The 138709-nt window shown below is 58.2% G+C and overlaps 1 protein-coding gene across 3 annotated transcripts; it reads right to left on the reverse strand.

Annotated features, from left to right (window-relative positions):
* Positions 1-4684: 4684 nt before the first annotated feature.
* Positions 4685-72942, reverse strand: FOXP4 (forkhead box P4). Of its 3 annotated transcripts, none has more exons than XM_068159783.1 (17): positions 72590-72942; positions 49580-49790; positions 40506-40595; positions 30946-31068; positions 28888-28974; positions 23796-23943; positions 23072-23276; positions 22692-22796; positions 20226-20313; positions 17825-17914; positions 16763-16964; positions 16595-16671; positions 16013-16114; positions 10872-10993; positions 10702-10768; positions 10411-10577; positions 4685-10195 (listed from the first exon to the last, which is right to left on the reverse strand). In XM_068159783.1, the coding sequence occupies exons 2-17, from the start codon at positions 49772-49774 to the stop codon at positions 10051-10053; spliced, it is 2013 nt and encodes a 670-aa protein (XP_068015884.1). In that variant the 5' UTR covers positions 49775-49790; positions 72590-72942; the 3' UTR covers positions 4685-10050. The 3 variants fall into 3 exon arrangements, with proteins under 3 accessions (XP_068015884.1, XP_068015886.1, XP_068015885.1); XM_068159785.1 differs by having other exon boundaries at positions 17831-17914; positions 72590-72940; XM_068159784.1 differs by lacking the exon at positions 72590-72942 and adding an exon at positions 71547-71689.
* Between the last annotated feature and the right edge of the window lie 65767 nt (positions 72943-138709).

The raw sequence follows: 138709 nt of genomic DNA on the forward strand, positions 1-138709 counted from the left end.
ACCCAGCCAGCTTCCCACAAGCCCTCGCTGGGGCAGTGTCCAGGCCCTGCTGGTGAGGGTGAGCAGGGCCATGGGGTGTGCCCACACCACCAGCCTGTGAGGCAGTGTCTGAGTCATGCCAGGAGCATGCCAGCCCCGCACATTCCTCCCTGTTTACCTGCTCAGGCACCCCAGAGTCCAGCCACGCTGCAGGGGCTCCATCCATGCAGCTCCTGGGGGGACATGGCCCCACCAGACCAAGGGGCTTGATCCAAGAAGACCCCAGAAACCCTGAGATTGCCTTGGACCTGGGGAAGGAGGAGGGTGGCTGCCCTGGGTGGGTGATGCTCTGCCTGTGGGAGGATGGAGCTGGGAACGTGGGTGCCACATGCTCAGCTCAGGCCATGAGGCTGCAGAGCTGGGTGGGATTAGCAGCAGATCTTTTTTTCCCTCTGTGCTGACAGCTTGGCCTGATAAGCCACAAAGCCCAAATAATTAAAGGGTGCTTGGGACGCTGAGTCACAACTTTGGTGGCCCAGGATCTCTCCTCTGGCTCTGGAGGGGAGAAGGGACTCCCTGGGGGGGCTGTGTGGGCATGCTGGCAGCTGGGCCGTGCTGGAAAGGGCTTTGCAGGGTTTTGGGGGGCTGGAGAGCAGCAGAGCTTTGCCTACAGCCACACTGGGGCCATGGTGTTGCCTGCCCCATGAGCCATCCCAGCAAGCCTCCCATGGACACCCCTGGCCTCAGAGGCACAGCACTGCTGCCCCTCCAAGCAAAAGGGATTACACCAAAGTCAGGATCCAGCCTTGCAAACCAAGCCTGCACCCTCTTTCCTTCCACCACCTGTGTCCCTCTGCTCTGTGGTGAAATGCTGCCCTGGTGCCTGCGCTCGGGGCTCAGCCTGGGCAGGATCCACCCCACAGCAGGGGGCACGACCTGCTCTCTGCTCCCTTGACCCTGGGCTTAGCCCTCCTCCGCTGCTCCCCCACCGCCTCCTCACTGCCTGCTCCCGTTGGGGTTCCTCTCCCGCCCCATCCCACGTTCATTCAGAAGCAGGAGGAGAATTTTGGCAAGCAAAAAGCGAGGGCAGCCGGGGCCCAGCCTTCCCCAGCCTCTCCGTGTGGTGAGGACGGTTCCAGCACGTCACCGGCAGCAGCCGTCCCCGGCGGCATCCGGCGGGGCCGCGGCTCAGCCAGCCCTGCCGCCGCTCTCCCATGAAGGGCCCTGGAAAGAAATGTGCTGGCACCTTGTCTTGCTGTTGCCCAACAGCAGTGAAGCAGCCTCCAACGCTCTCCCTCGCTGTGGAGCTGCTGGTCCCTCGGCTTGGTGGTCCCATGGGGGCTTGCAGCTCCACTGCTGTACCCCAAAACCCCAGGGGTGGAGGCGAGGTAGTGACAGCATGAGAGGGAATGGCTTTAGGCTGGAAGAGGGGAGATTGGGACTGGATATTAGGAAGAAATTCTTTCGAGTGAGGGTACAGGTTGCCCTGGGAGGTTGTGGATGTCCCCTCCCTGGAGGTGTTCAGGGCCAGGCTGGATGAGGCCTTGAGCAAGCTGGGCTGGTGGGAGGTGTCCCTGCCCGTGGCTGGGGGTTTGGAACTGGATGATCTTTAAGGTCCCTTCCACCCCAAACCATTCTATGACTCCCTGAGCAGGAAGGTGCAAACAAGTCCAGGGAAGGGTCACAATTTGCCTAGCAAAGCTGAGTGCTCAGGACACCAAGATAAGCATTTCCCACAACAAGAAGTACTTTGTTTTGCCCCAAAGTCTTGCCCCCTCTGAAGAAAACTCCCCCCGAGCAGTTCTGGCAGAGGTGGGCAGGGGTGGGCAGGAGAAGGGCTTGGGGCCCCCCGCGGTGTGCAGGCTTGACCTAAGCGCGGTGATTAGAGCTGGGTTAATCCTGCCCTGCACGGCGGAGCGCTGCACCCCGAGCAGCTCGGTGTTTTGGAAAGCCCAGGCCGGTTTCTGTAGGTGTGGGACAGCTCTGACCCACATTCACAGCGCCTGGCAGCCGCCGCGCCGAGCTCCTGCGCTGCCAAAGTCAATCCGGCCAGGTCCTCCCAGCTCCCGCCCGCGGCTTGCGCTCCTCGGGGAGGGGGGTGGGATGTGTGTGAGGAGGGTCTGCACCCTATCACCCCCCAGGCCTGCTGCTCCCCAGCCACAGCTCCCCATCACCCAGGCTGGGGAAGAAGGAGGGGCAGAGGTTTAAACCTCCCCGACCTTCCCGACTCCGGCGGGGATCTAGCGCTGCAGCCTGGGCTCCGCAGTTCAAAGCGAAGGTTTTGCAACATTCCCGGCATTTATCCCTCGGCAAAGCCTTCGCAGTTTCGAAAGGGAAAAAAAACAGCCAACAAAACAAACAAAATAAATAAAGAGGAGAAGAAAATGTCTTCGATCTGAAAACAACACCACACAAAATAGCCCCCCCCGCCCCCCCGCCAGCCTCAACCCCAAACCGCAGCGCGGTTAACCTGCCATGAATGGGACTGCAGACGTCGGGCCGGGGCTCAGCACAGAGCCCGGCTGTGCAGACTTGGGCTGTGTTTGCTTAGGGTCCAAGCCATCACCCCCTGATCTTCTCCAGCATTAATTACCAGGCACCGGGAGCACACAAAACCTCCTAACAAAATAACCTTCTCAAACCCTTCTGTGCTGGGAGGGGGGGTTGGGAGGTGTATGGGGGGAGGGGGAGAGTGGTGCTGGGAGGGGGAGGGGGGAGGTGAGGCTCTGGGTTTGCAGTGAATGACCCCAGTGTTTGGGAGCTGCTGCTGCAGGATTTTGATGAGTCACGAGCTATTTCTGTAAATAATGAGAAAAAAAATAAGGGGGGGGGGGGGGGGGGGAGAAGGGAAAAAAGGGAATAAAAAGGAGAAAAACAAGGAAAAAAAGAAGAGAAGGAAATGGACATTACAAAATCTCCTCGTGGAGCTTCACCTTTTGAAGATGGAACATGAAAGTCTTGCCCCTTCCCCTCTGTGCCACCCTTCAGCCCTGGGGGGGTTGCATGCAAGTGCTGTGCTCAGGGGGAGGCAGAGACAGGGGAGCAGCCCCACCACTGCCACCCACCGTGGCTGCACCCAGGGGACCACTGGGAATCGTGGCTTGGGCAGCTTGAGGGCCCCTTTGGTGCTGGGGGGAGCTCATGGGCCCCGTCCCAGCTGGGCATGGGACTGTGCATCGCTGTGGCCTCTTGCAGGGATAGCAACTGGGGGATCAAAAGGATGATAGGATGAGAGGGAACAGCCTCAGGTTGTGCCAGGGGAGGTTTAGGTTGGACATTAGGGGAAAGTTCTTCCCTGCAAGGGTTGTCAAGGCCTGGAACAGGCTGCCCAGGGCAGTGGTTGAATCACCATCCCTGGGGGGGTGGTGGTTTAAAAGACACATGAGAGGTGATGCTGAGGGACTTGGTTCAGTGGTGACCTGGTACTGTTGGGTTGATGGACTTGATCCCTTCCAACCAAAACGCTTCTGTGACTCAATGAAGAGCAGCAGCATTGCTGGAGAGCAGAGGGTGCAGCCAGGGATGGAGATGGTGACAGCAGCACTGTCCCTGCACAGGATCAGGGCCAGCATTTCTCCTCACTGCTGTGCTGGGCACAGACCTGGGCAGAGTCAGAGCTCCCCTGGATGTGGGGAAAAGCATCGAGCTGGCTGGAGAAGAGGGTTGTAGCCCCATGGATGTGGGCCCCAGAGCACCCAGGAGGGGAGAGAAGGAGAGGGGTGGGTGCCTCCTGCTGTGGGAAGGGGGGGCAGCTGGTCCCAGCCTCTCCCCCCCTCCACGCACTGGTTTAGCAATCAGACCAAGGCAGCTTTCATGCCCACAGCAAAAAGGGAAAAGAAGTTTCTAGTTTAAAAGTTAAAAGCTGTTTCTCCAAGTGTTAAATCAATCAAAGCCACATGTTCCCCCAAGTGATGGACAGCCTGGAGCCGGCTGCAGGCCCCCTGGGAGCTGGGATGGGGACGCTGACCCCTCCGCATGGCTCGTGCACCCATGGGTGCTGGCTCAGCCCCCCGGGGGGCAGCGTGGGGCTGGTGCAGGCACGTTCAGCACACCCCAGGAAGCCACTGGCAAGCTGGCCACGGTTCAGAGAGCCCTGGAAAAGGGCCACTGGAAAAAAGATTAAGTTTGGCTGGGATGGAGCAGCAGAGGGAAGGGGATGTAACAGTCTATTAATATTGGCAGGGTCTAGACACAGCTGGGAGCCAGCCACGGAGCCGGGCTGCGGACCCAGGGGCTGGGGGCTGCAGCGGGGGCTGAAATCTGCTCCCCGCCCTGGCCCAGCCTCCTCCCTGGCCCCTTTGCTGCTGCAGCTCTGGCTGGGACTCGGAGTGAGGCTATTCAGGAAAAAACCCAAGGCAAGAGCCAAAAGTTCTGACTGATGAGGCCTGGATGGCCTGGGAAGACAATTCCCCGAGGGGATTGGTTTTAGAGGGCAGATATCACAGGATCATTGAGGCTGGAAAAGCCCTCCAGGATCATCCAGTCCAGCCATCAGCCCAGCACCACCGCGGCCACTAACCCAGGCCCCCAGGTGCCATTGGCCACACACCGGTTTGAAAGGGGGACAGGGTTTGATTGATGTCTGAGGCGGTGCTGGGTCAAGGGTTGGAGCTGGCCATCTCCGAGGCCTTTTCCCACCAAGCCAATTGCCAGGACCCTCCCTGACTGGAACCACCTGAAGGAAGCAGGCAGCAGGGCAGCAGGATATAGGTAATTCATTTTATTGCATTTTATAATGCCATTGTCCATACAGATTCTTACATGCAGCTAGACCTACTGTACAGGGGTTTACCGTCTGCCCAGGCAGACACACGGAGCTCCAGAGTACAAATACACAGCACTGCTAGTTCCTTTATACAGCACAGGGACACAGCCGTGGTGGGAGAGGAAGGGGCACTCTATACACATCCTCCCTCCCCTCCACCCTCCAGCCCCCACCCTGGACCCGGCCCCACCTCCCCAGCATCCCCTTCCTACCTGGCGCCAAAGAGGAGGGATGAGGAAAAAAAACAAACCAAAAAGGGGGGAGGGGGAACCAAACAAAATGAGGGAAAAAAAGTGGTGGCAGGGCTTGGAGGCTCCTCAGGGAGGAGGAGACCCTCAGGCTGGGCACCCATTTGGGTTTCCCCACGAGCCGTCACGGGCGGTGGAAGGTTCCCAAGGCCCCAGCTCTGGCCTGGCCCTGCCTTCCCCAATGCTTCCAGGACAAAAACCTAGATCCAAGGAGCTCCTTCCTCTTGGGCTGGCCAGGTGTGTAAACAAAGCAAAGCAAAGCAACCCTTTGGCTTAATGCAGGTTCAGCTGCTGCTTCCCCTTCCACGGCCTCCCCAGCAGCTCCCCAGTGCTACCAGCACCCCTTCCCTTTGAGCACTGGTTTCTGACCCCACTGGCTCTACCCATGCTGGCTGTCTGGGGGAGGGGAGGGGAGGGTGGAGAAGAAGAAGAAAAATGAAATAATTGGGGAGGGGGGAAAGAGGGAAAAGGTAGAAAATGGAAAAATTCCTTCAGGGGAGAGAGAAGAGAAAATGCCTTCAGTTACAGAGAGGTTGCCCACAGCCTCCTCTCACAGAACTGCCCCAGGGTGGGAAGAAATTGGAAGTAAAACATACACACCCACCCCAAAAATGCAGAAAAAGCCCCAATCAGCCCCAAAGAACAATTGGTGCTGGCAGGTTTAACCCCAGAATCTCTCTAGCTCGATGTGTACAGACACACAACCCTGCCCCACGCTGTGCTTGGTGCTTGAGCCTTCCCTCTGCCCCCTCCCCACCACCAGGGTGTGTTTGAGGTAAGAGCTGTGGGGTTGTGTCCAATTCAAACCAGCAACGACAGCAAAATAATCAACCAGAGGGGTGGGAGGGGTGGGTGAGGTTAGGAGGGGACGTGGGTTGGGATGGGACCCTGCAGAGGTGGCTGGGAGGGGTGGGGGGTTAAGAGAATGAATTCAGTTTAGCCCTGAGTACCAAACTGGGCACATTTGCTGTGGCATCACCAACTGTGGCTCCTGTGTCAGCAAGGGCTGGGCAAGAGGCATCACCTGCAGCCACTGAGCTTCCCAGCCCTGTGCATGTGTTTGAAAGCAAAACAACTCCTTTCTAAGCACAGATTTCTTTCTCTGTCTGATACATACACTGAGTGCTCTTTGGAGCCAGGATGGGGGCTGCAGACCTGTTCTAGGTGCCTGGCTGTCCTCATGGGGCCTAGGGGTGATGGTGAAAGGGTATTTTGTCTGGACCCACTGGGTTCTGGAGGCAAACAGCTCACCATGGCCCCAGGAGGTATTTTTGGGGTGTCTGTACCTCTGGAAAAGCTGCAAAAATAATAAACCCCACCCTGAGCAGGGAGGGCAGAGGGTGCTGGAGGCTTCCCTGTGCTGGCTGTGCTCGTGCCTGGACCACGGCCCTGGGACCCCATCTCTAGGTTTTGCTGGACCTTAGGCAGAAACTAAGGGGGTGCAGAGCTGCTGCAAAATTAAACTGGAAGAGCACAAGGAAGGTGAGGGGAAAGGCCCCAGGGGGAGAAAAGATGGGGAGCAGCTACTGAAAGATCGCCCCAGAACCATGAAGGGCTCTGACACCATGCAGAGCTCACAGCCCCATGGCTGTGGGGAAGGACCCAGAGCACCCCCAGCAGTGGGTGGGAGCTGGGCAGTGCTCATCACCTGCTGGCAGCCCTCCCTGCACCCACATGAGCTCCTGAGTGCCTATGGCACAAACCCTGATGGCTGCCAAACTTCCCCCTCCATAGGAAGGACAAACTAGACCAGTACCAAGCCAGGCTGCGCCCAGCACAAGCCCAGGCTGCTCCCTCCCCAGGAGCACAGAGGTGTCCCAGACACACTGGAGCAGCACTGCTGGGTGACACTGGGGGCTGGCCCTGCCCCAAGAGGCACAACTGCCTCTCACTGCGGAGATGCAACCCAAAAACCCCAAAGCCTGGCTGCAGGCAGGAGATCTCCTGCTGAGGGTGAACCGTGGCTGAGCAGCAGTGGAGGGGGGGACCGGGGGCTGCACCCTCACATGCAGCCCCTTCATCCTTTGGACAAGTAAAGCAGCAACGTGTGGCAGCAGCCTTCCCCCAACCAACACCCACCTGTGGCAGCTGTAAACTTGGTTAGAACAATAACTTAAAATCTAAAGACTGGAGGGGAAAAAAAATAAAGAGAGAGAGAGAAAGAGAAAAAGGAAAAAGAAAAGGGGGAAAAAGAAGAAAAGAAAAAGACAACATAATGGAAGAGAAAAAAGAAGGAAAGAAGAAAGAAAAAGAGGAAAGAAAGAAAAAGAGGAAAGAAGAAAGAAAAAGAGGAAAGAAGAAAGAAAAAGAGGAAAGAAGAAAGAAAAAGAGGAAAGAAGAAAGAAAAAGAGGAAAGAAGAAAGAAAAAGAGGAAAGAAGAAAGAAAAAGAGGAAAGAAGAAAGAAAAAGAGGAAAGAAGAGAAGAAAAAGAGGAAAGAAGAGAAGAAAAGAAGAAGCAGAGAAGAAAAAAGGGGGAAAGGAAAATAAAGAAGAAAATGAAAGAAGAAATGGGGGGGGAGAAAAAATGAGATAAGGGAGGGGGAAAGGGGGAAAAAAGAAGACAAGGAGGAAAATAATGAAGAAAAGCAATACAAAGTTCAACAAATAAGAAAAAGGGAGGGGAAATGGAAGGAAAAAAGAGAAGGGAACGAAGTAGGAGGGGAGGGAAACCCGCGGGCACCTCCAGCCTCGCGTTTGCTTTGGAGGTACAGAGGGGATGAGGCTGGACCCACACCTCAAGAGATGGGGTTTGGTCCATGCCCCTCAGCCTGGTCAGGGTCTTTGGTGTCCAGCAGAGGCTGGGTGGGAGGCGGCGGCGGCGGGGACGAGCCGGGAGAGAGGCTGGAAGGCGATGCCGGGACGCGGGGGGCCTGGCTAAGCTCCTCCCTGGGATGTTTCGGCTGCGGCGCGGGGGAGAAACTTGGGTCGAGTGGAGACACCTAGCGAAGGCTGCCTGGGATGGGCTGCGCTGGGCGAGCACCGGCGCGGCGCCGCGCCTGCCGCTCGGGGGGCGTTTTCCGGGGGATAGGGGAGAGAAAAGGGCCCCCCTGCACCACCAGCCACGGGGGCTGCTGCTGCACCCCGTTAACAGCCCCACTGGGCTGTGCCCCCCACACCCGGTGGCTGCTGCCCTGTCACGGGGGGTGGTTTCCACTCAGCCCCACCGATGGCTGCCTGCAGGGGGGGAACAGGGAACCCCTGACCCCCATCTCTACAGGCAGCAAGAAGGATCTCAGGGGCAGGCTGTGCCGGGGACCGGAGCCCCGTGGGGATGTCACCAAGGTGATGCTTGGGGACACACAAGAACAGTCCTCCCATGACCCACGACTGCATGTTGCATTCTCACCCCAAAACGTGGCTCCTGGCGTGCTGGTGCCAGGACCCCAACACAGGGCTGGGGGCTGTGTGCTGGGGCAACGACACAGCCCCCACCACCCATGTCTCAACCCAGGGTACCAGGGACAGGGCAACAGGGAGCAGCCTCGGGGTCCCTCTGGGACAGCCCAGAGCTGGGCAAATTCCCCAAGACCCCACTGCATGCCAGGACAGCCAGTGCCAGCCTGGCCCCGCTGGGGACAGGTCCCCAAGGCCAGCACAGGGCACTGGGGAGGCCACAGCTGCTGCCAGGAGGAGCCCAGCGCTGGGTACCCACATCATCACCACCACAGAAAGAAAGAGCAGGGAGCAGAGTGGTGTTTGGTTCTCTTGTTCTCGTTATTATTGATATTTCTCTTTTTTTTTGGCATGAAGACCATCTGGTCACCTCAGCTACTGCCCTGCTGGCTCTAGACAGCTTTTGGTATCTTCCCATCTGGATGCACACAAAAGGGTAACAAAAAGAAAAGATGAAAGCAGGAGCCCCGGTGGCAGCAGGCTCAGGCTCCCCGGCCTCGGCCACCACAGGCTGGCACCAAGGTCAGCTTGGCTACCGGCAGGGAGGCCAAGCAGGGCTCACCACCAGGCTCTGCCCACGCCAGCTGCTCTGCAGGTGCTCTGTGGTGGTGGATGCTGCCTCCTCCCCACGCTGCTGCCCGTCCTCGGAGACCCTGCCCCGGCTCTGGAGGAGGAAGGGGGCATGAAGAGGACCAGGAGCTGCTCCCTGAAGTCGATGTTGTGCCAGCAGCCTTCCACGCACGGGCTGGGAGAGATGTCACTGCTGCAGCCAGCGTTGAGAAGGAGGCAGGGAGGGAGGGGTCCTCGCTCCTGGCAATGGTGGTCGGCCAGGGATGGTCACCACTGGTGGGAGCCACCAACACCCCCACCAGCAGGGACTGGGGGGCTTGGGGAAGGCCACCAGTCCAGGGTGGGTGTTCTGCTTGCTGGGCAGTTTAACAACCTGCCCGAGGTTCCAAGGCAAAGGGGACACAGCCCCACTGGCACGCTGGTCCTCGTCCTTCCCCCAGGTGCAAGCCCAGCGTCCAGACCATGGCAGAGAACTCGCCCCCATTTCTGCCGTTTCTTCCCCCAAAGCTGGGTGGAGGCAGCACGTGGGCAGGGTCCACAATCGATCCCTCCTAGTGCAAAGCCCACTGGGGGACAGAGAGACAACAGCAGGTTCCTGCCATCGCCTTCCCTCCCCAGGGTGGTCACTGGCAGAGGCTTGAGCATCGCGGGGTGGCAGAGAGCCGCAGGGGAGGAGGGGACAGAGGAAGCCTCCCTGTGCCCACCGTGCACAAGGAAGGAAGGAAGGAAGGAAGAAAGGAAGGAGGGAGGGGACCATTTCGGACAGGAGCAACCTACCATCCTCGTTCACCAGTCACTAACCAAGGGAGGAGGGGAGGCAAAGTCCAGCTCTTGGGTTTTTTGCTTCTGGCGCCGTGGGCCGTGGCCCGCGGCAGGGGTCGGTGCCCGGGGCTGCAGCGCAGGGCAGGGGGAGCGTGAGGGAGGCGCCGGCAGCAGCAGGTGGTCGCACCAAGGAAACCCTTTTTGCTTTGTGGAAGTGCCTTTAAGAAACAGGTTAACGCTGAAGGTCACCTTGGGGAGGTGGGAGCCGTCGCTTGGTCTCCGTCTGGGAGGGTGGGAAGGGTTTGCCCCTCGGTGGGGAGGAGGAAGGGGTCCTTAGGACAAGTCTTCCACCGGCAGCTCCTCCTCCAGGTCCCTGTCGTCAGGGATCGTCACATTCTGGTTGGTGGTGGCCATCAGGGAGACAGGTCTGCTGTCGTCCTCTGCCTCGGCTGGCTCCTCCTTCACGTGCACTGGGTGGCTGTAGGGAGGGAAGCCTTCAGCCTCGGGCAGCAGGTCCCACTGCCCACAGCCCCACCCAGCCCTTGTTCCACCTCTGCCCTCACCCAGGTGATGGGAGGCCACCAGCAGCTCCCAGCGCCACCCCCCCTGAGCTCCAAACCCTCCAGCAGCCCAGCACCACCCCCCAGCACCCCCACCCAGCACCCCTCAGGCCCTCTGCCCAGCCAGGCTGACCTGTACTGCTGCGGGGACAGGCGAGGGCTGCTGCTGCCGTTGCTGTTGACCTGCTCCACGGTGCTGCTGACATCGTCGTGGCCCACGTGCAGCATGCCGCTGGCGGCGCTGGTGTTGATCATGGTCGGGCTGTTGAGCAGGGGGAAGCTGCTCTCTGCCAGCGCAGCCTGCAACAGAAAGCGGCAGCTGGGGGCACGGGGGGTGGCAGAGGGCGGTGGAGGGGCTGGGCTGCGGAGCAGGGAAGGCTCAGCCCCCCAGCGGCTCTGCCAGGGCCGGGGCTGGGGTCCTCACCTGGTAACTTGCATTAAGTGCTCCGTAACCGAGTCCTGAAATCATGTTCTTGACCAAAGTTGGACTCCTGCGGGGAGAGAGGAAGCAGAGCAAGGCTCAGCTGGGTGCTGCTGGCCCCAGGGGGGGGATGGGGCAGGCAGCAGGGGTGGGGGTGGGCCGGGGGCACCCACCCTGTCATCTTTGGTGGCCTTCTCTTTTGGTACTCGTGCTCGTCCACGGTCCAGACGGCTCCCTTGACGTTCTCCACGCGCACGAAGCACTTGTGCAGGCTCAGGTTGTGGCGGACGGCGTTCTGCGGGCACAGCAGGGGCAGGCTCAGCACCACGGCCCTCACCTCGCTGCCCAGACCCCCTCCTCCTCTTCCTCCCCATCCTCCTCCTCACCCAAGGCTCCGGGCCGTCCCGCTCACGCTTGGTTTGTCTCTACAGCCAAACACTCTGCCCAGCCAGGCGGGGATGCTGCACACTCTCCCCCACCGCATCAGCAAGCAGGGGGGTTAGGAGTTGAGCCCCCAGACCACACCTGGGACACGACCCTGCTCCATGGGCCTTAGCCACGAGCTGAGGACGATGGGGACAGCGTGGGACAAGTGACACCAGCATGGCCCTGGGAGCAGAGCTGCCCTCTTGGCTGCAGCTGACTGGGTGCAGCCAATCTTTTCCTTTCTTCCCCCCCCCTTCCCCCTTTCTCCCCCTCCTCCCTTTTTGGTCCTTTCCCTCCCTTTCTTCTTTACCTCTCCCATCTTTACATTTCTAAATGTAAAATAAAGAGACACACACGTAGGCAGACAGCGCAGCCCCGGGAGGGCCCGGCTCCCTTTTCCCCTTCCAACTCCCTGCCATTTGCTACTGCCCCTATTTCATTACCAATTTTAATTTGCCTCTAATTAAATCCTGTGTATTTTTCCGACTCACTTGCTAATCCATGAGGGAGGCAGGAGGCTGGAGTGGAATCTCTCCCAGCTATAATTACAAAGGGCCTAATCACGCCGGGGCTCTGCCTTTGAATAAATTTCCTTGCATTAAGGTTCTCAGATTCTCTGCCTTGCAAATGAGAATGACCCCAATTTCAGGAAGTTGGCCTTGGAGGGGGGTTTTTTATTTTATTTTATTATTATTATATATATATTTATTTATTTTTTTACTTCCAGCCCTGCTTGGTGCTGAGAGAATCATTCCTCACACTGCGGCACCAGCCCCGAGTGGAGAGGTCGAGCAGGGGGCTGGGGAAACAAAGGAGCTGCCCAGCACGGCAAGGCAAAGGGAGACACAAGGACTGGACCCCCCCCACCCTGCACTACTAAGGGTTACAGAGTCCCCAGGAGCTTCATCACATCACCTCTGTTCCTCTCTAATGGAAGGACAAAGCCAAGCAAAGATGGGCTCCTTCTGGCAGCATCCTTCCATCCAACCTTCCTTCCATCCAACCTTCCTTCCATCCATCCATCCAGCTTCATGCATTTCCATCCTTCCATCCATCCTTCCATCCATCCATCCAGCTTCATCCATTTCCATCCATCCATCCATCCTTCCATCCATCCATCCAGCTTCATCCATTTCCACCCATCCATCCTTCCAACCAACCTTCCATCCATCCATCCATCCATCCATCCATCCAGCTTCATCCATTTCCTTCCTTCCATCCATCCATTCGTCCACCTTCATCCATTTCCACCCATCCATCCTTCCTTCCAACCTTCCATCCATCCATCCATCCACCTTCATCCATTTCCATCCATCCATCCATCCTTCCATCCATCCATCCACCTTCATCCATTTCCATCCATTTCCATCCATCCATCTTTCTAATCTTCTTTCCAACCTTTCACCCATCCTTCCATCATGGAATGGTTTGGGTTGGAAGGGATCTCCAAAGCTCATCCAGTCCAACCCCCTGCAGTCAGCAGGGACATCCTCCACCAGATCAGGTTGCTCAGAGCCTTGTCAAACCTAGCCCTGAATATCTCCAGGGATGGGGCCTCAGCTGCCTCCCTGGGCAACCTGTTCCATCCATCCCTCCATCCCTCCTCTGCCCACCCCAGCCTCCCTGGCTGTGCCACCATTGCTGGTGCTGCCATGGTGGCCCCTGTGACAGCCAGCTCAGAGAGTGCTGAGCAGCAGGGAGGGGCAGGTTCTGGCTGCCCTCACTGTTCCCCAAAGGAAATCTTAGCAAGGAGTCCCTGGCTCCAAGGAGCTGGTTCCTGGGAAGGAGATTCAGGCACAGGTGCTGCTGTTAGATGCTTTTTTGGGGGGAAACCCAGAGGCTGCACCAGGAAGTGTTTAAGACCAGGCTGAATGAGGCCTGGGCTAGTGGGAGGGGTCCCTGAATGGTCTTTCAGGTCCCTCCCAACTCGAGCCATTCACCACTACAAACTCCAGGTCAGCAGCCAGCCTGGCTCCTCAGGTGGTGCCTGGTGGGTGCAGAGCCAGGTGCCAGGGTGCCAGCCCAGTGCCATCGTTGGTTGTACCCAGAGGGATGTGCTCCATGTGGGATGTGCCCTGTCCATGGAGAGAAAGCCTGCCTCATCCTCAGACCTTGTGCTGGCATCACCCAGAGAGGAGAGGTCTGGCTGTGCTCAGCACCACACAGATGTTCCAGGCAGCTGGAACTCCACAGGGGACTCCAGACACTGCTGTGCTCCAGGGCCAGGAGGGAGCAGGGTGAGCCCCTGGCCCTTGCTCTGTCCTTGCACCAGCTCTGAACAGCAGCTCCCTGCCCACAGCTGGGGGTCTGAAGTGCAGCTGGGGCTGGGTCCTGCTGCTGCCCTTGAACCCCTGTCCCTTGGCAAGCAAACACAGGAATTCCTCCCCCACTGGGGCCGGATCCTGCCCCACGCTCCCCTTCCTCCTTCCTGTGCAGGCAGGGGACTCCTCATCCAAACAAAGCCCTGATTAAAGGCAAGAAGCGTGGCAGAGCTGAAACCTTTCCTGCCATGGAGACACAGCCCCAGCCCAGCAGTGCCCACGGTGCCCCTGTGCCCCCCCTGCTCCAGGCAATGTGTTTGCAAAGGCAGCAGAGGAGAGATCAACCCTGGCAGAGGGCAGGATGCGACTGCAGCACTGCAGCCTGGGATGCTCCACTCCCAGTGCTGGCTGTCAGGCAGGGTGCTGCCCCCAGGGCACAGAGGAGGTGCCAGGTGAGCCCCCCCAGCATGAGAATCCTCCTCCCTGGTGCCTGGGGCAGGGGGGGGTGTCCCTGCCTCCTCCTGAAGTGGCTTTTGTATTCCAGCAGTGTTTGCTCAGAGCCAGGCTTGGCTGCTCTGTTTGCTTCTCATCTTTGTCTTTTCTAATGATGTTTGCTTTACACCCCCAGCCTCACTCCCTGTGCTGTGCTGGGCATCTCCTCACGGCCCCCCCACACCACACCACAGCTCTGCCTCACCATGGGGCTGAGGTAACCCCACCTGGGCCCCCCTGCCCCATGCCAGGGGGAAGCTCCAGCAGGGGAGGAGGGAGAAGCTGCTGCAGGAGCTGTGGTTTTCCAGGGAGGGAAACTCTTTGCTGTTTCCTGAGCATCCCCTTGGCTTTGGCCACCAAAAGTTGTGATGGGAATCATCCTTCCCCCAGCAGCTCTTCTGAATCCCTTTTGGTGGTGGAACAGGGAAAATAAAGAGCAGCAACAAGGGAACCAGAAGGGCTGGGGGATGCCCCTCTGAGACATCAGCTCTGCCCCTGGGTAGCACAGGCCTGGGGGAGCCACACACAGCAGAATATTTGCTCCTTTCAGCTAGGAAAAGGCAGGGAAAGGCTTTTCCACCTGCCAGGATCTGATTCCACAGACTGGGAAACTGAGGCATGGAGCAGGGAAAGGCTGCCCTGGAGGGCCCCAGTGTCAGAGAATCACAGCTTCCCAGATTGCATTGGGTTGGAAGGGAGCCTCCAGGGGCACCTTGTCCACCCCCCTGCAGGCAGCAGGGACTCCTCCAGCTGCAGCAGCTTGCTCAGGGCCACACCAAGTCTGACCTTGGTTGTCTCCAGGGATGAGGCTTCCCATGTCCTGGGAGCAGCAATGGCCACGCTGGGCTCCCCCCATCCCAGTGCTCCCCATCCCTCCCCATCCTCTCTCCAAGAGCCTCGGCAGGGCACTGCTGGTCCCAGCGCTGCTGCCAGCTTGCAGTGCTGCTGGATGCCATCAGGGGCACTCCAGACTGTCGCAGGGCCACGGCCAGCTCCAAAAGTAGGGCTCAAGCACCTCTGATGGCTCCTGTCCTCTTCTGTCCCACTGCCACCAGCCTGTGGGGATGCTTGGGGTGTGCCAGGAGCTACCTGGAGAACTTTGGAGCCAAACTACTTCTTATTCACCCAGTGGCTGCTGTGGTGAAGCAAAGCTCTGCTGTGAGGAGCTCCAGGTCTGCAGCAGGACACAGGGGGGCCCTGGGCCCCAGAACAACCCAGCTCTCCCTGCCCCTTTCCAAATGCCCCAGCTCTCCCTGCCCCTTTCCAAATGCCCCAGCTCTCCCTACCCCTTTCCAAATGCCCCTCCTTTATTCTCATTCTGGGGCTTTTGCAAGCATTCCAGACTTTTCCACTGCCACTTTCCCTCTGCCACTTCACTTCCCCCTGCCCCAAGCAGCAGGAAGCTGAGTCCCAAGTAAAGACAAGCAGTAGGAAACAAGAAACAAACCTTTTCTGGGGCAGTAACTGCTCCCCACAACCACCTCAGCTCCTCTGAGCTCTCCACTTCTAACCAACCACGGAGGGAGCAGCCCCAGCACTGCCCCCAAACTCACAGCCAACAGCCCAGCCCCCTGGTGCCCAAAGCTTCCAAACCTGCCCCAAAAGCTCCATGCTGGGGGAGCTGAGTGGCACAGGCACCCACCTGGGGTCTTGCAGCAGAGCTGATGCTGCCCCCCCAGCCATCACCACTCCCCTTCCAGCCCCACGGAGCAGCAGCAGCATCCTTGGCCACCACTGAGACCCAGGCACCGCATCTCACAGCCTCTCAAGGAGCCACCAGCCCCCAGGCCATCATTAACCTTCTTTGCTATTTTGAGTGTCTCCCTTCTTTCCTCTGCCCTTCTCCTGGCTCTGCTCCAGCCCCAGCCCCACAGAAGGAACCAGGTTCACCCAGCAGCATATCCTACTGCACAGCTGATGTGTCCCCAGGGCCCAGAGGATGCCTTTGGGGCGGGGGGGGAGGGTGTCCATGAGATCATTCCCTGCACCGCCTGGGAGCTGTGCGAGGAGCTGGGCCTTCAGCACAGGGGCCGGAGCACCTCCTGCAGCTGGCAGTGCTGGGGGGGTGCCAAGGGGCACAGGGTGGGTGAGTGCCAAGGGGTGAGCCCCGTGGCACCCAGCAGGGCTGTCCTCACCTTCCAGGTGGCTGTGTTCCTCCGGAAGTAGGCAAACATCCGCGTGAACCAGTTATAGATCTCGTTCAACGTTAGCTGCCTGTCAGGGGTCTCCAGGATGGCCTGAGGAACCAGAGAGGGCACAAGAGGGTCACTCCCCATGGCCTGGCCAAGGACTGCTTGGAAGGGTTGGTGGCAACAGGAAGGGGAGCAGTGGTTTGAAACTAGAGCAGGGGAGGCATAGGTTGGACTTTAGGAGGAAGTTCTGCACTGCAAGAGTGGTGAAATGCTGCACCAGGGTGACCAGAGGTGGGGTTGAGGCCCCCTGGAGACACTCAAGGTCAATCCTGATGTGGTCCTGAGCAGCCTGCTCCGGCTGGAGCTGTCCCTGCTGCCTGCAGGGGGCCAACAAGAGGAGCTTTGGAGGGTCCCTCCCCAGCCAACGCATTCTGTGATTCTGTGGTTCGATGCCCACCGTGTGGTGAGCCCCAGGGGGTAGAAACGGGGGCTCAGCGGGCACAGGGCCCCTCCAGGGCTGAGAAAGCGTGGGGAGAGCCAGGCTCAGCCCAAGGTGTGCCAGGAGCAGGCCCGGGGGGCACTCACCTGCCGGATGAGCGAGGCGTAGGTGAAGGGCGGCCGGACGTCGGCGTTCTTGTAGAACTCGTGGTTCTGTGCCAGCTCTGCGGGGGGGACAGAAGGGGGAGGTGACCCCACGCTGCCACCTGGGCACTGCGCCAGGGAGGGTGCTGAGCTCCCAGCGCCCCGCCTCACCTGAGGAGATGGGGGTGCAGAACTTCTCCGAGTTCCTCCTGCGGATGGGGCCCACGCTGTGCAGGGTGGAGGAGCTGATGACGGAGGGGCCCTGCCGCAGGGGGGTGATGGGCGCCGTGGCCGAGGTGGGGGGATGAGGTAAACCGTCAGGGAACGTGTCGGAAGTGCTCTTGGAGAGGGTGGCGCTGGAGACCAGGTTCAGCTGCAGGGACAGGCAGGAAGGAGGGCAGGAGGTTGGGCGCCGGTGCAGGGGGAAGGGCAGGAGGTGGGAGAGCCCCTGGCACACCCCCAGGGATGGGCCACAGAGTGGGAAGCAAAGGGGCTGGGATGGGAGAGGGTCTGCAAGCAAGGGGCAGGTTGCAAGTGCAGGGCAGGATGCAGCCACAGGATGGGGATGCAGCTGCAGGACAGGCTGCAGCCGTGGGACAGAAATGCAGCCATGGGATGGGGATGCAGCTGCAGGACAGGCTGCAGCCACGGGATGGGGATGCAGCTGCAGGACAGGCTGCAGCTGTGGGACAGAAATGCAGCCATGGGATGGGGATGCAGCTGCAGGACAGGCTGCAGCTGTGGGACAGAAATGCAGCCATGGGATGGGGATGCAGCTGCAGGACAGGCTGCAGCCGTGGGACAGAAATGTAGCCATGGGATGGGGATGCAGCCACTACCGTGGGAAAGGGATGCAGCTGCAGGAAAGAATGCAACCACAGGGTAGAGATGCAACCACAGGAGAGGGAGCCAGCTGCAGGACAGGAGGCAACCACGGGATGGGGATGCAACCACGGGAGAGGATGCACCCAGCAAAGAGGAAGCACCCACTGCACCCCTGAGCCGCTGGAGCAGCTCAACAGGTTGGCACAGGCTGGGTTTCACTCCTGCCTGCTCCTTGCACCAGCACAAAGGCCCAGGCCGAGGGTGCTGCAGCACGGTTAGGGCATGGCCATCCCCAGGAGCTCATCCAGCTGGGCCACCCAGGGCCGTGGTGCCCATGCATGGGGCAGGGAGGGCAGAGGGAGGAGAGGGGGAGGCTGTGGGGTGTAGGAGGGCAGGAGGGACACGCACGCTTACAGGTTGGCTGAAAGGCTTTGGCTCTGAGGGCCTCATGTGCAGATGAGCCATCATGGCCTGCAGACGCTCGCTCTCCTTGGCTAGCTGTGGGAGGCAGGAAGCAGAGGGTCAGGCAGGGCTGGCAGTCACCCACCCAGGTGCCCACGAAGCCCCCAGACCTGGCTCTGGGCAGGCAGCATCCCCCAGTGTCCCTGCAGCAGCAACCTCCTGAGAGCCCCAGTGGGACTGCAGGACCCATCACGGGGGGGCTGCTGCTGCTCCAGCTCTGAGTGTGTAGCCAGATGACAAATCCATGGCCAGGTGGAGTCACTCCTTGGCCCCTCAGGCTGCCATCCAGCGGCATGGCCCTGTCCTGACCACCCAGCCCAGCCTTTGCTCTCCTTCTTGGGTGCTCTGGTGCCAACCATCCTCATGCCCTTCACCTTCCTCTAGCCTCTGCTGCTCACCGCAGCTCCCTGTCCATCCACCCATTCCTCCATCCATCCATCCATCCATCCACCCATCCATCCCTCTGTCCATCTACCCCTCCATCTTCCTGTCCATCCACCCATCCACCCCTCCCTCCCTCTGTCCATCCACCCCTCCATCCTCCCAGGCCCCCCCACGTCGCTCTAATTGCGCTGCCGCCTGTGCGCTCCCCGCAGCGTGCGGAGGGTGAAATATTCACTGTGGCACCGGGGGAGATCTTGAGCCCGTTGGAGGCGATGGGATCTGACACCTGCTCTCTCCCCGTCACCTTCCCTTTCCTCTGCCACCCCTCAAAGCTTGGGGCTCGGCCGCCTCCCTTCTCCCCTGCCGGCTCCCTGCTAGCCGAGCACCCTCCCCGGGGTCGGTGGCTGGGGCCGGGAGCTGGGCGAGGAAGGGGTTAAAGGCAGGAGGCAGAGCGGAGTTCGCCGCAAGTTTGGAGCAGGTCGGATGCCTGCGTGCTGTCGTGGTGCTCATTAGAGCTGACAGCTCTCCCCTCGTGATGCAGACACTCAGTGCCGGCACAGCAGGAGCTCCGCGCTGAAAACTTTATAATTGGTAGCTGCGGTGGCAGGTTCTCCTCGCTGCACTCCCAGCGTTCTGCTCGCTTTTCAGCTTGGGTTTTCGCCCCCCCTCCCCACCTCCCCTCCTTCCTTTCCTCCCCTCTTTAAGCCCCAGTAATTGCTTTCAACCTCTGGCGGCAGCGAGGGGCTGGGGAGCAGGATGCGATCGTGCAGCTTCGCCTGGCAGCTTCCCCACCCGGGAAGGTTTAGCTCAGTCCCTCCCCACCCTGCAGCCTCCAACTGCTGCAGCCGCAGGTGGAGGCTTACAAGGCTTCTGTGGCCCATTGGCCCCTGCCCTGGGGCTGCCATTCCCTGTGACCATAGAATGGTTTGGGCAGGGACACCTCCCAGCAGCCCAGGATGCTCAAGGCTTCATCCAGCCTGGCAATAAACAGCCCCAGAGAGGGGGCATCCATGACCACCTTGGGCAACCTGTTCCAGTGTCTCCCCACCTTCACTCTAAAGAAGTTCTTCCTCATCTCCAGGCTCAGTCTCTCCTCTCCCAGCTCAAAGCTATTGTTCCTCATCCTGGCACTCCCAGTCCTTGTCAAAAGTCCCTCCCCAGCTTTCCTGCAGCCCCCTTCAGGTATGATGCCCACTGCCACACACAGCAATGGGCACAAACCGCTCTCAGCTCCTGCCAGCCAGGCACTGTCGTGCCATGGTGAGGCCCAGATCTTCTGACAGAGGGTCCCATTTTCCTCCCTGACCCCTTTCAGGTCCCCAGATCAAACCCCTCAGTGCCACTCCTTCCATTTTTCTCCCCCTCCTCTCCACTGCCCAATTTCACAGCTCAGGTTGGGCACTCAGCGAGGTTGGCAAAGCACTATTTAAAGAGCTGCCTTTCCAAAAATAGCAGCTCTGAAGCTGGGCTCCAAAGACCATCCTCAGCCACCAAAATAAGTGACCTCATTTCCAAATTGCCCAGCAGCCCTGAGGGCTCCTGCTGGGGCAGCACAACTGGGCATGAGGGCTGGGGCACAGCTCGTGTTGCCCTCTCAGACAGCGTTTGCCTTCCAGGCTGGTTGCATCTCCTTGTACCCATCACAGGAACCCTTTGGACAGGAGATGGTTTGTGCCTTCCTGCAGCCCCATCATCATCATCATCATGCAGGCATGGTGGCATCAGAGGGCAAACTAATCTAAGGGTCTTCCAGGTCTTGATCCCCACCAGGATGTGACCCAGGGCCAACACTTTGGGAAAGGATGATGGAAGTGAGCCCCTGGGGTGGCTGCTTCGCTCCCTAGGCCCCAAACGTCACTACCCACCTCCTGCAGAGAGCAGCCAGGACATGGAGCTGGAAAGGAGATGGCTTTTGGAGATGGCTTTTGAAAGCTGTGCCCCTCAAAGGCAGGGCAGCACCCACCTGTATTTCCAGCTGCTGTACCACTTGCATCTGGACTCGACACTGGGCCGTGCTTCGGTCGTCAAGTGCATGTTCTGTGTTGAGGTGTCTGGGGGGGACAACAGGAGGAGGTTATGCCTGGATGTCCCCAGAACGTGGCCCCTCCACTGGGACACACACCTGGGATCAGCCCTGACCTGCAGGCCACCTCTAGCACAGCAATGCCCAGGGAGATGCCCATCAGGCACTGCCCCTGCCAGGAGTGCTCTGGCCCAAAGCAGAGGGAGCAGGAGGAAAACCAAGGTCAAGCAACCTGGGCTGTGCCTCCTCCTCAAACCTGGGCTGCAGGGCAGATGTAGACAACTTGTGTTGTCTCCCACAAGTGCTGAGGAGCAGTCACTGATTGATGGGAAGTCCTTGAGAAGGCTGCTGGCAGGAGGAGCCCAGGAGGACCTGAGGAGCAGGTTTCCAGGACAAAGGTGGCAAGAAGGAGGTTTGCTTACAACCTCTAAGGAATCCTCAAAGGCAGAAGGTGACATTTCCAGGGTGCTTCTCATCCCACTGCTTTCATGTCCTGTGTTTCTAAGGCACTTTATAGAGCACCAGGACCTTTGGTCCTCCCCCATCTCAGGCAGGGACAAAGCTCCCAGCAGAGACAAGCAGCCAGGGACAGGGATACCACTCATGGCAGAGCCAAGGACAAAGCTCAGCGTTGCTTTGGGGGTGTCCCCAGCAAAGTGGCAACCTGGGGGCCCACCTGGCCTCAAGGACATTGCATGTCTGGGCCATGTCCTTGCTGGGGTGGCTGCAAATCCAGGGGGGTCTTCACTGGAGGGTTGAGAAAGGCTGAGGGAGAATGCTGGGCATCAGGGCAAACTGTACCAGGTCACCCAAATGGTGGCAGCCAGTGCTGGGTGTCCCAGGGCCAGGGCAGAATGTCTGAGAGGTTTCTGCTGAGACCTCTCAGGAGATGTTCTGATGGGGAAGATGGCAGGAGTCTCACCCAGCTGTTTGTGAGAGCCTTCCAGCCCCAGCTTGCAAAAACAAGTTAGGTAACTGGGAGCAGCTGCCAAGCCCCTGTGTGAGCAAAACCCCAGCCCTGCCTCAGCCCTGATCTGCAGGGCTGCAGCTGGCCCTGGCTGCCTGCTCCTCTCCCCACACAGCAGACTGAGGGCACTGCTGGTGCTTCAGGGGCAAAGCTCTTGAGAGCCTAGGCTGTGCTGAGCAGGAGAGGAGACATCTCCCACCTTTTGTAAACCACTGCTCCAAGGCCAAACTGCTCCTTTCCACCCCAGCACTGAGGCCTTCCAAGCTCCTCCGTGGAGGTGAAGCTCAGAGGAGGCTCCACAGCAGCGCTCAGGCTCAGTGAGGTCCCTGCTGCAGCTGGACTCTGCCTTTGGGAGCTGGAAGTGCTCAATCTGCCTGTCCCACACCATGGCACTCATGCTGGCAGAGAAGGGACAGCTCTTCACTAGGCTGTCCCTTGGGCAGCTCTCTCCTGCAGGCACCAGGTGTGCTCAGGGGGTCAGGGCCCTGGCTGGCACCGCAAGGCTCTCCTGGCACCACAACCCAGCCCTGGCCATCCCCTGCCAACTCCAGCTCCAGCTTCCAAACTGGAGCTTGCTCACCTGCCCTGTGCCATGCAAACATGCCCATAGAGCCTGCAGGAGATGCCTTATCTAGGGTGACCCCATGAGTCAGAGGAAGGAGGATGCAGGAGCCTGACTCACTCAGTCCTCACCAGGCAACACTTCCTTCGCACCTCTCATCCTCCTGTGCCACACCTCTGCCCAGCTCATTCCTGGGGGACAGTGTGCTCTGAGGGATGCTCCCACTGGAGCCAGCCACAACAGGGGGTGGGATTAGTTTGTGCCCCCCCCCCAAGATCTCCCTGGTGGAGAGGGAAGCAGAGGCTGGTTGGTCTCGGCTGCTGCGCTGAGCAGACAGCCGGAGAGGCTGATGGGGGAAGAAGCCAGCGAGCCAGCCAGGCAGCCAGGCAGCCAGGCAGCCCGTCAGCTCCTTCTGATGTCTTTGCTAAAAATCCTGGCTACAAAGAGATCTAATTGCAAATGAACTAATTAAGTAAACCTCTGACGAAGCGTGAAAACAATTTGTTTGACCCTGACGCTAGCAGAGGGCTCCTCGACAGCAGAGTTAATCAGTCAGCGCCGGAGCCCACAAGCAGTGTCAGCAGGCTGCTGCCATCTGCTTCCCCCTCGCCCCCCAGGAGGGCAGCAGCCAGCTCCCCTCGCCTGCTGCCCGCTCCTGCCCTCTCCTGCCCGCTCCCCTGGGCCTCTTCTCCTCTACACCAGTCCCTGGGGGTTTTCTCCTTCCTCATGGGACCCCGCAGCTCTGGGCAGACAAACTTTGGGGCGTCCAGCCCCATTGCCAGGGTCTCCCCCTCCACCAGCCCCATGCTGTCCCGGCCCAGGGGTGCAGGCTTTGCCCTCCCCTGGGAAGATCTCCCTCCAGGCAGGGAGCACTTACTTGACAAACTGTCCCAAGTCCTCACAGAGGGTTTCGCAGCCAGGCCACTTGCATTCTCCGTGGCCGTAGAGTGGGTGGGAGCCAGGGGTCTCTTCGTGGGAAGAGCTGCAGAGGATGGAAGGGGACTGTGTCAGATGGGACAGCTGTGATGCTCCAGCGTTCCCACGCAGGGGGCCAGCCCTGCAGGACCCACAGGAGGGGGATGATGACCCCCAGTGATGGCTCCCAGCCCTCCACAGGCACAGCAAAACCGGGACAGGACTCACAGAAACCTTCCAACCCTCCCGACCCTGCTGCCAGCTCCACAGGTGATGGATCCTGGCCCCTTCCACCTCTCCAGGGGTAAAAGCACAAAGTGCCAGGGCCTGGCCCAGCTCTACCTGTCCCTTCTCGGCGTGTGCATGGTGCTCTGTCCATTGGGCAGAGGGTGATGGGAAATGGGAGGCGAGACCTTGGCGGCCGAAAACGAGGTAGAGTTGGAGGTGTTGGTGGTGAGGTCGAGACCTTCCTGCTTAATGCTGTCCTCAACGGGCTGGGCAGCTGTGACCTCCTTCCAGAGCTGCTGGAGGTCCGAGGGGCACACAGCTATGGCATGGGGAGCAAGCAGGCACTGTCAGCAGGGAGAAGGAGCAGCAGCACCCACTGGCACCCATGCACCAGGCTGCCTCAGCACCCCACAGCCCCACTCCCTGTGCCCAGGCAGCACAGCTCAGTCCCCAGAGCTCAGGCAGCTCGGTGTAGGCTGTGCCCCAGGAGACCATGGATTCATGGAATCACTCAGGGTGGGAAAGGTTGGGAAATCACCACCCAAAGCAGGGCACAGCACTCTGTGCTGGTGGCTGGGGAGCAGAGGCTGCATGGCTCCATTTGGAAGCCCAAACCAAGCCACCCACAGCACCTGAGGAGCCCTGCAGAGCCCCTCTGGAGAGGAGAAGACCCCTGCTCTCCAAACCTCTCTACCAGAGGAAGCCAGGGGCCAAATCCTGTGCACAACCCAGCTCCAGCTCCCCTGAGCTGCTTCCACCATTAATGCAGTCCCCCCCCCGCCTCCCTCCAATTTTAGAGGGAAAAATCAGCATTCCCAGGCTGGGTTAGGGTCCTTACCTTGGGGCAGGGTCTGCAGGGGCACGGTGCCCTGCCCTGGCGGGAGGCTGACCAGCCCTTGGCGCTGCAGGTTTAACAGGTGCTGCTGCTGGAGCTGCTGCATCTGCAGGAGCTGCTGCTGGAAGGCCAGCTGCTTGTTCCCTAACGGCTGCCGGGAGACAAAAGGGAGAAATCAAAGCCTGTTATTTCCGAGCCTTGCAGCAGAAACCCTCGCAGGGGAGGCGGTGGCCCAGCGCCGGCAGCCAGGGATGCCCGCGGCGGTGGGGCCGCGGCCGTGCCCGTCCCCGTCCTGCCGCTGGGCTCTGTGTCTGCTCAGCTTGCGGCCGAGCCGGACGAAGGCTTTGATCTATCGGAAGAGGAGGGGAAGAAAAGGAAAGGGGAAGGGAAAAAATAAAGCACTGGGAAGAGAGGGAGAGAGCAGAGCCGGGGAGTTGCTCAGAGCCGAGACCCAGCTCTGCCGCCGAGGTGGGCAACCCCCCCCGACCCCCACGTGTGGAGAGGCTCAGCTGCGAGGTGAGCTCCCGTGGGTGCTGAGCATCACCGGTGGAAAGGGGGCTGCCCGTGCCAAAAAGGCATCCTGGATGCACAGGGCCCTCCTTTAGCCATGGGAATGGTCCCTGCTTGCCAAAAATGACCATGCCAAGACCCTTCCCGGTGCGAGGCAGAAAAACAAACTCTCTTCAGGTGCTGCCTGGGTAATTTTCTGCTGTTTTCTGCTTCCAACAGCAGGGGAGCAGCTGCTCAGCACCAGCGTGGGTTCACCCACCCCAGCTAGGTGCCTCTCCCACCCATCCCCAAAAGCTGGCCATGCTCTGAGCAACACAGCCAGCCCTAAACTAGTTAGGCAGGACAGGTCCCCGGGGAGGCACCAAGAAATCCATGAGAATTAACTGAAGGGGAGAGAATTCAATTAGGGCTGGGGACAGGCAGCTGCTAATCTGGGCTGGCCATGAGAGGGGAGCTGCCCCGGGCCTGCCCGGCCTCATTAGCAGGGCAGGCGTCTCTGTAACCCCTTGAACCCCTCTGTTTGTGCAGACATTGTTTGCAGGTTGTGAGGAGCCAGGCTGGCAGGCAGCAGGAGCCAGCTGTGCTGTGCTGACCAGCACCAGCACCAGCATCAGCCTGGCCCCTCCATGGCAGCTCTGCTGTCCTGAGCTAGAAAGCTGAGGCTGCTCCCAGCAGAGTGGAGCACCCCAAGCACTGAAGTGCTTCCCCCCAAGTCTTGCTGCAATTGTGAGTGGGGGAACTTTGCTGTCTGCACTGAACCTGCACCTTCCCACGCTTCAAATCCACATGCACATCCTGCCAGCTTCTCCAGACTATGGATACAGAGACCAGCCCTGGGAATTCCTATCCTGGTGCCCAGCAGATGCACAAATCCCTGGGCTAAGCCAAACCAAAGCTCACTTCTCTCTGGGTAAGCCAACGTGCCAGTCCCTGGAAAGCCACACTGCAAGGAGCCAGCTGCACAGGCTCAGAGCCATGGTGGGACTTGATGATCTTAAAAGGTCTGTTCCAACCAAAATGATTCTATGGCTCTGCTGGATCAAGAGGTGCACCCATGTGCAGACCCAGCCACCAGCAGCCACCGGCAGCCACCAGCAGCCACCAGCAGCCACCAGCAGCCACCAGCAGCCACCAGCAGCCAACCCAGAGCCCCTGAGTCAGGAGTTTGGCCTGCAGAAGGCAGGGTGGTGAGAGCCTGAACCTCAGCCCCAGCCTTACCAGAAACCTCACCCCCTGAGCTTCGCTTGGCTGCTCTCCGTTTGGCAAGCCCCAGCCTGGCAAATGCCAGCCGAGTCCCTCCCAGAGAGGACCCCTCAGCATCTCCCTGCTCTGTGTCAGGGCCAGGTCCTGCATCTGGCCCTCCCAGCCGGTCCCTGCCGGCCAGGGCGGCGCCGGGGCTCGGGGTGCGGCGCTCTGCCCGCGCCGGTGCTGCATTAGCCGCAGCTGAGTGGGTGCAGCTCCCGGGGTAGGAGTCGCCGTCACTTTGATTTATGAGCACATCAGGAGGAGTTTCAGCGTGACACACGGGACTGACAGGAGCAGTTCATTAAGCTGACACCGAGGTTAGGCAGCAGGCAGCCCTCCCCTTCTGCATCAACCCCCTCCCAGGCCCTGCCAGACTCAGGAGGGGGACCACCCCCCTCCCCCCTTCTCCAGCAGCTTTTGGGGCATGCAGAGAGCCACTGGCCTGATCCCCAGGGGATATTGGGGTCTGTGCACCCAGACACTGGGTCTCTGCTGGGCTTGGAGAGCCAAAGCAGCCAGGGAAAGAGTGGGATGACAGACACCAGCTTGGGTGCCTCTTGCCATGAAGCTGAGATGTCTGGAGCCAGGCCAGCCCTACACCACAGCTCCCTGCTCTGCCCAACACCTCCTTGCTTTCCCCACACCCAAGATGCTGCTGTGGGCTCACCCCTACATTCTAAGAAGGCTCCAGGGAGACCTCAGAACAGCCTTCCAGTACCTGAAGGGGGCTACAGGAAAGCTGGGGAGGGCCTTCTGGCAAGGGCTTGTAGTGACAGGTCAAAGGGCAATAGCTTTGAGCTGTAAGAGGGGAGATTGAGACTGGAGAGTAGGAAGAAATCCTTGTGAGGGTAGGGAGACTCTGGGGCAGGTTGCCCAGGGAGGCTGTGGAAGATGATCTTTAAGGTCCCTTCCAATCCAACCCATTCCCTGAGTGTATGAAAATGCTCTGTGCTGTGCTGCAGCTCAGCCCCATCCTGGCAGGACACATGGATGCACATGGTCGTGCTGGGCCCCTTCCTCACACCCCCCACCGCCACAAAGCTCCTCTCAGACCGGGGCCACCGCGCATCCCCCTCCCTCCTTCCCCCACCCCGCATCCTCTGGGACAGGATGCTGCCGACAGCCGCTTCCGACACGTTTCCATCCTCCACGTTCCCTCTTTTCCTGCTCTCCCTTTCCCCGGGGGACCTCCTCCAACTACGCCGCTGCTCCCGGCCGGGATGCTGCTCCCGGCGCGGGGGCACAAAGCTGTTCCCACCTGCCGCTGCCTCTGTGTGCTCTCGGGGTTCCGATGACACCCAGCGGGCCCTGGCAAGGGAGCAGAGGGGAAGCAGGAGGCGCTGGGCTCGCAAGCCTGCAGCGGGGCTGTAACCAAAAACCGTCCTGGATTTACATGAAGGAGCCGACGCGGGCCAAGAGCAGCTCTGCCGCGGCATCCCAGACACGCCAGCTATTCCCTGGGCTGTCCCGGGAAACTATTCCCGGCAGGAATGGGCTGCTGCCCAGCTCAGGCTGTGTTAGAATCATCGGATCCTTTTGGTTGGAAAAGCCCTTGAAGCTCATCCAGTCCAACATTCTCTCTCTCGACCGAGGCTGGGGCTAAACCACGTCCCTCAGCACCACATCTCTGCCTCTTTTAATCACCTCCAGGGATGGGGACTCCACCACCTCCCTGGGCAGCCTGTGCCAGTGCCTGACCACTCTCATATCCAGCCTAAAACTTCCCTGGTGCAGTCTGAGGCCATTTCACAGCTTCATGGAATAGTTTGGGTTGGAAGGGACCTTAAAGCTCAGCCAGTTCCAACCTCCCTGCCATGGGCAGGGACACCTCCCACCAGCCCAGGCTGCTCAGGGCCTCATCCAACCCGGCCTTGAACACCTCCAGGGAGGGCACATCCACAGCCTCCCTGGGCAACCTGTGCCAGTGTCTCCCCACCCTCACTCTAAAGAATTTCTTCTTAATCTCCAGTCTAAACCTACCCTCCTCAAGCTTCAATCCATTGCCTCTCACCCCATCACTTATTGCTAGGGAGAAGAGACCAACACCCACGCCTGCAGCCACCCAGACTCGTGGGGGGAAGCCGGCTCCACAGAGCCCAGCTGGGGATTTTGGGGAGCAGAAGCACTGTGACACCCTCTGACAGGGCTCCCCTCACTGCTTTTCCCAGCCATGGGCACGCTGGCAGCTGGACAAGCACCTCTTGAGCAGCATCCAATGCCCCTTCCCCCCTCGCTGGCCACTCAGCAGAGAAATTTCTGCTCTCCTCTGTAGCATTTAATTAAAAGTTAACACAGGCTTTGAAAAGCAGGAGCCCGCTAAGCAAAGCCTTTGTTCGAGCTTAATTATATCCCTGGCCCTTGCTGCAATATAACATCGCCACAGCCAAGAGGAGAAGTCCTTGAGGAAGCTCAGATTTATGCTCCCTCATTTCCCAGAGCACCAGCAGCTCCTCCAGCTCCCGGGGACGGCTCCCATAAAGCCTGACCCTGCCTGAAGATGCCGACACCCCGCGGAGAGCGCCGGGGGCAAAGCCTTCTGAAGGCTTCAGTGGGTGCTGGCCTGACCCCAGCTGCTCAAGCTGCCTTATTCCCCCCACTGCCAGCCTGGGCTTTGCTGTTGAGCCCACATCAGCGTGCAATCCAGACTCCAACTCTGCCTTCTTCAAGAGAAAGCTGAGTTGTAGAGCACTGAGGCCTGGGGAGTGCAGCTCAGGGGGCTTAGGCTTCAGGAGGGCTGATTGCAATGAGCAGCTCCAGCATCACATCCTCCTGCTTGCTCCTCATGCTCCCCTGGGGAGAGGGACCCAGGGGCTCAGCTCCATGCCCCTCTGTGCTGGGAGCCCAGGGAAGGATGCTCAATAGGGAGGGAAGCTCAATCAGAACTGTGCTGCACAACCTGAGCCGTGCTGGGAGCCTGGCAGGGCCATTACGCTGAGCCTCCTCTGCACACTCTGTGAGGAGGATTTGGGAAGCCTTCACTCTGGGCTTGGGGGGACACAGGACCTGCACCTCTTGCTGGGGAGGGTTGGGTGGCTCTACCAGCCCACACCCATTGACTCCACTGCTGTCCACACCCACCCCCCAGTTTCCAGATGTACTGACAAGAGCGATGCAGCTCGGTGCAGGTGAGAGATCGCAGATAGGGAGCAGGAAGAACTCCAGCACCCGGACTGGCCACCCCAGCACCCCCCCAGGGACAGGATGTCCCCTGTGCCCCATCCCTGCTGGCTCCCAGCCGGCTGCCCTGGGTGCTGGGATTCTCTCACACTTTGTTTTGTGCTGCTCTCCCTTTCATTTGCTGCCAGATCTGATGGCCCAGAACCCATCAGCGTGAGCTCACCTCTTTGGGTTGCTGCTTTCCGGCTTGCTGCTGCGTCAATAGCTGCAGGTGAAGCTGCTCCTGTTGCTTCTTGTAGTATTCCTGCAACTGGGAGGGATGGGAGGGGAGAGAGCAGCCTGGATTAGCAGCAGGAACATCCCGTTCACATCTCCCTGCTCGGCACTACCCTGTGCCCAGTGCCAGGCTTCGCCACAGCCATGCCAGCTCCTGGCGCCGTGCCACCAGGGCAGGCTCTTGGCTGCAGCTCAAGAGGAAAAGCATCCAGAGAGGGAGTCATGGCTGCAGAAGAGGCCTTGGGCACATGCTGCTAAAGGTTCTGGATGCCCACAGCAAGTAAAAGGCCCAAACAGCACCAGTGCCAAACCTGCTGCTTGCTTTCATGCCAACACCCTCCCTGTCTTGCTGCCACTGGCCCACCCGGGAGCCTCCACTTTGGGGGGGGGGTGTCACAACCCCCAGCCTCAGCTATTTCCATGCATCCTGGGGATTTTGCAGCTGAACTGGGGGTAGCTTTTGATGGGGTGGACAGGAAACACCAGGAGGTGGGAGAGCTCCTTGAGAAGCAGGCCCAGATCCTCTGGCACCTAAGAGTGTCGAACCCCCAGTTTTTGGCATGGAGGAACCCCAGAACAGCCCTTGCCAAACATTGTGAGATGGGAACTGGGAAGGGACTGGGAGCAGACACAGTCCCTGGTGTGGCTGGTGCAAACCCACGGCTGCTGGGGGCTCAGACCTGCATCCCCCTTCCTGGACAGCACAGGAAAGCTGGGACAGCCCAGCTCCGTGCAGCACCCTGCTTAAAACAGAGAGGTTTGGTGCCCAGTGCAGAAGGGACAAGCAGCACAGCCCAGCCCAGCCACCAAAGGGGCTCCCAGTCTGCAGAAGGCAGCTCCAGGACCTGGCTGGTGTTGAGGCCAGCTCTCAGCCTGGCCCCTAAATAAACTGTTGGTGATGGATTTGCTGGGTGCAGGGAGGGGGGGCACGGAGGCACGGGGAGGTCAGCGAGGCCCCGGCGGCCCCTTCCCAGCCAGCCCAGCCGGTACCCCGGCGCAGGGGCTCAGGAATGCCCCTTTGGATGCCGGGAAGCCTTTATCAGCTCCAGGCTGACAGAGCTGACAGCAGCAGCTTCGCTTTTTCTGCCGGGGGAACAGGTTTGGGAGGGTTGGGTGTTTACCCCAAAGCCAATCAAAGGCAGGGCTCTGCGGCATGGTCGAGCGCGGCCGCGGGAACATTGGGTCAGGGGTGAGAGGTGTGATGTTTGGTTTGCTCCCGGTGGAGAATTCGAGCTATTCCGGCCTGCGTTGTTTAATTTGCAGTCAAACGTGTTTCTTTATCCGGCTCCAAAGAGGCTCGGGAGCAGGACCCACCCAGGGTAGTGTTTACCCTTTGTTCTTTCCCCGGGGCCAACCTTGAGTCCTTATCAGGCTGTTTGGAGTAAACAGGTACTGGAGGCAGGAGGAAGGGTGTGGAGGATGCTTGTGGGATTTCTCCCTCTCTCCCTCCCGCTGGCAGGAGGTGTTTACCCAAGCAGACCTGTTTTGTTTCAGAGTTGAGGTTTGTTGTTTTTTGGGGTGGTGTTTTTTTTTTTCCTCTCCTCCTCTTTTTCTTTTTTTCCCCCTCCCTGTTCATTTTGTATTTGATGGAGAGCTCTGGAAAAGCTGAGCTGGGCCGTGAGAAACAAACCCAGGTCTGGAGCCGGACCCAGGCACCTGCCATGGGGGTTCTGCTTAGGATCTGCTGAGCCAAGAACATCCATCCTGGCCCCAGCTCGCTCCAAGAGCTGGGCAGCCCCAAAGCAGCCTTTGTACAGGAGCTGTGAGAGCCTGGCTGAGGGCAGCAGCATTCAGCTTTGCTGGCTCGGTTAGCAGCCGCAGCTCTTTCATCACTTGGTGCTGGATGTGCTGGGAATCCCCAGGGAAAGACGGGGGAACACCAGGAGCCCAAGGAAGAAAGGACCCAAACTGCCTGCCCCTAACAAGCTCCAGCCCTCAGGGACCCCAGTGGGAAATCTCTTGGCTGGAGGCAGCCAAGGCACAGCCAGCCCAGGAGCAGCCTTACCTGTTGCAGCATTATGGCCTGCTGCTGCTGCAGGAGGGCCTGCAGCTGGGGGGGGGAGAGGATCTGCTGCATTTGCTGCGGTGTGATCATCTGTGGGGACATCATGGCCACGGACACAGGGACCTGTGGAGAGAAAGACCTTGGTGCCACTCCCAGTTCCAGCCCTGGAAACCCCTCCTCAAGCACTCCCAGGCTCTCCCAGGGTATCCACCATGCCCTTCATCCCTCTGTCACCTCTGGGTGAAGTCTGCGGCCAGTGCTGGGGACATGCCAATGGCACAGTGGCACTGGCACCTGGGTGAAGCATCCTAACCCACGAGCTCCTCTCACCCTGAGGGCAGGATGCTCTCTGTCCCCAGGGTCTTCTCTAAATGCCTTTTAGTTGGGGGCATCGAGAGGAGCCAGCAGCACGCAGGCAGCCAGCTCCAAACCACAGCTCCCTCCCCTCCTGTGGGCATGGAAAGGTGCCAGGAACCCTCCTTCCCTCCAGGTCCTGGAGGATGCAGGGAGCAGGGAAACATGGAGAGAAGTGGGAAGATCCCAATCACTCAAGTTGCTTTGCAAAGCAGAGCATGGAGGAAGGTTACCAAGGCTGCTCCACAGACACATCAAAGCTTTACCTCCAGCTGACACCAGTAACTCACCTCGTTACCATGCCAAGGGGAGGGAGGGCTGAGAAACCCTGCCAGCCCCTGCCTTTGGTTATCATAACTTGGGTCCACACCCCCACAGCAAAGCCCTGGGGAAGGTGTCAGTGATGGATCCCAGTCCTGCCCAGGTGGAGCAGTGCATGGCCACCAGGAGCTGCCTCATCCCAGCCCTCTGCTGATCCCACCAGCCCAAAGCCCTGCCCGAGGCTTGGGGCAGGGTTGTGGCTCTGCTGTAACTTAAGAACCCTTGCTGGAGGCTCCCTTTTCCTCAGGAAGCAGATGAGCACTGTGGGTTGGGAGCCAGAGAGCCAACGATCCACCAACTTGCCCCTGCCTGGAAGCCTCAGCTCTAAGCTCATCAAACTCTTTTGGACTTCCAGTCCAGGAGGAGGCAACTCCTCAGCACGTGGGATGTGGCAGAGCCAGGCTCCTGGTGCAAGCCAAGGACACAGATTTGATCCAAAGCAGGCAGCTTCTCATCCTCTCACTCCAGGGTCTCCAAACCTCAGAGACCAAGGGAGAGAGAAACAAAGCAACCAGCTTCAGAGCACCCAGCAAAGCCCAAATGAGAGCCCAGCCCCTGCCAGCCCCTCCTGCCCAGTACTCCCAGCTATGACCAGACTCCCCAGTCTGGAGCTGCTGACTATGCTGGGGGGCTGCCTCCCCACTCCAGTCACTCTGGTAGGACCCAGAGCAGGGCCAGGACCCCGAGGACAGCCCCCTGCAGTCCCTCCCGTGCACGGTGGGTGCCCAGGCAGGCTGGAGCAGGCTGACCTTCAGGAGAGATTGCAGAGCCTTATCTGTTTGCTCAGGCATTTGGCTGGAGGGAGGCGTCGCGAAGGGGCTGAGTTTCATTTGTTGCTGAGACTCCCCCCACAGCCCCCCTCGTGTCAGTTATTGATTAATTGCTGCCTGTTCACACCCAGAGGCTGCTGCGGAGGCACCTTCGACCGCACCGCCTGGGCTAGCGCTGGGGGACCGGGAGGCTGTGGGAGAATCTCCTTCCCCCTTCTGCTCTGCCCCAGTGAGGCCACAGCATAAGAGGGACAGGGAACTACGGGAGAGAGTCCAGTGAGGGCTGTGAGGATGATGAAGGGACTGAAGCACGTCTGGTGAGGGAAGGCTAACAGACCTGGGGCTGCTGAGCCTGGAGAAGAGCAGCCTGAGAGGGGATCTGACCAATGCCTGTGCAGGGTGGGTGTCAAGAAGGGGCCAGGCTCTGTTCAGTGGTGCCCTGTGACAGGACAAGAGGCAGCAGACACAAACTGGAACCCAGGAGGTTCCATCTCAACGTGAGGAGAAACTTCTTTACTGGGAGGCTGACAAAGCCCTGGAGCAGGCTCCCCACAGAGGTTGTGGAATCTCCTCTGGAGACTTTCGAGCCCCACCTGGATGCATCCCTGTGTGACCTGCCCTGGGTGCCCCAGCTCTGGCAGAGGAGGTTGGACTGGATGCTCTCCAGAGGTCCCTTCCAACCCCTACCCCATTCTGTGATCCCTGGCAAAGACCTGCAACACCCAGCAAGGGCTTTGGCCCCCACTGAAGAAGAGCTTCTTCTGCAAGAGCCCCAATCACCCACTGTGGTGGCACCAGCCTTGGTGAAGAGCTGCTGCCTGGGCAACCAGCCAGCTGTGCCAAGCCCTCAGCGAACATCTGGGGAAGGAGGGAAGCCTTTGGGGCCGGGGCCGGGCGGGGGGCAGCGAGCAGGCTCTGCTGAGCCGCTGGCTGCCGGCTGAGCACTCTGCTCATTTCCCTTTGCCAATTCATCAGCTGGGCAACGTGCTCGGAATGAGAGGCCCTAATTAATTGCTCCTCCACATCCCCCCACCCTGCCACCACCACCACCACCTCCACGGCAGCATCCTGCCCTGCCCCCCGCTCCGGCCAGCCCCCGGTACGCGCCGGTTGGCATTTCGCGATCGGGAGGCATCCTAATTACCGGAGAGTTCTAACACCTTCCATTTCTCGCCCGTCGGACTGACACCCTGTCAAGAGCAGAAGAGACTTGCCAGAGGTTTTGACAACACTAATTGCCCCTATAATCTAAAAACACAAAGGAGAGGCGATTAGTGGAGAGGGCCTCGGCTCTCGATCCGACACGAGGTTTTCACAACGTTACAGCAAAACAAAAGCGAAGCTCTTTAGAGTTTGATGGCTGCTAACAAAAGCAGAATTATATTTTCATACAACCTCTGGTGGCATGAAATGGCTTTTTTTTCCCTTCTTTTTTTCCCCTCCCCCTTTTTTTTTGTGGTTCCCCCCCCCGTTTTTTTTCCCTTGCCTTCCGTGCTTGGATGTGATGCTGATACAAGGGAAATGGTGAGGGAGGTGTGAATGGGGCAAGGCTTGGAGGTGTTGCCTCCTTCCCTGGAGGTGTTGCCTCCTTCCCTGGAGGTGTTTAAAGTCAGGTTGGATGGAGGCCTTGAGCAACCTGGTCCAGTGGAATCATAAAGGTTGGAAAAGGCCTCTAAGATCATCAAGTCCAACCATCAACCCAGCACCACCCTGCCCACTAAACCATGTCCTGGAAGGTGGAGTTGGAACTAGGTGATCTTTAAGGTCCCTTCCAAGCCAAACCATCCTAAGATCATCAAGTCCAACCATCAACACAGCACCACCATGCCCACGAAACCATGCCCTGAAGTGCCATGTCCTGGAAGGGGCAGTTGGAACTGGATGATCTTTAAGGTCCCTTCCAACCCAACCCATTCTATGAGCCTGGTGCTCAGTCTGGTGAGGGCCATCTGGGTTCCCACTCCTGGCTAAGGTTTCCATGGAGGGCAGGAAGCTTCTTCAGGAGAAATTGCCATTTACAACAACTTTTGTCCCCACTGACGCCATTTATCACCAGTACTGGCTGCCAAGGAGGTTGTGGTGCTGTCACCAGCAGCTGGCTCAACCTTGGTGTGGAGCAGCAAACCATGGTGCTGGGGCTCTCCATCCTGGGCTCTGGTGACAGCCCCAGCTGCCTCTGGTGGGCAGGGTGACAGCTGCTGCCCCAGCAAAACGAGAGGGGGATGGAAACAGGGCACCTGCTGGCAGCTGATCTGCTAACTGGGAGGGGACAGCATGGGTGGCCCCTGGGATGCTGAGGAGCACAGCTCAGCCCTGGCACTCCATGGTCACTGGTGTAAAACCTTCCCTGTGGCAGGGGATGAGGCCAGGCTGGCATCCCAGGACTGGCACCCCTGGACTTTGGGCAACGGTCACCTCAACATCTCCGGCAGAGGCACTCAGAGCCATCACCAGCCCAAGAAAAAGCCAAAGGGCACCAGGCAGAACAACATGGGGCAGGTCCAAGGGCTTAGCAGTGCCCAGCTGCCTCCTCTCTGTCCTGTCCTTCCACACTTTGGTGGCACCAGGTGCAAGGGCAGCCGGGGCCCATCCTGACACGCGGCGGCGGCTCCGCACCCAGCACATCCCAGCAGGTCCCCAGCAGCCAGCCCTGCAGCAGCGGCTGGTCCCCAGCCGACGCGTCAGGAGCTGGCATCTGCCAGACACCGAGTCAGGAAGGGTTTGACTCAGGGCTTGGCTGGCTGCCACCCCACAGAACTGCTTACTAACAGCTCCGGCTGCCTCCCAGCAGGGCCGGGCGCTGCGGCGGGGGCCGGCAGCAGCCTCTCCCGGGGGTGATTTTCCAGGCGGTGCCGGTTGTAATCCCTCCGTGCCAGGGGAAGAGGCGGACACGGCTCAGCAGGCAGCGGGTGGGAAACGAGACAGGGATTACAGGGGAAGCTTGGAGAGGCTCTGCCAAAGCTGCCTGAGCCAAACGGGATTTGGCCGTAAGGCAGCAGCCCGGGGAGCCAGGCTCCCAGTCCCCTTCCCCTCGCAGCTAATGCTCTGCGTTTGGTTTCTTTGCTTTCCTTTTTAATGGGAAGTGAATTGCAGCTCCCAGTCATGAGGCAGAGCAGGGAAAGGCACAGCCTGACAGCCAGCCTTGGCTCTCAGCACCGTGGGGCTGCCCTTGGAGGGAGGGCTGCCCTCCCCTCCCGACCCCCGGGGCACCTGGCTTGGCACGGAGCGGGAGCAGGGACATCCCCCCTGAGCCTGGGCGTGGGAGCAAGCCTGTGGTGTGCTCAGCCCCAAGGCATCTCTGCACTGACCTTCACCTCCCAGCCACATGTCATGGTGCCACATGCTGTGTCCCCGGGGGCAGCACACTGCCACCACTGTGTGAAGGAGCAGCTCTGGGTCCACACCTCAAAGCACATCTCCAAACTCCTGCCCCAGCAGCCCAGACCTTGTCCCTGTTGGCCTGGAGGGGCTCTGGCAAACCCACAATGGGTGCACAGCAGCTACCTGGGGTGCTGGATGCTGCCCACAGAGCCCAGGGGGCTGCACATTCTCATCCCTGATCCAGTCTCAGGGTTTAACTCCCAAGGAGAAGCAACAGCAAACAGCTGTGCTGCCTTCCTGGGTGTTAAACAACCTTTGAATTCCAAACCCAACAGGAACAAACCAAGGAGGTTGGTGAGGGAAGCTGGGAGCCGAAGCAGGGAAACAAAACCCACCAAGAGCAGCTTCTGGTCTGCTGATTTTAGGGGCAGGGGATGAGCAAACCCCACCCCCACCAGAGCACCTGCTTCTGACTGTTGCAGCTGGCAGAGAGCAAACCCTTCACTTGGAGCCCTTCAAGCTCCCGGGCACAGCCAGGCTGTGCTCAGCAGCTCCAGGCAAGCTCCCAGACTCAGCTGGCTTCAACCATCTGCAAGAGCTTCCAGCGCCTGGGGCCAAGCAGCAGTGCCACTCACACCAGTGCCACCCCAGCCACGGTTATACACACTTGAGGGGTGGCACAGGGCCACCCAAACACTGCCCAGCTTCTATCCCCTCTCTGCTCACACCACATCGTGACTGAACCTTAACAAGATGGGACAGAGATGGTGACCCAAAACCTACCCGGGGCCAGAGGAGAAACTCCCCCCAGGGCTGTAAGGGAGCTGCAGCTCCCTGTGCCTGGCTGAGCTGGGAGGCTGTTGAGTATGTTGAAAAGCACCAAAGGAGTAACTGCCCTGGGTGGGGGCTGCAGGAGGAGGGTGGCATGGGGTGAGCAGGTGAGGGGGCACCAGCATAGCTGTGTGGAGGACAACCAGGCGCTGCTGCTCAGCTGCATGCATAGAAAAGCAGGAATCAATCCCTGGTGTGTTCCCCCCGCGGGTGCACCCTCGTTAGCTCAGCTGCCCTGCCAGGGAGGCACTAATCACAACTAATTGGGCTGCAGGTCACTAGAAGTTGAAAGGGAGCTGGCTGGGGAATGCTGATGGCAGTGATGATGGTGGGCTGGAGCTCTCGCTGCCCTTCCTAGGCTCAGGAGGAGCTGCTGCCCCTGGGCATTGCCCAGGCAGGGCTACCAGGGGCCACATCACCTCCACGGGCACGGGGCACTGGCACAGCTCCTCATGCTGCTGCAGCCTGCAGGGACTGAAGTGACTTGTTGCTCCCCCATTAATCCACAGGGCTGTGGGTGCCGGGGGGGGGGAGGGGGGATGATGGAGAGGGACGGTGGCAGTGGCTATGGGCTGGCAGAGCTGGGGGCTCCGGGAAGGAGTGGGGGGAGCAGCGCCGGGGACAGGCAGCAGTGCTAGAAGATCAAATGGAAAAATCCAGCACTGCTCGAGCCCAGATGGACAGGCTGCTGGATTTTTTTCCTGGAGAGGGAAGGCAGAAGGGCTGGTATTGATCTGTCTTCATTACCCATTTCACTCAAGTTTCAAATCAACAAAATACACTTTTCCGCTCCGCTGCCCTCCCCGCCGCCGCAGACAAAAGAAAAGCAATTTCCCGCAGCCTGCTCCAAACTCCTCTCCCCTTCCCTCGGTGCCCTTCAGCCCCTCTCCCGTTCCACAGCCTTTTGAACCTCAGCAACTCTCTCCCACCGGCAGCTGGGAGACCCTTGGCCGCGAGGGCTGAGCTGGGGAAGGGGCTCGGTGCCTCCAAGGCAGAACTGCCCCAGCACCAAGCGCCCGAGGCGCTGACCTTCCGAACCTGCTCCAGCACCTCCTGCCGTGGGCTTCACCAGGGAGGGATCCACTGCTCCTGACCAGCCTCATGCAGGAGAGCAGCAACTGCAACAACTCTCCTCAAATCACAGAATGGGTTGGGTTGGAAGGGACCTTAAGGGTCACCCAGTTCCAACCCCCTGCCATGGGGAGGGACGCCTCCCACCAGCCCAGGCTGCTCAAGGCCTCGTCCAGTCTGGGCTTAAACACTTGCAGGGATGAGGCACCCACAGCTTCTCTGGGTAACCCATTCCAGTGTCTCACCACCCTCACAGTGAAGAGCTTCCTCCTAACGTCTCATCTAAATCCAGCACTTTGTTGGCACCTGCCAAGTTTCTGAGAGTTTTCGAGTTGCAAGGCAAATAAAACCACTTGGAAACGCCTCAGGGCTGGGATTTTTGGGCATTGATTTTGGGTGCAGCTGGAACTGGGGGGGGCAGCTCTGAGGTTCTCCACATCCCCCTCCCGGCATCAGTGGGGAGAGAGAGCTCCAAAACAAACCCACCCCAAGGTCCTGCCCGAGCCCAGCAGCTCCTTGTTTGTTTTCAGGCTCACACCGTCGCCGACCGTAGTTAATATTCCTGCTGGCTCCGTGCCCCACAACCATCCTGGCCCCATCAGCAGGGGGGCAGGAGCTGCTCACTGCCAACCCAAGTGCAGGGGCTTGGTGAGCACAGGGAATTCACAGCGCTCCTGGGTGCTGGGGGTCCTGCTTGCCCTGCCCACGCTGGGACCCTTGCAGCTTCACAGGTTGCATCGGGTTGGAAGGGAGCTTCAAAGCTCAGCTTGTCCAACGCCCCTGCAGGCAGCAGGGACACCTCCAGCTAGATCACACTGAGTCTGGCCTTGAACGTCCCCAGGGAGGGGGCCTCAACCAATCCCTGGGCAACCTCCTGCTCACTTTGCCTGGGACTGGGTGCCAGGAGCGGAGGGGAGGTCACTGAAACAGCTTTGCCCCCAAACCCCTGAGAAACGTGGAAGCTTGGATTTCCACAGCTGGGGGGGACTGTGGTGCAGCTGCACATCCACAGGCAAAGCCCGGGGGGGTCCAGGCTGGCACCTAGGAGCACTCCATTGCCCAAACACTGCAATGAATCCCCCCCAGTCCTGTCTGATACCCCTCCTCCCTCGCCAGCCAGGGGCTGCTGCGCAGGGACTCAGCCTTTCTGCTCCTCCTCCAGCCGTCCTGGCCAGTCTCATCCACACCACTGCCTTAGATAAACTTCCTTTCAAAGGAGCCTGCTTAATCCTCTATCTCCCCTCGGTCAGATCCCGCTCCAGCTGCCGGCTGGGCTCGGGGAGCCGGGGGGGGCAGGGGGGAGGAAGAGGCCGTTCGCTGCTGAGTTATGAGCTATTTCTGACTCACGTCTACAACTTTCACAAGTCCTTTTGCAACACAAGAAGGGAGGAGGGGAGAGGAAAGCAGATCCAGCTCGCTCCGGCAAAGCCGCCGGCCAGATGGGCAGGAGAGAGCAGCAGCCAGGGGGGAACGGGGTGGGAAGAGAGCAGCGAGAGAGTCAAGAGCGAGGGCACCACAGCTGGGAGCAGCGAAGGGTGGGCAGCAGGAGGGGTGAGGGAAGAAGTGCAGACAGGGTAAGAGGTGAGGGCAGACAGGAGGTGAGGGCAGAAGTGCAGGCAGGAGAAGAGGTGCGAGGGGGAGCAGGGGCACAGACAGGCGCCCACGGAGGGGAGCGAGGCCCGGGTTACCGGAATCTGACTTCACCCTGTCCGCCTTTGTCCCGCAGCCGTTTCCATGCACTGAGTGCATTTCCTTCCTGCCAGCAGCGCTGGAGCAGAGCCGCCGCCTGTGCCGCAGGAGCCCCGACCGACCCCCGCGGCTCGGCTCTGGCTGCTGCTTCCCAGCCCGGTGGGCCAGCCGAGGCGGGGGGCGGTCTCTGAGCTCTGCCAAGCCCACCCCAGTCCTGGCAGCACCAGGCTGGCACTTGCTGCTGGTTGAGGCTCAGCCGTGCCCCAGCTCGCGGAGCTGGGAGAGGAGCTGCTGCTTGCCCGTCCCGGCCCTGGCTCTTGCCACCCTCCCGCTGCCATGCTGGCTCAGCCTGGCACAGGCAGGACCTCCAGCTCTGAGAGCGCTTGTGCTAATTACTTTCCTTTGTTAATTAAGCCCACGTGGCTCTAATAAGGTAACCTGCTGTTCTCCGATAAATTTAATTAGCCTGAAGGGAGAGCCCCTCCGCACAGCTATTTAAATTGTCACTTTCCATCGCCTGGGCTTTGCTTCTTCCTGCCTCCCCCCTCCCCAGGTTCGTGTTCCTCTTCTGCCCCTTTCCTTCCCGAGTTTGGCTCCTTTCCTTTGGTGGAAGAGGGCAGCAGGGGACCAGAGGGGAAATCCCCCCACCCCTATGGCACGATGCCAGTCAAGGGTGCTGCACCCACCCCATGCCCCATTTTCCTGCCAGTGCCACAAACCCTACCCCAGATGAGCCTCTGGCCCATCCCAGTGGCAGACCCACACTTGGAGGACCTGCCCTGGGACGGGTCCTCATCCAGCCCCTGCACCCCACTCGCAGCACCCAGCATCAACCCTGGGGTGCCCCAGCCCTAGCAACTCTGCACCTCCCTGTCCAAAATGCTCTCCCAAAGTATGGTGGCACATGGTGAGCTTCTCTCCCTGGCCCTTGCCTCACCTGGAGCCAGCACTTCCTTCAAGTGACCCTTTCCCACCACATCAGCAAACATCAGGGACCAAAACCCCCTCCCCAAAAATCACCCCACGAAAGTTCTGGAGGTTCCCAGGGGGTTTAACTCTTGGTGGGCTCCTGCTGTGCTTTACCCATCCCAAAGCCAGAGGTGTTGTTTCCACAGGCACCTCCCACAGCACCGATCTGCAGCTGAGCCCCTCCCTGATGGGGGCTGATGGGGGCGAGGGGAAGGACACCGTCCTGGGGCTCACCTGCACCGCCGGCTGCTTGCCCTCATTGCTGCTGGGGGAGCTCAGCCCCGTGGCCTGCTGCAGCAGGAACTGCCGTGCCACCTGGAGAGCCTGCAAAAGAGACACAGCAGGGTGGGCAGGAGGAAGGCTGCCCTCCTCCTCCCTCCTCGGGGCACATTCCCCCTCCAGCTCCCCAGAGCAGAGGCCAGACCCAGGGCTGGCTGTGGAGCTGTGGTGCTGAGGCTCAAAGCCATGGAGATGTGGTGCTGAGGGCCATGGTTTAGTGGTGAGCAGACAGTGCTGGGTCAATGCTTGGACTTGGTGGTCTCAAAGGCCTCTTCCAGCCAAAGGCACTCTGAAGGCCAGGTTGGGTGAGCTCTAGTGGAAGGTGTCCCTGCCCATGGCAGGGAGGTTGGAACTAGATGAGCTCTGAGGTCCCTTCCAAGCCACTCTATGAGTCTGTGAATCCCAGAGGTCTTTTCCAACCTTAATGAGTCTACAGATATTCAACTTGAGCAAAGCAGCTTCCTCCAGGAGCTGAGAGCAGGAGAGGGAATAAAAAACCAAATCACAGAATAGACTCAAAAGACCTTTTTGAGACCATCAAGGCCAACCCTTAACCCAACACTGCCAGGTCACCCCTAAACCATGGCCCTCAGCACCACATCTCCCCAGCTGTGGAACCCCTCCAGTACCCAGCTGCTGCTCCCAGCCCCACTTCCTCCTACACTCCTGATTTTTGCTTTTCAGGATTATTTTCCCCCTGGGTTTTGGGTCCCCTTCAGAACAACCAGGCCATTGTAGCCCTGCCCGCAGACCAGGGCTGCGGCAGGCCCCGGCGCGGGGTCAGAGCCTGGCTCAGAGCGGTGCTGCCAGCGGCGCGGCTCCGGCTTCCTGGCTGTCATCACCCCGGCCATAAATCACTGCTCTGGCTTCCAGGAGGTGGCTGCACGCCCCGAGAAAGGGCCACTTGTTAATTCTCCACATTTCCAGCTATAAAGAAGAAAGCCCCCAGCCCGCGGGCCGCCTCTCCAGCCCTCCCTGCCAAACCGGCTGTGCCCGTGCCAGGGGTGCACCTTGGCACACGGCTCTGCTCCACTCAACCCTCGATGCTCTGCAAATCAGGGAGCACCCCTGGCACCCTTAAAATAGAGCACCCAAGGAAATGGTCTCTAGTGGCCAGCTTAAGGTTCAGACTGGCCACGAGGAACGATTTCTTCCCCAGCCTGGGCTGGTGGGAGGTGTCCCTGCCTGTGGCAGGGGGCTGGAACTGGATGAGCTTTGAGCTCCCTTCCAGCCCAAACCATTCTATGCTGGTGATAGACCACCACAGAATGATGATTCTAAGACCCAGTGTGATGCTCCTATGACGAATCACCACAGCTGCACCCCAGGGTGCACCCAGATCCTAGCTCCCAGACTCTCCCCACGCCTACCAACTCCTCCTGAGCATCCCTGGCCAGCTCCTGATGGAATTCCCTTGATCCAAATGCTGGAAAACTCAAACCCTTGAGGTCAAAAGTGGCAACTGGCTGCTGGGAGTCACTGGTGGTGTGAACCCATGGTCCAAGCGGCAGAGCTGCCACAGCCCCAGCACAAGATGCTTTCCTCCATGCCATGTTGTGTCCCTGTTATTAGCAGTAATAGATGTGCCTGGGTAATGGGAACACAAACCCAGCTGGCAGTTATGACAGCTCAAGGTCTGATATTTTAATTACTTTTGGGAATGAAAACAGTGATTCCAGTTAAAAGCCAAGGGTGGAAGAATTCACTGGGTGGCTGCTCGGCACCAGCAGAAGCAGCAGGTTCAAGGCACCCACCTGAGGGTGGGCACTGCCCTGCCCTGCACCCCGTGGGTGCTCACCAGCTGCCTGAGATTTAGCTTCCTCCCCCACCCCCCCCACCCCTTCCACCTCTTTGAGAGAGGTTTGCATAGATTTGGGTTCTCCAGCTGGACCATGTGAAATTCCTCCACTGTTCCTAAGGGCCATCTCACAGAGGTGACCCAGAGAGGCAGGTCCCTGCCCCAGCCCAACAAAAGGTATGGAAAACACAGCAAAGAGAAGGGGGAAAGAGAAGAGCTACGATGCCAGGGCCTAGAAGAGTGCTAGAGAGGACTTCTCCCAGAGTCTGCAGCCTGCTCCAGGGCTCCAACAGCCTCACACCAAAGCATTTTCTCCTCCTCTTCAGATGCAACCTCCTGGGTTCCAATTTGTGCCCTCTGCCCCTTGCCCTGTCCCTGGGCACCACCACCAAGAGCCTGGCCCCAGCCTCTTGCCCCTCACCCTTTATCTCTTGCTGAGCATTGCTCAGCTGCCCTCTGGGGCTGCTCTTCTCCAGGCTCTCGGCCCCAGGGCTCTCAGCCTTTGCTCCTCACAGAGCTGCTCCAGGCCCCTCAGCAGCTTCCCAGCCTCCACTGAACTCTCTCCAGCAGTTCCCTGTCTCTCTCGAACTGGGGAAGCCCAGAACTGGACCAAATACTGCAGCTGTGGCCCCAGCAGGGCAGAGTAAATCCAAACAGTGCCTGGTCTGCAGGTGCCCCTGAGCCCCCTGTGCCCGGCTGGCTCAGCCCCACCGCCGCCCGCCCCGCACCGCCTCTCAGGGGGGAATTTAATTCACTCCCCGCTGGCTCTCTCACTTTGTTGTGCTCTGAAGCACGAAATTACAAGATTTACAGGGGGGGAAAGAAAAAATGACATGGCCTTACAATTGCACACAGAGGCCTCTCCAGCAGCGCCCCGGAGCTGCCCCCTCCCTCCCTCCCTCCCCACCACCCGGCAGTGATTTCCACTTCAGCCCAGCCTAAGCTGAGCTCAGCCTGCTAACGAAGGATGCTCTGGCTGGTAGTGCCTGGGGCTGCAAACCTGTTGCACGAGGCAGATGGAGCCCCAGGAACTGAATCTCGGGATGCAGAACTCCCTCTCCTGTGAGTTCGGTACCCTAAGGGCAGGAGGATAAACAACTTCCCGTCAGGATCAGCATGGAACTGTCACCCACGAGCTCCCCTTGGGGCTTAGGAGCTGGGAAAGCAGAAGGAAGTCAGCTTCCCGTGTAGGAGTGGCTGGGATCTCACCTCCTGGCTCTGTGAACAGGACGGGGCTGGGGGAAATGATTTTACTTCAGAAGCTGGGATCGTGCTGCACGGTGCTGCTCAGGAGTCATTAGCACCTTACCCGTAATTAGGAACGAATGGGTCCTGTCACATCCATCATGCTCCTGGATGGTTCCCTTTGATCACCAAATTATCCCATAAAAAACTTTGCAACGTCTCAGACACTCACATCAAGAGCTGCTGCTGCTCGGCTTTGTCCTCTCCAAAAGCAGCAGCAGCAACACAGTTTCAGGGCTGAGGAAGAGGATGGTGAGCTGGGCTCACAGCCTCCCCCCCCCCCCCCAGGCTGTGTGGGGGCACAGAACACAGCAGGTTTTGGCAGGAAGGTGAGTGCTGGGATGGGGGGCAGTAAATAACCCACTCCTGGGATTAATCCCAGCTCCAGCAAAGGCTCCAGAGACACTGCCAGGACCAGCTCTGAGCTGTGCCTGTGGCACGAGAGGTTTCCCTGCCGGGGAAGGGGCTCTTGGGGTACCCTGCCCAGGGGGATGTTTTCCTCTTCCTGGAGACATTAAATCCCTCCAGACTGCTGGATAAACCAAGGCTGAGTCCTCCTCCTGACTTCAGCTGAAAGCATCACATCCTTCAGTGGGGAGCAGCCCACGACCCCAGCTTCCACCCAGCACGCCTGGGGATCATCAGTTCTTCCCCCACAGGCTCATGCTCCAGCCAGGGGGACTGCACATCTCCACCCTGTACTTGATGGAGCCAGGCCAGGAAGGCAGAAATTTCCCTGCCTACCCCACAGCAAGCAGCACAACCTTCCCTTTCTGCTGTGGGGAACAGCAGCTCCGGCCTGGGCCCAGGGAGGGGAGATGAGGGGATGCAGGATCCCGGGGCAGGGAGGGGATGCAGGATCCCGGGCCAGGGAGGGGAGATGGCAGCTCCCATCCCTTCTAGAGTGCCTGGCTCACACTTCAGCCCCTACCTTAACCCCTTCATTCCTGCCTGGCCACCTGTATGCCCTCAAAACCTGCCCATTCTGACCCTCTCCAAGGTCTGCCAGTGCCTGGGAAGAAAAGAAGTCAAAAGGGACGAAACCCTTGGGTGAGGCTGGAGCCATCCAGGGGGCTTTCCAAAAGCACAAGTTCCAAACTCCCCAGATCATTAACTAACTAATTAATTAATTAATCCCTCAAAACAGTGCAAGAGGAGGGGAAAAAGAAAAAGTCCTGCCCAGGGTATTTTTACAGCCTCTGAGTTCACCAGGGGTTGGGTTTATGAGGGTGTAGCTTTTAATCACACCCAGTGGTGCCCGGACGCTCGCAGCTTGCCTCAGCCAAGAGCAGCCTGAGCCTGCTGGCTGCTTGCTCCACAGGCCCAAAAATAGCCAAGGGATTTTCCACCTGGATGGGATCAAAGCCCTTGCATGGGGTTTTAACCTCTGAGGAGCAAAGGAGGGGAAAAAAAAAAACACCAACCCAAAAATCACCACCCTAAAAATAGCATTGAACCAAGAACTTTGCAAGGGAAAAGGGGGAAGGAAAAGAGGAGCTGTGATGAGTCTGGGTCCTCCCTTTTGCCTCCACAGTTTGGTTTGGGGTTGTTGGCTTTTTTTTTTTTTGGAGGGTAGAGGAAGGGATGAAAAAAAAAAAGGTTAAAAAAAGGAGTTTTGGCCTAACCTCATCCAAATGACATCGTCACATTCCAGAATTAGAGCCATTAAAACAACACACAGAGGGATATTTTTAGATGGATATTAACAGTAAATGATGCCATATTGAGCAGCACTTCCACCCAGCCCTGCCCTGCCCTAACCAGAACCAAATGGCTCAAAAGAGAGCAAAATTAACCCAAAAAAAAAAAAGAGACAAATATTCACAGCAGGAGGGAGGGGAAAAAGAAAAAAAGAAATAAAATTAAAAGAAGTCCTTTTGAGAAGCAGCTCTGGGCCTGCCTCAGCCCCAGCTGTGCTCCCTTCCCCTGTGCTCTCCCCCATGCTCCTGGGCTTCAGTCCTCCACTCTTGGCTTTGGGAAGGGTTAAAATCCAGTGCCACTGATGGAGGACACAAGGAACAAGCTCCTGACAGTCCCATCCCGTGGAGAGGAGGAAAAAGGAGGGGGGAAAGGGAAGGGAAAAGGGGGAAAAAGAGAATAAAAGGGGGAAAAAAAAGGGGGGGGTGAGGAAAGGGGGAGGAAAAAAAGGGGAGGTGAGGGAAGGAGGAAAAAAAGGGGGGGTGAGGGAAGGAGGAAAAAAGGGGGGGGTGAGGGAAGGAGGAAAAAAAGGGGGGGTGAGGAAAGGAGGGAAAAAAGGGGGGGAGGAAAGGAGGAAAAAAAGGGGGGGTGAGGAAAGGAGACCCCAGAAGCACCCCAATCATTGGGGAGCAGAATCCATTTGGTGTGGGTGTCCCCTGACCACCCCCACTGCCCCCTGCACCCCAACAGCCAAACTGGAGCATCTCCCATCCTTACCCCTTGCAGGGATGTGACCCCCCCAGGATCCTTCCCCATCCCAGGGATGTGCCACCCCCCTCACCTCGCTGCCCCCATTTCCTGCCCAGCCTTCCTCCACTGCGGATTACCCGGGCAGTGGGGGGGTGCTTGGCATGGCGGGGGGCCAGGGGCCAGCCCCCACATTAAAACCTCATTAATGCACCGAGGCGTCGGGGCCCTTTGGAGCCCGGTTCGAGGATGTCAGCGCCGGAGGTCTCGCCAGGTTCCCACAGCAACGGCGCTGGGAGACCCCGGGCAGCGGGCAGCCCTCCCATGCCCCCGGGCGACCTCTCCCCTCCGCCAGCCCCGGCACAAAGCGGCAGCTATTCAGGCTTTTCAACCCAATCCCACCATTGAAATCCAGGGATTTAACCTGAACGCCATCCCCTGGGCTTTGAGGAGAGGGAGGGAAGGAGGGGAGGAGGCTGCTCCAGCCCTGCTGGGGAGGGGGATGCCCTTTCCCCGCTCCATCCCATTGGCCTCCTGCTCTCCCTCCAGTCTCTCCGGACCAGGGGATACTCTGAAGTCGCCTGGATTGGGGTGGACAGAGGGACCAGGCACATCTGAGGGTGGTGACAAAGCCATGCTCCGTGGCAGGGCAGAGCCAGAAACACATCTGGCAGTCCCTGTCTTGGCAAAGCCCACCCTCATCCTCACCCATCCTCATCCTCTTGCTCTGGGGACCCTCCAGAGGTCACAAAACAGCCTCAGTGGGGCTCTCTGAGCACCCCATAATACTCCTTCCCTCGAGCTCCCACCCCTCTCCAGAAGGCATCCTCAGAGAGAAGTTTTAAGCTGGGAAGTCTCAGCAAACAAACCCCAGGGCTGTCTGGGTTCACCTCGTCAAAGGGGCGAGAGCAGAGAGGCTGTGGGCACCCAGGGAGGCCCAGACAAGCTCAGGACACCTGAAGGTGCAAAACCTGCCAGGGACAAGGACAGCCCAAGTGCCACCAGGAGCTCCAGCACCCAAGCCAAACACTATGGACATGGGTGGGTAGCTCAAGTTCTAGGAGAAAATTTCTCTCCTGCAGCAGTGGTCAGGGACTGGCAGAGGCTGCCCAGGGAGGTGGTGGAGTCCCCATGCCTAGGGGTGCTCCAGAAAGGTGTGGCCATGGCACCTGGGGACAGGGGCTGGTGGCCACGGTGGTGTTGGGTGGATGGTTGGACTGGATGAGCTCAGAGGGCTTCTCCAAGCCAAACCACTCCATGATTCTGTGAAACAAGGACGAGGGCTGGGTGCTGACCTTTGGAGAGCTGTGGTGGAGCCGGGACAGAGGAGCTGTCAGCCGGGAATAGCTCAGTGGTCCGAGAGCCTGCCTGTGCCAGGATGCTGGATGCTCCCAAGGATGGTGCAGAGCCTTCATAAAGCAGCTAATTGTGCACAACTCTCTAGATGAGGACATTTATTCCTGACCCCAGCTGGTGCTCAGCCTGCTCCCTGAGGCGTGAAGATTGATGGTCCTGGGGATGGTTTCTCCCTGCCTCCCCCCAGGTGCTGTCACTGCAGGACCTGCTTTGCTTCTGGAAGTTTACCAAACCCTCTGCTTTAATCCCACGTGCCAGCGACTTTCCCAGGGTGATTCCAGGGGGATGTGAGCAAAGAGATGCAGAAAGGTGGAAAGAAACCCAGGTCGTGCTCCGGGGCAGGGCAGGATGAGCTGTGGGTGAGCTGGGGGTGCAGCAGCAATGCTCTGCATGGCAAAACTCCCTTTTTCCTCCTCCCCTTCCTTCTTTTCTGGAGGGGGTGACCCCATTTGACAGCCACCCTCTGACTCTGACTGCATCCAGTTCTGGAGCCCCCACTACAAGAAGGATCTGGAGGTGCTGGAAGGTATCCAGAGAAGGGCCACGAGGAGGAGCAGAGGGCTGGAGCTGCTCTGCTGCGAGGACAGATTGAGAGAGTTGGGGTTGTGCAGGCTGGAGAGGAGAAGGCTCCCAGGAGACCTTCTTGTGGCCTTCCAGGATCTGCAGGGGGCTACAAAAAAGCTGGGGAGGGACCTTTGAGGGTGTCAGGGAGTGATAGGACTGGGGGGATGGAGCAGCACTAGAAGTGGGGAGATTCAGACTGGCTGTGAGGAAGAAGTTGTTCCCCAGGAGGGTGGTGAGAGCCTGGCACAGGTTGCCCAGGGAGGTGGTGGAAGCCTCCTGCCTGGAGGTGTTTGCAGCCAGGCTGGAGGTGGCTGTGAGCAACCTGCTGTGGTGTGAGGTGTCCCTGCCCATGGCAGGGGCTTGGAGCTGGCTGAGCCTTGAGCTCCCTTCCAGCCCTTGCAGCGATTGTATGTCTGGGCCAGGCAGGAGGAAGCATCTCCCTTCTGCCCTGCTGCTGGGTGAGCCCGGGGAGGGGAGGGAGCTGCGGCAGGGTGACTCTCAGCAGCATTTCACGCATGATTACCCTTCAGAGCAGGGGAACAGAGGCTTAACTGCGTGCGAAACGGCCGCGATTCAGGTAATGGATTTACAGCACTCACTACCAAAGTATCAGACACAGCAATTTTTTACAGCTTTCACGCTGGAATTTATGGCTCAGGGAGGCGATCTCCAGCCCAGGCAGGGATCATTGCCTTATTTAGTAGCCGAGGAGGAAAATTTATGCTTTTTGCCAAAGTTTGTTTGGAAAGGTAACCTGCAGGCACGCAGAGAGGTTCTCCTCCCCCTCCCCTCCCCTCCCTGCAACCCCTCCTGCAGCTGGAGCAGCTGGGGGCCACCCAGCCCCGCGCACAGGCTCCCTACACACACACACACACACACACATACACACACGTGTGCTCAAGGGCAGAGCTGCTACACAGAGGTCACAAAGGGGTTTGGCCACGTGTGTGAGGTGAGAAGGCACCAGGAGGAGCCAGGGGATGGGGGACCACAGCTGGTGACCCACCTGGAGAACCCAAAACACACTCAGAGAAAACCTGCTCCTTGCTTTCACAGAAGGCACTGGGTTGGAAGGGACCCTCGAAGGTCCTCTTGTCCGACCCACTGCAGGGCTGAGCAAGGACATCTCCGGCCGGGTTTTACACCCAGCAGGTCTCTCCTCTGCTCTCCCAGCCCTCCTCCATTTCCTACATCACTTCCCCCCCCCCCCCCCACCAGGGGAGGACAGAGCAGGCAGAGGCCACCAGCACAAGGCAGCAAAACTCAGCCATCTCTGGGGCAGCAGACACAATCCACAAGCTACACAGAGCTGGGTTCCACCTCCTGAGGGGTGTGCACCCCACAAGGACAGGGGCCTGCTGTTTGGGGTAGCTCCTGCACCCCAGCTTCAACAGGGACGACCAAGCCTGGTGCAACCCAGCCCTGGGGATGAGGGGAGGGCAAAATCGGGTGCTGCCCCAAACCAAATCCTTGCAGGACCCAGTTCCACCTTGCTTTGTGGGAGAAGCAATCACAGAACGCATCGGGCCGGGTGGAACCCTCCAAGCTCCTCCTGTGCAACCCCCCGCGGGCAGCAGGGACACCTCCAGCCCGAGCAGGCTGCACAGGGCCACATCCAGCGTGACTGTCAACACCTCCAGGGATGTGCCCTCAGCCAAGCAAGCAAGGACATCCTTCCTACCTGCTGCTGCTGGAAGTGCAGGAGCTCCACGGGGCTCATCTCGCCGTTGGTCTCGCCGCTGGCGGCTCCCTCGCGCCCGCCGCCCCCTGCCCCCGCGCCGCCCCCGCCGCCCTCCGCCTGGTTGCTGAGGCTGCTGACCCCATTCTGGCTGGAGGGAGTGGACCTTATCGTCTCCGAGGCAGACTCAACCATCATGACTTGCTAGCAGGACCTGAGGAGAAGGAGAAAAAGCAGAGGTTGAAATCCCAGGCTGGCATCCACGCCTCTGCCTTGCCCGCTGCCCAACCCTTGCCCTGCCCCAGCTCTGACCCCAGCAAAGTCTGGTGAGCAGATGCAGGGATGGTGGTGGAGTCACCACCCCTGGAGGTGTTCAAAAACATGTGGCCATGGCACCTGGGGACAGGGATTAATGCCATTAGTGATGTTGGGTTGATGGTTGGAATCGACCTTAGAGAGCTTGTCCAACCAAAACAGTTCTATGAATGCAGGGCTGGGATGCCAACCCCCTGGCACATGCAGGGCTGGGATGCCAACCCCCTGGCACATGCAGGGCTGGGATGCCAACCCCCTGGCTGGATTTATCTGTGTTCAGTGTACTCCAAAAGAACAAACACGCAGCAGCTGGAGCTGCCATGAAGATGCTGCCAGCCCTGCACAGCACCAAGGCAAAGCAAGAGCAACCCATCCCCGAGGAGAGCACCACACCTGCAGCTCTCTCCCAGCCTGCAGCTCTCTCCCAGCAGGATGCACGATGTCAGACTCCAGGAACCCAGGTATTTTTCACAGGATCCCAGAACACTTCACTTTGAGAAGCTGGAGACAGCAAAGGCTGAGCTCTGGCACAGCCAGCACACAGAGCCTGAGCTGTGAACTGCACCCTGAAAACCTCCACAACGTTGCCCCCTTTCCACAAAGGGCTTCAGCTCCCAGCAAATCTGCACTTCCCAGTGGGAAAAACCACCTGGCAGGAAGCTGCCACCAGGCTGAGGGAGCCCCGAGGTAGTGTGGAGCTGGGAAGTGGCAGAATGAGAGCATGGCAGAAAGGATCACCTGGGAAATCTTCCCTTTCTCCCAGACACCTCCCTGCGCCCCCTCATGCCACAGTACTCCTTGGATGCCTTCCAAAGGCACTGCAGGGTGCAGGGGCTGCAACAGCCACCACATTTCCAGCCCCCACCTAGCCCCCAGCAGCTCTGGTGCTTCACTCCATGCAGTTCCTTCCCTCTTGCAAGGCACCAGCACAACACTTTGCCTCCATGGATGGGTTTCATCCCTGTAAACCCTCCCTGCCCATCACCCTGCTCCACCCAGACAGAACTCCTCCCTCTCTACCCTGCCCTAGTGAGGCCACACCTGGAGCACTGGGCTCAGTTCTGGGCTCCCCAGCTCAAGAGAGACAGGGGGACTGGAGAGGGTCCAGTGGAGGTTGAGGTGATGCTGATAGGCCTGGAGCATCTCTGTGAGGAGAAATGTTCCAGTCCCCTAATCCTCTCCACAGTCCTTTTCTGTCCCCTCTCCAGCAATTCCCTGTCCTTCTTGAAGCAGGAAGCCCAGAACTGGATGCAGCATTCCAGATGTGGCCTCACCAGGGCAGAGCAGAGAAGGAGAAGATCCTCCCCTGACCTGCTCATTTCCTTATCCCATCCTGCTACCGGCAGGTGCTGGAGCAGGGTCAGCGCTCACCCGTGGGCACTCAGAGTTGGAACAGGAGGGGGATAAAGAAAGAGGGACAGGGAGAAGGAATCCTACTTCTCCTTTTTTTTTTGGTTGTTGTTGTTTTCTGCTTCCTCTCTCTCTTTTTTCCCCCTCCCCTCCTGCCCCAAAAGGCAGAAAGACAAACCACGAACAACATAATTGCCGAAATGCGGCGTGTAATAATAGCTATTCAGGAGCTGATCATTCATATTAAACAGGGTGAAGCAAGCTCCTCATTTGCATGTGGGAGATGATATGCATTTCAAAAGTCATTTCCTCAGGGTATATGACTGACATTAATTCCCCTGGGGAGCTGCTGGCTCCATCCTGCCGTCCCAGGGCTCCCGAACCCACGCGGGGGGACGCGCCGGCAGCTGCACCGGGGCTTGGGGTTAAGAGGCTGGCTGGTGGGGCTTGGGAAGATGGAGCTGGGGTGCTGGAGCACTGTCAGAGCTTCCCAAGGAATCACAGAATGGGAGGAGCTGGAAGGGACCTCTGGAGGTCGAGTCCAAGAGCTCTGCCAAAGTAGGGGCACCCAGAGCAGGTCGCACAGGAATGCATCCAGAAGGGTCTTGGAAGCTCTCCAGAGAAGACTCCACAGCCTCTCTGGGCAGCCTGCTCCAGGCCTCCAGCAGCCTCACACCAAAGAAGTTTCTCCCCTTGCTCAGATGGAACCTCCTGGCTTCCAGTTTGTGCCCTTTGCTCTGTCCCTGGGCACCACTGAGCAGAGTCTGGCCCCAGCCTCTTGCCCCCCACCCTTTATCTCATGCTAAGCACTGCTCAGCTCCCCTCTGGGGCTGCTCTTCTCCAGGCTCTCTGTCCCAGGGCTCTCAGCCTTTGCTCCTCACAGAGCTGCTCCAGGCCCTTCAGCATCCTCGTAGCCTACACTGAACTCTTTGCAGCAGTTCCCTCTTGAACTGAGCAGCCCAGAGCTGGACACAATACTCCAGCGGTGTCCTCAGCAGGGCAGCAGGAGGGATCAGGAAAGGCTGGATGCTGACCTATGGATGCTGCACTTGGCACAAAGAAAACCCCTGGAAGACAGAAAACCACTTTCTGCCCTCAAAACCTGCAGCTGCTCCTTCCCACCTGCCCAACACCAGCCAGGGTCCTGCAGAAACACTAAATTATTGCTGCTCCTGTTCTCATTCTCCCTCTGAAATCCACACTCAGCCCGGGGTAAACCAGGCTCTGCCCACGGCCAGCAGTCCCCAGGCAGCACCACGGCCAGGATCTGATCAGGATCCAACCAGGGATTGGACTTTCACAAGGAGAAGAGGAACATCCCAGAGTTAGCTACAGCAGGAAGTAGTAAAAAAGGGAAAAAAAAAAGAAGCAAGAGCAAAGTTTCTGGAAAGGATGTCAAACTTTCCTGGCTTCAGGGCACAAATTGAAGCTGAGCTATTGGGAATTAGGAGGAAATCTCTCTTCTGCTGGAGGAGCTGCAACCAGAGGATTGCTCCGTGCAGCCCTGCCAGGGGAGGGCTGCTGGAGCAGATGGAACTGGTGCCAGGGTCCAGCCGGTGATTCCCTCAGCCTGGGACACACCAGGCCAGTTGGGTTCCCTCTCCAAGTCCAGTAAAACTCAGCTTCCCCTTCACAAACCCTGCTGGGATCCTGCACTCCCTGGCTTCCCAAGGCTGCAAGGGAAGTCATCAAGGGAAGTCAGAATAATAATGAAAAGATTTCCATTCACATAAAAGTTTTACAAAACCTTAAAGAAGAGAGCGAGGGAGGAGAAAAAAGAAGCCCAAAGCCAGTGTCTGGAAGGTTATAAAAGTCGATTTACATTGGGAAGGAGTTGGCTTTCCAGCCAGGACTGAGCTGGGATGAGTGAAGCTGTGCTGGGAAGAGCCAAAGCCATGCGCGAGAGCTGGAGCCCAGCACACGCAGCCGGGAGGGCTCTGCAGCATCCCAGCTCCTGCTTTGCATCTGGAGCAGCTCAAACACAGGCAGTGGTTCAGGGATTCTCCAGCCCTGGGTATCCAGAGAGGTCTAATGAGGATCAGACCTTCCCCCAGGCGTCAAAGCAGCGACTGTGTCCAGACAGCCACCGCGGAAGATCCAACACCCAGATAAAGTGGAGGGGGAATGGCTTAGCTGAAAAGGGGAGGGGAAGACTCCCCTCTAACGGCAACGGAGGGGCAGAAGCTGTGCGAATGGATTGCGGCTTGCCCCCTCCCAGACTCCAAACCCCCTCCCTGACTCCAAACCCCCTCCCTGACTCCAAACCCCCTCCCTGACCAAGCTCTCTGCCTTCCCCTCTCCCCCTTTTACTCCTCCATGCACTTTTCGCAGGACAAAGAGAGGGAAGCAGCCTCACAAACGGAGAGAGGAATCCCCCTGCCTTCAGCAGCACCATATGGCAACGAGAGCATATTAATTACCAGGGCTTTTAATTAACAGTTGCTTCATCAGAGCAGTAACACTGCCTTGACATCCCCTGACTCGCTGCTAACCTGCGCGGTGCTCTCCACGCCAAGGCATCAATTCACTTTTATTGACATCCCCCCCCAAAACGGGCACCATACCAGCCGCTGCCAATTAGCACCTCCACACTCTCTAATTAGCACAATTAACAGCCTGATGGATGCCCAGAGCTTCCCTGCAAAGGAGGGTGCAGCTCAGCTGGCTGAGCTGTTGGACATGGCTCCTGTTGCATACACATGTGCCCGGCCTGCGTGTGCCATGCTCCCCAGGGGCCCACAGGAGCAATGTCAGTGTCATGCCAGAGGGCTTGGCATCTCCAAGGAGCCTGGCATGAGGGTTGGACTTGACCTCAAAGGACTGCTTCAACCAAAATGGTTCTTTGATCATCACATAGCCTGGAATCACTGTGGAGCCCAGGGTCACCGTGGAGCCTGGCACAGCCATGGAGCCTGGCATCACCACGAGGCCTGGCATCACCACGGAGCCTGGCTTTGCCAAGGAGCCCGGCATCACTATGGAGCTTGGCATCACCATGGAGCCCAGCATCACCACGAGGCCTGGCATCACTGCAGAGCCTGGCTTTGCCAAGGAGCCCAGCATCACTATGGAGCTTGGCATCACCATGGAGCCTGGCACTGCCACACAGCCTTCCCAAGCCCCAGCAGCAAAGGCAGGATGGATGCTTGAGCCTCAAAGCAAAGCTGTGCCCCCAAGGCCGTGGGGTCTCCAGCGGCAGGAAGGGGACACAGAGCATTTCCAGAGGTTTCTGCCCCAAAGCTGTACCCAGCCCCAGCCACAGCGATGCCACTTCCCCACCCGGCCCAGCTGCATGGGCAAGAGAATCAGAGAGAGCTGCTCAGCCCCTGGGAGCTGCAGAAGAGTCACAGCCAGGACCCTGAGCTCCGAAGAAGCAATTCCCTCAACAGCTACTTTAGCTGCTCCTCCTATTTTTAAACACCCCAATTCTGGAGCCCTCAGGGGCTCCCTAACTTTGGGCTGCCCTTCACAGGCTGCAGCAGGAGCCAGCACCCTGGGCACCTCCCTCCTGCTGTCCCTGTCCTCAGGCTCAGAGCAGAGGGTGCCCCTGGGCCTCATTTTCCCCAGCTGCAAACCAAGAGAGCATCCCCAGCTCAAAGCCACCAGCGCAGAGGAAACAGCCTCAACTTGCAGCAGGGGAGGTTTAGGTTGGACAGGAGGAGCAGTTTCATCACCAAAAGGGTCATCCCCACCCCTGGAGGGGACTCAGAGCTGTTTGGATGGGAACCTGAGGGCCCTGGCTGGGTACTTGGGGATGCTGGGGGGGATGGTTGGACTCCCTGACCCTGAGGCCTTTTTCAACCAGGTGAGTCTATGATTCTGGGGGTACTCGCAGATGATGGAGGAGCACAGACCATCAGGAGTCCTGCAGGATGCTCCTCTGCATGGCTGGGAGGAGAGGAGGACTCAGGGGAGCTCGATCCCAGGCACTGGCTCTGCTCCAAGCTGCAGGAAGTTGAGCAACCTGCCCGTCCAGATCCGACCCCTCGGAGGCTCTCGGAAGTGGCTCACTAATCTTGAAAGGCTTTGGCTTGAGGAGAAGCAGCAGCCAGGATTGCTCTGAGTGCCTTTTTACCCTTTAATTAACACATAAACACATGGAAATGTGGAAAGGGGATTAAAATAAAAGTCTGGGGGAGCTGAACCGAAGCTGGAGCATTACTGTAAATTAGAAAAGGTTTAAGGAAGCAAGGAGTGGCTAAGCCTGGGCACTGCTTTAATGGGATCTCACCTCTGGGCACTTTCATCTCCCACTTTCATCTCTCTCCCAGCAACTTGACTGGGAAGAGGAACCTCTGGGCCCTGACTGCTGGGCAGATCTTTACTGACTTTGGCATCCTGGCTACACTCACCAGGTACCAGTGAGCATCAGGCAGCAGAGAGCACTTGCTGCTCCACAGAAATGAAGCAAGGATGACCACAGTGAGGGTTTCCCCCCCAGAAAGGTGGGCACCAAAGAGCCAGGAAAGCATCACCAAAGGGAGAAGCAGCCCTTGAGACTGTGCCATGCTGGTCAGCAGGACACAGCACTGCTGCCTGCGTCCTCACAAGGCTACCTCTCTGAAGTCCATCTCCTTTGGAGCATCCCTTGACCTCCAGAGCTCTCACCCATGCACTGATGCCCTCAGAGCACCCTCTGCCAGCCAGAGCTCTCACCCATGCACTGGTGCCCTCAGAGCACCCTCTGCCAGCCAGAGCTCTCACCCATGCAGAGGTGCCCTCAGAGCACCCTCTGCCAGCCAGAGCTCACAGCCATGCAGAGGTGCCCTCAGAGCACCCTCTGCCAGCCAAAGCTCACAGCCATGCAGAGGTGCCCTCAGAGCACCCTCTGCCAGCCAGAGCTCTCACCCATGCAGAGGTGCCCTCAGAGCACCCTCTGCCAGCCAGAGCTCTCACCCATGCAGAGGTGCCCTCAGAGCAACCTCTGCCAGCCAGAGCTCACAGCCATGCAGAGGTGCCCTCAGAGCACCCTCTGCCAGCCAGAGCTCACAGCCATGCAGAGGTGCCCTCAGAGCACCCTCTGCCAGCCAGAGCTCACAGCCATGCAGAGGTGCCCTCAGAGCACCCTCTGCCAGCCAGAGCTCTCACCCATGCAGAGGTGCCCTCAGAGCACCCTCTGCCAGCCAGAGCTCTCACCCATGCAGAGGTGCCCTCAGAGCACCCTCTGCCAGCCAGAGCTCTCACCCATGCAGAGGTGCCCTCAGAGCACCCTCTGCCAGCCAGAGCTCTCACCCATGCAGAGGTGCCCTCAGAGCACCCTCTGCCAGCCAGAGCTCTCACCCACACAGCGGCAAGGACACCCTGATGGTCACCAGCTCCGTGGGAGATCCTCCACTCGCTGCCCACCGGGGGCACAGGGCATCGTCCCTGGGGACACCCATGGCTGGCTGGCACTGCTCCCATTTGCTGCCAGGCTTCAAGGAACACCAAAGCCCTCCAGCCTGGACGTGGGGCTGGCAGGAGGTGGGCACGGCCGGTGCCAGGCTGGTGGCAGGCACGTGCCGGGTGCCATCCTCCTGGCTCCGAGGATGTGCTCTTGAAAAGCTAAAAAACAACCACCCCAAACCCCCCAACACCAAAACAAAAACCACAAGAGACAGAGAGGAAAGGGGAAAAAAAGGAGCCCCACTCCATCTCATTAAGAAAGTAAACACAAGAGCCGTCTAAGTGTCTAATTAAGCTTCTAATTAGTCCCTGCTTGTTACTAATGCAAATTAGATTACGCCGCTTAACTACAGCATGTCCACAACACCCTTGTTAATTGCGGCCTTTTGAAATTAAATTACTCCCTAATTAGCATATCAAAGCCATTGATTCGGAGCCAGGAAAGACGAGGGCAGGAGGAAGCCGAACGCCAAGTTTTGTTAATCAGGGACATCTAATTAAGTAGTGACGTGGCGCACGGGGGGCTCCTGCCTCGCCGCTCCAAAGCCTCATGCGTGGGCGCACAGGGGACCCCCGACCCCGCCTGTGGTGGTCTGCACCCAGCCTGGGTCGTCGCCGCCGTGGCAGAGCATCCCTGCGGGTCCGAGCTGCATCCCGATGGATCCAAGCTGCGGGCGAGCAGCTCCAGGAAGCTGCTGTGGAGCTACACCTGTGGGTCATGGTGCCAGCGGCCAGCCCTGGCATCAGGGAGGGAGGTTAAAGCAGACCTCAATTTCTCCTCCCCCCCTCAGTCTGCTTTCCTTTTGCCCAATGTGCTCCAAACGGGAATTCAAACGGAAAAACGTCCCAGAGCGTAGGCACAGCCCTGCAGCCCCTCACACTCCTGGGGCAGGGTCTCCCCTCATCCCCAGCCTGCTGCAGAGCAGCTCTCCATCCTCAGCAAACCCGCAGGGGAGCAGAGAAGGTATCCAGGTGAGGATGGGCAGGGCTAGGAACGGGCACCAGCATCTGTAGGACCCCCGAGTCCAGCCTGGCACAAGAAGTACCTGCCGGGATGGGATGGCAGGAACAGCACATGGCACAGGGGAGGGATGCCCACACCGGTGGCCCTGGCATCAAATCACCCTTTGCCCAGGGCTCCAGACTGCGTGGGACAGTGAACAGCACAGTGGGGGATGCCTGCAGTGGTGGCCCTGGCATAAAGTCAGCTCTCACCCAGGGCACCGGACTGGATGGGGAGAGCATATGGCGATGCCCTGGCATCAAATCACCTCTTGCTCAGGGCACCAGACCAGGTGCCATCCCTCACTCCCGCGGCCCGTGGCCGTCAATGAGTGTCCAGCTCAGGTCTGTTCTTCAGAGAGAGCAAATCCCCGAGCGGGGATGCCCTTAGCACATCCTCCCCTTAGCACCAAACTCCCGCAAAGCCTCCGGCCCCAAATTCACGCCGGGACAGGAGGGAGGCACCAGGGAAGAGAACGGAGCTAAAGGTACCCAGGGCGGATTCACTCCAAGGAGAGCAAAACCGAAGCGACCTCCTAATTTTGAAGTGATTTCACCAAGTTCCTGACTGACCTAATTCTCTGCAGTCTGCAACTTTCCCTCTCTCTCTCTCTCTTTTTTTTTTCGGTTTAAAGAGGTGGGAAGGGAAAAAAAAAATAAAGGGGCGAAGATTGGAAAAGTTTAATAGAGGGAGAAAAAGTCTATTAAGAGCCAAAAAAAGAGCAGGCAGAAAGCAGGCAGCTCATCTCGGGGGAAGAGTGGAAATAGGAAAGAAAGGCAAATCGCTTCTCCAGCTGCCGAGACAGAGGAGGAGAATAGAGAGGCTGGGAGAGAAGGAGCTGTGCACTCCGCATTGAAAAGAGGGAGATTCAAATGAAATCTCCAATATCCCCCGCGAAAGAAAGGAAGAAAAGAGGGACCCTGGCCGCTTTGCTGCGCCGAGAGATTGCTAAAGCCTCAACTTTCTTTTCTCTTTCCCCCCAGCTTCGGAAGTTATAGGAGAGAGGGATGAGAGAAAGGAAAGGTGGAGGGGGGGGGGAGAAGAAAAAATAAAGAGGTCTTTAATACAAGAGGAACTGAAGGGAATAGGAGAGGAGGGGAGGGGGGGAGGGAAGAGAGAAAGTTTTATTCATTTATTTTATGAGCCGAGTTAAAAAAATAAATATATATATATATATAATATAGCTTAAAAAAAGAGGCAAAGAGTTTTCATCGAGTCAGAGTGTTTGGAAGCGGCGGCAGAAAGGAGGAGAGAGAGAGAGAAAGAGAGAGAGAGGGGAGCGCGCAGCAACTAAGAACAGAAGGGCCAGCTCCAACCACCCGCCGTACGAGGCTCTCTCCCAAGCAGATTCAATTAATTGATAACAAGAGGCATCAAATTAATTTTTCAAGGATGTTAGATTTTGATGAAGGGAAGGAAAAGGGGGGAAAAAAAAAAAAAAAGAGAGGGGGGGGGAAAGAAAAAGAAGAAGAAATCTCTCTGATTTTAATCGGGGCGGCGTTTAAAAGGCATAAATGAATATCCCTTTCTAATCATCTGAGGCGCCGAGGAAGCACCGAGCAGTTAAGGCGAACATTCAAATCGTTTAATTAGGGGGGGGGGGGAGGGGGGAGGGGAGGTGGGTGTGGAGGCTGAGGGGAGGTGGCCGTGGGGGGGGTGGGGAGGGGCCCCCGGGGTTTGCTTTATGAAGAAATTATTTTTAACCTCCTTTCTTTCCAGCATCTTTTGCTCTCTTCAACCTCCCTCCCTCCCAACCGCCTCGGCACAGCGCTCGTGAAAACCTCTCTCAGAGGTCTGGTTTGGGTTGGTTGTTTCTCCTCCCTCCCCCCAATTCGAATAGAGACTGGTCCCCAGCACAATCTAATTATCATCTAAAAATGATAATGAATTGGGGGGGGGGGGGGGGGGAAATCATAGGGAAGAAGAGGGAAAAAAAAGACTCCAAACTCCCAGGGAAAGAGAGGGAAAAAGGCAGGAAGGAGAATCTGTGATTTCCCAGCTGGCTGTTAGAGCTGCTCTGCACTTCCACATGGGATGGGGGGGCTCAGGTAGGGAGGAACTCTCAGCACAAACATCCTCCCCTCCCTCCCCCCCCTCCCCCTGCCCTTAAAATCCTATTAAAATAATTAAAAGCCCCTCCCCTGGCTGTGGCATGGGACAGGGCATGGGGGGAGCAGAGCCTGAGCCCCCAGGCTGTGGTGGCAGGGCCAGGATGGCAGCCACCATCCACAGGCAGCCTGGACTGTGGTGCGAGTGTGTGCACAAGTGTGTGCACAAGTGTGTGCCCAAGTGTGTGCCCAAGTGTGTGCCCAGCTGCAAACTTGCTTGTGCACACCTCCCCATGCATGCATCTGCACACACATGCAGCTGCTCAGGCTACTGCATCACATCCATGGCCCCAGTGAGCCTCCTCAGCATCACTCCCCCACCCAGCACCACCACCCAGGACAGGACCAGCAGGGCACCAACATCTTGCCAAGGCTCCCCTGGCATCTCCCTGTAACTCCCAGCTCAGACTGAAGTCTCTCTCCACTCACCCAGCTCAGGCAGCTGGTTTTTAGCCACTCACACAGCCTGTCCACTGCAGCACCCCACCAGGGACACAGCCCTGAGCCCACCTGGGACACACAACAGGCCCCACTTGGGCCCTGCACACACACAACAGGCCCCCAGATCACCTGCCTCACTTTGGCACCAACAGCCCAAACGTGCTCCAGTACTCACTAGTGTCCCCATCACGGCACCTGCCTGCCACAGCCATGGCAGCTGGAGGAAGAGGAAGATTCTTCTTCCTCTTGGACAGAGCCATGAAGGACATTGCCCCATGCAAGCTGAGGAAGAGGAGGGCTCTGGGAAGCATCCTGGCATGCTCAGAAAAGAGATGCCCACAGCACTGGCATCCGACACCCCTGGGAATGGCAAAGGCAGTGGCAGGGCAGGGGAAGGCTCCCAAGCAAGGCTGTGTGGAAATGAAACCAAGCTCCCCTCACTCCATCCTTCAGGGGAGGCTGCAAAGGGTGAGGGCAGAGCTGGGGAGGAAGAAGATGACCTGGAGCAGATGAAGGATAAAGGGGAGCAGGATGAGGAGCAATGTGGGGCAGGGAGGAGCCAGCACTGGCACACAACCTCCTGGTCAGAACCCAAGTGAGGTTTTCCAGCTGAGCTTGAGGGATGTCAGGCAGGAGAGTGCTGAAAGTCTCTTCTGGCCTTTGAATAATCCAAAGGGGAGAGGCAAAACAAAACACCCAAACAACTCAAGCCATGGCTCCTGCTGAAGGGGAGCAGGAAGTCAGCTGCCCCAAGTTTCCCCAGGCTCCCTCATGCCTGTGCACAAATCCATCCCCAAAGCGCTCTGCAAGGTGCTGCCTGCTGCTCCCCGCTGCAAGCTCCTTTCTGTGCAGGAGAGGCCTGGTTCCCATCCAGAAATTCTGCTGCTCAGGAGAAGGGAGATGAAAAATGACCATGTGTGGGGAGAACTATCTTTAGGCATCTCCAAACTCCTGGTCTGAAGTCCATTTTCTCACATCCAGGTCAGAGGAAAGCAGAACCCGAGGCCAGCTCTGCCTCGCAGCCACGGCCAGAGCAGCTCTCAGCACTTCCAAACTTCCTGGTTGTATCCTGGCTCCATCTCACATGGACTCAACAGCTTCCTGGGCTGCCTGGCACATCTCCTGGGCACCTGGCACACCCCTGACAGCCTCAGCACCCACATGGAGCAAACCACAGCCACGGAGACAAACCTGGCTCCTGCCAGCCCCAAGCTCTCTGCTCAGAGCAGCGACTGGAGCAGCGCAGCAGCTTCTCTGGTGCTCGCTGCAAAGCCAGGAAGCAGCTTGCTCAGAGAGGCTTCACCAGGGATGGTGAGGGGTGGCCACGAGGCCACAGCACCCACAGGAGGGGTTGGGAAGGTGCATTTAGCATTTTGGGTGCTCAGGAAGTGAACAAAGCTCAGCGGAGAGGCACCGAGCATCCCTCTGGCTGGGGAAAGGGATGCCCCACACAGACCCTGTGCTGAGGGCAGAAGATCTCCCTGTGACCTGCAGGAGCCACACTCAGCTGCCACAGCCCCTTCCCAGGAGAGCAGCCCCCTCCAGCACCCACAGCATCAGCCCCAGCTCTGGATGCAGCAGGAGCTGCTCTGCTCAGCTCCCGGGGGCACAGCAGCCACCTCCATGGCCTCAGCATCCCTCTGGGGTGCTGTCAAGGTGGCATCACAGGAAGGTGATCTGGTCCCACAGCATCACTCTGGTGTCACCCACAGCATTCCTGGGTCATGCCAACCCATCCAGGCACACCCCCAGAGCTCAGCCCTTACCACACCACACAGCACCCAAATCCCTGCTTTATGGACTGGGAAGGATGAAGTGGATGGAGGTGCTCAGCACCTCCTGAGCCCCTGATCATCCTGGGCAGGAGGTGATGCTTCCTCCTGGGGACAGCCAGAGCCCCAGCTCAGTGTGCAACGACTCCCAAGAGCAGCACACACAGGTGGCTGCTGATGCTCCAGGCCAGCAGTGGCCATGCTGCAGGGGCCCAGGAAGCCACTGGCACCTTGCCCCTGCGGTGGGACAGGCAGCACTGTGCAAATCCAGGGCATCATTGCCATTAACGTGGTGTTGGCAGCACCCCTGCTGCAAAGCACCCTGGCAAAACGGTGCCATCCCTCCCTGCACCTCTCCTACAAATGTTCCTCCTCCTTTAAAGGATTAGGTGAGGATTCACCACCCTGCACCTTGCCCAGGCCCTCAGCTCTCAGCTGCCAAATCCCAGGGGCCCTCCCTGCAAGCACCCATGGGTGCAGGGGCAGAAATGGGCTCAAGGTAGCCACTGCCCAGCTGGCTCCCAACGTGTGCCCCCTGCCCAGAGGGGACTCACTGATGGGAACAGCAGCAAAGGATCCCCAGCAGCAGCTTGGGCATCACAAACTGCTTCCTTCAGCAGGGAACCCAGAACCCCTCCAGCCCAGGGCACCACGTACCTGTGGGCAGATACTGGGTGGCAGGTGACAGTGCCCAACTCAGGCTGGGTGCCCACATGGGAAGCCTCAGTGCAAGTCCCACCACGACTGCACCACAACTCCTGGCTCCCCAGGCTCCACAATCAGGTCACATCCTCTTCCCGTGGCTCCTTCTGAGGCAGGGTCACACACAGCCCCCTCCCACTGTAACCTCCTGGGTGCTCCAAGACCACTGCCTGCAGGACACGGTGCCATGGGGTCAGCAGCAGCCACCCCACACACAGACATCAACCCAGGGAATGTCTCCCTTCCTCCTTGCACCACAGATCCTCCTCTCGTGGTGAAGGCAGCGGCACCAGGACAGCATCAGGCAAGGCATGAAGCTGACAGCCTGGGTCACCAAGCCCTGCAGGGACACAGCCCAGCTCCTTGCCCACTCCACAAGCTCCTGGCATGTGCCCACACTGGCAGCCCCAAACCCCAGATTATTACTTTAAACCTCCAGCTAAGGCCAGCAACTCTCTGCTCGTTCCCAGCCCCAGGGCCGTTCCCAGAGCATCTGCAACAGCGAGGAGCAGAGGAGGTCTCTGCTGCGGTGGGAAAGGACCAACCCTGCGCTGGAGGGAGATGCACAGAGGACAGGGGTCGGTCTGTCTGTCTGTTCCTCTCCCAGACAGACAGGCACAGCTGCCATGGCCCCCTGCAGCAGCCCCAACCTGCAGCTGGAAATGCAGTGGCACCTCCTGCCCCGGGACACAGGCGCTGCCTGGGCTCCATCGGAGACCTCTTCCAACCAAAACACCTCCAGGAGGCTGGAAGGGACCAGATGTCACCAACCTTCCCCACCTCCAACATCCATCCCCAGAGGAGCCCCCTTGCCTGCTCTGCTTCATCTCTCACCTCCCTCAGCCTCTGGCCTTTTAACTAGAGGCTCATTTATTTTGGGGTGAAAACCGCTCGTTTTGGCACCGTCAGCAGGGTGATGTAAAAGAAGTGGTGGCTGCCCTGCCAGCTCTGCCCCTCGCTGCTCCCTGGGCCAACACCCAGCATGGAAACTCGTCCCTGAGAGCAAACCTTTTCCCCAAGGCCAAGCTGCCCAGGACCCCCCCCCCCGCCCCCCACCTGTGCCAAGCCACCGGCGCTCCAGAAAGGGACTTTTCACCCCCGGGTATTTTAAAGCCACCAGCTCCATAACTGAGGGGAAATGGCCCTGGCACTGCTTTTCCCCAGCTGGCACTGCCGGGGTGGTACCTGCGCGGTGTGGGAAGGAGGCAGCAGCGTTTGGTCTGCGGAGGGAGCTGCTCCGACAGCCCCGGAGTTTGACCCAGATCTGGAGCTGTGGCTCCACTTCCCGGGTTCAAAAAGACATTTGGTCAGGACTTGAGCCTGTCAGCATCAAGGGAGAGACTTCAAGGGGTTTGGAAAGAGCCCTCAAGAGCAGACCCTGCTTTAAATAAAGCCCGGGTTTAAAAGGGGCAACGGGAACAAGCCGAAGGGAGCCATGAGCAGGGAACGACCCTGACTGCCGCCGCGTTCGGAGAGACCCCAGCAGCCTCCCAGGCAGGCAGAGACCCAGGAGCAGAAGCCAGACTGGTCCCTGCAGCACCCAGCACCACTGCCAGGGCCAGGAGAGGAGCCAGGCAAATTCAGAGCCTCATTCCAGCACAAATCTTCTGCCAGTTGCTACGGTGAAAGAGGGATGAAACGATCCTGCTGTGGATCCACAGGAGCAGAGCTCAGCCAGAAGTCCCTTCCCAGGGTTTCTCCGGTATGCTCTCATCCCTACCCCTCACCAGGATGGATTCTAGGGCATTTTCCTCCTGTTTCTTTTGGAAGGGCATTGCCTGGGCATCTCTCCTCACCAAAGCACACAGTAACCCCCAAATCCAGGGAGATTTCCCCAGGGCTGCAGATCTTGGCTCTCACTCACCCACTCCATACACAGCAGCAACGTCCCACACTGCAGCCCTCACGTCCCTGCCCCAGCCAGAAACCAGGTCCCCCTGCACCCAGTGCATGCCAGGGGCCTTTGCTCTCCCACTGCCGACCCTCCCAAGGGGCTCCATCAGCCAGGTGTGACACACAACCACCTCCCTTCAGCCCCCAGCTGATGCAGCACAGGAGCTACTGGAGTCCTGCAGGCTCTGGAGACGCAGCCACCTTCTCTTGCCCTTTGCACAGGAGGTGACTGAGCCCTGCCCCGAGGACAGAGAGGACACCACATCCTCAGGCAAAGTTCCAGCACCTTCCCTGAGTGCTTTTAGTGCTGTTATCCCTATCCTATGGTCTGCTCCAGAAACCAGGATAGCTCTGAACCCAGACAGCTTTCCACAAGGGCAGAACCTGCCTCCTCCTCTCCTTCACCTGACTCCATCCTGGCACAGTCAGGGGGTTTGCAGCTGTGCCTGTCACAGCACATTTCCAAAACCCACACTTCCTGCCACAAAAGTTCTGGGACACTTTCCCTCACAGCCCAACTTTGCTTCCTTCCCTTCTTCCATCTTCAACAAGCCCAGCGATGCCACAGCAGTGTGGCAGCAAAGTGTCCCCTGCCGTTCCTCACCGTCCCAGCCAAGCATCCCATCCCCTAGGAGCTGGGGGTGCAGCCATCAGAGAAGCCAGGAGCCAGGGCACCTCCGAAGCCCCATGCCCCAGTGGGGTTTGGAGACAGCCCTGCAGCCAGCAGCATCCTCCCAGCAGCACTCAGCACTGTGTGGTCGAATCTGGATTGCTCATGCTGGAAATCCCATCCCATGGTGGCCAACTCAGCCAGCCTGGCAAGACCTTGGCATGTGGCAGGTGGCACCACGCCGAAGCACAAGCTCACTGCAAGCTCCAGCACAGCAGCAAGGGCTCCCTGGGCTGAGCGGCAGGGGCAGAAAGTCACTGGGCAAACACATCGCTGCTAATGGGCCACAGTGGACAGCCTGCAGGCAGAGAACCAAAGGCGAGAGGCCAGCAGGAGGAGGAGATGCTCCTGGGTAGATGAGATCCCAACACATCCTTCACTCAGGAGCACAAGTCCTGGCTTCACGTTTTGCATCAAGCAACCTACCTCAGGCCTCCTTCGGCTGCCCCTCTCTCCTAAGGCTGAGGACATCTTATACCAAGCCTGGGACAGCTTCTCCTAGGTAGTCCCAGTCCAGATCTTGCTACAAGCAACCAAATCCAGGCTGGTCCCTGGCTCGCAGCTTCACAACAAGCAGGCAAAAAGAAAAACACTCACCCACAATCTACACTTTAAACCAAGAGCTGGAGGAAGCAAGCTAATGGCCAGAGGGGTTGGGGTCAGGGCTTTGATGGTCCCTGGCCCCCGAGGCCACTCTTCAGCACGACCTGCAGCTCGCCCTGCCTGAGCTCTCGCTGCCCCGCACGGCACCGTTGGTGTTTTATGCCTTTATTAGCCTCGGAGCAGTTAAATCCCACCAGATAAAGCCAGCTCCACCAGCGAGCTGCCAAAGGTGTGTTGAAATCAGTTGTTCCCACACCTCCTGCTCCGGGCGAGCAGCTCATCCCGGCCGCTTCCCGACACAGCCCCGGGGGTGATCGGTGTCCGAGCGAAAACACCTCCAGGGATGGCATCTTCCCGAGCCTCTGGAGCTGCCAAACAGCCCACACCACACACAGAGCATATACCCAGCACACAAGGGTCTTCCTCATTCTCCTCCTCCTCCCTGGGGGGCTGCAGCTCCCCACCACCCCCATCCACGTTTCCCGTCCGGCTGGTGCCAGCTCCCCGCCGAAGCCGATCACGTGGAGGACGTTTGCCAGCGAAGCAGAATAAACAGCTCCCAAACCACCTCCAAACGAACCCCCCCGCCCCCCGGGATCCTTTTCCTACTCTGGCACCTTAAAACGAAATATTTGTTCTGCACTTTTCCATGGTTTTGAGAATAACTTTCCCGAAGGAAGAGTTGGTTTCTGGCACCTTCCGAAAAACGTCTCCAGGAGCCCCGGTGGAAGCTGAGAGCAGGGGAAATGTCCTCCCACAGCCGCCCCCACTCCCTGTTTTGCTAACAAACAACCAACCAGGACCTGGGGAACAGCAGCACAGGGGGAGGGCTCCCACCAGCACACACCGCAAAAGACTTTTGGTCAACTTGCCAGGGCACGGGAGCCGGTGGCAAGCGGCACCCGGAGCTGGCAAGCTCCGAGCCCGGCTCGCTTCCCCCGAGCTCAGCAGATGGCAAACACGGGAGGGTTTGCCCTTAAAATTAAAAAAAGGAGGAGAGGGAGGGAAAAAAGAGAAAGAGTAAAAAGGGAGAGGATCTTGACTCCGTGCCAAGCTCTTTGCCGTCGCAGGGCTCTCCTGCCCGGGCACCCCGGTACCGTTACCGCCAGCCCCGTGTCCACGTCGGTGCCGCCGGCGCAAGGCATCGTAATCCCTTAATGACTTCCCTCAAGCTCCAGCCCCAGATTTAATCTCTCCTCCAGGAGAATCTTTATGGAATAAAACGTGGCAAGCAGGCAGGCAGACAGACAGACAGGCAGGCAGGCAGGTCGTGTTTCCCTCCGCAGCATCGTGCTGCCGACCTCCGAAGGGAGCAGCTCTCCTCCTCCTCCTCCTCCTCCGCTGCCTCTGCCTCTTCATTCTTCCCCTTTCCCGATGCCGTTCCGCTTCCAAAACCATTTTTATCCCGGGCAGGCTGATTACCAACACCACGCTGGATGATGGAGACTGACCTTTGCGATTGCCAAAAAGGGTTTAAATTAGGAAAAGTTAAAAAAACAACAAACCCAAACTAGCAGCCTCGGAGCTGCCTCTCTGCTGCAATTTACACAACAGACACTTGCAGCGCGGGGCGGGGGGGAGCTGGTGGAAAAATAAATTCGGAAGTTTTTCAAGCTGTGCCCAGCCCCATCTCGATCCCTAAGCTGGGTTTGAGGTTAGAAGGCGCAGCACAGCCAGCGAAAGGCCAGCTGATAAGATGGGTGCCCCACGCCGCTCTCCCAGCCGCTGGCACAGAAGCCAACTCCACCAGCCAAAGCTCCGGGGCCAGCCCCACACGGTCACAAGCTGGATGGCACCTTGCTGCCAAACTGCTGTCAGGGCCTCTGGGTTATTTTCCAGAGTAGCTACTCCTGCGATCCTCTCAGGTGCCTGGGGGCCTTCCGAGGTAGCACGGGGAGGAGGATTTTCACGCTGCCGAGGCGGACGCACGGCTTCCCCGAGCTCCCAGGGCTTTGGCAGTCTGATTTCTCCTCCTTTCCCTTCCCTCTTCCTGCTAACACAGAGTTTGTCCCTCCAAGGGGAGGATGCTCACGATGCATGCCCTCCGGGGCAGGACTGAGCGCTCCCCTCCAGCCCCACCGAAGCCCCGCGGCCGCGCTGCTGAGGCTGGAAATCAAAGAGGACGGGACAGGAAATTTCAACTTTCCACTCCCGGCAGCGGCAGGTGATGGGGGGAGGCAGCAGGGTCGCTCCGGGAGCCCTGGTGCAGAGCGAGACACAAACTCAGGATGGCTCTGGAAGAGGAAGCTGGGAACCCCCCTGCACCCCGAGAAGATACTGAGATGCCAGCGGCGGGGATCAACCCTACAAGACCTCCACAAGCCACCTGCCAGCCACAATCCAGAGCTCTTCCCAGGCATCCAAACCGCTACAGGGAAGGGGGACATGGTGGGGAAATCACCCCCAGGTTTCCTCTCCACAGATATGAGGATTTCCCTCGGTACTTCAGGCCACCAAACCCCACTCTGCAGCGGGAAGCGCGCCGCAAAGAGCCATAAATTACAGCCTATTACTTTTAAACGAGCGAAAGAAAAGCCGGGACTGGGGGGGGGGGTGGAATCTCCGGGCTCTCCCGCCTTTCTCCAGCGGGAAGAATGAGCCCCATTCCCAAACTGGGGCACAGCTCACCCCCCACCTTGCTGCTACAAAGGCAAACTCAGCACCGCACCTCTCCTCCTCCAACTCGCTCCCACCCCCCTTTCACCCTCCCTGCCGGATCAACAAGGAAAATAAAAAAAAAAGGAAAGAGGGGGGGGAAAAATAATATAAATATAAAAGGAGAGACCCCCCCTGAAAGGCTGAGCTTTGCCGCCCCCCCCCCCCAGCCCCACAGCGACACACAAACAGCAGCAGGCTCAAAGCATCTCCCCCCCCCCCTCCCCTCTCCAGCGGCAGAAAAGAAAAGCTGCCGAGCTCTCCGGGCAGCAACTTCACAACTGAGTGCACTCGCATTCCTGCCGGGTTATTAGGAGAGAAAGGGCGAGGGCCCGCAGGAGAGATTTTCGTGTCACTTGGTTTTGATCCACTGCACAGATTTTTTTTTGGGGGGGCGGTGTTTTTAAGCACCTTTCTGCTCTTCCCTTCCCCAAAACCCCACACAAGGTACAGGCGAGCGGCGCCCGCCTGCCAGAGAGGTGCCCGGGGCTGCATGCGGTGTTTAGGGAGATATTGTAGATTAGGGGGTTTGGTGATTTGAGTATCACACCCCCCACCCACCCCCCCGCCGCCTTCCACCTCCCCCCAGCAGCAACTTTAATCCGTTTTCTTTCATTTCGCTCTGTTTGCTCAGCTTTCCCCCACCTCCCCGGCACGCCAAGCCCCAGCTCTCCCCTCAGCCGGCCCTTCCCCAGCGTCATCTCCTGCCCCAAACTGGCAAGTGGGAGCCACCCGCTGCTCCCCCTAACCCCACCAAGTGACACCCCAGGGGTGCACAGGTTCGGGGAGAGAGGGGGAAGGATTTTCCACACCGATTCCATTCTCCCACACTTCCCCCCCGCCCCAAGTCAAGTCCAACTTCACACTGCACAACGGAGCCAGTTCAGTTTTTATCGTGGGAGCGATGCTCAAACCTGATGCTCGGGATGGGGGCGGGGGAGGGGAACCCCCAACAAAAATCCCTCCACAACTACCTAATAAATTAAAATAGAAAATGAAATCTAAATAACTGCAAAGGAGAAGCTTCCAACTCTTCCGGGGAGAGCAGGAGGGTTCGGGAAGCCTCTTCCCTGCCTCGCCCCCAGCCCCACAAAGGGCAGAAGAAAGGCAGGAGGCAGCGAGGGCTTCACAACCCTGACAAAAGCTCCCCGGCTCAGCACAGGGAATTTTGTCCCTTCTGGATCCTCCCATCCCAGTCAAATTTAAGCAACCTGAAGAGCAGGGGGAGGGAAGAAAAACCCCGATAATCAATATCTATAATTTCCCCCAGAGCAATTCTTTTTGTTTTCCCTGTCCAGATAGGGGCGAGTTGGATTGGTTGTTTTTTTTTTTGGGGGGGGGAGAAAGTGAACTTCGAGATGGAGTGAAAAGAAAATAACAATAATCATTTTAAAAGCTTAATGAACGAAGAGTTAAATTTCACACGAACCTGCGATTTTGCTGCGTTTAATAGAGAGCATGAAGAGAAGGGGGGGGGGGGGGGGGAGGCTGGCGGGGGTTGGGGGGAAGGACACCCACGGAAAGGGAACACATCCACACCGGCACACAGAAGGAGCTGGGTCACGCTGCCGGGGTGAGACACATGTTGGGTTGATTTAACATCAAATGCCCTTCCCTGGCCCAGCGCCTGCCTCGGTGTAAATTTTTTAACACCCCAGAAGAAATTTGTCAGAGTAAATCCCGCTTCTGGTTTAGGTTAAAACCCAGCCCAAAGCTTTGGAATACAGAAACTAATAAAGGGTGGGGTGGGTATTTTTTTTTTTTGGTTATTGTATGCCCCACAGCTTTACAGCAGCGGAGGAGAAGGAGGAGTGAGGTCCTAATCCGCTGATAAGTTGGGGCTGAACGTGGTAGAAAGAGACAAATCTTTGGGTGTCGGGGAAAAAAAAAAAACCCAAGGGGTTGGAAGAGCTGCCTTGAAGTCAAGGAGTGATCCCAGGGAGGAATTTGGACACGAATTCCTCCAGGACTATATTAAGAGCAAAGGAAAGGGGGGAAGGGGGGGGGGGGGGGTCGAAAAGAAAAAAGAACAGAACAGAGTAAGTTTTCAAAGCAGGCACTTCCCGAGCACGAGTTCGCAGCCGCCGGTGAATTATTCCTGCTCTTCCCTCCACATGTTTTATCTCTGCTATAAAGCTCGCAGGAGGGCAGGAGGACACCGACAGCTCCTCACGGAGTTAGGGTTAGCTCCCCCCCCCCCCCCCCCCCCCCCCCCCCCCCCCCCTTTTTTTAAAGGGGAGAAAATAAAACTAAAAACATCCTCCCCCCCCAAAAAAAAAAAAAAGAGAAAAGAATCAGTCCCAAACGGAAAGAGAAAATCCAATTACGCTCCACTTGTGCTCCCGATCCACACCTCCGCCTGCCAACCCAAAGCAGATTTCCCACCACCGAAAGATTTCAGAGCCATCGGTTGCTAGCGCAGCACTTTCTCAAGTGCCTTTTCTTTTTTAGCAGGGGAGAAGGGGGAGAGGGGAAGAAGAGACAGAGGCGCGTTTGTTTATCAGCCGGAGCCGGGAGATGGCTCAGGGAAGAATGGGAACCGCTGAACTTTGCCAGCGCTGGGGCTGGGCGAGCATCTCGCAACGAAGGCGGACACTAGGGTGGGAAGGGGATGAAAGAGGCTGATCCAGGGCTCCCAGCGACCCGCTGCCAGCTTTGCTCAATGATTTTTACCCCGGAATTTCGGAACTCCCAGAAGAAGACGGCTCCAGAATAAAAACTCTTCCCAAACACATTATTATCGCTGATATTCTTAGCGGCCGCTGACGGCAGAGTCCTGCCCAGCTCACCAAGACCTCCCGCAGGCAGCGGACATCGTGGTGAGGCCACAAAGATTTCCCCCCCCACCCCCCCTCCAAAAAAACAACCCCTTGGAAAAACCGACCCCAGCCTCGCTCTCCTTTCAAAGGCGAACCAAAAGCTCCCAAACTTCGGGCGAGGCGCAGAGCCGGAGCTTCGCCGCGCAGCCAGCTCCCGTAACCCCCCCGCTCCGGAATTCAAACCTGCGGGAACGGCTTGGGAACAGCCTCCAGCTCCATCCGAAGCCGGGCGTTTGTCCTTCCTCTCCCCTCACCTTGCAGTTTGGGTTATGATTTTTTAGCCCCAGCGAAGGGTTTTCCCAGGGCTGCCGGCGCGATGCTCGGTCGGGCTGCAGGTTGGCGGCGGCGGCGGCTGCTGCTCCCAGGGATTACAAAACTTGGGATTGACTTATTGTATCTCAAAAAAAACAACAACAAAAAAGGGGAATTGCACCCATCGAGCTGCCTCTGGGCACGGAGCAGGCGGGCTGGGGGTGAGTAAAAACGCAATGGGAGTGAAGGGGAAAGGGTTTGAGAGAAACCCTCCCGAGCCCCCTCAAGCAGCTGGAATTAAACCCAAATTGCCGGGGAGAAAAGAGAGGCGAGGGGGAAATGGGAAGCATCAACAAAGGGATCCCAGGGACGGCTGGCGGGGCAGGGGCTGCCGTGCTCCCCCCTCTCTACACACACCGCCGTTATAACCTCCCCCCCGCCCAGTGCGGAGCCCCCCGTCCCGGGGATGCGGGACTCCGAGGCAGGTCTGGAGCCGGCACCGGCAGCGCGGTTCTCCCGGCGGAGGCAGTGCAAGTTTCCCGGTGCCCAAACGCCCCCTTCCCCCGAGGGGGGCTGCCCGACCCCGACACCTCCCCCCCCCCATCCTAAAACGCATCGGGGGGAGGGTGGGGGGTTTTGGGGGTGGGCAGCGGAGACCTCCGCACCCTACCGCCGCCGGGGCAGCCCCGGGCTCTGCGAACCGGGGGAGCAGCCGGGACCCCATAACAAGGACCCCCACCACGGCGCGCACCGAGCCCCCACACTGAAATCCCTGCCCCCCCCGCTCACCGAGTCCCCCGGCCCCGTTCCCTTTGTCCGGGCGCTGCAACAAACTTCCGAGCGCGGTGGGGACGGAGCCGGCGGAGGGGGTGGAACAGGGCACGGCACGGACCTGCCGGTGGGGATTTGGGGGGAGTGAGGGGTGTCCCGAACTCCCCCCCTCCCCCGGTAGCAGCTGCGGCGGGGCGGGGGCAGCGCTCACACCCCCGTGGGTGCGGGGACTCTCCCGTTCCCTCCCGCCCGGTCCCGCTCCGCTCTCACCCACCTTGTCTCGCCGAGCACCGGGGGTCCAGCGACGGGCATGCGGGGGCCGAACCGCCTCTCACCCACCCACCCCCCCCCGCCCCCCCCGGCCGTCTCTTCAGCTTCCCCCGAAAACTTCGACGGGGCGGCCGCGGCGGGGGCTTGCAGGAGTTCAGGAGCGGCTCGGCATGGCGGCGGCGAAGGAGGGGAGCTCCCGGGGTACCGGCGCCGCCGGCCCTGGCTCCCTACCGCGGCTGTTGGGCCGCACCGGGCCGTGCTGGAGCAGGGGGCAGCCCGGGGCCGGGCCGGGGCCGTGCGCGCCGCGCTCGGCTCAGCTCGGCGGGGCTCGGCAGAGCTCGGCTCAGCTCCGGTCCGGCTCCGGCTCAGCGGCGGCGGCAGCGCGGGCGCGGCGGCGCGGGGCGGGCACCGGCCCTACCATAGTTCCTCTAAAGCAGGTGCAGTCGCTTTCCCCGCCTGGGTCCCCCCCAGCACGTTCCTCCTCCAGGGGGTGGGTGCACACCCCCCCTGCCCGCCCTGCTCTATTTTGAGGAGGGGGACACGGACACACACCCCCAACCCAGCAAGACGTGCCCCAGGCTCTTCCCCTCTCCCCGCGCCGTGTTTTGCTCATTAACACCCGCACTAATTGGTTTCTGCTGAGGTTGGTCCCCCCGGGCACGGCGGGGCTGTGAGGACGGCAGGAGGTGGGGTGTGGGAGGGAAACTGAGGTATGGGGGTCTTGGGAGAGGAGGAGGGGGGCACACTTCCACCCAGCTTGGTAGAGGCAGGACAGGCATTGATCCAAATTCACAGACGGCAACAGTGAGGTGCTGAGCTGGTGACCCCAGCACCCTGCAACCCATCCCTGTCACATCCCAACATCCCATCCTGCTGCCGTGGAGATGGTGCCCTGAGACCCCAGGACAGCAGAACCTGTGCTGCCCAAACCACCACCTGGCTGTTGGACCTGAATGTATCTCCCAGGCAGAGGCCCCAAACCTGGCTGAGGATGCTGAACCCAAACCATCATCCGGATTCCGAACCCAAACTACCACTCAGATGCAGGAGCTCAGAGCATCACCCTGGTGCCAGACCCCAGGCCCCTCAGGTTGGGCTCAGAGGGTCCAAATCTGACGTGGAAGGAGTGAAATGAAGCTTTTTTGGGAGGCTTTGAAGCTGGAGGCTTTCACAAGCCCCAAAGCACAGCCCCTGCACAGCCTCCTTGTTCTTTTTTTCACTTCAAAAGTACCTTCCTTTCCCCCTCCCCCCCTTTTTTCCCCCCCTCCCTCTAAATTTCCATTTTATGAACAGCTAAAAGAGTTTTAAAAGGTGAAATGGGAACGAGAAATATTTCAATCCACCTGGATTATTCCCCCCCCCCCCCCCCCAATTTATTTTTTCACAGGAAAAATGTTTATTGATTTATTTTTAATCTCTTCTTGACTGCAAAGTCTGTACCTGGGGATTTGGGAGTGATGGAAAAGCTCCCTCCCCCTCCCAGCTACCAGCTCTGGGGTCTCCAGAAGAGATCCCAGTGAAGCCATCAGGTTTGTCCACCCCCAAAATTTCCCCTCTAGGGGAGCAACAGGACAAAGGGGAGGGCAGGGCTGCCTTCTGGCCTGCTCCTAGCCCTCAGCCCTGCTCCCAACACAACCTTCTGGCAGCCTGAGACTTCCCAGAGGGTTCAGCTCATCCTGGGGCAGCTCTGGGGCGCTCTCACTTCTGCAGAATCAGCTCCTGACTTGCTTGGGAGAGGCTTCCCCAGCCCGGGATGGGTTTCTTGGCAGTGGGGGGCATCACCTCCAGGGCACTCTCGTGGCTGGAACCCAGCTCTGAGCACTGAGCCTGGCAAACCTGAGCCTGCCCTCTTCTCCACATAGGGAATAGCCCCTTTGAAGACATCAGATAGCATCTGAGTGGGAAGGATCTGCACAAAAAGACGTGGGCAGCCTTCCACTGAGGGGAGTTGGTGGCCCAGAGGTCTCTCCTTGTTCATCTGTGTCAGCCAGGGGGATAAAAAGAATAATACCAGGAGTGAGCAGGAATCTGAGTGAGGAGACCCCAGGCTTCGGTCGAGGCTCTGTGTGGCGCTGTGCTTCCTGGGGTTTGGTCTCTCAGGGAGCACCTCAGCCCTGCCAGAGTTGGAAAGAGACATGGACCTGCTGGAGGGGGTCCACAAAGGTGATCAGAGGGCTGGAGGAGCTCCCCTGTGGGGACAGGCTGGGAGAGCTGAGGCTGTTCAGCCTGGAGAAGAGAAGGCTCCAGAGAGACCTTGGAATTGCATTTCAACATCTGAAGGGGACCTACAGGAAGGCTGGGGAGGGGTTTAGAAGGGCCTGTGGGGGTAGGACGAGGGGCAATGGTTTGAAAGTGGAGCAGGGGAGATTGAGGATGGGCATCAGGAGGAAGTTCTGCACAGTGAGAGTGGTGAAATACTGGCACAGGCTGCCCAGGGAGGGGGTTGAGGCTCCATCCCTGGAGACATTCAGGATCAGCCTGGATGTGTCCCTGGGCAGCCTGCTCCAGCTGGGGGTGTCCCTGCTGCCTGCAGAGGGGTTGGACAAGATGCCCTTTGAGGGTCCCTTCCACCTCAGTGTAATCTGGGAATCTGTGACAGCTGATGGCTGTGGGGACGTCAGGGTTGCTGCAGGGACAGCCAGGAGATGCCCTGGAGGACAACACAGAATTACAGAACAGTTTTAGTTGGCAAAGCCAAGTCCAACCATCAGCCTAAGACCACCAGAGCCACATCCTGAAGTGAAGACACGATCAGACAGCAGTGGTGCTCCAGCTCTAGCACTGAACTGAGGCGGGGGGGGAAGGAAAGGGAAAACTTCCTTTTGCACTGCAACAGGCAGAGCTTTGGGGATGCAGCACCTGCAAAAGCACATGAGAGAGGCAGGAGGATCTCTAGCACAATGTCTGGTCATAAAACACTGAGAGATGTGGCTGGGGGGAGCAGGAGTTGGGGTGGGGTGAGGCACAGGTCCCACAGTCAGTGTCTGCTGTTTCCCCTCGGCAAAGGCTTTTCCAAGCTCATCCTAACTCTCCTGTCTCTGGGAGTGATCTCTGAGCTCTTATCTGTGGGAAATTGTTTTTCCTGGCAATGGTTTTTGTTCCCACCCTCTTCCTCCCCCCCCCCCCCCCCCCCCCCCCCCCCCCCCCAGTCTCTGTTCTTCTAATCAGCAAACCCAAAAAGCCATAAAAAGTGACAATTTTCAACCCAAAGCTTTCTGATCCCATCCCTGCCTGCAATGGAAATGTGCTCAGTGTGCTGCAAGGCTCCCAGCAAGCTGAAATCTCCTGTAGGAAAGGTCAGGTTGGGTTTGTCCTGTTCAGAGCAGAGCAGCTCCAAACCAGGCAGGAGCCTCTCAGCCTTCCAGGAAAGCCCTCCCCGGGCTGGATCCAAAGGCTGTTAGCCACAGGCTATGGATTGGCCATTCCTGGCAAGTGGCTCATGGAAAACAGCTCGGTTGGGTTCTATTTTTTCTCCTATGGTTCAGAAAGAAAAGCCTGGGGGGAGGGGGGGAATAATCTGTGTTTGATGATGTGAGTCCCCTGAGCTCCTCAGAGCCTCACCTTAGTTTCTCTCCCTCCTTCTCCCAAGGCAAAATAAAGACAACTGGGGATGGGAAACCAGGGAGAACAAGGGAAGGAAGTTATTTTCCCCCTCCTAGAGCAATGTTTCAGGGAAGGAAGCCCTAAATTCACATCCATTCCAGGAAGGAAAGTTCAACAGATGAGCAGGAAGGTTGTGTTTGCCCCCAGCCATTTCCACACACTTCCTGCAGCACCCTCTGGAGCTGGGATGCCTGGCAGCACCCAGAGCCCACCCTTCCACCCCTCTGGGGGTCCAGGGCAGGGTTTGCCCCCAGGTGCCCTCCTGGGCATCACCACAGGGTGCACTGACCAGCAGACAAGAGGAGAAGGATACAGGATCAGTCCCCCTGGGATAAACCCACAGCTCTGGGCACCACATCCACAGCCAACACAGGGTGTCCAAGCTGGGGGTCCGAAGGAGATCTCCTCAAAACCTTGAGGGAAGCTGCTGGTGTGGCCACAGGCTCACAGGTCAGCAGGCACCCGGAGGATTCCAGCTCTGCCTGGCTGTGCTGGTGGGGCTGTGGCCAGCACTGAGCTCTTGGACCCTGCTCGCCTCTTGCGTAAGGCAAAGAAATGATGCAGGAGTTACTGTAAGTGATGAGAGGCTCCTGGCTCCCTTTTAAAGCCACAGGCTCTGTCTGCCCGGGGTTCAGTACCTCTCCCCTCTGCCCTGGCCAGGAAACCCCACGGTGTGACCATGGGAGAGCAGCCCCCCGGGGACAGGGGGTCCTGGCGTCCATGGGGGACACACAGATCAAGGATGTGGAGGGAAATGTTGGGGGGGATGCAGCAACCAGAGCCCAAGTGGTGGTTTTGCAGCCCCCTCTGGCTTGCAGTCGTGCTGTGCCTCAGTTTCCCCTCCTTGCACAGGCAGAGGAGCTTTGGACAGATGGGGCTTGGCTGGGCTCTAGGGAGCTGAAGCTAGCAGTGAAAGGAGGCACAGCAGAGAGGTGAAAGCCCTGGCGCCTGGGCGTGCTGCTCCCACACACGGAGGAGAGGATGTGGCTTGGGGGGTCTCCAGACAGTGACCAATTTTCCTCTGTGCCTGCAAAACCTCAGCACAGGAGGGGAAGGAGGCTGTGAGTGGGGAGCCTGCAGATCTCCCTGCTGCAGGGGGCTGTGGCATTGCCAGCCAAGCCATACCCCTCATGTGGAAGCCAGCATGCCATGCAGTGCCACGCAGCGCCATGCCAGCAGCACACCAAGGCACACCGCACCTGGGGCCTCTCTCCCTCTGCTTTGGCCTTTCCTTTTTTCCCTTTCCCCTCCCCTCTCTGCTTTGCCCTGATCTGCTTTTCCAATAAGGTTACTCATCGGAGCAGGACGTCTGCACTCCCTGCTCCCCTGTTTGTCTGCATTGTTTCCTTCAGGGAGAAGCCTCCCTGCACGTGGTGACTCCTCAGGCTGAGTGGTTGGGATTACTCATGGTGTAAGGTTTGGGAAGGGAGGGGGGGAAAGGCCACATTTGGTGCTTTGTCTCCAGTTGGTCATTTCTCACTCTTTGATATATATTTCCCCCCCCCCTCCTCTCTTTCTTCCTCTGCCAGTGCTTTCCAGCCTGGCTCTCTGAGCTCACTCCTCCCTGCTCCTACACCAGAGTGGAACCCCTGAGGGATGGAAAACATCTTCTGCTGTGCTGACTCATGGGTGGAAAGGAGTCCCCTGTCCCCATGGACCCAGCCAGGAGAACCAGGCCTTTGGGACCCCTCTCTGCCCACCACTGCCAGTTCTGCCTGCTCTCCAGTTGCCCATTTCCACTCACTCCTGGCCCAGCTTTCCTCCTGTCCCTGTCACAGTGTTCTCATGTGGCCCCCAGCCACCATGGGCCACAGCCAACCTCAACATCTCCCCATTGCTTCTTCCAAAGAATCACTGAGTGCTAGGGGTTGGAAGGGACCTCTGGAGAGCATCCAGAGCAACCCCCGTGCCACAGCAGGGTCACCCAGAGCAGGCTGCACAGGATGGCATCCAGGAAGGTTCTGAATGACTCCAGAGATGGAGTCTCCACCACCTCTCTGGGCAGCCTGCTCAAGGGCTCTACCAGCCTCAAAGTACAGAAGTTAAATGGAGCTTCCTTTGTGCCCTTTGTGCCCTTTACCTCTTGTCCTGTCCCTGGGCACTACTGAGCAAAACAGCCTGGCCCCATCCTCCTGCCTCCCACCCTTGATCAGCATTGACCAGTTCCACCCTCAGGCTGAAAAGCCCCAAGTCCCTCAGCCCTTCCTCATGAGAGCCCTGTCCCACTCCCCCCAGCACCTTCCCAGCTGTGTGGAGCCTCAGCTGCCCTCAGAACCAGCACCCAGAACACCCCAAATCAGGCTGGGGGCTCAGCTGGGCTCCCCAGAAGGCTTCGTGCCAAGGGCTGCTGTGGGAGTTGCCACGTGTGCAGTGCCAGGGCACAACCTGCTGTGCCAAGAGCCTGCCTGGGAAGACTCAGCAGAGAAGCATTTGGGCCACATCCTTCCCTGCCGCCCAGCTCCGCCGCGGCGGATCAATGAATATCTTAACAAAGAAATATTTCATTAAGAGTTGATTGCTTAATGAACTGTCCCTGTGAGCCATCAAAATGCGACGGGTTTGGCTGCTTTGGGTTTGTTTCCTTTTCTTCCCCCCCTAACGAAGGCAAAGATTCCTATCACGGAGAGCTGCCTTATCAAATTACCGTAATAGCCTGAGTAGAGCAAGCCTCTGCAGCTCGGGGGGGAGGCTGGGGGCTGCCTCACTCCAGGGGCGCGACTCCAAGCACCCCCACCTCAAATCCTACCTCCAGTTCTGGTGTCCCCAGCACGAGAAGGACACAGAGCTGCTGGAGCCAGTCCAGAGGAGGCCAGAAAGGTGCTCCAAGGGCTGGAGCAGCTCTGCTGTGAGCACAGGCTGGGGGAACTGGGGATGTGCAGCCTGCAGAGGAGAAGGCTCCAGGGGGACCTCAGAGTAGCCTTCAAGCACCTGAAGGGATCCTGCAGGAAGGCTGAAGAGGAACTTTTCCTGAAGGTGTCTGGAGACAGGACAAGAGGGAATGGTTTGGAGCTGAGGAAGAAGTTCTTCAGTGTGAGGGTGGTGAGACTCTGGCACAGGCTGCCCAGGGAGGCTGTGGCTGCCTCCTCCCTGGAGGTGTTCAGAGCCAGGCTGGATGAGGCCCTGAGCAGCTGAGTTTAGCAGAGAGCTGTCCCTGCTCACGGTGGGGAGGTTGGAGGGGATGATCTCAGAGGTCCCTTTCCAATCTGGGCCATTCTGTGACTCCCCAGGTGTGTTTAGATGATCCCAAACAGGATGGGACCAAGGCAGGGTCCCTGGGCACTGCTGTAATACCATCCCTAAAAACCAGGGGCTGGGGTAGTGTAGGAGTTCCAGCAACTCAAACAGTCTCTGTGAAGGGAAAGCAAATGATCCATCTCTTCTTTCCCATCCCAAGGATATGATAAAGGGACAACGTCTCGCTCATTAATAGCCAGTTCTGATGTCTGACTCCACAAATCCAGCAAAGCTCTGCTGGATTTGCACCAGGGCTCCAACCTCCTTTCCCAGACTCTCATTTTTGGGTGATTAAACCAGAAATGCACCCAAAAAAATACCTAATGGAGCCTCTCTCCTCGACGCTCTCTGCCTGCTTGTGTGCCCTGCTGAGCAGAGCTCAGCGCTTCCCCTCGCTGCTGCTGCTTCCCCCGGGGCTGCTGGGGAGGACATGGACTCAGCCTCCCGGCTCCAACTTTCCACTGCTTGGCTTTTTGAAAGTTTAATAATGAAAATGTTCCTCCGGAGCCCAGGACTCTGCCGGGGCCGTGCCGCTCGTCCAGCTCCGGGGCTGGGCACGGCTGGTGGGAGCAGAGTCATTAGCAGGCGGGAAATGAACAATAACCTGACAAGAAACGACCAATTTTCCATCAATTAGAGCGAAGCCTCTTTTTGTCTTTTCGTAAAATTAAGTTTTGCTGACTGGTGATTACTTTGGTCTGATGACAATTCATTAACACTTGCACGGGGAGGATGCTAATGGTGTGGCCAGGAGGAGGAGGGGGGAAAGGAGGTGAGGGGCTGGGGGTGAGATGAACTTGGGTGGAAATGTGGGCTTGAGGAAGGCTCTGGAGGTCGGGATCTGGCCTCCAGCAGTGGGCCAGGACACGGAGAAAGAGGGAAGCAGCCCCCAAAAGCAGGGCAGCAGGAAGCCATCCCAGCTCGCTCTCCAGCCAGAGCACAAAAGCGCTTTGTCTGGGGCTGGAGTTTGCTTTCTCGTGTTGCTTCCCCCACCGAGGGCTCCTCCACCACCTCATTCCCATTTAGCGATGCTGCAGCATCCCTGGGTGCAGCACCAGGCCAGGATCCTGACCGGGGCCACAGAGCAGCTCCTGTGAGCTTGGGGAGAGCAGGGACAAGTGCCGGGAGCCCTTGCGCAGCCTGTGCTCGCTGAGCCTCGGGCTGGCTGCTCAGCCCCTGCAGAGGTGCCACGGACGGGGACGGGATGGCTGCAGGGCTTTAGACTTGGCACAGGTGAGACCAGCGGTGGGCAGCAGCAGGAGTGAGCTGGTGCTGCGAGAGAGCAGGAGGGGAGGTCGTGACCAGCACCTCCAGCAACCCTCCAACCTAGATGCAGCCCAGCCCCAGCTTCTGCTGAAGAGTGAGGGGCAAATGCTCACAGGGTTTGTGCTGGCAGCTATCTTCCCTCCTGCCTGAGCAGCCCCGTGGCAAGTGGGAAGGGTTAACCCCCCCCAGTGTGAGCACACAGGGACAGGAGCCTGGGGAAATCGCGGCAAGCACCGGCTCAGAGCAGCCTCAGTGGCAGGATCAGGCTCCCTTCTCCCCCAGCTCATTCCCCAAACCCAAGGCAGGAGTTCCTCAGGATGTGCACACCTTGGCCGTGCTGGAGCAGGTGCTGGGGGGCTCTAATCCTTCGGACGCCCCGTGGCAAACTCCCCCCGGGCAAGCCTCACCTCAAACCCTCTCTATTGCTCACTTCTTTGGGGAGGTTTCCCCGCGAGCCCAAAGCTGGCACTCATCTGCGCTGCTTCTCCGCAGGAAGGAGCTGCCCCTGCGATACCTTCCCAGGGAGCTGGGCCGGGATTAGCTCATCAGGCGGCGATTGGGAAAGCAAAGCCACTATTTACTGTAAGAGAGCTTTGATTCAGCGAGGCGGCTGCTTAAGTGCTAAGTCAATGGGCTGGGAGGATGCTCTCCTGTGCTGGGCTGAATCAGAGGCACAGCCCAAGCCGCCCTACCCACACCCCTGAGCAAACTGCGGACTTGCACCCAAACCCTCGCCCCGCACTGGCCAGGTTTGAAGGACACAAAGGTTTGGCAGAAAAAAACCCCACAACCAAACCAAACCCAAGCCCCAACGAACCAAAGCCGGCTTCCCATCAAGGGTTTTCCCTTTTTCTTCCCCAAACTTACTGCAAGATCAGAAGGGCTGAAACCAGCAGAGAGTTTACAGACTCACAGAACGCTGGGGGTTGGAAGGGACCTCTGGAGATCATCCAGTCCAGCCCCCCCCTACCACAGCAGGGTCACCCAGAGCAGGGTGCCCAGGATGGCATCCAGAAGGGATCTGAACGACTCCAGAGGTGGAGGCTGTGGGCAGCCTGCTCCAGAGCTCCACCATCCTCAAAGTAAAGAAGTTCCTGCCATGTTCAGATGGAACTTTCTGCGTTCAAGTCTGTGTCCATCACCTCTTGTCCTGTCACAGGGCACCACTGACGAAAGGCTGGCCCCATCCTGTTGCCACCCACCCTGGAAGTATTGATCAGCATTGATCAGATCCTCCCTCAGTTTTCTCCAGGCTAAAAAGCCCCAAGTCTCTCAGCCTTTTCCCTAAGACTTTTTCCAGTCCCCTCCTCAGGTTCAAGCTGGGTTTGCTCACAGCACCCAGCAGGGCACACTGGGTGGACACAGGGATGGTTTGCTCCCTGCTCCTTTTTGCCACCCTCTTTATAACCTTCTTTTGGGAGGGGATTTCCACAAGCAGCCATAAGCCCTGGGGTTTCCCCATGGAAAAGCTTTCCATGTTCTTTCCTGACCTTTGTTCAACAACGACCTAATTTCTCTCCAACTCTGGCACAGACTATTCCTGAGGTGGGAGGAGAAAGTGGCATTCAAAATTGGGTCAGTTTTCATTAAAAAGGCTTCCGTTTACTAATAGTTTTTCATTTGTTGGGAGGATTCGGATGGGCTCGGGACAGCGCCTGGCACAGAGGGGCTGGCAGCTGCTCCTGAGTCCAGAAATGGGTTAACCTTCATGGGAAATCACTTCTCAAGGCTGGAGATGCTCAAGGACTTTCTGGCTCTTGGCTCAGACCTCTCTCCCCCCAGAAGGCTTAGATGGATGCCACGCAGTGGTGCTGCTCGGTGCCCTCGATGGCTGCACAGTCCTCAGGGTCCTGTGCTGGGTGTTGAGTGCAAGGACTGGGGAGAAGGGCTGCTGGGAGCTGGGCCATGCTGTGGTGCCCATGCTGTGGGTGTAACTGTCCCCTGGGCTCCAGGGCACAAGCTGTGTGGTGCCAGGGTGGCTCCAGTTCAGCCAGATCCCAGGAAAGATGCAGGAGGGAAAGACGAAAGCAAGTGGGAGGCTGAAGCATCCCATAGCCTGACCTAATTCAGAGCCTAATCCAAAGCCTGCCCTAATCAGGGGGATCTGAATCTTAAAGTCTGATCCCACCCACCCCCAGTAGAGCAAATGGGAAAATGCAGTGGGACTGGGGAGATGGGGGCCAGCTGCTGTGCATCCACAGAGGCAGGGCTGGACTCGGCCCTGGAGCAGGCTGCCCAGAGAGGTGGTGGAGGCTCCATCTCTGGAGCCTTTCAAGGCCTGGATGTGTTCCTGTGTGACCTGCCCTGGGTGATTCTGCTCTGGCAGGTGGCTTGGACTCGATGGCCTCCGGAGGTCCCTTCCAACCCCTACCACGTTGTGATTCTGTGACCAGAGCTCGGGGTGTGTGAAGGGACCACGGCCTCGGGTCTGGTCCCCAGAGAGCTGCAAAACGTCACTTGTTTGAGCTGTTCAAGAAGGGACGGGAGGGAGAAAGCACTCAGAGACAGGCAGAGCCCACGGACCCTGCAACGAAACCCCCGTGAGAGCCGCGGGGTGGGCGGCAGGAGGCAATAAAGCAGGCAGGAGAGGGAGGGAAGTGGAGAGGGACGGAAGGCAAAGCACGGCGCAGCACAGCCCCCTGCTCAGCCCCCTGCTCAGCCCGCTGCTCCCCGCTGCTGCTTCCCGAATGTGCAAATTATGCAGCCATTTCACGGGACACTTAGGAGTCAATTTGCAACGCGGCTCAGGGGGGAAATTGGGCAAATAATTCCCCTGAACAATAACCGGCAGCAGCCCGCTTAATTTAACTCCAAACCTGCATCTACTTAGCCCTTGCCGGGGATGCTGCGGGCGCCGAGGCCACGGCGCCCTCCTCCCAGCGGAGCTCGGGGTGCTGGTGGCAAGGTCACGAAGCTCGAGCGGCAGGGAGGGGAGCTCGGGGCTGGGCGCTTGGCATCTCCGGGAGGGCAGCGAGCGGTGCGTGGCACCGGGGCCGGCTCGCACACGCCGTCGGGCTGCAGCCGCCCGGAGCACAGTGGCAGCAGCAGGCGGTTCTCATTACAGCCCAATGAGGCTGTTTACTCACCCAGCTGGAGACAGTTAGAGAGTGATAAATAATGAAAGAGAAAACATGATTTCCCCCTCTGTGGTTTCTATTTGTGTAGCCATATGTCACAGCTCAATACGGCAGCCCTTTTTTTCCTGGTGGTATTCAGGAAAGAGTGGGTTTGGGGTTTCTTTCCCCCCCCCCCCCCCCCTCCCAGAGCTACTTTCCTCCCCCCCCTGTTTAATTTTATTGTAAAGAAGCCCTCCCCCCCCCCTGCCCCCAGAGCAGTGCTGAAAGTGCTGCTGTGAAACTCGCCTGTCTCTGGTCTGCTCCAAGTCTGGGCTGTCCCAGGAGCTGTGAGGGGTTGCTAGGATGAGTTTCAGTTTCTTTGCACATCACAGAATGGGAAGGATTGGAAGGGACCTCTGGAGATCATCCAGGCCAACCCCCCCTGCCACAGCAGGGTCACCCAGGGCAGGTCACAGAGGAAAGCATCCAGGTGGGTTTGGAATCTCTCCAGAGGAGGAGACTCCACAACCTCTCTGGGCAGCCTCCTTCAGTGCTCCACCACCTTTGCAGGGTGGTTCCAGGGATGGGGCATCTCCCACCTCTGGGCAACTCAGGCCAGTGTCTCAACCCCCTCAGGGTAAACAACTTCTTTCTCTCCAGTCTAAGTCTCCCTCTTCCAGTTTCAAACCCTCACCTCTTGTGCTGTCACAGCAGGCCCTGCTCAAAAGTCTGTCCCCAGCTTTCATATTGGCCTCTTTGCATGCCAAAAGGACACCAGAAGGTCTCCCTGGAGCCTTCTCCAGGCTGAACAACCTCAACTCTTTCAGCCTGGCCTCACAGCAGAGGGCTTCCAGCCCTCAGATCATCTTCACAGCCTCTGGCCCCCTCCAACAGGTCCTTGCCTCCCTGCACTGAGGACTCCAGAGCTGGCCCCAGTGCTGCAGGTGGGGTCTCAGCAGAGGGGAGCAGAGGGGCAGAATCCCCTCCCTTGGCCAGGTGGCCACATCTCAGATGAATGTGGCTTTCCCTGAGGACAAGCCCTTGCAGCACGGGTGGGTGCCAGGGAGATCTCAGCCTGGGTACCCTCCTCTGCCCACCGCGTACGCCCTGGGGAGGGCAGGTCCCTGCAAGGTCTCTCTGCCACCCTGCCAGGCACCCACATCTTCCTCCTGCAAGCACCCCCCGGGTTCCCCTAGCACCACCTCTTGCCTGCCAGTGTCTCTTCTCCTGCCATGCCCCCGGAGCCTGCAGCCCATTGTTCGGAGGCCTTGGCACCTCCGCCGCGGAGCTTCCCTCCAGAGCGCTCCCGGCCAGGGGCGTGCAGAGGATTCTCTTTTGCCCCAGCAAGTTCTCCGGCTCCATAACATCCTCTCCCCGCAAGACACATCCTTTGGGGAGAGCAATTATCCCACTGACCTCATCCATGTCTGCAGCATGAGGTCACCAACCTTCAGGGGGGTGCACACCTAGCCTGCTCCAAACAGGGTGTGCCAAGGAGGTTGGCTCGTCCCAGCCCAGCAGCTGGGCTCAGGCCAGGGCTGAGGAAGCTGGCAATTAATCGTGGCATCGTTCCCAGAGGCCAAATCAGGTATCTGAGCATGGATGCAGCAGTTGAGCCTGAGGAAGAGGAGGCTGAGAGGAGGCCTCATTGCTCTCTACAGCTGCCTGAAAGGAGCTTGCAGTGAGGCTGGTGTTGGCCTCTTCTCCAAAGGAACTCAATGAGAGGAAAGGGCCTCAAGCTGCTCCAGGGGAGGTTTAGGTTGGATATCAAAGAGAATCTCTTGACTGAAAGAGTGGTCAGGGATTGGAAGAGGCTGCCCAGGGAGGTGGTGGAGTCACCATCCCTGGAGGTGTTCAAAAACCAAGTAGATGTGGCACCTGGGGATGTGGTTTAGTGGTCATATGGCACTTAGGGTCATGGAGGTGCTGGGTTGGACTTGACCTTAGAGGCCTCTTCCAACCTTAACAATTCCATGAGTCTGTGAGCAGTGGTTGGTCACTGTAAGAGCCCAAGCAGCACCAATGAGCAATATCCCTACCTGATGCTCTGCTTGGGCTTTGTGGGGGCTGTGCTGGGGCAGACTGTGCCCCTTTGTGCTGGAGCAGCAGCAGGTATCACACCTCCCTCACACAGCCCTCCTGACCCAGCCCTCCTCCTGCAGGGTGCAGGTCCCATTGCTCCACACTGCTTAATCTCTGCCACCAGCATCCCCCAAGCCCTTAGCTGTGTTTGGATTGCCTCAATGAAACTTAGCAAACACCTCCTGCCCATGGCTGAGCACTTCTTGGAATGGATGAAGGCCTTTTCTCCAGAGGTTGTGTGTGCAGCAATCCCAATGTGCCTGGGAGAGGATCATCCTCTGCTCCTGCAGCCCTGCACACACACACTGCACCAGGCACTTGCACAGCACTTGGCATCCCTGCTCCCAGATCTGCTCCAGTGACACACAGCAGTCACTAGTTTGGGCTGAAGCTGGCATTTCATCCCCCAGGTCTCAGAGCTGAGGTCCCAGCAGTGAGACCACTGTCAAAACCATGGCCAAATCCACCCAGCTGCTGAAAACTCAGCAGTTACCCAGAGTGGAGGCACACATCCCAGCAAAGCCACCCCAGCTCCCAGTCTGAACCACAGGCTGAGTGCCTGAGCATTCAAGTGATGGAGTTGCCCTTTTTGAAAGCAATTTAGCTGAGTGCCATCAGCATCTTCTCACTGCAGGTCACAGCAAGCTCTCGCTGCAGGCCTTCAGCTGCAGACTGGGGGAAGGTGGACCCCACTGGTTGCCCTGACCCCCCCTTTCCTGCCCCAGCAGTGTTCCATCAGCAGCCCAAACCTGCTCCTCAGGACTCCAGGTCCTGCTGCTCTCTCCCCTCACACATCAGAGGAGAGGGGCTGGGAATTTGTTGCAGGTTAATTGGGGTCATTCCATATTCAAGGCCCTTTGCCTCTGCAAACCCAACCTCTGCTGCACAGTGGTGGTTTCAGTGTCCTACTCCACAACTCAGCACAGAGGGGGATTGTGCTCTGCCAAGGAGCTGTGGATGCTTCCCCAGAAGCTCCTGCAGCCCCAGGTGCCTCTCCTGGCCAACCTGGGTCTTGCCACCTCTTTACCTGTGCCACCTCCTGCAAACCCTCTTGGCTCTCCCCTGGTTCATCCCCACCTCAGCCAGGCTGTGGGCTTGCTCCCACTGAGGCTGGCTGCATGGGTGGGCAAGTGGAAAGGTGGAAAAGGCTCCTTCAGAGCCACTCTCCCACAGCAGTCCCTGGCCCAGTGATGTGTCTATCACTGAGCATTTACAGCTTCCAACTGATGGCAGGCTGGGCAAAAGATTCCAGCACATCATCATCATCCTAACAACCTGACAGCAGAAGTGGTGTTGCTGTCCTGGGGTGATGGTTTCATCTGCTGCTAGCAGGAGTGAGAGGCAGCAGCAGCCTCTCCCTGCCTGTCTCCAGGGGATGGTCAAAGCCTGCAGCCACCCTGAGCCCCGGCTGCAGCAGCCCCCAGCCCAGCATCACAACCCCCAGTCCCCCCTCTGCCTGTGTCCTCCCCCGGGGCCCCCCAGTGCTTTGCTGGAGGGCACGGAGTGAATCATCCAGTAACACAGAAATCTCAGAGTCCTCTTTAGCTGTCCCAGGAGGAGGCAGATCTGAGGGAAGGCAGCGGAGAAGATGCCTGCAGCAATGTCAGTGCTAGAACAGCTGGGCTGACAGGATTCAGAGCAGGGATTAAGGTTGGGATCAGGGATGCAGGGAAATGAAAAAAGGCTCTGGCTTTCAGGCACACCTCTGCTGTGTTTGCCTTCTTGTTTGCTCAGGAGGAGGACAGGCTGCTGGCTGTCAAAGGCCCCTTTTGGGCTTCACCTCAGTGCTGTATCTGGAGGCACGTGAGGGGACGAGGATGCAGCAGGCAGGTCCTGCTCTCCCTGCTGCAGCTGGACCAGTGGCAGGAGGGAGAGGCTGGGCAGACCCAGCACTGTCCCATGGGAGGATGTCACTGGGGTGCCTGGGCAGTATCTGCCTTTTCAGGGGGGTTCTGAAGTGTCACCATTTCCCTGACCAAACTCTTCCCACTTCTGCTCCCTGTGGTGCTTCTCGGCTGGGACCTCTCTGTCTCCCTGCTGGGCAGGAGGCACGCCAGGGAGGCAACAACTTTCTTACCACCTCCAAATCCCTTTGCTCTGGAGGTGCTGGAGCAGGGTCCCCCTTGTACCCTAACACTCAACCTACTCCTGTCTCTGGGGGTGGGCAGGGGCTGCAGGGTCCCTCTGTGTGTGCAGCCCCAAACACTCTCCAGAGCACCACTGGGGCTGCTTTGATCCACAGGCTCTGCAACCCTCCACCCCTGCAGCCACAGCAAATGTGGACTCTTCCCTTCAGCCTATTTCTCTCCCTCTTTCTATTTCTCTCCCTCCTTCTTTCCCCTCCTCTCCACACAAACCAGTAACTTTCTCCCCAGGGCTCCTTTCCTCCTGCTTCCCTCTCCCCCCCAGCCCCACGCACAGCCCTCTGGCTCCCGCAGCGCCTCCAGGGCGCAGAGCTGCAGGCGGCCCTGGCTCTGCCCACGAGCCAGCCCTGCCCTTTGCCCACCCAAACACCTTCCTCTGCTGCTCCTCTCCAACTCTCTCCTTTCAAAGCTCCCTCTTTTTTCCCCCTTTTCCCCCCCTGTCAAGATACAAAAGGCAGCAAGTTCTCCTTTCCCCTCCCTCTTTCTCCCCTCCCCTCGACGCGCAGCATCCAACCCTCTCATTTCAAGCTTTGGTTTGGGGCTGGTTTGGGCTTTTTTTTCCCCCCCCCCCCCTCTTCTTTCTTACCCCTTCTCTCTCTCTCTTTTTTTTTTTTCCCTCCCCTTTATTATTTTATTTAAGTTTTTCTTTTAACTTTCAAGGTCACCACGGACAGACAATGCCACCAGTGCCTGTTTGATATGTGAGCGCTATTGGCGTCCATTGCCACGGTTTCCCTGGTAACACAGTAACCATTAATTTTCAATTAAAGTAGACAAAAAGCCCGATGACAGCTCCAGGTCTGCTGAAGATGTCAAGAATCCGTATTAATATACAGCAAGAGAGCATAATTGTGTGTCCATCTTCCCCCAGCAACGAAAATGGAGGGATAATTACCAGCTAGAAAGCCACTCTGTAATTTTGTTCTTACTGTCACCACAACCCTACATATTAGCATAAATTAAAAGCAGGGTTTATTGTTACCAAAGTGCATTGATATTTCCAGCCCCTATTTTCTTCCTTTTTAACTGTTTGTTGTTGATGAGTGACTCCTGGACACATGGTGGGTGAGCATCGAGGTGCCAGGCAGTGATGGATGGAGCCTCGCGATGCCACCCAGGTGGAAGGCGGAGGAGAGCGAGCGGGACGCTGCCTGGAGGTGGGCAGAGGAACCTCAGAGAGGTTTCCCCCGGAGCCAGGAGGAGCTCCCGTCCTCAGGGTGGTCCATCCCACCTCGGCTCCTCCGGGGGTGATGCGCTGGGGGCTCTGCCAGGCGCCTCCATCGCCACCTCCTCGGGCTCGGCCTCGGAGCGGGAAGGGGATTGAAGCCCCTGAGTGCTGCACGCCTGGTGACAGCCTCTGAATTCATGAATTTGAGTGAATGGGAAAGAAGCAGCTTCCTTGTATCATATCCAGGGAAAGCTGTCCTTCAAAAGGAAATTTGGTGTAATTACCCTTAAGGGAGCGATCCTCACTCAGTCAGTCACAACACTGACCTGCTGCTAGCATCTGACAGGCAAATTGCAGGCTGTGTACTCAACAAAAGGAGCTTCCTTCCTTCTGAGAGGGAAGATGAAATGCTGAGGTTTTGAAAAGAAAAGTGTTGGCTTCTGGGTTTTAAATCAGTAGCTCACACAGGGCTTTCCTCTGCACAGAAATTAAAGGGGGTGGAGGAGAAGCAGGCCGGGGAGGGGAATGGGTGGTTTATGGGCTGGAAAAAAGAACTGAGAAGCTCCAAATTCCCTCTGAGCAAGGGAAGTGGCTCCTCAGGATCTGCTTTCGTGCTACACAGTGAGGAAACAGTCATGGCAAATCACAGGACCATTGGTGCTGGGAGAGACCTCTAAGAGCATCCAGCCAAACCTCCGGCCCAGCACCACCATGGCCACTAACCCATGGCCCAGAGCGCCATGGCCGCAGGCTTCTCGAGCACCTCCAGGGAGGGGGACTCCAGCACCTCCCTGGGCAGCCTCTGCCAGTCCCTGACCACTCTCACAGCAAAGAAATTGTTCCTGACATCCAGCCTAAGCCTTCCCTGAAGCCTAGCTGAAACATTTCCAAAGCAGGTTGGCCTCAGGAATCTTTTTAGATTAGGAATCAGGGAAGAGGAAGAGGCTGAGAGCATCTGCTCGGTGCAGGGCAGGAGTGGGGTGGGGTGAGGGGAGGGAGGCTGTCCTGAAGGGATTTGTTTGGAGAACACTGAGTGCCTCTAACTCTCAGAAGTGTGACAACAGTTTGAAAAGCTCCAAACAAGATCACCTGACTGTCTGTAAACACAAACCTCCAGCAGCTGAAGGGGTTGGGTTTTGTTTTCTCTTCCAAACTCCAGCTCAGGCTAATCAAGAAAAGTTCCTTTCCTATCCATGGGTGGAATTTTCTTTTCAGACCACGGGGTTGGCACTGGTTGTGGATCTGTATCATGTCTGCAAGAGCCTGAGGCCCCAACAGCTTGACTGCTCAAAACACAGCAGGTTAGGAGAGCAGCCTCTGCACTTCCCTGCCACCGACCACCCCACGCCATAGGACTTGTTAGCCAAGTCAGGACTCACCTTGCAGATCAAATGCTCCTCACATGAGCCCCAGCCATCGAGTTCAGAACCACAGTGCCAGCAGCACACTGCCCTGGAGGGTGGAAATGCCACTGCAGCTGCCTGGGGAAGCAGAGCCTCAGGACTGAGCTCTTTTTATCCAGCCCCCCACCCTGGGCTGCCCGTGGTGGGAGCTGCAAGCACTGGGGATCAAATCAGGTGGTGTAAATCAGTGCTACTCCACCACAGCAGTGTCAAGATGCTGATCTAAACCAGCTGAGCTCTTTGCTCTCAGAGTTTCGCTGCCAGTCAGCTGTTTGCAGCATTTCCCCTTCACTTCCCACCTCTGGGGCATGTGTAGGACACTCTGATCCTGACCCCAGGATCCGTCCTAGAAGTGGCAGAATGAGCACTGAGCTCACCTGGAAGGTCTGCCTGTGCTGCTGGGGTCCCTCAGGATGAGGAGAGATGCTATAAGTGTTAGCCACGTGCCCAGCTCAGCTGATGGGGGCTGCATACCCTCCCAGCACAGGAAACAGGCCAAATCCTGCTCCTCGTTACACAAAGGTAAATCTGGAGCAAGTCCCTTCTGACTGCACCTCCCTGCCACAGGCAGGCTGCTAAGCATCCTCCTCTCCTTTAGCTTAGGGGGGCAAAACCCACCCAGATGATCTGCAGGGGCAGGGCTGGAAGGGAAGGCGACAGAACCAGCTGGTCACCAGGAAGGTCTCCAATGCCCTTTGTGCTGGAGTGCTCCAGGGCAGACTGACCCCCCCCAAACCTCTCTCCCGTGCAGAAGGGACCCTGGTGTGAGACCCCACAGACACTGAGTGGTGGTGCTTGGGAGCAGAGGTGGCTAGGACAGGCTGCAGGCAAAGCTGGCTCCCAGGCATCAGTGAGGCCAGACATGACTGGGATTAAGGCTGGAGAGAAGGGACAATTTCTTTCCAGAGAAAGGGTGGTCAGGGACTGGCACAGGCTGCCCAGGATGGTGATGGAGTCCCCAGCCCTGGAGGCGATCAAAAAGTGTGGCCATGGCACCTGGGGCCACGGTTTAGTGGCCATGGAGGTGTTGGGTTGCTGGTTGGCCTGGATGATCTCAGAGGTCATTTCCAACCTTAATGAGGATGTGAGGAAGGCATCTCCCCAGCCTGGGGCCCTGCAGGACCCTCTGCCTCTTCAGTGCCCCCAGCATGGTCTCTTCTCTGGGATTGCTGTGGGGGGGAAGTGCCAGCATGCTGCCAGCCAGCTCCAGCTCTGCCACCCTGCAGCCACTGTCCCTGGCAACACAGCACAGCTCCGCTCAGCCTCCTTGCCAGCAGCAGCTGGAGGCACAGGGCAGGGCTGGGGTGATGACTTTGAGCTCCCAATGCCAGCCCCAGGCTGCCCTATAGCCAAGGACAACCCAGGCTGAGCTTCACCCACCTGCTTCCCAGGGCTGTGAATCCTCCCTCCCTCCCTGGGGCCTGTTTAACTCGCTGGCTGTCCCAGGCGGGGAATCCCTCCCCATTTATCTCCCCAGTGCCTGGCACAGGCAGCTCAGCCAGGACCTCAGCACACCAGAGAAATGCTGACTCTCCCCCAAAGCCCTCCCCACCCCACCCCCAGCCTGGCTTTGTCCCTAGATGCAGCCAAGGGTCCTGTGTGACCCCCGGCCTGGACCCAGCCCCCCAGGACGCCCCCGGTTCAGGCAGCTCCAAGCTAGCAAAGGGTCAAACCCAGCTCCTAGCCCTCTTTTTCCCCCCGCCCTTGGTATAAATCCCAGCCTACCAGTGGACACAGAGTACATACATCTTAAACAAACACTTGGCTGGGCTGTTTATCTCCACAGCCTTTAAACAAACTCTTTCAAAGGTTTCTGCTGATATGAGAGATTTACTGAAAACCATTCGCCCTTCTTAAAAGCCTCTCAGTTTATGCTGCTCTGGGTGAAACGAATGGGGCTTGAGCCTGGAGTTTTCTGTCTTCTGACCACATGTTTATCCTAGGGGCCACTGCTGGCTTTGATAGGAGAGCAGCAGGGACACAAATCTTTACGAGGGAAAGTATAAAACAAGCGGCGGCGCGGCGCGGGGGCTGCGCGCGGCACGGGCAGGGGGCGGCTGCCAGCCCAGAGTTCTGCCCTTCTCAGCGTCCTGCTCCAGCATCCCACACTCCTGCAGGGCCACAGAACTGCTTGGCATCACAGAATGCATTGGGTTGGAAGGGACCCTCCCAGGGCAGCTTGTCCAACCCTCTCCCCCCCCCCCCGCCGCAGTCGGCAGGGACACCTCCGAGGGGAGCAGGTTGCTCAGGGCCACAGCAAGTTTGACCTTGAATGTGTCCAACCTCCTCTCTGAGCAACCTGTTTCACTACCCTCCTAACAAGGAGCTTCCTCCCAATTGTTTAGGCTGGAAGAGGCCTCTAAGATCTTCCAGTCCAGCCCTTAACCAAACTCTGCCAAGCCCACTGCACCACATCCTTGAAACCCCTCCAGGGATCACAGATTGCTTTGGGAGCTGTCTCAGCTGCCCTATGCTGGGCAAGCTCTGGGTGAAGCCAAACCCTGTCCCAAAGACCCTGAGGGCAAAGCACCCTTGCTCCTTTTCTCCTTCCTTTTTATTGCCTTTCCCAAGCAGTTTGCATCCTCTTCTCCAGAGCCTTCCAAGGAGGTGACCCAGCCTTCGATTTGCTTCTGCTGCAACGTGCCAGGGGCAGGGAGAATCTGTTCCCTGCTTTGCAGCAGCCCTGAGCTTTGCAGCACTCTCTATCGTTTCCTATTTACCATCCTCCCTCGCTTATGACACACTCAGGTAGGGAACTGTTTGTTGTCAGTGTGACACCCACGTTGGTAAACAAGGTGAGTTTACCCAGCCATCAATCAGGGAGTCATCGATAGCAGGCACAGCTCCCCACCAGCAGCCACAGCCTGGGGCTGGGGGAGAGCTCAGAGCCAGCACAGGCAATGCTCTGTCACCCAGCATCCCTGGGGGCTCTGTCATCACCCAGCCAGAGTACCACAGAATCCTAGAAGGTTGGAAAAGACCTTCAGGATCATGGAGCCCAACCATTAATCCTACTCTACCAAGTCCACCACTAAGCCATACCCCCCCAGCACCACATCTGCTTTGAAACCCCTCCAGGAATGGTGACTCAGCCACCTCCCTGACTCACCCCCTCCCTGCTCGGCCTGTTCCAATGCCTGACTGAAAGAATTTCTCCTCATGTCCAGCCCAAACCTCCTCTGGAGCAGCTTGAGACCATTCTCTCCTGTCCTACCACTGCACTAGGCTGCAGGGAGGGAGGAGGAGGAGGAGGATGAAGAGAGCAGTTCCCAGACGTCTCTCTGCAGCACCACGCAGAGGGGAGACCCGGAGGCAGGGTGAGCAGGGTGAGCAGGGCTCCTCTGGGGATGAGAGGCAGTTTCATGTGCTCTGCATTTAGGAGAAACCCGGCAAAAGAGCAAAGGTCAGGAGAGAAATGCTGGTATTTGTTTATCCAGGAGAGCTCTGCGCACAACAAGCGCTCCGGAGCCTTTCGAAACAGCAGCACCGGCCCCGCGGAGCTGCTAAACCAGTTTGGTAGAGAGGCTCCGGCACAGGCACCGGCAGCAGCGGCTCCCGGGAGAGCCTCAGCAGGGGCAGCTGCAAAAGCAGCAAATCCACCTCCAGCCCACCCCGGAAAGTCCCCTCGAATCCTGGGGGAGCCACTGCCTGCTCCCCGGGATCCCCCCCTCCCCACTTGTGTTTCCAGCCCCACTGCGGGGTGCTGGTTGAGCTGGGCTGAGCAAAGGCCAGGGAAGGCAGCCTGGGGCTGGGCTGAGGGGCAGGGTGAGCTTAAATCTGGGTGGAAACCAAGGGGAAAAGGCAAAAAGCTGCTTTCCCAAGGGGGAAACCTGGGAGTGCTGCCCCAGGGCTTTTCACCCCCTGGGCTGATGGCACCCTGGGGTGGGTGTTTCTCCAGGGGAATCTGCAAGCCTGGGGAGCTCAGGAGCTCTGCACCAAACCCAGATTCAGCTCCAGCCACCAGGTCAGGAGCCACTTCTGAAAGCTCCTGGCTGTAACGTGGAGCAGCCTTTGCATGGCTGCAGAGCCCAGAATGGGTCCAGGTGGGAGCAGGGCCCCCCAGCCCCATAGCAGCCACCCCCCTTCAGATGGAAACTTCATTTTATCACCATTTTAGTGCTCAGAGCCAGTGCCCAGATGGATTCTGCTCAGCAGAGGGACAGGAGCAGGAGCTGGGCAAGGTGCTGCTGGCTGGCCTGTGCTGATGTTTCTGGAGCTTGGAGGGAGGTTGGTTGTTATTCAAGGGTCTTGCTCTGAAGCCTCTCTCCCTGCTGTGTTGGTTCTGAGGGCAGGAAGGATGTGCACCCACCCTGCTGGGTTCATCCAGCAGCACTTTGGGGAGCAGGGTGCACCATGGTGGCTGGAGCAGTGACAGGATGGGAGGCAACAAAGCACAAACTTCAACATCTAAACATGAAGAGGAAGTTCTTTGCTCCGAGGGTGGCAGAGCACTGAAGCTGCCAGAGAGGTAGTGAAGTCTCTGGAAGCATTCAAAACCCTCCTGGACACCATCCTGGGCAACCTGCTCTGGGTGACTCTGCTTTAGCAAGAGTCATAGACCATAGAATGGTCCAGGCCAGAAGGGACCTCTGAAGGTCATCCAGTCTGACCTCCCTGCAGTCAGCAGGGACATCCCCAACTGGATCAGGTTGCCCAGGGCCTCATCAAGCCTCACTTTGAATAGTTCCAGTGAAGGGTCCTCAACCACCTCCCTGGGCAACCTGTTGCAGTGTTCCACCACCCTCACAGTGGGAAAAAAAACACCCACCCATAAAAAGGGGTGAGAACATCAGCAGGTAAAAGCAGGGCACAGCAACCAACCCCCCAAAAAAGGGTGAGAACTTCAGCAGGTAAAAGCAGGGCACAGTAAACAACCCCCCCAAAAAAGGGGTGAGAATTTCAGCAGGTAAAAGCAGGGCACAGTAAACAACCCCCCCAAAAAAGGAGGAGAACTTCAGCAGGTTAAAGCAGGGCACAGCAACCAACCCCCCCCAAAAAAAGGGGTGAGAACTTCAGCAGGTAAAAGCAGGGCACAGTAAACAGCCCCCCAAAAAAGAGTGAGAACTTCAGCAGGTAAAAGCAGGGCACAGTAAACAGCCCCCCAAAAAGGAGTGAGAACTTCAGCAGGTAAAAGCAGGGCACAGCAACCAACCCCCCAAAAAAGGGGTGAGAACTTCAGCAGGTAAAGGCAGGGCACAGTAAACAACCCCCCCAAAAAAAAGGGGTGAGAATTTCAGCAGGTAAAAGCAGGGCACAGTAAACACCCCACCCCCCCCCCCCCCAAAAAAAAAAGGGGTGAGAACTTCAGCAGGTAAAAGCAAGGCACAGCAACCAACCCCCCCAGAAGGGGTGAGAACTTCAGCAGATAAAAGCAGGAGGCAGCAGCCGCTCGCAGCCATAAACACCTCGGAAAGTCGCTCTCAATTTTTCTCCCCACCACCACCACCACCTCCCTGCCTCCCCTCCTCTCCCTCTCCCTCCCTCCCTCTCTTAAGGTAGCAGCGTGGGAGCTTTGCCAAAACACTGTGGTCCCGTGGGGAAGCTTTCCTCTCACTGAAAGAGCCCTTGCGCCTGCCAGCCCAATTAAAACAACGTGAAAGGAAAGCAGCATCTGGAATTGCGCTGCCGCTCACAGCCAAGTCACAATTGTTTAGTCTGAAAAGTCCTCGCAGGCAGAGCGGGGCTGGCTGGCTCTGCAGTGGCCCCCACATCTGGAGCTGCGGCTAGACAGCCTCCTTGGCTGCAGTCCTGTGTGCATGTGCAGTTTTAAGCGGAGGATATGCTGACAAGTTAAGAAGTCAGAAAGTCAGTCGCAGCGACAGCCTCGGCGGCCCCTTCCTCCCTCCGCCCCTTTCTAACACACACACGCAGTTGACTAAATACAATTTTCTGACATCCTTTCATCTGGAGAGAGTTTCTTCCCTTTCCAGCCTGCAGCCCGGGTCCCCGATGAGTTATTTGAGCCGAGCCAACACATGTGAACAAAAAGTCTTCTCTTCGCTGCGTGCTCAAGGGCTCATCTGTGCTGCCCAGCCCTGCGCCGCCTGCCCCCGGGGCAGGGACCGGCGTGGCCACCGCGCCCCTGCCCTCGTAGCCATCCCTGAGCCACCGGCTGGGGGAGGATAGGGGCTGGGAGGTGGTGTTTGGGGTTGAGCTGCCCGTGGGGGTCTTCACAGCAGCCCCAGCGGCCGGCCAGGAGGAGTTCACCCTTCCGCTGGCACTAGCAGTGATAAGGGCTGCTGAAGACACTGCAAGTCTGCTCCTAAGTCCTGTAGGTGCTGACACCCAGGCTGTGCCCCACGGGGCAAAACTCCCCCTCGGAGTGGGGACCTCCCTTGCTTTGTCCTGCCCTAGGCCCCCACTGGCTGGTACGAGGGGGTTGAACCAGCATATTTTGGTAGCCCTCATTCCCATCCACGCTGCTGCCCTTAGCTCACAGGACACCCAAGGAGAGGAGATGACCCCCAGGCGTTTGCCCTCACAGGGTTAAACCATTGTGGTCCTTCCTCCATGGGGTGAGACCCCAAATGCTCTTTCAGCTGCCTTGAAGTGGTGTGCCGGCCCCGCAGCCGCTGCCAGAGGGTGAGTCAAGCGCCCAATTTTAGCCTGGGCCGGGCTCCTCTCCCGAAGCCAGGCTGAGCCAAGGGAGGCACAGCCACTGCTGGGATGGGATTTTAAGGTGGAGTCCGGAAAAAAGGCTGGGAGCCCCACGGGGAGCCCCACGGGGAGCCCCACGGGGTGCCCGGGAGGCCAGAGGGCAGCATGGAGCCTGGATGCCATCCCCTGCTAGAGCAGCCACAGTGGTGGGGGTGATGCAGAGCCTGGCAGCACCCAGCCACTTGCAAAGCACCCAGCGAGGTGGAGAGGCAGTAGCACAGCTTGGCTGTTTTGGGGGGGGTGAAGATAAAGTCCTGGGAATGCCACTCAGCCACGGGGGAGGGGGCTGCAACCTGCTCCCTGTTGGTGATGCCACTTGGGTTGGCCGCACAGCTCTGCGGGCGCTGCCCTCACCGCCGTGCCCCGGCTTGTCTGGCTTAAACCTGGTGGGGGTTGAACTGCTGCTGGATGCTGCCCTTGGGAGGCTCAGGGGAGGCCTTTCCTCAGCCTCCTCCACCCAGAGCTTCCAGGAGCAGCAGGTACTTCCCATCCATGGAATGCAAGGCGAAAAGCAAAGAGCTTTTGGGGTCTGTGGGGCTCTGAGAACGCAAACAGAGCCAAGGAACAGAAACCAGTGTCCCAAACCCGGGCTGGCTTCTGGGCCAAGTGCTCTGGGAGTGCTAAAAGAGAATCAGGAAGGTTTCCTAGACAGGAGAAAGAAAAAACATCAGAGTCCCTCAGCCCTGTGCCCTGACAAGGCCCTTAGCTCCCCCCCTGCTAAACGGGGGGAGGGGAATTTGGTTTGGTGGGGGAGGGTGGGGGATGGTGGTGGGTTGGTTGGTTTGGTTTCAAACTTTGGCTTCATTAATTTCCCTTCCCTCCCCTCCCCCCCCCCCCTCCAAAAAAGAGGAGGAAAAAAAGAAAAAGAGATTTGCCCCCAATAAAAGGCAAACATGGAAAGAAAAACAAACTATTAGAAAAGAGAGGAGGGAGGAAATGTTATTTAAAAGGTTACCAGACCACATCATTTTCCAATGATATTATATACTCCCTGCAGTATCCAAAATATATATGGGCCTGGGGCCAAGAATGCAGAGGGGGGGAGGGGGGGGGGGAGAGAAAAATAAAAAAAGAAGAAGAAGGAGGGAAGGGGAAAGAAAAAAAAAGGCAAAGCAAAAAAAAAAACCCACCCAGAGTAGACAAAACATCTGGCCAGAGGCTGAACAAAACCTCCATTTATCACACTTAATCCTGCAATGAAGCAGTCAACAGTTTACTTCTGTTTTGCTAATTTAGCTGCTTTCATGCTCCCGAGGTGGAAAAGCCAAAGTAAAACCTTTGAATTAAGTGGCACTTTGTGAGGCTGCTGCTTCCTTCCCCCCCTCCTCTCTCCTCTCATTTCTTTTCATCCCATTTTCTCCTCCATCCTTTTCCCCTTCTTTTATTTTGAGCCCCTTCTTTCATTAACTTCACCTTCCCTTCCCTCCCCCCTCCAGTTTGGGGTTGGGGTTATTTTTTGTTGCCCCTTTTTATTTTCCCCAGCTGTTGTTTAGTTTTCTCCCCTTGCTAAGGATCAGTTAGAGAAACCTGCTGGCACAGCCCAGATGCACAAACCCACCAGCCCCTGCCCCTGCTTTGCACCCAGGCAGAGCAGCTCGGTGTGTGTGTGTGTGCAAACCCCACCAGGTGGGTGCCAGGCTGCCCAGGGTGGGCCCAGCACCAGTGGCATTCACAGCATCACAGCATGGCAGGGGTTGGAAAGGACCTCTGGAGATCATCTGCTCCAACCTCCCGGCCAGGGCAGGGCCACCTAAAGAAGGTCACACAGGAACACATCCAGCCAGGCCTTGAATGTCTCCAGGGGTGGGAACTCCACCACCCCTCTGGGCAGCCTGCTCCAGGACTCCCCCACCCTGCCACTAGAGAAGTTCTTCCCCAAGGAGGAGCCTAAGGTAAATGGCAAAGGAGACTGGAGCAAGGTGGGGCTTGGTCTCTTCTCCCCAGGAGCAAGGAGCTGAAATGGCCTCAGGCTGCAGCAGGGGAAGCTTAGGGGAAATGTCTTTGCTGCAGGAGTGGTCAGGGTTGGCACAGGCTGCCCAGGGAGGAGGAGGAGTCTCCATCCCTGGAGGTGTTCAAAAACCCTGTGGCCATGGCACCTGGGGCCAGGGCTTGGTGGCCGTGGTGGGGCTGGGTTGCTGGTTGGATCTCAGAGGACTTTCCCAAGCTCTGATCCAGCTGGCCCGGGGTGTTTGCACCTATTTAGTAAACACAATCATTCATCTGCTCTTGCAGCTCCTTCAGATGATTTTTGTTGTGTCAAGAGCCAGATGCAACAAACATCCATCCTCAGAGGCTTCATTAATGTTTGTTAAGACCACAGCAGCCTCCAGCTGAGGATCTGTTCTGTGCTGAGCATTATCAGGCCACACTTCAGGCAGCTTGGGGAGCTGGGTTTATTTTGGGGGCTGTCTGGTTCCCTGCTATTGTTGTATCTGTGGTGCTGCTGTCGCCTCCCTTGGCTTGATGTGGTTTCATGTGCGTGTCAAGGGCTGGGCTGTCCCTGCAGACACTGCTTGGTGCTGCTGGAGGAACAGGGAACTGAGTGCTGGAAGATTGGGGCTGTCCAGGATGGAGAGGAGAAGGCTCTGAGGGGACCTTCTTGTGGCCTTCCAGTACCTGAAGGGGGGCACAGGAAAGCTGGGGGGGCACTGTTGAGGCTGTCAGGTAGGGACAGGACTGAGGGGAATGGAACAAAACTAGAAGTGGGGAGATTCAGATTGGGTGTTAGGAAGAACTCTCCCTTCCAAAGCCTTTCTGTGAACCTCTGCATTTTCTCTGCCTGCTGGAGGGCCAGGGTGATGTAAAGGAGTAAAGCTGTTTGGAATGGGAGTTCTGAGTGCTAATGACCTCTTTGGGAGGTGCCAATCTCTGTTCACAGGGTGACAAGCTGCAGGCTCCTTCCCACGCCTGGAGCTGAGTCCTCACTTCTCATTGCCGGAGGTAAATCAGGCTGTGGTGGTCGCTGTGCCTTGGTGCATGCTGTGGTCACCCACTGCATGCAACCCCCCCAGGCTCCTGCCTCCTTCAGAGCATGGCTGCATCCATCCACTTTGGGGACAAACTGCTCAGAGGCCTTTCAGAGCCCTCCTACACCCCACAGATCAGCCTGGAAGTGGAACAGAATCATTACAGAATCGTTAAGGTGGGGAAATACCTCTAAGGTCATCGAGTCCAACCTTCACCCTAGCACCACCAAGCCCACCACTAAACCATGTCCCCAGGTGCCACCTCTACAGGTTTTTTGAGCACCTCCAGGGATGGGGACTCCACCACCTCCCTGGGCAGCCTGTGCCAGTGCCTGACCACATCCAGCCTGAACCTCAGCTGGTGCAGCTTGAGGCCATTTCCTCTTGTTCTATCACCTGATACTAAGGAGAAGAGACCAAACCCCACCTCAGCAGGACCTCCTTTCAGGGAGCTGTGGCCAGCAGTGCAGAGGGCAGCCACTGCCTTCCCTCTCCTGCCTGCCTCTGCCAGCTCTGGGTGGATGTTTTGCTGTCCCTGTGGCTGCTGCCCCTCTGCGTCCTGCCGCCGGCGCAGGGTTGGTCACTTCCATCCATCCCAGCCAGCTGCTGATAATAAATAACCACATTATCTTTTCCTCCCCACAAAGACAAGCCCTGGCAGCTTGCACGTGTTTGGCACCCAGGGCACGGCCAGAGCAGAAGCCTCCCCCCAGCCTCGCCTCCTGGAGGCCACAACTGTCCCCGAGGCCGCAGCGTGGCCTGCCCGGCGTGACGTAACCAGGGCTGCATTCCCACGGCTCTCCAGTGCACAGCCAGACTATTTCAGCCCTTGCCTGGTGCTCTGGGGTCATCTGTTCATGTTTACTGTAGGGGAAGGAGGCTGCTGCAAACATTCCTCCTCGGTGCCTCACCCGGGTGGGAGCTCTCCCACCGTGCTGGGCAGCCCCAGCGCCCTGGGAAAGGCTGATGGCAGCGGTGCCCAGCTCTGCCCAGCTCTGCCCAGCTCGGCCCAGCTCTGCCTGCTTCTGCAGGTGTAGCCGGTGGGAAAGGGCCCCAAATGGTCTTCCAGAGGCCCTTCTGTGGAATGGGGTTGGTGGGGCTCAGGATCAGAGCTGGGAGCCTTTGGGTGAAGTGCTCTGATGGAGTGGGCTGCATTGCCCTGGAGGCACAGCCGTGCATGGCTCTCAGAGCTAATCCTTTACAATCCTCACACTGAGAGTCCACTGGAACCCATCTCCCTTCCCAGATCAGTAGGAAAATCCCCTCCTAGGGGCTTTCTCCCCCCCTCAGCATCTCCTGCCCCAGTGTGGATAAAAAATGAGAGTCCAGCAAGCTGTGAGTTGTGGCACTGCAGCCCAGCCACCAGCATCCCTTCCTCAGGGCAGGGAAAGTTCTCCTGAAGCTTTCCAGCAGGGCAATCCCTCCACATCTGTCAGGAGCCACTGTCTATCCCCACTGCAGCCTCACCATGCCGTGGAGGAGCTGCTGAGGGAGGGCAGGAGGTGGACAGGAGAGGTCAGCAGGGAGAGCAAACATCCCGACTGTGTCAGCAGAGCTGCACGCAGTGATTCCTGGCTCAGCAGGGGTCTGGCAGAGGGGGCTGTGCTCATTGGGAGCTCTAGGGAGAGGATGTGGCCCTTGTCTGGAAGAGGAACTCAGTCCCTAAGCCATGCTGGGAGCATTGCTCCTTGGGCTGGTGCAGCAGGGATGCTGAGCTGACACTTGCCCCTTGGCACAGGCAGCAAAGAGCTCCCAGATCCATGCCCAAAAAGCACCAGGACCTGTGTCTGTCAAATTAGAGCAGAAATAAGCCCTCTGCTTGGCTGGGAAGCTTCTCTTTCCTCTGCTGGGAGGGGAATTGCTTCTCCCCCTGCTCAGCCTGGTGGGAGAAGGCTCCCCGGAGCTGCCTGCTGCCGTCTGTGCTGCAGGGTTGGTATTTACCCAGGCAGCGAGGGGCTGCTGGGGCGAGCGCTGCGCAAACAGGCTCCGGGAGCATCCCCAGCCCCGCGGCGCCTGCGGGCGGACTGCAACAAAGGAAACCTTGGAAGCAGCGGAAGGGGGACAAAGAGCCACCAAGTGCCTTTCCCGAGGCCACCTGTGGCAGGGGTGGAGCCGAGGGAACACCCCGAGACCCAGCCACAGAGGCTGCGTGGTGGGACTGGGGCCCCCTTCCCCCAGGGCAGCCTGGTGAGGCGATGGGGAGCTGGCAGCCCTTGGCTGAGTGAGGTCTGGTGAGATGCTCGGTGAGCAGCATGTGCAGAGGGGGAAACAGGGAAGGAGGCTCTCCAAGTGCCCCTTTCTGTCCTGGATCACTCCTACCCTTGGCCGTGCCAGGCTGTGCCAGGCTCTACAGACACTCTGCTCCATCCTTTCTGGCCTCCCTTATGAATGTCTCAGCTGAGCCCAGCCACCAGCCCCATCCAGCAAAGCCTTCTGGAGAGCCCAAGCCAGGCATACCCCAGCTGCTGCTGCTCTGCTCCCTTACACCCCCCCCAGCACACCAAGACCCCCCCAGTTTTGCTGCTTTCTGCTGAGAAAAGGAGGAAAGGAGCTTCTGACTCAGATGGTTTTGTTGTGTCAAACACTTTGGCCCAAAGGTACAACTGGCAGGCAAACTCCTGCCCCAGCTGAGCATCATGGAGTCAGAGAATGCTTTGGGTTGGAAGGGACCTTAAAGCTCAGCCACTTCCAACCCCCTGCCATGGGCAGGGACACCTCCCACCAGCCCAGGCTGCGCAGGGCCTCATCCAGCCTGGCCTTGAACACCTCTGGGGAGGGGACATCCACAGCCTCCCTGGGCAGCCTGTGCCAGAGTCTCCCCATGCTGATCTCCAGTCTCAGTCTGCCCTCTCCCAGCTCCCAGCCCTTGCCCCTCAGCCTGTCACTCCCAGCCCTTGTCAGAAGTCCCTTCCCCATCTGAGCATCCCCGGAGAAATTCCTGGATGGGGGCAGACGTGGCCCTAGCCAGCAGCTTCACCTCTGCCTCTGCTGATGCTTCCCAGCAGCCTCTTTCAGGTTGTTGTCTGATGCAGTTCCCCTACCCCCCCCCCCCCCCCTTTTTATTTCTTTTTTTTTTGTATTTAATATTAATAGTAATGAGTGTGGCAGGAAGATAATGAGCTCCAGGCAGATTAGAAGGGGGTCGGCTCTTATCTGTGGCTGCTGAAGACTCTTGTCTTTCACCTGCTCCTTTAATATCCCCCATCTTTCATTCCTGCCGCCGAGCCCCCTCCCACTGTCCTAGAACAAAAGGGGTATTATTGTCCGGGGTCTTTTCAGGCTGGAGCCAGGAAGACCTCCTCCTCCCCCAGCCCCCTCCCCGAAGGCGCAGCAGTTTGAAACGAGCCTTTTTCCTTCCCCGGCAGGAGATTAGCTCGGTTTGACAAGGCGCTGAACTTTGGGCAGGGTGAAACGGGGTCTCCTCGGGGAGTGCAGGCAGCTCAGCCCTGACTAATTCTGACAAAGAGAGGCACCGAAAAAAAAATTAAAATAAGAAAAACAAGCGATCTGGGGAGGAGAGGAGGCAGGGAGGGGGAGGAGGGAGGCAGGGAGAGGAGGAGGGAGGCAGGGAGAGGAGGGAGGGGAGGCCGGGAGGAGGCCGGAGGGAGGGGAGGCCAGAGGCCACGTTCCGCAGCGGGGCTGGGCTGCAGCTCTGAGGTTTGCTTCCTTGGGTCTGGCCTTGGAGGAGGGAATCACCTTCCTGTGACTCCCCAGCCAGCACTGACAGCATGCTGTGAGCTGGGAGTCGCTGGGATGCTGCTGCTGCTGCTCTGGGCTCCCTTCCCCTGAAATCCTCTTCTATTCCCCCCCCCCTCCCCCCCAGTACTTTAAAAGCTCTTTTCAGCCCTTGGACACCGTGGGAGCCCCACCAAGGCTCGAAGCTTTCTTTTCATAGCCAACTGCTCTGGCCAAGGCTTAGACACTAAGTGAGAATCAGGATTTGAATGGAAAGGAACCCAACTGACTGCATTTCAAACCCCTCTGTGCGTGCCAGAGGCCTGAGTTTGTGCAGGGACTTGTGCTGGTGACGTGCCCAGGGTGGAGAGGGTGGGGATGGAGCTGGGGAGTGACTTAGGTGAGGGATTAAAGGAGAGATTGGCAGAGGAAGAAGCAAACTCTTTCATCCTGCACTACTGAGTCCAAGGGAAGTTCTGTGATAGTTTTTCCCTCTCTGCACATGGATACACACCAGGAACAAGTGGATGCAGTCACAGAATCACAGCACAGTTAAGGCTGGGAAAGCTCTCTAAAGCCATCAAGCCCAACCCCACCACGGCCACCAAACCATGGCTCCAAGTGCCATGGCCACAGGTTTCTGAACCCCCTGGGGATGGGGACTCCACCACCAGCCTCTGCCAGCCCCTGACCACTCCTGCAGCAAAGACATTGTTGCTGATATCCAACCTAAACCTCCCCTGGTGCAACCTGAGGTCATTTCCCCTTTCCTAGTGCTCCTTACTTGAGAGTAGAGACCAACCCCCAGCTCACTGCCACCTCCTGTCAGGGAGCTGCAGAGAGCAATGAGGTCTCTCCTCAGCCTCCTGAACAGCCTCAGGTCCCTCGGCAGCTCCTCGCCAGCCCTGTCCTCCAAACCCTTCCCCAGCTTCCTTGCCCTTCTCTGGAGCTGCTCCAGCCCCTCAGTGTCTCTCTCAGGAGCTCTCCAGGACACGTGTCAGTGCCTATCTACCTGACCAGGACCAGCAGGTTTAGGACACAAGGTCTTGGCACTCTGCAATCCCCCAGTCAAAGAGAAAAGGGGAGGAAGAGGCAGTGCAGACAAACCTGAGTGCAGAAGAGGTCTGACCCAGCAGCAGGGACCAGGACAGAGCTCAGCTTCTGGGTTAACTTCTTTCTCAAAATGCCTTTTGAGCCCCACAGGAAGAGGCTCTCACAGCACCTTGTCCCCGAGCACACCAGGGGACTGTCACTCAGGATGTTCTGATCTCAGCTCTGAGTTTGGATTCAGGACCTAGACAGCAAACCACAGCTGCTGTCACCACCTCTTGCCCATGCCCTGGCCCAGCTTTCCTCAGCCAGCCTCATCCCTTCTCCCAGCCTGGTGCTGGCTCCCTCCTCTGCCACCCACCTCCAGCCCACAGCACCTGCAGGGTGAGCTAACAGCCTCCAGCAAAGCTTCCCTGCAGGCAGCAGCCCTTCACCCTTCCCTCTGCTCCCTGTCCTGCAGGACACTGTGCTTTGTGCAGGACATTTCCTGCCAGGGGCTTGGCAAACCCCTGAGCTCTCCCTGTCCTGCCAGGAGATTCCTCCCTAATGCTTATTAAGCTGCTTGCAAATCCCAGGCTGAACCTGGCTGCAGAAGTTTAATAAAGCAGAAGACAGAGGCCATCAATCATGTGCCTGCCACACATCTGGGGGAAATCCAGGGCCATTACTCTCCTTTCTTCTCCCCACCTTCATGCCCCAGGAGTTAGGCAGGACAGCTCTGCTCCTTCTCCACCTCTCCATCCCCAGCTGCTTTTGATGCTCTTCAGCACCTGAGGCCCAAGAGGTGAAGGAGCTTTGCCCACTGCATGAGATGCTCTCCTCTGGGCACTGGGAAATGTTTCAAACTCAGACCAAACCCTGCTGGAATGGCAGAAATAAGAAAGGTTTTTACTCCTCCTCACGTGGGTGACACTGGGGGAGTCTGCCAGAAGGCTGGAGAGGGACTTTGTAGGAGGGTGAGTGATGGCAGGAGGAGGGGGGCTGGCTCCAAACTGAATGAAGGGAGACTTAGATCAGGTGTCAGGAAGGATTTCTTCACTGTGAGGCACTGGAACAGGCTGCCCAGGGAGGCTGTGGGTGTCCCATCCCTGGATGTATTCAAGGCCAGGGTGGATGGAGCCCTGAGCAGCCTTAGGAGAAAGAGTCCCTGCCTGTGGCAGGGGCTGGAGCTATGTGGCCCATCAGGTCCCTTCCAACCCAAACCATTCTGTGATTCTATGATTTCCATCTTGCAGTCTGAGTTTCTGCTCTTTGAAATGGCCAGGGAGGTCACATCCAGATCCTCCCCAGCCTGAAGTCAGGCCAAGCCACATGGTTAGCCAGACACAACTTCCAGAGAGCCTGGAGGCCACATCCAGGGTGGCAATTAGCACTCCAGGACAAGGAGCATGTCCTGCCTCTGCCTGAAACCTCCTTGAAGCCAGGGTTCTTCCTCTCCCGGGCTGCAGGGGGAAATTCCTGCCTGTTTGCTCGGTGTTGAGACCAGAGGGAAGCCAGGAAAACAGCCCAGCAGGAACCAGTGCTTAACTAAAGCTATCTGTTAAATCAAGTGGTCTTTAAAGGTTTAGTGAGCCTCTTCCCCACCCCCCTCCAGAGTCTCCAGGGCTGTCAGCTGTCCCCCGAGTGCCAGCAGCATCGCCTTGACTGGCAGCTCCCAGTGATAGACAAATAGATCTGGCAGGCAGGACGCTGCCTTGGCTCCTGCACAGAGCTCTGCCAGCTGCCAAACACTTCTGCTGCTTTCTGCTCTGCAGAGGCCTTGATGTGTATTTATGACACCCCCCGATGGAGAGGTGGAAGGATTGGATCAGCTGAGCCCTTCCTGCATGGCTCTGCTTAGGAGCAGGGCTGAGGTTTTGCCTGGCACAGCGTGGTGGGAGCAGGGCAGTGCCTGGCCTTGGCTTTGCTTTGGTCTCCATCAGCCCCAGAAGGCTTCTCCAAGCAAAGCAGTTCTGTGATTCTTCCCTCAGCCCTGTGAATGGCTCAGGGCAGGACCTGGGACAAGTCAGGGTGGTTTGAAACTAAAAGAGGGAGATGGAGACTGGGCAGAAGGGAAAAAATATGATGCTGAGGGTGGTGAGAGCCTGGCCCAGGTTGCCCAGAGAGGTGGGAGCTGCCCCATCCCTGGCACCACTGCAGGCCAGGCTGTTTGGGGCTCTGAGCAACCTGCTCTGGCTGAGGATGTCCCTGCTGGCTGCAGGGGGCTGGACTGGAGGAGCTTTGAAGTTCTCTTCCCACCCAAACCATTCCACAACTGACTCTGACTCAAGACACTCAGCTGTGCTCAGGGCTCCTCCAGGCAGCCACCTCACTGCACCACCAGCCCGGGCCCCAGGGGATGCAGAGAGGACCCTGCTGGCCCCTGCCTGGCGCTGCTCTCCCCGGGCACGGAGGGGGCAGTGTGGGGGCCGGGGGCCGTGCGGGGCAGGGCTGGCTGCGGCGGGGCTGTGCGGGGCAGGGGCTGTGCGGGGCAGGGACTGTGCCGGCAGGGGCTGTGCGGGGCAGGGGCTGTGCCGGCAGGGGCTGTGCGGGGCAGGGGCTGTGCCGGCAGGGGCTGTGCCGGCAGGGGCTGTGCGGGGCAGGGGCTGTGCCGGCAGGGGCTGTGCCGGCAGGGGCTGTGCGGGGCAGGGCTGTGCGGGGCAGGGGCTGTGCGGGGCAGGGGCTGTGCCGGCAGGGGCTGTGCGGGGCAGGGCTGTGCGGGGCAGGGCTGTGCCGGCAGGGGCTGTGCGGGGCAGGGGCTGTGCGGGGCAGGGCTGTGCCGGCAGGGGCTGTGCGGGGCAGGGGCTGTGCGGGGCAGGGCTGTGCCGGCAGGGGCTGTGCGGGGCAGGGGCTGTGCGGGGCAAGGGCTGTGCCGGCAGGGGCTGTGCGGGGCAGGGCTGTGCGGGGCAGGGCTGTGCCGGCAGGGGCTGTGCGGGGCAGGGGCTGTGCGGGGCAGGGCTGTGCCGGCAGGGGCTGTGCGGGGCAGGGGCTGTGCGGGGCAGGGCTGTGCCGGCAGGGGCTGTGCGGGGCAGGGGCTGTGCGGGGCAGGGGCTGTGCCGGCAGGGGCTGTGCGGGGCAGGGGCTGTGCCGGCAGGGGCTGTGCCGGCAGGGGCTGTGCGGGGCAGGGGCCGTGCGGGGCAGGGGCTGTGCCGGCCGGGGCTGTGCCGGCAGGGGCTGTGCGGGGCAGGGGCTGTGCAGGCAGGGGCTGTACCGGCAGGGGCTGTGCGGGGCAGGGGCTGTGCCGGCCGGGCTCCGGCGCGGGGCCAAGCCCCACATCTGGGACAGATTAAGCACAGTGGCTTAGAAGGGCTTCTCCTGCTGCCACTCACCTACCCGCCCGTGTGGCAGAGGGGATGGCAGAAAGGTTTTCACAGCTGGAAGAAATTGCGGGGAGGAGGAGGAGGAGGGGTTTGGGAGAGACAAAAACCAACATTGAACTCAAGATGGAAGAAAGACAGAGGGAGCAGGGGTAATGGAGAAAATATGTGAGGAGAGAGGGGGAGAGAGGGAGGGAGGGAGGGAGAGGGTATTTTATTTACAGTCTGTTTGTTTGGGGTTGCCCACACACGGTGAGAGCTGGGCAGTGGCTGGGCTCCAACATCCCAGCAGGCACTTTGGCTTGGGAGCAAAGAGGGAAAAATAAGGGAAGCAGAAAATACAGAGAGGAGGAGAAGGAGATGGGAATGGGGAAGGAAAGAGTTCTGTGGCACTTGTCTGGGCAGGGGGGAATTTGCTGGGTGGGGTGGTGGAAGGTCACTGGGAACGGCTTTGCCTCTCCCTGTGGTGCACAAGGACGTCCCTGGGCATCTGTTTGCACCCTCCAGCAAACTGCTGTGGCTGGTGAGGCCTTCCTCAAGTGTCTAAAAGCACTTCCCATCCTTCCAGAGCTGAGCAGGTTCCTGGGCACAGGGTGCCTCACCCACATTCCCACCTGGCTCACAGGTGGGAGTCTGGGGAGCCCTAGCCCAAGCCCAGATACCCCCAGGGTGCCCTGCAGCACCGTGAGCATGGTCACAGTCACACAGAGGCAATGTCCAGGCTTCAGGGCTCAGGTTAGGGGCAGCCAGAGCTGAACAACCACAAGGAAATTGGATGCCAGCCTTTGGCCATCCCTGGATCCAGCCATGGCTTCTCCCAGCACAGTGAAGGTTGCTCCTTCCCTTTCTGCTCCTCCCCGAGGCTGGCACAAGCTGTAAATTGCTGTCCCTGAGCCAGCTTTACCCAGCACCCCCCTCTGAACCCATCACACTCCAGACACAAAGAGCCACCCTGGGACTGCATCTCCCACCAGGACCCTTGACACCTGCCCTGGGATGAGAGGCAGGGTGACAGTGACATGTGGTGACTGTGGCACCGCTACCAAGGAGCCCTGGCAGCCTTCCCTGACTGCCCTGCACATGCTGGGCAGGGCTGAGCCAGGCAGGAGGTCCCCAGTGCAAGGTTTTATTTGTCCCCCTCTCCCCCCACCCCATCTGATGGCACAGTGGAATTAATCTAATCAGAGACCTCAATAATGTTATCCCTTGTCGAGTCCATAAAAGTCCCCTCTTGCATTACAGCATTTGAGAGACTATTAAGTTTTAAGGCCACAAGACCTCTGTGAAGGAGAGAAGTCATTGCCATTTTTTTCCCCTCTCTTTGGAGGGCTCTGGGCAGCCAGCAGCTGGCACTGCCAGGGCTCCTGCTTGGCAGCACGGGGGCCACCAGCCTCCCCGGGGAGGGCAGGGCCCAGGGCAGTGGTGCCAGGGGTCCTGGTGTGCCCCCAAGGATGGGGCTGGCAGTAGTGTGGCCTTGGGGTGGCTGATGGGTTGGGGTTTTGCACTTGGTTCTTTCCATCTCTTGATCTGTTGGAGAGGGCTGAGGCAGCTCTGCTGTGGGGACAGGCTGGGAGAGCTGGAGAGGAGAAGGCTCCAGGGAGACCTCAGAGCAGCTTCCAGTACCTGAAGGGACCACAGGAGAGCTGGGGAGGGACTTTTCACAAGGAGCTCTGGTTTGAAACTAGGCAAGAGGCAATGGTTTGAAACTAGAGCAGAGCAGATTTGAACTGGAGGTAGGGAAGAAGTTCATCACTTGGGGAGATGCTGGCACAGGTTGCCCAGGGCTGCCTCCTCCCTGGAGGTGCTCAAGGCCAGGCTGGATGAAGCTTTGAGCAGCCTGGGCTGGTGGGAGTTGTCCCTGCCCATGGCAGGGGCTTGGAACTGGATGATCTTCAGGGTCCCTTCCAAGCCATTCCATGATTCTGAGGTCCCAGGGTTTCTGGCAGAGGCAGGGGGAAGTCAGGCAACTGCTTGACAGCAGGGTGAGGATGTGGGTGGGATGATGCTGCCATCCCAAGTGAGGGTTCAGTGCCCAAACTCGATGGCATGGTGGGAAGAGAGTGAAAGGCAAAGCAGATCCAAAGCAAAGCGAGAGGCACAGTGGCAGTGGTCCCTCAGTGGCAGTGGTCCCTCAGTGGCAGTGGTCCCTCAGCCAGGGGAAGCAGGAGGGAAGCAGAGTGGATGCTGAGAGGCTGAGAGTGTGGCCATCCCCCCCCTGCAGCAAGCATCACCAGGGGGTGAAGCAGATTCAGTTTCCTCCTGATTTCCACCCCTGCTGAAGGCAGTGGAGTTGGGATTTACCCCCAGGGGAAGGAGCTGTGACTCACAGCACTCAGCCTGCCCCTCCTGAGCCGTGCAGGGAGCTCAGCACCAGCACCTCAGAGTTCCTCTCTCCTCACTTCTCTTCACTCTGCTGCCAAAGAAGGGACTCACTGCAATCATTTCCCCCCTCCCCAAAGCACAACCCCCCAGAGGTGCAGCAGTACAGCCAAACCCTTCCCTAAACCCCGAGTCAAACCTCCCCTGAGTGCCAGGAAGGGTTTGGCAGTGTGAGCTCTGCAGGCTGGCAGAGCCAGAAGGCCAATGAAAAACAAACCAACACCAACCCCCCCTTGTCCCCCCCACCCCCTCCCCATCCTCTCCCATTCATTATTCTGTAAAATCTGCTGCTCTTTAGGGCAATCTCCTGATTGTGAAGGGGTCAGGGGAACTGATTTATGATTAGAGAGCTCTTGGCATTGGCAATATTGTATATGTTTTAATTCTGAACCTTAATAATCCATCCAATCTGCACCACTTGCTCGTGACACTCATCTCTCACATAGCATTTGCCAAGACTCTGCACAGCCACCTTCACCTCCTCCCCAGCACCTCCACCTGCCTGCACAGCACCCAGGAGCTGCTGGACTTGGGCCCTGCACCAAAGCCTAATGCAATCCAGCTTTTCCCTTTCCAATCATCTTTTGCCCACCCCAAATATCCCAGCAGGATGCAGTGCTGATGCTGTGCTGCACAAGCCTGGGGGGGCTGTGAGCAGCTTCTCCCTCCTGGGCTGGCTCTGAGTAGCTTCTCCCTTCCCTTGCACACACCTAAAGGATCTGCTCCCTGCAGCAGTGCTGGAGCAGCTCCTGCTCTCCCCAGCTGGATGTTTCTGTGGAAGGGAGAGCTGGGAGTTTCTCTGCAGCTAATTGGTGAATTCTCATCCTCAAAAGGCAAAAGAAGTCATGACCCAGTCCTGAGAGTGTCTGTGGGCAAGACAAGGTTGGGTTTGTTCACTGGGGGTGGGCACAAGGTGCCCTGTGCTCTGCATGGCAGCTTTGCAGGGACAGCAGCTGGGGCCCTGCTGTCCTGGCACAGCATCACTGACTGATTTCAGTTACAAAGTCCTCCAGGATCACCCAGTCCAACCTTCAACCCAACCCCACCATGGCCACCAAACCATGGCCCCAAGTGCCACATCCACAGGTTTCCTGAGCCCCTCCAGGGATGTGTTCCTCTTGCCTCCTACTCATTAAGGTTAGAAAAGACCTCCAGGGTCATCAGCTCCAATGCCAGCCCAACACAAACACGTCCCCAGGAGCCATGGCCACAGCTTCTTGAACCCCTCCAGGGATGGGGACTCCACCACCTCCCTGGGCAGCCTCTGAGCCTCTGCCAGTCCCTGGCCACTCCTGCAGCAAAGAAATTCTTCCTAATCTCCAACACAAACCTTGTGAGTCCAACTAGACCCCACATCCTTTGGGGTGAAAGAAGAGGGAACCAGGGCTGGTGGATTGATACCAGGCTGAGGAAGAGACTCTCAGGTTCCACTGCCCTGGGCTGGTGAGGCCACACGAGGCTGATGGCAGAGAGCTGGGCAGAGGTGGCTCAGGGTCTGAGCTGCTCCAATTCAACTGATCCCACAAGGCTGTGGGCAGCCTGCTCTGGCAGGGGGTGTCCCTGCTGCCTGCAAGGGGGGTCCCTGCTGCCTGCAGGGGGTGTCCCTGCTGCCTGCAAGGGGGGTCCCTGCTGCCTGCAGGGGGGCTGCACTGGCTGAGCTTTGGAGGTCCCTTCCAACCCAACCCAACCTGTGATCCTCTGACCCCCTTCCAGCCCAACCTGTGATCCTCTGACCCCCTTCCAACCCAACCCAACCTGTGATGCTCTGACCCCCTTCCAACCCAACCCAACCTGTGATCCTATGACCCCCTACTAACCCAACCCATTCCTGTGATCCTATGACCCCCTACTAACCCAACCCATTCCTGTGATCCTATGACCCCCTTCCAGCCCAACCTGTGATCCTCTGAGCCCCTTTCAACCCAACCCATCCTGTGATCCTCTGACCCCCTTTCAACCCAACCCAACCTGTGATCCTCTGACCCCCTTCCAGCCCAACCCAACCTGTGATCCTCTGACCCCCTTCCAACCTAACCTGTGATCCTATGACCCCCTTCCAACCCAACCTGTGATCCTATGACCCCCTTCCAACCCATCCCTGTGATCCTCTGACCCCCTTCCAACCCAACCTGTGATCCTATGACCCCCTTCCAACCCATCCCTGTGATCCTCTGACCCCCTTCCAACCCAACCCAACCTGTGATCCTCTGACCCCCTTCCAACCCAACCCAACCTGTGATGCTCTGACCCCCTTCCAACCCATCCCTGTGATTCTCTGACCCCCTTCCAACCCAACCTGTGATCCTATGACCCCCTTCCAACCCAACCCAACCTGTGATCCTCTGACCCCCTTCCAACCCAACCCAACCTGTGATGCTCTGACCCCCTTCCAACCCATCCCTGTGATCCTCTGACCCCCTTCCAACCCAACCTGTGATCCTCTGACCCCCTTCCAACCCATCCCTGTGATCCTCTGACCCCCTTCCAACCCAGCCCAACCTGTGATCCTCTGACCCCCTTCCAGCCCATCCCTGTGATCCTCTGACCCCCTTCCAACCCATCCCTGTGATCCTCTGACCCCCTTCCAACCCAGCCCAAGCTGCGCCTTCCCCTCCCGGGCCGCCCCCCTCCCCCCTGGCAGCCCTCTCCCCGCTTCCCCCCTGCCAGGGGAGGTGTTTATTTAATTGTTTTCCCTGCTCCTCGGTGGCAGCTCTTCCCTGCCATTAAACCTTGCCATCCCTGCTCTGGCTGGGTAATTTAAAGCTATAGTTAAATTATGACTTCTCTGAACCTGTTGTGGCACTGACGCATAACCCTAATTAAATGATCGCATCCATCCTGCAGCCAGTCCCTGCTCCCCTCCAACGTTAATTACAACATAAGAGGCTTTAATGGCTCCCCTCACCTCCAGCTCCTCCAAAGAAAGGTCATGCGATTAATTTTCGTCATTAATCTTTTCCCAATGTGGACATTGTGCTGTCACTGGAGCCTATTAAACCCCCTTTGGCCCCCCTCCTCTTCTTCTCCCTTCTTCCCCCCCCCCAGCCCTTCATTCTTGCCCCTCCCCAGCCTTTCATTCTTGCCCCTGAACCTTTCATTCTTCCCCCCCAAGCTTTCATTCTTCCCCCCCAAGTTTTCATTCTTCCTCCCAAACCTTTTATCTTCCCCTTCAGCCTTTCATTCTCCCCCCCAACCTTTCATTCTTCCCCCCAACCTTTCATTCTTCCCCCCAAACCTTTTATCTTCCCCCCAACCTTTCATTCTTCTCCCCCCCAACCTTTCATTCTTCCCCCCAAACCTTTTATCTTCCCCCCAACCTTTCATTCTTCTCCCCCCCAACCTTTCATTCTTCCCCCCCAAACCTTTCATTCTTCCCCCCAAACCTTTTATCTTCCCCTTCAGACTTTCATTCTTCCCCCCCCCAACCTTTCATTCTTCCCCCCCAACCTTTCATTCTTCCCCCCAAACCTTTTATCTTCCCCTTCAGACTTTCATTCTTCCCCCCCCCCCAACCTTTCATTCTTCCAACCCCACACCCCCCAAGTGAATGGGAGAACAAAAATATTGAAGCTCCACTCTGGCTCTGGTGCTTCCTTGAGGTGAGGAGAGCTTGGGATGGTGGCAGTGGAAGGTGTGCTGGGAGAGGTTTCACATCCCATGGCCCATCTGGGAGCTGGGGGACGCTGCTCTGCTGCACAGGGCACAGTTCAGGGACCCTGCCTGGGAGCTTGCTGAGGGCACTGTGGTGGCAACGCGTGGATGTGGTCACCTGCTCGGTGCTGGAGGCTGCTGAGGCTCTGGACAGGCGACTGCTGGCCAGAGCTGCTGGCAAAGCAAGGAGGTGTGAGGCAAGGGGGCATGGGGCAGCAGGAGGGCTGCAGAGAGGCTGCAGAGCCAGCTGGGACAGGCAGGGTGCTGGAAGCAGAGCTCCTTGGGGCTTGGCAGCTGCCGCAGCCACCGCTGGCGGTGGGGCCTGCTCCAAGGCCCTTGCCTGGGGTTTATCCAACGGAAATGGAGCATTTCTCTAAACTCCACGAAATCCCCTCCAGTGACTTAATCCCCTGAACCTGGGAGCAGGTCCTGACTCCAACCTGCGGCAGGCAGCCCTCCTCCCCTGGAAGCTGGGGAGCAGAGCACACGTTTGGCTAATTTGCAGTATTGTTTCAGCTGAAACCCAGGGCTGAATAATTCCCTTTTATGCAGGGTGACGTAATCAGGGAACAAGTTGCTGCAGGGTGGGGGCTGGCAGAGCACACAGCGCTGAAATGGCTGCTTTAGGCAGGAAAAAAAAGCCCCAGCCGAGCAACCCCCAGCCCGGGATCAGGTTCTGAAGCAGCCGAGCCCAAGCCGCGGCGCGTCCCCAGCCTCGCGGCGTGCCCCACTTTGGATGGGCTGAGAGTGCTCCTGAAGGGTATGACCCACTTCCAGCCCTCCCTCCAGCTCCTGACATCCTTTCTTCCCATTCCCAGGGGCCAGGACTCATGGGGGAAAATCCTGGAGCATTTTAATAAAGAGGAGCCAGATGGCAGTCACCTCGCTGGGTAAATATGCGAGCGGGAGGTGGTCCAGCGCGGGGTGGTGAAAATAGAATGGGAGAGAGGGGAGAGGATCCTGATTTGCCCAGGGTCCTTCCTTCAGCACTCTGCTGACTGGCTCCTGTGCACCCTCAAGGGCCTCTCTGGATTCAGACCCCCACCAGCACCTGTGCTGCTTTCAGATCCCTCTCCCCACCGAGGGCAGGGCACTGCCCGGCCTCGCCGCATCCCTCCGGCAGCTTTTGAGCTCCTCCTGCTCTCTGTCTTTGCTTGTGGCTAAGCCCTGGCTCCTGCCCCAGGCCTGGGGTGAGCAAGGCAAGGAAACCCAGGCAAAGGATTTGTTGGTAGCAAGGGCAGGGCAGGCAGCTTGGGATGGGGCTGGCAAAATCCATTGGAATTTGGGAGCTGCACCACGCGCAGAGGCTGGGTGCTGAGCCTGTCTGGGTGTCTGGGGCTGCAGCCACATAAAGAGAAAGCTCTGCTCTTTGTCAGCCCTTTGAGCTCCTTCCCATGGGCATTAGGGATGGTGGAATTCCCAGAAATGGGGGATGAGTAGTTTTGGGAAGAGCAGGTACAGAAATGCTCCTCCCTGAGACAGGAGCCCTGTGCCGTGGCGGCTGTGGGGGTGAGCGGAGCAAGGGGGTCTCGGTGTCTCTGACATGAGGAACTCAGCCTGGTGGTGTGGGAGAAAGCTCAGTGTGTGGCTCTGGAGTGCAAACCAGCTCCAGGAACTGCCAGAGGATCCTTTCCACCGAAACAAGCCTGGAAAGAGCCTGTGTGCAAACCTGGAGAAATCAGGGAGGTGTCTGGATGCATGGCCTGGGGCTCTGCCCAGGTCTGGGCACAGCCTGGGCTGGGTGATGGAGTTCCAGAGAATGGAGAGTTGAAAGCAGCATCCAGGGCTGGGGAAATGACTCCTGCTGAGACCAACAGACCTGGGCTGATCTTCACTCCCTGGGCCCTTCCCACTATGAAGGGTGCTAAAGTACCTGGTAAGAGAGCAGCAGCCAAAGATGATCTCTGTGCAAGCCTCAGGCACTAGAAACAGAAAGAATCCACTTCCAGCTGCACTTCACTGCCAGGCAGCAAACAAAGCCCTTGGCCTAGACCCCTGTGTGCTGGAGCACAGGAACACTGCACTGAGTGTCCAGCACTGCACTGCTGGGTGTCCAGAACTGCACTGCTGATGTCCAGCACTGCACTGGGTCTCCAGAACTGCACTGCTGATGTCCAACACTACACTGCTGGCTGTCCAGCACTGCACTGCTGATGTCCAGCACTGCACTGGGTGTCCAGCACTGCACTGCTGATGTCCAGCACTGCACTGGGTGTCCAGCACTGCACTGCTGATGTCCAGCACTGCACTGCTGATGTCCAGCACTGCACTGGGTGTCCAGCACTGCACTGTTGGGTGTCCAGCACTGCACTGCTGGGTGTCCAGCACTGCACTGGGTGTCCAACACTGCACTGAGTGTCCAGCACTGCACTGGGTGTCCAGCACTGCACTGTTGGGTGTCCAGCACTGCACTGCTGATGTCCAGCACTGCACTGGGTGTCCAGCACTGCACTGCTGGGTGTCCAGCACTGCACTGGGTGTCCAGCACTGCACTGCTGATGTCCAATACTGCACTGCTGGGTGTCCAGCACTGCACTGAGTGTCCATGCTCCAGCCTCAGACCAACCACAGAACACAATCTGTGGTCTCCACAGAAAAGAACTGGTAAAAAAGAGGCATTTTTAGCCCAGGGCTCACTGTTGGTTGTAGCTTCTCTCTGTGCAGCTCTCTCATTCCCAAGACAAGGAGAGAAGGAGCAGCTGGAGGTAGGTCAGCCCCAGCCATGGCCGTGGCCAGTTAGCTGGTGGCCTGAGGGCTGGTGTGGGTCCAAAGCTGGAGCTGCCCTGGGTGGTGTGGCTGTGCTTTGGCTTGGTGAGAGCTTGCTCCACAAACACAGGTGGAGGCAGCTCCAGGCTTGGGAAAGGCTGGGAAAATTCTGGCTGGCTCACAGGAAAGCTTTTTGGTCTCTGCTGTAGGTGCTCTGCTTCCCCCCCCCCCCCCCCCCCCCCCCAGCCAGCAAAGGGAGAAGCAAAAATCCCTCAAAAGAGATCTGAGGCTGCAGATTTTGATTCCTTTCATTGTTATTATTTATTCTTTCTTTTCCCTTTTCTCTTCAGGAAATGAACAGCTGAAGGCCTGTCAAGAGTTGGGAGAAATTTCTTCCTGGCTGGGTAAAACCAGGCAGCTGAACCAGAGAGAGAGGGAGAACCACAGCAGGGTCCTGTGCCTGTTCCTGCTGATAGTGTTGAGAGGGTAGAGCTGCTGCCTTGGCCTGGGGGCTCAGTGTGGCAGTGGCAGAGGCTCAGGTCACTGCTCCCCCCCAGCCTTCATGCTGCCAAAGGACAGCTCTGGGCCACGGAGGAGTCCTGCCCCTCTCCTTCTGCAGAGGCTTGCCAGGATAAAATCCACATCAGGATTTCTGACACCCCAGGTGCCGAGGGGGCCTGGTACTTGCAGCTCAGATGATCATAACGGTTCTCCCTGGCTTTAAAAGCCAGCCAGAAGGAAAATTCAGCTCTGGAGTCAGCCCTTGGTTTGCAGCCCCTCGGAGGTAGCTGTGCAGAACCTGACCCAGCTCTGCTGGGAGCCGTGGGCAGGTCTGAGCCTCACCAGGCACCAAGGGCTGGGGATGGATTTGGGCTCATCTCTAACCACCTCCCAAAGTCTGGGGGGAGGCAGCAGGGTGACCCAGCTGCTATGTTATGGTTTCTCCCCAGCCCACCCTTTGACCCTGGGCACGGGCAGGAGCTGGCAGGGCACTGCACATCAGGGCACTGCACATCAGGGCACACCAGGACTGATGCAGGGAGCCAGAGATCCCAGCCGGCAGCAGGCCACTGCACATCAGGGCACACCAGGACCGCTGCAGGCAGCAGAGCCAGGGATCCCAGCTGGCAGCAGGGCACTGCACATCAGGGCACTGCACATCAGGGCACACCAGGACCGCTGCAGGCAGCAGAGCCAGGGATCCCAGCAGGCAGCAGGGCACTGCACATCAGGGCACTGCACATCAGGGCACACCAGGACCGCTGCAGGCAGCAGAGCCAGAGATCCCAGCTGGCAGCAGGGCACTGCACATCAGGGCACACCAGGACCGCTGCAGGCAGCAGAGCCAGGGATCCCAGCCGGCAGCAGGTCCCTGGCCAAGCCTCCTGCCCAAGCACCACGGCAGAGGGGACAAGGGCCAAAGCCCTGCGGCTTCTCCGCGCCGCCTGCCAGGAGCTCGCCCCAGCCCGGACACCCTGCCTGGGGCTTTCTCTCTGCTCTGCCTTTGTCCCAAGGACATTGGGGACATCACGTCCGCAGTGCTCTGCCTGGCAGGATCATAATAATTAATAACCATTAGCAACAAGAAGGAGAATTCCAGCGCCAGGCCAGGGCTGCCTCTGCAGAAGAGACACTTTCTTTTTTTTTCCTCCCCTTTCTCTCTCTCTTTTTTTTTTTCCCTCCCCCCACTTTAATGAAAACAATGATTTGACTTTGAAGAAAGTGACTTTTTTTTCCTCTCCCCCCCCCTCCTTCTTTCCTTTCTCTTTTCCCTTTCCTTTCTTTTTTTCCTAAGTGCAATCCGAGCCCTCCTCCCCTGCCCCCCCTTCCCCTTTCCCCATTCTCTCAACTCCTTCTTCACCCCCTCCCCTCTTTTTTTTTTAACTCTCTTTTTTTTTTCTCTCTTTTTCTTTTAATACTCTGCGTTCTATCATGCAAATCCCCTTTCAAATTATGAGAGTATTAGAGCCATCAGCGGTAATGTCACCGCCACAAAATGAGAGCAGGGACTTAAGCACCTAACGAACAATGAAATGTGCGAGCCCTGGGACAGGACAATTAAGAACTGGGCTTAGCCAGCCAGGGAAATTTATTGCTATCAAATCCATATTTCTATTTTCCCCCTGAACAGTAACCTATTTGAATATGATTAAAGGGTTTCATTAGAGCTGGGAGAAGGGCCCCGTGTCCTGCCGTTCCCTGTGAGCTCACAAACACGCCGCCGAGCGCGCCCCGGGCGGCAGCGGCGGGACCGGGGAGGAGGGGAGAGGAGCGCGGGATGGATGCCTGGGGTCACCCCCTCGGCAGAGGGATGAGGGTGCTCGGCAGACAGCTCTTCCTCCCTTACTCAGGGGCTGTGTCTGAACGGTCCTTCAGGAGGGGCAGGGGAGGAGCAGAAGCTTTGGTCAGATGCCAGCGAGCCCAGGGTGGAGTCACCGACCCTGGAGGTGCTTAAAGGTCACAGAATCAACCAGGTTGGGAGAGACCTCCAAGATCCTCCAGTCCAACCAACCACCCAGCCCTAACTAATCACCCAGACCATGGCACTGAGTGCCTCATCCAGGCTCTTCTTAAACACCCCCAGGGACGTCGAGCAGTGTGGTGCTTGGGGCTGTGGTTTAGGGGTGAACCGTGTAGGGCAGGGCTCTCGGTTGGACTTGGTGGTCCTGAGGATCTTTTCCAGCTTCAATGTTTCTGCAGTTCTGTGATCAAGGAATAGCTGAAACCCCAAACGATTTCCCAGTGGCTTCTCTGTCCCTCAGAGGAGGCTCTTTGTGTCCTGGGCAAACCCTAGCAGCCTGCAGACCCCTGAGTTAGGACACTGAGGTGCTGGAGTGTGCCCAGCCAAGGGGGTGAAGGGCCTGGAACACAAGTCCTGTATGGAACAGCTGAGGGAACTTCAGAGAAAGCTCTTCTCACATGCAGGGGGTGACAGGACAAGAGGAAACAGCCTCAAGCTGTGCCAGAGGAGCTTCAGGTTGGATATTAGGAAAATTTCCTACCTAGAAAGGCTTCTCAGGCATTGGCAGAGGCTGCCCAGGGAGGTGGTGGAGTCACCATCCCTGGAGGGGCTGGAAGGATGAGTGGATGTGGTGCTGAGGGATGTGGTTTGGTGGCAGTGGCTGAGCAGCAGCAGTGAGTGGTGAGCTCAAGGTGAGCGAAAGGTCTCTTCCAGCCTCAAGAGCTCTGGGGCTCTGGCTCCATGAGGCACAACCACAAGAGCTCTGCAGTCTAAATCCCCCCTGCTGCTGTTCAGCTGGAGCTCACTGTGACCAGATTGGAGTCCTCCATCACCTCAGAGCTTCAGCATCCCCAGTGCTCACTGGTTTTGCTCTGGGAGCAGCCTTACTCTGCCAGGCTCTTTATCTGCTCCCCATTCCCCCACTGGAGTGTGTTCAGCACAAGAGGCAGGTCCCAGCTCAGCAGATCCTTTCCCAAGCAGCCAATGCTCTCAGGCACTTGCAGGCTCCCCTGAGCTGCTCATTTCTTGCACCTCAGCTTTTGAGTCTTGCTGCAGAGACCACACCAGCAGAGCAAAGAGGAGGGCTGGGATGGCCAGGAGAGAGGTGGAAGGAGCACAGGGGATGCTGTGCTGCTGCCCTCAGCTTAGCAAGGCTGGGAAAACAAAGCACAAAAACTTTGGGAGAGGAAGAGGGAAGAGAAGGGAAGAGAAGGGACCTGTGGCCTCGTGCAGCAGATTGTCTCCTGCAGCTCTCTCGCTCTTGGCCACTGCTATTTGGCTTGAAGCTGGTCCAGAGAGCAGCAACAATAGAAGGGTTTGTGGTGCTGCTTTGCTGCTGTTATTTCTGGAAGGGTTTGGGCCACAAGTGTGCATTTCCCACCTTTCCCAGGCAGTTTATCCCCGAGTCACTCCTCTGCCAAGGCTCCCTGAAATCCCTGGCTGCCTCCTTCCCCTCTGCCTGCAGATCTGTCAGTTTAACACACAGGTATTTAATTCCAGGCTCCTGAGTGATCTGGAGTGCCAGCATCACTTTCCATCTGTTTAGATCATGTGCTTTTAAAAGAACAGGGAGGATTTGAACTCAGATTTGAATTTCTCTCTCTCTCTCTCTCTGATTTTTTTTTGAGCAAATATGGATTAATTTCTCTCTGGTATTTCTCACCCAACACCCCCTCCCCCCCCCCCCCAGCATGTGCAGATCAGGGAGGGTGTTAGAGCCAGGCCTGGCAGGGAGCAGATGACCACATTCCCTTGCTTTGGATGTTCCAGGGGAGCCCTGAGGGAGGCATGGGGCTGAGGAGGAAGAGCAGACACATGTTCCCCTCAGCCTTCAGCACTGGAAGTGTCCTAAGACCAGGCTGGATGGGGCCTTGAGCAGCCTGAGCCAGTGGGAGGTGTCCCTGCTCATGGTAAGGGAGTTGGAACTGGATGATCTTTAAGGTCCCTTCCAACCCAGACCATTCCATGGTCTTTAAGGTCCTTTCCAACTCAAGCCATTCTATGTCTGTGATTCCATGACCCAGCCCATCCAGACCTGCCCTCATGAGGGTGCAAATGTGCTGCTGGCACCGGGTCCCTCTCCCCTGAGCTGGGCACTGGAGGTGCTGAGAGGTTGGACCCTGCAGGAAGATGCTGCACCTCACAGGGGCTGACTGCAGGGGGGACAGCAGACACCCAGACAGGCTCAAGCTGCATGGCTTCTGGGAGGCTCTCAGGTTTGCTGGGAGGTGGCTGTGGGCAATCAGTGCTTTGGGTAACAGCATGAAGCAGGTGGTGAAGTCCCCTCAGAGGCACTGGGTCTCATGGACGTGCTGGAGTTAAGTGTGGCTTGAAGCACTCTCCTGACTGGATGCCAAGAGCAATAATTAGGGCACCTCCTGGCAGTTGCAGAGCCCCAGGTTTTAAGGCCACAGAGAAACCTGCAGTGACCTCCTGTGTGCACAGCCCAGGGGATGCAGCAGAGGATTTAGGACACGGAGCCCAGCGTGAGGCACATCGCTGTCCAGCGGCACAAGGGGGGCAGGGAGCTTGGTGAGGGCTCCTGAGCACAAGTCCTGTGGGGAGCAGCTGAGGGAGCTGGGGGTGTTCAGCCTTGAGAAGAGGAGGCTCAGGACAGACCTCACTGCTCTCCACAGCTCCCTGACAGGAGGCTGGTGGCAGATGAGGGTTGGGCTCTTCTGCCAGGTAATGAGTGATGGGCTGATAGGAAATGGCCTCACATTGCAGCAGGGGAGGTCTGGGTTGGACATGAGGAAAAATTCCCTCCCTGAAAGGGTTCTCAGGCCCTGGAACAGCTGCCCAGGGAGGTGCTGGATTCGCCAGCCCTGAAGGTGTTTAAAAGCCATTTGGATGAGGTGCTGAGGGCCACGGACTGTCAGCTCTGTGCAGGAGGAGTTAGGTTAGGGTTGGACTCAGTCATCTTGAGGTCTTTTCCAACCAGGCAGCTCTACGATTCCATGGAATCCTGCAGGTCCTTCCTCCCACACCCACCTCAGCTGGGCCTCAGCCTCATCCCCTCTGGACACAGAAGCAGCCTCCTCTCCCCTCGGAGCTCCGTCCGGAGCTCAGGGCCGGCGCTCCCCAGGCGGGCAGCAGGGAGGGCGCAGAGCCTGGCCGCCCGCCGGGGGCGGAGGCAGCTTTGTGTCTGCTGCGGGTTGCCCCGTGCTGGGGGGCCCTCCTCGAGCTGCCTCCCCCTGCCCACCCCCACCCCAGCGAGGCATCACAGCTCCTAACGAAACGGAACTGCTGCCAGATGAAATATATTACTATTAAATACTTAATTCTTCCAGCGAGCGGAGAGCAGCCAGGATGAATACGATTATTAAAGAAAATTACTTTGGCTGATCAGATATTTCTGCATACTAATTTCTGACCCTTCTTTCCTCTCTGCTTGCTTCTCATCCCTTAGAGACCAGGACAGATAAAATTCCATCACAAATAGCTGATTACTGGGGCTTGCATTAAAATCAGATTTTTTTTCCCCTGCCGGCGCTAATGTCCTTGCCTGGAGTAGAGGCAGCAGCTGTCAAGAGGGGAGAAAAAAAGGGGAGGGGGGGGGGGGAAGGCCTAGAGATTGGTCTAGATCTGAGCAGCCCTCAACTCGGAGGCTGCTCTCTTATCAGCTGGATCCCACGCCGGAGTTGCCGGGCTGGCAGGCTGCGAGCGGCGGGGCCGGCGGGAGGGACGCCCGCAGCTTGCTGCCGGGCTGCAGGGGGGTCCCACAGCCCTGGCCCTGCCCTGCTCCTGCTCCACCTCCAGGTCTCTCCTCCAGAGAAGGGCCAGGAAGCTGATGAAGGGTCTGGGGAACAGGGCTGGTGGGGAGCAGCTGAGGGAAAAAAGAGGCTGAGGGAGACCTCCTTGCTCCCTGCAGCTCCCTGGGAGGAGGCTGGAGCCAGCTGGGGTTGGGCTCTTCTTCCAGGTGACCACTGAGAGGATGACAAAAAAGGGCCTCAAGCTGCACCAGGTTGGATTTGGGGAACAATTTCTTCCCTGGGAGAATGGTTAAGCCCTGGAACAGGCTGCCCAGGGCAGTGGAGGCATCACCAGCCCTGCAAGCGTTCAGAGATCCTTAGATGTGGTGCTGAGGACCAGGGTTTGGTGCTGGACTGGGCAGTGTTGGCTTAATGGTTGGACTGGAGGAGCTTGGAGGTCTCTTCCAACCTCAGTGATTCTGTGATTCCCTTCTCTGGTTCTGCCTGGGGGACTGCTTCCCAGCCCACTTCAGCCACTGCTGTCTGCTCAGCAGAGGCTAAGTGGTGCTGATGGGAGCGGGTGGGCTGAGGGGGGCAGGCACTGGGATGAGCCTCGATGCTCTGGGGGGGTTCAGACCCACACAGCTTCACTGCTTTCCTGCTCTCCCACTCCAGCAGCCAGACAGAAGCAGGACCTACACAAATCCTCTCTCTCCCTACTGAGTCCAACCAACTTCCCTCAACCTCCTGCACCTCCCACCCCTCGCCCAGGTCACAGCCAGCCTGCCCCAGCATGGATGCCACTGGAAACAATTCACTCCTCTCTCATTCCTTCCCCATCATCATCATCATCACACCTCCCCCTGCTAACACACCCAACCTGGAAGCCTCCAATTTACCTGCTCTTAGATGAAGACACTTGTGAAGGTGTCACGGTGCTGAAGCCCTAATTACAGCCTGGGGATGTTAATTCCCTGCTCGGGCTCTGCAAGCTCTGCTCGCAGTGGGGCTCCTGCCTGCCCTCTCCCTCTCCCTCTCCCCCTGCCTGGGGAGAGCTTGTGTGGGAGTGGGAAGGGAGCAGCTGCCTGTGTGAGCAAGGGGTGCTGGGGGGATTCAAAGCTCAGCTTAGCAACCTCCAGAGCTTGCTGGAAAAAAGTCCTCTAGGGAGGTGAAGCCCAAGAGGTTTGAGTTTCATCCTGACCTTGCTGTGACTGACTGTGAGGGATGGGTGCCCCAAGAAGAGTGTGGCCAACAGGTCAAGGTTCTCCTCCCCCTCTATTCTGCCCTAGTGAGGCCACAGATGGAGTCCTGGGTCCAGTTCTGGGCTCCCCAGTTCAAGAGAGACAGGGACCTGCTGGAGAGGGTCCAGCAGAGGCTGACAAGGAAAGGCTGAGAGCCCTGGGACTGCTGAGCCTGGAAAACAGGAGGAGAAAGTTGTTTGGTGTGAGGCTGCTGGAGCCCTGGAGCAGGCTGCCCAGAGAGGTTGTGGAGTCTCTTCTGCAGAGCTCCCAACCCCCCCTGGGCACTGTGCTCCTGGGCAAGCTGCTGTGGGTGCCCTGCTGGAGCAGAGGCTTGGACTGAGTGATCTCCAGAGGTCCCTTTCACCCCACACCATGCTGGGGAAAAGGGAAACCCCTCTGCAAAGGCCATGTGTCCTCCTTGGCTTCCCTAAAGCAATGCCTGGGGCTGTGCCCACCAGGCCTGGCTTTGGGCACCATCTGGGAGCCCCTGGCTGGGCATGCAGAGCAGGCCAGCAGCGAGGGCTGTGTGTGCTCAGGGACAGGAATGTTTGCTTTTCCTTATTGACTTTCTCTGGGCAGGCAGAGGGGCTCCAGCAGCAGCTGTTTACCAAGAGGCTGTGATAAAAACCTTCTCCATAGGAACAGGTGGCAGTGGCACTGTCCCCAGGAAGTGCCCAGAGGGGCTCTGCAGCCTCCCACGCTCAGATTTTTAGTGCAAGGAGGAAAGGTTTATTGTTGTTGTTGTTGTTGTTTCCCCATGGCTCTGGGTGCAGCCAGGCCTGGGGGCACAGCTCAGGGGGCACAGCTGAGCCAGGTCCCTGGGGCAAATACTGCTGGGCACAAAGGAGGGCTCAGAGCTGTGCCCAGGAAGAGGGAGCCCTGCTCAGACACAGCCTTGGCAGGGCCACACAGTGGGGTTCTCCCCTTTGGTTTGTTTTTCCCCCCTGGTGTTGCACAAGCACAAAGAGCTCTCCTCTGGGGGCCCTTCCCCTGGCTGAAGGGATTGGTCCCCACCTGGGGATTCTGTGGTTCAGAGGATCCCAGCTCAGCAGGGCACTGCTGTGTGCCCTGGCAGGGAGGTGAGCAGGAGCAGGAGCCTGAGGCAGCTCAGCAGGGGCTGGGTTCAGGTGGTGCTGGGTTTGCCAGGCAGGCTTTGGGCTTTGGTGGGGCAGGGAGAGGGCTTTGTGCCCTGCTGCTGACTGAAGGCTGATGCCACAGGGGCAAGGTGCTGTGAGGAGGCCAGCAGCAGAGAAATGCCAGCAGCTCAGCTGGCTGACAGCACAAGGAAGAGCTGCTGGGAGCTGATCCAGCCAGCCTGGTCCAAAATTAGCCCAGCAGGACTAATGTCCCTTGCTGGGTGCAGACACATCCATCCTCCTCCAAGGATCCTGCCTAATGTGGGCAGGCAGAGTCTGGCAGGAGCATCACTCCACACCAGGGAGCCACAAGCCCCAGCTCGGTGCTGGCCTGACCCAAAAACCACTTGGAGGCAGCCACAGGCTCCTTGCCCGTTCAGAGGAGCTTCACCTAGCACAGAGCCCTGGGGCAGGCTGCCCTGAGGGGCTGTGGAGCCTCCTGCTCCGGGCACTGGGCAAGCCCAGGTGTGATGTGGCCACAGGGGAGGGAAGCTTTCCCCAGGGCCCCTTCCCTGTGCCTCGGTGCTGACAGAGGTCTCAGCCTGTCACCTGCCCCCCTGCCAGGCAGCAGGACCCTTGGCTTCTGCTGGCAGGGGCAGGGAGCAGCCCCCCAGCCCTGCTCCCTCCTGGCAGCTACACTTGCACAAATCTTTAATTGTTTAGCTTAAAGAATTGTGTTTTGACCGCGAGGGGATTTTGGCTGGGGCTCAAGAGCTGATAATGATATTTTGCTGCCAAGACATCTCCCTGGCTCTGCCTGTGCTAATGTTCACTTACAAGAAGCTCCAATTAACTGCATCAGCTCTCACAGAGCGAGAGCAGGCGAGAGGGGGAGAGAGGAGATGTCTTTTTGGGGGAGAAGAAGAGAGAGAGAGCAACAAAGAGGGAAGAATGAACTGAGAGACAGAAGGAAAGGAAGAAAGCAAAGCACAAGCCACACAAACAGGATTCCTGTACCACCTGGCCCAGGGCAGACAGCTCCCAAGGCCATGGAGTCCCAGCTCTGCCTCCTCCCACCCTTTAGCTGTGATGAGAGGCAGGCAGCTCCCCAGCCACAGCATCAGAGCACTGCCAGCTCACCACTAACCCATGGCCCTCAGCACCATATCTCTGAAACCACTCCAAGGATGGGGACTCCACCACTGCCCTGGGCAGCCTGGGCCAGGAATTGACAGCTCTTTGAGGGAAGAAATCGTGGCTCCTGTCCAACCTAAACCTGTCCTGGTGCAGCTTGAGGCCCCTTTCTCTTGTCCTGTTGCTTGTCCTTTGCAAGAAGAGACCAACCCCCACCTGGCTCCAGCCTCCTTTCTGAGAGCTGTGAGGAGCAAGGAGGTCTCCCCTCAGCCTCCTCTTCTCCAGGCTGAACACCCCCAGGTCCCTCTTTTGTGGCATGAGGCCACAAATGGTTGGGGACACAAAGGCCTTTGGGCTGCCACCTCTGAGCAGAGACCAAATAACTGAGGTGCAGCAGAGTGGAGAGGCCTGGAGGCTTCCAGAGCATCCCTCAGCAGGGCTGGGTGGGAGCAGTCCCCAGCCCGGTGCAGGCAGCTGGGCTGCAAGGTGAGGTAGGCTCTGCCTGCAGCCTGCAGAGCTGCTCCCCTGCCACCATCACCCTTTGCTGTGCAGGGGCTGGGGTTGCACCCAAGGCTCCCAAGCTGAGCCCTGAGGATCAGCCCCGAGGAGCAGAGGCTGCAGCAGCGCTCTGGACCAGGGGCTCCTCCCAGGAGGACAAGTCCTGGCTCGCCGGGGGGCTCTGGGGGATGCCACTGGGGGATTTCTCGCAGAGCCCAGGCTGTGCCCCGGCCGGCTGGGTGAGAGGGTCAGACCCTGCCCCCGCGGCTCAGGTTACAGGGAGCCGAGGACAGGAAGATTTAGGAGTGGAGATGCCACACAGTGCAGCGCCTTGTTTGTCTGCCTTTGAAATCGGAGTTAGCGAGAGTGGGGAGGAGGGAGGGGGGCACCAGCCTGCCCCCCTGCCCTGCAGTTCCTTTCTGGCATGGAGGGGATTTGCTTCGGCCCTCTCCTGCCTCTGTTGCTTCAGGTGCAGCTCTGTTTTCTTACATGTTAATTTTTTCCTGTTTTATTATCCTGTCCCTCAGCTGCTACCAGAAACCCTCCACCAGCTCAGGGAGTGTTTCCCTCAGCCAGCAGCTGGGATGCATTTGGCCAGGGAGAGCCCTGGGTGTTCCTGGGGTGCAGGGCTGGGGGGTTCCTGCTCTCACCAGCCCTGAGACAAAGCAGATCCCTTCCCTGAGACAATCTGGGTTGGCTCTGCCCCCAGAGCACCGCTGTGAGGAGGGATTTCCCCCGAAGCCTGCGGTGCTCTCTGAGATGAGACCATCCCTTGGTGAGATGCCCTCCACCCTGGTGACCTGGCCAAGCCACAAGGAACCACAAGCAGGATGCTGCCACCTTGAGAGAGCCCTCACACCCTCACACCCTCAGATGTTTGTCCTGTCAGCTGCTTTGCACTGCCAGAACAGGTTGGAAGCTGTGCCTGGGGGCAGAGCTGCATGAGGCAGGGGCAGGTCTGCTTGGGCTGCCCCTGCACCCAGCCCCTGGCACAGCCAGGATGTCATTGTCCCTTAGACCCTCCACAGCACCTCTCTCCTGGTCCCCTGGGTGCTCTGCACTGCCTTTGGATAAAACCATCTCTCCCTATCCACTGACTGCAGGAGGATCATAAGCAGATTAAAGTTGAGTGCTACCAATATCCCCCCGCGGGAACCTCCCTGCAGCTCATTCCTTCCCTGCACGGCTCAGCTGCCTGGGAAGCAGGAGCCCTCCCTCCCCTCAGCCCTCCCTCCCCTCAGCCCTTCCTCCCCTCAGCCCTCCCTCCCCCTCAGCCCTTCCCTTCCCCTCAGCCCTTCCTCCCCCTCAGCCCTTCCTCCCCCTCAGCCCTTCCCTCCCCCTCAGCCCTTCCTCCCTCAGCCCTTCCTCCCCCTCAGCCCTTCCTCCCCTCAGCCCTTCTTCCCCCTCAGCCCTTCCTCCCCCTCAGCCCTTCCTCCCCTCAGCCCTTCCTCCCCCTCAGCCCTTCCTCCCCCTCAGCCCTTCCTCTCCCTCAGCCCTTCCTCCCCCTCAGCCCTTCCTCCCCCTCAGCCCTTCCTCCCCTCAGCCCTTCCTTCCCCTCAGCCCTCCCTCCCCTCAGCCCTTCCTTCCCCTCAGCCCTCCCTCCCCTCAGCCCTTCCTTCCCCTCAGCCCTTCCTTCCCCTCAGCCCTTCCTCCCCCTCAGCCCTCCCTCCCCTCAGCCCTTCCTCCCTCAGCCCTTCCTCCCCCTCAGCCCTTCCTCCCCCTCAGCCCCTCCTTCCCAGGCCACCAGCTCTCCAGGGGAGCAGATGGGGCAGCACAGGAAGGTGCAGAGGAGGAAGAGAGCGATTTGGGGCAGGGGTGGAGCTGGGATCTCTACCTGTCTGGAGGCAGGATCCAGCTGCAGGCAGAGCCTGAGCGTGAGACAAATCTTCCATTTACCTTTTAATTTCAATAAAATTGGTTTATTTTGTGTTTTATTAGAGGGCTGCTGCAGTAAAAGCTTCCATTAGCCCCGGGGAGCCTCTCTTTACGTTAGGAGGTTTCTCAATCAGGGCTGGGGCAGGACAGCCACGCAGCCTCCTGCTCTGTCACCCAACCTGCTCAGCGCTCCCCAGGGCTCCTGGATGTGCACCCAGGGCATGAGGGCAGCCCTGGGAGGCAGCTTGGGTTCCTTTATTTAAACAAACCAGGAGGCTAAACCTGCTGCAGGTAAGCACTGGGTGTTCCCTGCCTCTTACAGCTCCCTACCCTCCCTCAAGCATCCAAACCCAGGAGTCAGATCCAGCCCAAACCCAGGCACTGTTTCCAGGTCTGAGGGGCTGATTCTCCAGGGGTTTTCTCTCTCCTCATAATGGGAAACTTCTGGCTGCACTTTTTCAGGGCTTTCCTCTCTATTTTCATGGAAGATGCTCTCCTCCTGAGTCAATAAAGGCACCCAGGACACAGATTAGCATTTGGCCCTCTGCTCGTCTGCTGGCTTAATTTCAGCTAAATTACAGGTAAAGAATGATTGATTATTGTGATGATTAAGAATTTATCCTCATCTAATACCTTTCATCTGCAAGGCACAGCAGGCACTGCAGCAATAGGTGCAGGGGAAATGCAAGTGTTGATTCAAATCACAAGCCACAGGGAAGGACATCCTGGTCCTGCTTCAGAAGGGGCAAAGCCAGGGGCAGAGGACAAAGTGGTGGAGGGAGAAATGAATTTAGCAGGACTCAGCATCCAGGCAGCCACGAAGCAGGCACCACAGCCCCCACCAAGCCTTGGAGTCAGTTTTGAAGGTGTACAAAGGCTCATGCTGAGGGATGAAAGCTGTGGGTCCTCCCCGCTGCCCCTGCACACTCATCTCTGCCCAGCTGGGCCGAGCAGCCACACACCCCCAGACCCCCCTCGCAGCCCCCCCAGACACAAATCAACCAAGCCATGGGATGGGGGAGTCAAGGCTCCACTTGGGAACCCAGCAGCAAGGAGCAGCTGATCTCTGGCCCTCCCTGGAGTGAGCTCTCTGGCGATGCCTGTCCTGGAAGGAGCCCACATGTGGACAGCCCTGAAGGGTCCTGGCCATGCCTGCAACGTTTCAATTCCTCCTCAGCATCTCTGCTGCCCACCTGGGGTCTGGCAGGGTTTTGGGGAGGAGGGAGGGGATATTCCACCTCCCCCCCATGCCTCCCCTTCCCAAGCTGATGGATTCGTCTCCCCAGCAGAGCAGGCTCCCAGTTTCCAGCTGGGCTTTCACAGGCGCCTCCGAGAGCGGTGCAGTAGGACAGGAAGATCCCACCCGTGGGGCCACGCTGCTCCCCGCAGCCCCCCAAGCCGTCCCCCTCTCCATCCCCAGCCCACCACCACCCCTTCCCTGGCCTCAGACAGTCCTCAAACAACAACTGTCTGCCTGCCCGGCTAATCCCTCACAGGTGACCTCAAGACAGCCGACGCCTCTCGCTAAACTCTCACATTCCTGCGCTCCGCGTTAACCCCTCCGGCACCGCATCCTGGCCCCCGCAGCGCTGCTTCTGCTGGGGTCTCCTTCGCGGGGACCCTTCCCCACCCTCTCGCCCTGCTCACAGCGCTGGGAGGTGCCCAGCGCTGCCTGGATCAGCCCCTTCGCAGAGCTGCCGGTCAGAGGTTAAAAGCCTAATGTATGATGATAAAGCCCCAAAGAAAAAGCTTTGCCTTCTGCCCTATAAATCTTCCTAACAGCCTCGGCACATGTGGGAGCCAGACGATGCCCCAGCCTCTCCCCACGACTTTGGTCCTGTACCCCCCTCCCCCCCCGCGTTGTGCTCCATTTCATCACTGCAGCCCTGGGGTGGGAGTGAGGGGTGGGAGGGAGGGATGGTCCCACAGCACAGTGGGCACCGCTCTGCCCTCTGCCCCCCACTGACATAGAATCACAGAATGGTGAGGGGGGGAGGAACCTCCGGAGAGCATCCAGCCCAACCCCCCCGCCAGTGCAGCATCACCCAGGGCAGGTCACACAGGAACACATCCAGAGAAGGAGGCTCCACAACCTCCCTGGGCAGCCTGTCCTCACATCTGCTCCTTGTCCCTTACCATGGAGAAGGGACTGAAGCTTTCACCTCTTTGGCCACCACTGGGTCTCCCTCTGTGTCCTCTGCAGGATGTCCCAGCCCAGGCAGTTCCCTTGGCACAGGATGTCCCAGTGCCAGGGCAGTGCTGCTGTGGGACTTGCCAGGCTGGGGACAAGAAGGAAGCTGACTACTTTTGGGGTACCCCCGGAGGAGGAAGCAGGGCAGGAACATCCCAGGGCTCCCCAGCACTGCACAGAGCTGCAGCCCTGCTCACAGCCTTCAGCCTGCCTGGCCAGAGCTGTCCTGGGCCAGGCCAGGTCCCTTCGTGCTATTTGTGGGGGGACAGCTCCTCTTCCATCTCTGCTCCCTGTCACTTTGTGCTTTTGTTTGATTTCTCTTTAACTCAGGCAAGACCTCAGGAACCAAATTGTTTCTGGTGTCAATAACCAGGCTGCGGCGGGGCCGCGCCGGTGCCGCCGGACCACCGGCTGCTGGATCAATGGAGAGCATTTAATACCTGTGTGGAGATTTGCTGCAGCATGACAACAGCTGTGGGGAACAAAGGCTCAGCTTTGCTCTTCTTCTCCTTCCCCCTGCCCCCCTTTTTTCCCTCTCATACACACACACAGTTTTTAGGAGTGATGCCAAAGTTTCCCGAGATCAAAGTGAACGCAGTGTCCAGAGATGATGGAGACAATAAAACGGAAGGGAAGGGGGAAGAGGAGAGGGTTGAGTCTGGAGAGCTGAGCTGGGAGCTGGGATGCTGCAGGCTGCACCGTGCCCTCTGCTGGCTGAGGGGATGGGGCCCGATTCGCATCTGACCCCACGGATCCTGGGGAAGGGGCCTCAGCCAGACCTCGGCACCCTGCACCTCATCCTGGTTTGGGTGGGAAGAGACCTTTAAAGCTCCTCCAGTCCAATCTCCCTGCAGTCAGCAGGGACAGCTGCAGCTAGAGCAGGTTGCTCAGCCCCAAACAGCCTGACCTGCACGGGTTCCAGGGATAGGGCAGCTCCCAACTCTCTGGCCAGCTTGGGCCAGGGTCTCCCCACCCTCAGCATCAACATCTTCTCCAGTCTTCTCCAGCCTAAGTCTCCCTCTTCTAGTTTCAAACCTGACTGTGTGGGCAAGGAGGATGAGGAACCTGGGAGGGTTCACCTTGCAGCTGGGGACAGCCACTGCTTTACAAGCTGCTGCCATGTCTGTACTCCAAGCTAACCAAGCCTCCCAGGTGGCCTCCTGGGCAGCAAAGCAGAGCAATGCTCTTCCCACCTGCATGGGCAGCTTTCTAGTGTGGGGAGAAAAACAGCCCCAAGAGTCAGCCCTGACACCCAGGGACCCCATAAAGGACCCAGAGATGGAGCTCATGGCCCTTGTCTGAACACCTCCATGGGTTTCAGACAGCTGGGGGTTGGGTTTTCCTTTCCTTGGTTGCATCCTCCACGCTTCCCCCCCAGCCATCAAGCAGGGCTGAAACTCAGCTGAACAGAGCTGATGCATCCTGGCCATCCCCAAGCCCCTGCAGCCCAGCCAAGAGAAGCCATTCATTTATTCTTATTTATGAAGCAACCCAGTCCATGGGCCAGCAGTTGCTGGGAAGCTGGGACAGACCCAGAGCAGAGCAAACTGCTGTCATCCCCTTCAACACCCGAACTCCAGACCCAAGAGTCTGCCCCAGGTCATGTGTTTGAGTGCCTCAGGAAGCTGGGAGGGTTGGTGAAGGCCTGGGGCATGGATGGGTCTTTTACTCCTCCACCCTGCTTGTGCTGGGGCTGCTCCATCATTACCTGGAGGAGCAATTTGCACCTTTTGTCTTTGCAAGCCCTACGGAAACAGCTCCTCCTGAGCCGAAGGGAGATGAGAAGAGTTCTCCTTCAGCTCAGCTCTCCCCCTCCATCGGCTCTGCCTTTGACTCCCCTGCTTTAAATGCCCAGGGTGGTGTGAAAGCAGCTTTCTCACCTGGAGATGCTGAGCAGGCTCTTTGTGAGAAGAAAGGCCCCAAACAAACAAGCCAGCAGGATTTGTCTGTGAACAAACTGTGAACTGCGACGGGGATGGCTTTCAACCTCCAAATCCAGCTAAGCGCCGAGCGCCGGCTGCGGATCGATCAGCCTGATCAAAACCCCTGAACGTTTGTTTCAAGGGCTCCCCAGCCAGCCCCAAGGCACTGGTTATTTGGTAACTTATTCTGTAAACATCCACGGGTGGCTCACTCAACTTTCACAAGGTATTTGCTCTTGGCTCTGCTTTCTCAAAGCTGTTTTTGAGCTTCTCCGTCCAGCTTTCTGCTCCCTGCCTCAGGCTTAGCCGAGCTCAGCGGCTGCAGCCGAGCAGATATTTGGGGTGGGACGGAGGTTTTGGTCCTGCCTGCTTGATCTGGGCAGAAGGAGGGCTTTAATCCTGACCATGAGGAAATCACAGCTCATGTCTCCCCCACCTGAGGCAGCCAGCTTAAAAGTCATCATGAAAACCCGGTGTTTGTTTTCTGGGTTTCACGTTGCTCCGGTTTGTAGTTCTGAGCTTTATCTCAGCCACAAGGAGAAGAAAATAGTTAGGGGTGGGGAAAAAAGAGGTGAGCAAGGAGATTTTCACATAACCACACAGTCCCTGAGGCCTTAAACAGCTCCAGATTTGGGAGCCTCACAATCAAAATCCCAGGGATTGGTAAGGTGGTGATCTGCTCGGCTTGGCCGGTCCGTGTGGCCCAGAGCTGCAAAGAGCCCACACGGAAAGGTCTGAGGCCAGGTTTGATCCAAGGCACAGGAGGTGTTTGCAGCTGGGGCTGTGGCATTGGTCTGTTCCTTGGAAGAGCCAAAACCTACTACTGTGGCAGCTCTGGGTTGGAGAAAAGCAATGCCCCAGGATTTTGCTAAACCCTCTCAGGCCCTCTGAGGTTTTCCCTCCCAACTCTGTCACGTTGCACCAAGCAGCACCCAGCGCAGCAGAACCCCAGCGAGCAGGTCTCCAGCAGGTCAGGACAGGCCTGGGTGATTGGGCTCCTGGTACTTGAGCTGGACTGCTCAAAGGCTCAGTGTTAGTGGGATCTTCACCTCCACAGACTCAAGCTCAGGCACATCTCCTTGCTTTTCCTGAGATGCCCTCCCTGGCCTGCTGCAGCGAGTGAGAGGTGATGGAGAGAAGCCATGCCGGTGAGCTGCTCACCATCTGCTGCCAGCTGCCAAGCCACAGAGTCACAGAACTGCCCAGACTGCAAGAGGCCTTTAAGATCATCAACTCAAATCATTAACCCAAGGCTGACAAGTCTTTGACTAAACCATGTCCCCAAGCACCACATCTACAACACTTCCAAACACCCCCAGGGATGGGGACTCCACCACCTCCCTGGGCAAGCCACTTCAATGGCTGGCACCGGCTTTGAGGGGCTGTGCATGACTCTCTCCTCTCGTCCCTTCAGCCACAGTGCCCAAGGGAGGACTGAAACCAAGGGCAAAAGGCTTATTGCCCTGCAAGCCTGGCACGAGATCCATCGGTATCAGCGTCTTGCCTTAGCCAATCTGGGGAGATAAGTGAATCCCCCGCGCCGGCTGACAGCCGGGTAGACATTAATAATTATGTACTATTTAAGGCTGATTGAAAATGAAGAGGTGGAGGTGTTGGGACAGATGTGGCAGTGCCAGATGGATTGTGATTAGATTAGCACCGTTCCATTTGACGGGATCTGAACCATGCTTTAATCATTTATTGTGAGAGCTCAGCTCCGCGCCGGCACGCGGGCGCGCGGCGCCCTCCCCGCGGCTCCCCTCTTGCGCCGCTGCTTGGCTCGGATCACCCTGCTCCGAGTTGTCTTCCCTTGGAACGTGTTGTGTTTACAGCTGGTACTCCCAAGCCCCGTCCCTCCCCTCTGCCTCTCATCTCCTTGTTTGTACAAAGCCTCCTGCAATCTCCGAGCTGAGCCTCTTAGTCACCGCCGGCGTATAAACACCAGGGGCGCGCAGGGGCTCCTCTGCCACGGAACCAGGCGCGCCAGTGAGGAGTGGGACCCTGACCAAAGAAGGGCCCAGCAGGCAAAGCTCAAAGCAGAGCTGGGTGTGCTCCTAGAGCAGCATTTTCAACAACAACAATAATAATAAACAACCAGGTTGGAAGAGACCTCCAAGATCATGGTGTCCAACCCATCAACCAATCCAACCCGCCTAAACAACTAACCCATGGCACCAAGCATCTTCTGTCCCTGCTCCTGGCTGGCTTCACATCCCCAACGCCATCCCAAGAGCGCTGTGGTGGGGATCCAGCTCCTCTGCGGCTGCTCCATGGGCACCAAATCCATTCATAAACTGGTTTGGGTGGGAAGGGATCTTCAAAGCTCACCCAGACCAACCTCCTGCAGCCAGACCAACCTCCTGCATCCAGACCAACCTCCTGCAGCCAGCAGGGACATCTGCAGCTAGAGCAGACTGCTCAGAGCCCCAAACAACCTGAGCTCCCAGCTCTCTGGGCACGGCGCTCATCCAGGCCGTGCCACAGGCCAGAAGCTGCCAGCTGCACTACAGAACAGCACAGCAGCCCAGGAGGACAAGGGGAGAATAAAATCAAATGCCAGCATCCACTTGAGATCCCTGGGGCAATGAAGAGAGGCAGAGCAGGATTACCTGGGTAACTGGAAGCTAGCTCAAGACCCTCGCTGGCAGTGTCATGCAATTTTAATTATCATAAGTGGTCTGGATCTCAATGGATGGAAAAACTTATTATTGTTATTATTCCCTTCCAACCTGATAGGTTTGAGTTAAACACACATCCCTATCTATTAATCATGCCACATTTAAGATGGAGCCAAAGTAATTAGCCAAGATTTAGACTGCAGGGATCACCTTAAAATAAAGCATAATGCAGTTGCCTCCCTGCAGCCCTCGAGCAGCCATTCCTTTTAAGATTCCACTGCTTCCTGGATGCTACACCTGGGGACAGGAACCCTTCAGATCCCAAAGTTCAGCTTCCCTGCACCAGGCAGGGACTCCTGGGCGGATGCTGCCCTGCTGATCCCAACAGACTGAGATGCAACAGAGGTGGCAGCGTCTCGGTGGTGGTGAAAGAGGGCTCTGCATCTCTGTGAGGTTGTGAAGCACGTCCAGATGAAAGGCAGGCTCACTGCAGGCTGTTATTATGCTGTCTAATGCAGTTTAATGTGTGTGCACGACTTGCTACAGAGAGCAGCACAATCAAACCCACATCACTGCTCCGTGTGGGTACTTTGCCTGCACTTGACTTGTTTCCAAAACAGATGTGAATTCTTAGCGAGGTCTCCCCTCCCCTCCCCTTCAGGAGGATAAAATGTCATCTGTGCTTGTGTGTGCAAAGCCCCAAGGCCCACAGGAACACCAAACTGCCCTTCCCAAGTAGGCCAGGGGCTTGTGCGGCCCAGGGTCCCACCCCAAACCCTCAGCTGTTCCCAAAATGGCTACAAAGAAGTCTCCTAATGAGAAGGGGATCACCGATCCAGCTGATGGCCCTAACCTCAGCCCATGAGGGCTGGTGCATGCCCCAAGGCCAGAGCTAGAGCTTGGTGTCCTCTCTAATGCTAGCTGAGAAGTTGGGAGGGGGGCTGGTAATGATTTCTGTGGCTTTCTAAGACCTCTTCCTAGCCCTGGCCTCAAAACCTTGAAGTCTGGCCAGCTCTAGGAGCTCTGCTCAAAGAATCAGGAGCCCCTTCCGAGCCAGCCAGCATTTTCCACGGTTTGGAGAGCATCACCCTGCCCTGAGATACTCAGGTTAGGCTAAAGAGCTTTCTCCTGAAGGTTTAGGGCTGGTGTCCTGGTTTGGGGCATCTCTCTTCACACCCTGCTTCTTGCAGTGCCAACAGATGGCTGCAAACCATCAACAAAACACCACCAGAGGCCCCTGCCACCGGGCTCTGTGCCAGCCCCAAGGGGTCTCACGGGGTTGCTGTGCCTCTTTTCAGCTGTGTGAGGGGAGATGGGAAGCTGGGGCAGCCCCAGCCTTGCCCCACTGTGGCTTACTGGCACTTTTCCCCCTACCATCATCCCTGTGTGCCCTGGGATCAGGGTGGGACCCAGCAGGGCAGCTTTCCCAAGCAACCCAGCCCAAACCCCTCACACATCCTCTATGGATGCCTCTGTTTCCACACAGCCTGCAAGGGAATCTCCACCAGGAAACGACTGAGTTCCCGTCTAGGGAACACTCCCTTCTTCCAGGCTGGGTTGATGAGGCTGGGAGGCGAGGACTGGGCAGATCCTTGTGTGAGATTAGAGCATCCCAAGACCCGAGCAGCTCCTGTGAGCCAGGAGTCAGCAGCAGGGCAAGGAGGGGAGCTGGGCTCGGGGAGCGATGTCACAGAGGGAGGAGCTGGGACAACAGCAGCGGAGGACAAGGGGAGAGGACAGGGGGAGAGGACAAGGGGAGAGGACAGGGGGAGAGGACAGGGGGAGAGGACAAGGGGAGAGGACAAGGGGACAGCCAAGCCCCGCATCTCCCCTTCCCAGCCCCCTCGGAGCAGGGAGGAGCCCAGCTGGGGGCAGGTCTCGGCGGCTGCACCTTGCACCCGAGCTCCGTCCAGCTTGCCGGCGGGGCCCGGCCGCGGGTTGCTCCCCGCCGCACGCTGGCCGCCAGCCCGGGCCGGCGGCTGCGCCTCGCTGCTCTCGCTCCTGTTTACAGAGAGAGGAGAATTTGCATGATGAAAATAACCTGGGACGGATTTCGATTTTTTCCCTTTTTTTGTTTTACTGCCCTTGGCAGCAGGCTCGGAAAAACCCGCGGCACAGTCAATTACTGGAATTTTAAAACACAAATAATATTTTATGTGATCAGCAGGCTGGCGGAGGGCCCTGGGCACGGCGCTCCGCCGGCACTTGGGGAAGGAACAAGCCACCAATTGTGCTGCCGCGCTCCGGAGCCCGTGGGCAGGTGCAGCCTGTGTTGACCTTAGCGCACACGCAGCCCTCTCGGCTGCCTTAACCCGTGAGGGATGGGACGGAGCTCCTCGAGCCTCACACTTGGCTCTCGCTGCCTCCAGCCGGCTGGAATCCTCTTCCTTCCCTCCCTTTCCCCGCCGCTTGCCCATCACCCCTGGGCACCCCGTGGAGAGGAGGGATGCGCACGGCGGAGATCCTCACTCCCGGCGGTGCAGAGCGAGTTGTCAAGCGCTGCACCTCCTCCCCGCAGCCACCCTGGCGAGCTGAGAGCCATCCCTGCAGTGCCTCCGGAACCTGTCGCTGGTGGGGAAGGGGTTAACCAAAGCAGGGGCCCCCTCCACTTCCCCCAAATCCCCACCATCCTGGCAGGCTCCCCAAACCAACAGCCCTGGGACCTCATTCCCAGAAACACTCGAGCCGGGAAGGCAGGTTCCGGGAAGGACCTGCAGAAGCCAGCGGAGCCATAACTTGGTGCAGGAACCTCCCTGGCAGCCACAGCCCCTCCCGGGACATGTTACTGGGATCAAGGGAATTAGGGGAATTACACTCCCCTGGCTGTGAGGCAGCTGGGGCGAGGAGCAGCAGAGAGGCAGCATCAGCCAGGCTGAGAGCTGTGTTTATCCACTGAGGTACTTCCACGGCTCCTGGCCCCAGCGAGATGACTTAGGGAGGCAGAACAATATCAATTCATTAATTTATCACAAATACTTTTTCTTTTAAAGCACTGGGCAGGGAAAGGGCTTTAAATTTCCAGGACTTTTGCCAGTTTCCTCCTCCTCTGCCGTCCTGGCTTTAAAATCTTGTCCCACGGG

This window comes from Melanerpes formicivorus, unplaced genomic scaffold (genome assembly GCF_026170545.1).
Source record: "Melanerpes formicivorus ecotype bairdi unplaced genomic scaffold, bMelFor1.0.p_v2 SCAF_46, whole genome shotgun sequence".
NCBI classification, from domain to species: Eukaryota; Metazoa; Chordata; class Aves; order Piciformes; family Picidae; genus Melanerpes; species Melanerpes formicivorus.

Excerpts from the sequence above, each read along its gene's own strand:
- FOXP4 (XM_068159783.1), bottom strand. The coding sequence starts at position 49,774 with ATGATGGTTGAGTCTGCCTCGGAGACGATAAGGTCCACTCCCTCCAGC. Across the intron at positions 17,915-20,225 it reads TACAGCAGCTGGAAATACAG|CTAGCCAAGGAGAGCGAGCG; the intron begins GTGGGTGCTGCC and ends TGCCTCCCACAG. Across the intron at positions 10,578-10,701 it reads CACTTAATGCAAGTTACCAG|GCTGCGCTGGCAGAGAGCAG; the intron begins GTGAGGACCCCA and ends TTTCTGTTGCAG.